Source organism: Antedon mediterranea, chromosome 2 (genome assembly GCF_964355755.1).
Source record: "Antedon mediterranea chromosome 2, ecAntMedi1.1, whole genome shotgun sequence".
Lineage (NCBI taxonomy): Eukaryota > Metazoa > Echinodermata > Crinoidea > Comatulida > Antedonidae > Antedon > Antedon mediterranea.
In genome coordinates, this window is record NC_092671.1 from 26,818,507 (window position 1) to 26,962,685 (window position 144,179).

The following is a 144,179-nucleotide window of genomic DNA, read 5'->3' on the forward strand; positions in this document are numbered from 1 at the left end:
TGTGTCTACTCTGTGTTCATTTAATTCGTTTAAAAATCTTGCCTCAATGTGCACATTGATACCGTGCTTCTTCTTTGTGTAATCGCAACACATTTTCATTCATATATAAAAACAACGAAATATACTCTCAGTTATTAAATAAAAAAAAAATTTAAATTCCCGTTCTTCTAGGCCAATTTTTTTTTCTCAAAAAAATCAGTTCACTAAATGAGAGAAAATTTTTGTATTGTTTGTTGTATATATGGAATTATTTTTCTGAAATAAGTTATCAATCATTAAACTTGTTTAAGTATCAAATTTTATTTTTAAAAAGTACAAAAATATATTATAAACATATTAGTAAAATAAGATAGGCCTAAATGTACACCATTAATTTATCCCATACAAAATTACATAGATACACTACACATATTAAATAATTACTTTGTGTTAAAATTAACTACACTTATTCATCTCTTGTTTGTGACCAAACTTACGGTGGGCGTATGATGACTGTTCACTCTCCTAATCATTCCACACAAGTAAAAAGTAAAATATTGGCTTATGTACCTACTGCACACGCCTACGGACCAAATATTATTATTTCAATTTATTTACTTTAGTTGAATTCTAAGCAATAGAGTTGAGTGTTACAAAAATATAAATAATACATAATAAAATTGAGATTCTTCAATCCAATTTCTATATCATATCAATAAAAAATATCCTGTGTAAAAATATTACAAACAAATTACATATATGCAGCAATTAAGAAATAACATTTAAAATTACTGTATTAAGCTAAATACAAGTATTTCCAGTAAAAACAATGACTTTTAATATTCTAATAAAATAGTTAATCCTGGTATTTAATAATGCTGAATAGACTTAAAATAATTATGGTAAATTTATTATATTGTAATATTAGTTTTATATTGCAATAATAGTAACCATAAATAATAACAATAATAATAACATTAACATATTTTATAGTAAAATAATAATAATAAACACAGTACACTGCAAATACCCTATTCAAGACAATGTATACATTTCCCCTATTCTAGTATAATAAGAATACAGTACCGATACAGTACGGCTACCCTAAGTACTGGTTATGTTTTTTTAACTTGGCCTAAATCTAATTTGTATTCATAATTATAAAGTTAGATGATTGTGGGTGGTAATTATTCATATAAATATTAATTTATTATGCAAAAGGGTCCAAAAGATACCTGAATGTCATAGACATTGCTCTAGGATGAAAAATGAAAAAACGGCTGACGAACCAAAATTAAAAGAAAAGGCTTCACACATTATTTGCACATAATTAATCACATGATTTGCAATCTGAGATATATGATACATTTAGTATCTTATGTCTAAACACATAGAAACAGCAACATTTTGAACTGGCTCACGGCTGAATTTTTAAAATGGGTGTCTTAAACTAAATTAATTATCATTGGTTGCTGAAAAATACAATTAGCAGTATGAGTACGCATTTTTTTATTTTCAATAGTTGTGATTTAAATGTATTAATATATATTTTTGTTATATGTGATGTTTAGATCTCATCTCCAAATGGGTCAGCCATGTCTGGTTCAGGTCTATAAGCTGTAGAAATGAGGAAAAAAAATAAGAATATTAAAACATAATGTACAAATGATTTAGTAATCTCAACTATTAAAAAAAATGAATGATGCTGATGAGCATCGAACACAAGCCTTAGCGTCATAATAATATATAGAGACCCCTAAAATGTCATAATAAGGGTTTTTACCTTAGCTTCATAGGAGAAAAAATAATGCGACCAGGACAGAGCAACAGCAATAATGTCATTAAATGAAGCAATTTACAATTCATTTAATCAATCAAACATTATAAACCGCCAATTACAAAAATGATCAGGCCCATTTTATCCTGAAATGTCCTAACTAAATCGTTTCATTTATTTCCACTCATTAAATGCTTAAAAACAAACATACGTGTACAGAGTATAATATATGAATGGAAGGAGGTCACAGTAAGTTCACTGAACTTTAAGTCGTGACCCCCGTATCAGTATAATAATAACAATGCTACAGAGTAGACTAAAATATATTTTTAAAAATGAGGGTACATAAAAAACAAGAACATAACATTTAGATTAAAGACAGTAAAAGTTAAGTATATTCACAAACTAATAAATGAGTTAAAATTAATTTTAAATAAGTGAAGTGTTTGAAAGTTCGACAACATATGTAACAAATGTAACATCTCCAAAATCAACATCACACATATCAGAATCGGAAACTCTAACATCGCTCCCTCATCGGTGGTCCGGAATCTGGGAATCATGCTGGATAGTAATCTCACTATGGAAGCACAAATAACAACTGTATCCAAAGCAGCATGCATATCGATTAGGAACCTTGGTCGTATTCGCGGTAATCTTAACAAGAAAACAGCTGAATTGATTGTACACTCATTTGTCACTTCTAAAATTGACATTGGTAATGCCTTGTTGTTTGGCATACCAAAATCTCAAATACAACGTTTGCAGCGCTTGCAAAATATGGCAGCTAGAATTGTAACTTATACAAAATCAAACGCTCACATAACTCCTGTTCTGATGGATTTGCATTGGTTGCCTGTTCAACAACGTATTAAGTACAAACTTGCGTTGTTTGTATTTAAGATCCTAAATGACAGTGCTCCTGCTTATTTATCTGACCTCGTGGATCGTTACGAATCATCCCGCAGAGGCCTACGATCATTGTCACAAAACCTTCTTCAAGAGCGTAGAGCGAAAAATCAATGGGGTCAGAGATCTTTTTACGTTGCGGCCGCAAGTGTATGGAACAGCTTACCAGCAACAGTTAAATGCTCAACTAGTCTAAACAGTTTCAAGACCAACCTAAAGACGTCGCTATTCGCTGATGTTCTCGCACGTTGTTAATGCACAAAGCGCCATGAGCGCCACATGGGTGGAGGATACCGGCGCTATATAAGTTTTCATTTATCATCAAAGGTGTGAATTTGTTTCAAAGAGAGGTTGCAAGAAAGGAAAATGTATCCACTGTAGGTCTTACAGCATTTGGTCCTGAAGAGTATATATCTAGATTTATAAACTAGAACCTTTTAATTCCAAGCATATATGATTGGTTAATCGACGGTCTATAGTTATTGCCATGCCGTCACACTATAGACCAGCTAAACTGCGTATCCCTAACCAATTCCATGTATGTGTTTGCTTCGGCCTAGCCTACAGCCACATTTCGTGGTATGGTGTATATAAAACAAATATTTAATGGACTTTCATCGGGAAACGGTAACAAATATTAGCCCTCAGTGATCTGGAGATATGCTACATTCTTTGACTTTTTCTCGGGATATAGTGTAGTCTCACCTTGAGCTATATTTTTAACCGTCCCCCTCAGCCCAGTAAATAATAATATAATAATAATAATGTATTGTTATATATATGTTGTATACAATATAAATAAACACTTACATGAGTCAGGCCTACTGGTACCAGGATGCATGAGAACCCAGTTACTGTTGCTCACGCTCCCTTTAAGTACTTCAAGTATAGCTCGATGAATAAACACATACTGGGCCTAGGAAATAACAAACACATTGTGAATTTACACAAAATATACATCATTTATGATTAATTCAGCATACGCTGGTTAAATCTTTCAAAATTTTTGTTAATTCTTATATTAATGAGATATACTTGAAGCCCAGTGTTTGGAGATTACGGGTTTCAGCTTAAAAGTAATCGTTTATTTTGTCTTTTTCAAAAGCAAAATCAATAATAATCAATAACCTTATTTAAACTACAAAATGGCCTCAAAGTTTTATTCCTAATTTTCATGAAAATATATTATTAAACAGTGAATGTATCAAAATCAAAGATGAAACTATTACCTCTGTTTGTACCATGTAGCATCGCTGAGTGCGCATTCGATAGACAACTCCAAACACATCAATTACATCATTCCTTTGATCTGTAACATGTTGTAATAAGATGTCACATGCTACAAACGTTCCAGATCGTCCAACACCAGCACTGCAACAAGCAAATAAACAATTACATATTCGTTTATCAGATGACATGATCAACAAAATGAAAAGCATAAGCAATGATCAATTATTACCTGGTAGGTTCGAATCTAAACAAAGAACAGTTATGCATATTGTTTGAAGGTTTGCATGGAAAATCAATATGTTGATTTTAAAGTTTGCGGTATACTACGTATAGTTTGCGGTATACTACGTATAGTTTGCGGTATACTACGTATAGTTTGCGGTATACTACGTATAGTTTGCGGTATACTACGTATAGTTTGCGGTATACTACGTATAGTTTGCGGTATACTACGTATAGTTTGCGGTATACTACGTATAGTTCTGAAAAGAACTGTTGAATTTCAAACAATATGAATAAGTGTTCTTATGTGGTGTACCGCAAACTTTATTTCAACAATTATGCAATAATTATTATTTAATTATAAATAAGTAGGTGACAATCTGTTCAACAGAAAACCATGAAACTGGTCTACTTTGCAAATCTATTGAGAGATGTGAAAGTTGGAACCCATGTCTATATACAATATTAAGCTCTGTCTACACTATCAAACTAGACAAAAAAAGTGTGATGTGCCCAAATATCGTGGTAATGCTCAAATATGGTAGTTTTATGACATCATTATGACCATATATGGTCATATTTTTTTGTCACATAAACTAAAGTTTGATAATGTAGACAGAGCTTGATAAATAGTACTTTTTCTGTTTGCTATAATATATGTATGCTAACTCTCCCAATACAGGACACACTTGTGCTTACCTGCAATGTACAACCATCGGTCCCTCAGATGCTGGATGCTGGCCTCTGATGTTGGCTATAAATCGTACCATTGGTTCAGGTGTTTCGGGTACACCGTGGTCCATCCATGAAGTAAATTGAAATTGTTTTACTTGTCGAAGTTCACTCATCTAAAAAAAAACAACAAAAAAAACAACTCATGATATTAAGGATACTAAAAATTAACAGGCAGAAATAATAAGCCACAGAAATAACAATCCATATGAATAAGATAAAAATTAAAAAACAATCCAAAGAAATAAAATCCACATGAATAAGAATCCACGGAAATAACAATAAGAATCTACTGTAACAATAATGAACTGAAACAACAATCCACAGAAATAACACTCAACAGAAATAACACTCAACAGAAATAATGCTCAACAGAAATAACACTCAACAGAAATAATGCTCAACAGAAATAACACTCAACAGAAATAATGCTCAACAGAAATAACACTCAACAGAAATAATGCTCAACAGAAATAACACTCAACAGGAATAATGCTCAACTGAAATAATGCTTAACAGAAATAATGCTCAACACTCCAAATAAATAACAATTCACGGAATAAACAATCTACAGAAATAAAAATACACATAAAGAACAACGCACAGAGTATGTAAACATGTTTAATGTAGCCTAACTATCGTACTGTCATGTGTTTAAATGATTACTTTATATTGTTATACCATACTCATAAGAACATAATACACTTCTCTCACTCTTCCGAAGTAGTTTTAGTGACTTGTTTAGGAGTTAAACTCTATAAATAATTGATAGCAACAATGCTTCATTTTTACATCACCCATAATGCTGGGATGTACTGTACATAGCATAGTTATTAGCACTGTAAAAGTATGTAATAGGACCAAGTGCTGTCAGGTGAATGTATGAATTGCATTTAGTAACAAAATAATTACCTGAGAATGTTCAATGTTAAAGTCGCGGACAATGTAGTCTGTCATTTCAGATTCATTCACCATGGTTACAATGATGTCACCATATTCTTCTGGATCAGTATCAAAAGGCCAGTAATGGTCACACTTAACCTGCAAGTAGATACATATATAAACAAATTTACACCTAGAATTATACTTACATCCCTTCACAGAAAATGTCTCTTAAAATTTATAATTTTCACACTAATTTATTTAAAACGTTAAAAATCTTGGAATCTATATATAAATAACAGTTTTCATAACTTAATGGTGAATTTGCGATACAATATTCCACTAAATTTGAGTTGAACACAAAAAAAAGTATGCATGTGTAAAGAAACAAAGTTCACAAAGTGTCCCTTTTTTGTACATTTTTTCTCCTGTGCAACATAGTGTTAATGTGAAAATTATGAACTAAATGTATGAGGTATTGAAATGATTTTAGAGATTACATTAAATGGATATGAACAAATAATGGCTCTAAAATGCCACTAGGTCTTAGGCCAAACACAGTTGGGCTGCCATTCACAATCTTTGCTCTTTGGAATTTGCCCCTCATATTTAATCAAATTATTATTATTACATATTTACAAGAGAAAGAAATGGTTACTTTGATTTGAAGTCTAATGACTCGTTAATAAGTAATAACATTTAGCTTACCCGACCCTTCTCAACACACTGAGTAACCATTACAATAGTTGGCACCTCTTCTTCCCATATCATACGCCAAAAGTCTTCCTTACTATCTGGTAGAGGTCCTTGTGTGACGATATATTCTTTGGTGGTTTTATAACCCTAAAATCCGGAAAAAAAATATCAAGTAATTCTTGTATATTTGTTTGCTTTTGCACAACTATAGTTGGAAAATTGACACTTTTAAAAAATGATTTTTTAAAGTTTCAACCCAATGTCCTTCTTGTCTTAGGAATCTAAATTGTTATTACCTACAAAAACGTGCCATTAGACTGGATATAAATGTGTAGTTTCTGAACAATTTAAGCCCTAATTTGTATATCTCCGATTAGTGGTTGCTGAGATATGATAAAAAAAGGTCAAAGGTCAATAATGTTAGAAATAGCACTTCCATTCATTTTTGGACAAACTTTTTCATTAAAGTGAATATAAAAACATATATTCTAAACATTTTGACACGACCATAATTAATTATCTGTGACTAGCGGTTATCAAGATATAGAGCAATTATAGAGCCATTTTAATTATGCAAATTAGGCTACTTCCTGTTTTTTTAAAAACGTCCTAACGCTGATAAATGTGTTCAGTAGGGTCTAAAGAACACATTTTATCAAAAAAACCTTTTCTTGCAATTTGTGTGAGAAAAGGGTCATTTTTTAGCTAAATCCCATGGAGTAAGTGTTCATTACTGTATTACTAAAGAAAAATATAGACTACACATAAAATGTTTAGTTTGTTATTTGAAGAAACACTAATATCCAGATAGGCAAAAGAAACAGTAACAAAATTCAACATTTCTATTTTTACGATTTATTTAAAGTTGTTCTTTAATAATAATATGATTTATTTATTACGGTTACACTTGTTCACTTTAATGGTGCTTTTTACTTACATCCAAATAGTTGGCATTAATATACTCAGATCCTGTTTGACCATTGTGAGACAATCGAACTGAAGATCGATCAACTGAAAATAAAAACAAACTGCTTTTAGAATGAGATACAGCACCATAATAAATGACATCTGCATGGGTTTCAACCAAATGTATGGCAAATTTCTATTATTTTTTTTTATTCAACTTTATTTATAGAGGGTAACCCTTCCAGCTGGACAAATTAATGCCTATTGATATTCAGAGCCCTCTTAAATTCTAATAAAATACATACAAAATATAAATTACATTATGATAAAATACATTATTTACACATATAGGCTATAAAAAATATAATATACAAATCATGTAGGCCTAGTATTAAAAATATAAAATTCTGGATTTAACCGTTTCTTTCTTTAAATTATTCTATGACATTATAGTGATATGTTTGAGATGCAAGCAGTTTGTGCTATTTTGTGACGACAATGGGAAAATAATAAATAAGGTTTGGTTCTGAATTTGTTTTCAGTAAAATTGTGATTAAACAGAAATGACACTCTAGAGGTCAGTCAGTCTATTTAGTTACAGATTGATATTCTTCTGAAAGAAGGTGTTTATGAAAACAAAATTGTTGATTTCAGATATATCTCAGTTTTCTACTTTCATTCTGTTATTAGAAACCTCAGACCATTAAAATGGATCATTCCATTATTAATGAGAGGATCTAAAAAAAAAGAGGCATATTTAACATTGAACTTACATGGCAATATATTTCTATATCTGTTCTTTGACACATTACAGTCAAGACGGCCAATATCGGTTGCTTCATTGATGCAAACATCACGTAATAACTAAAGACATATAAATGTAAATAAATATCAGTATCAGTAAAATAACTGTTATTACTAAATGGTAAACACAAAAGTCAGCCCAACTGAGACTTTCACTGGATGACTAGGTCTTCCATGTAATCGAACAAGATCTTCAAACTTATATCATATTTTAAATGCACAGAGAAAAAAGATATTTAAAATTTTCTCCAATAACCTGTACTACTTACATCATATTCATCTGAGAACCTAAACTGTGATTCTGATAACATAAGATTTACGTGGCTTTCATATTGGTTAATGTAAACAGGTCTGAAAAACAACACAATTATCATTTATTATATCAATTAATAAATTTATTAGATTAATTTAAACTTATATTTCATTTGTTTAAGGTATCCTGATTCAGATATTTTAATTATTGTAGATATTTGATAACCAGGTCCCCTGTGTCCATACTCAGTCAACAAATGATTTTAATATTAATGATCACATTTGATTTTAACTGAACAGTCCGAATAAAAAAAGCATCATAATTTATAGCGAAATATGCAAATTACCTTGAACTTCTGGTCCATGCAGGCCGGTCTGGCTTAGGTGCTCGTTGGGTATCAGGCCTGTTATACGATCTTGCCCGAGATGTAGATGGCGTGGATGCCATACGTACAGTCTCAATGGGTGTAGCAAACATATCATTGCGAGCTTCATTTTCAAGCTTATCTTCAAGAGATCTTTCACCACAACATCTGGTGACAAAATTAAATCAAATAACTAAATTACTTAAAGGGAGACATTTTTTGGTTTTTTTTAACATTTTTTTTATTGTAACTTGGATATTTTCCACCAGTTATGAATAAATAATTAGCTGTTTTTATGTTATTGAAAATTAATGTTCTAAATTACTTGCAAATAAAGAGCGGAAAACAAAGAGGAAAAAAAAATCATGAAAGCAAATTCTTATAAAAGGAAGAATCCCATTTTAAATATTTCATTAAATAAAACGAAAATCAGCTCTTAAATCATAATTGCAAGTAAGTTTTCCAACAGAATACTACATAAACTCTACAGTAAGCGAATACATTTAGTTAAAAATGTTCAATCAAATATTCATCATTGACTTTAAATACCTAACACACTTTTTATTTTGTATACTTTCCTAATATAAACATTTGTGGAGTCTTTAAGAATGGAGAGTTTATTTAAAAAAAACATTTCTGTTATCTTTGTTATATCCATTTTTTTGTTTCATGCAAAGTTTGTATGTTGCAGATTATCTAATTGTTGTGTATTCATATGTGGGTATTTGAAATAAATCAATTCAAAGACATAATTAATTAACAAATTCAGAGAGAATTTGGTCTATACTTACGCTCCAGTAAACATTGAGCACATGATGACAAGCACAAAGATCAAAAGAATACCAATAGCGATGGCACACCAAACAAACCACAACAAATCTGATCCTAAATAAACAAAAATAAACAAAAGTTGTAAAAATACTATGCTCAACACATAAAAATCATCATCCCTTGTACAATCAATTTAAGCAATGACTCCATCATCAATGACATTTTTAAAACCATTAGGAGATTATCAGCAGATATTATACAAATAATGAGTGTTTATGAGTGCGATGGTACAAATAATTTCCAGAGGTGAAGCCCAGGTTAAAATAGAATTTTATATTTCACCGAATGAAATTATTTGTACCATTGCACAAATATAAAAACATTCATTATTTGTTTTATATAACATAGATTCTTGTCATTGCTATCTGGTCTTGGAGGAGAGATCGTGGGCATCACTGCAGACGGTGCTGCTATTTGATTTCACACAGCTTTTTTTTTCGTAAAGAAGATTTTTTTTCTGTACACAAACAAAGGTACTATTACACGATCATTAAATAGTACATACTATTGCACGCCGTGTGACCCACAATTGTCCAATCAAATTTATTTATAATAACGCATTATCATTTTCATTATCTCCATTGTGACTTATTATCAGCATCATCACTCCCATATGCAAATTATGCAACACTTACTTGTAGTTGATGGTTCTGACCAATCACTATCTGTGTATGTACCATCCAGACCATATGCTCTTGCTGAAAAACTAAATAAAAATAATGTTGAAATATGTTTAAATAATTTCATCTGGCTGAACAATTGTTTTGCGTCCTGAAGTTGTCCCCTTAATAATGTAATACTGTAATTCAATTCAACTGTTTCAGCTTTGTGGAAATGTGTTGATTACTAAACTGAAATAATTATATGTTTGGAATACAGCAAGCACAACATAGAATGCCTGCCTGCTTATTCTTCGGTGAACCAGCATCGTGCACCTTCACCAGAGGAGATGCTGTTTTTAGATATATATATTTATATACATAAAGAACTATTCACAACACATTTCACTGCATAATCTTACCGATATGTGTTTCTTGCTTCCAATTCACCATTACAATATACTGGAACATTAGCTGCGTTGCAATCCTCTGCTCCAACCATGAATGTGTTCACGGCCGTGGCACGTCGCCTTCGACGACTAATACTCTGAAGTTGTACAGTCAAATTACCAGAGGTTTGGTACGGTGGCCTAGGGTCAAGATCTTGAACTTGGAAATAGGTGAGGGGTTTCGAAGCCACAGTTTCTTCAGCTAATATGAAATAATACAAAAGATTTTACTAGGTACTTTTCTTTCTTTCTTAAGATTGAATTCTCTTGAAGTTTCTTGTTGCTTTGTTGTTTATCTTTTTCTTTGGGATCCTGTATATGACAAGAAACTTTGTTTTCTTCTAATACAGGATACCCAATAATGGTCTTCAAAATGTCATTATGTATTGTTATTTTGCCATTATTGAAATTAACAAATGTTCTTGAAATGAAAATTAAGTTTGGTGTTAGTTATCAGATCCTCTATACACACCATAATACAGTATTTAAATGACGCAAATTTAAGTGGGCGAGTATTCACTCCAATTTACCGCAATTACACTTTGATAATTGTAATAAGATGGAGTAATTTTAGGTAGAGTAGGTTCAATTGAAAAGGAACGTTTTGATTATTGAATTAAAGATGTTTTTTATTTGCATACTGCAAAGCTCTCATTTACATATAATTGTATGCACACTGTACTCAGTTGGCAACACAAAAAAAAAGGCTTATAAACCTACCCCCATCTTCTGTAACAAAGATTACAATATGGCTTATTTGACCATTTTCAGTACTGAACATATCTGAACTCATCTCAATGGTTAGGCTGGTTGATGTTCTGTCCAGCTCTGTGTTCACGGTCAACACTGCTGTAGGCTTTGGTGGTGCTGTTGAAATAAAAACATCACGTAAGTCACTGAGAGTGAAAGAAAACAGCTGAAGTAAAAAAGGTGTAGAAGTGTTGATATAAAATGAGAAAAGAAGACCTACATCCTCAGTCTACTAAAACATGGATAAACTTTTTATTTCAAGCAACAGAAGGGCAAAGTGTTACAGTCTGTCAAGAACCTGTTCTCTTGACAGACTGTAAACAATAGCTAAAAGGAGCATGGATATTTGCTTTCAAATGCCTTGCCTGCCAAAAAAAAGTCAGACCTATGGAAAACAGACATAAAACATATGGTGGAATTAAACATACAGATTGTGTTTTGTGTTTGCATAAATCTCCATTCCACATTTGGAAATCATAATGTCTGTGTTCTGTAGTGGAGTGTACCACTTCTGTATTGATTATCTCATGATAATATAAATGAGAAACATTTTTATGCATCAATTATTGTCTAGATTTAAATAAATTAATTGAGTTGGGGTTTATGAGAACAAAAATGCTACTCTCAAGACTTTTGTATGTAGAGTATCGTTTGTTTTGTCTTTAAGACGGAGAGTGAATTACAATGGTTATCCATGGAAATTTGCCAAAAATATATAAATATAAATAAAAAACATGGTACATGGAAAGAACTCTTAGGGCTTACACCCACTACAGTGCAATAATACAATAGGGCCTAAAATAACACTGACAAAAGTCAGTATTACAATTACATATACCTGATTGTATCAGCACAGCAGTTACTGTTGAAACGACACTGGAATACATATGATTGTAAACTTGGACTTCAAACGTGTATGTAAGACCAGGAGTGAGTGATGAGATTGTCTCATCATAGTTGGTCAATTGAGATGTGATGGCTATTCTATTTTCATCCTATTCATATAGAAAAAAATTAACATTAAGAGTATCCTATTATTAAAAGTGATATTTAATGGTGTTAATTAACACACTCTAATGTAAGTTCGGCTTTCTGTAAACATTTTAAGAATTTTTGCCACGCGCCGTCTGTAACTGTTTTACTCTTAATTTTTTTAATTTGTAGCACCACCTTTTGTAATGGCCTAGCTTCCCGGCCTACAGTAGCATTCATTTACAATGGACAAATTGAATAAAAGTAGCTGTGTTATAAAACAAATAATGAATGTTTTGTATTTGTTGAATGGAGAGAATATTTCATGAGTTGAAAAATTGACTGCTCTATTTTCAACTCAAAGCAGTCAATTCTCATGAAATATTCTCACATCCAACTCATAAACATTCATTATTTGTATACTATCGTGAGCTACTTGACCTATTAAAATAAATAATATATAAGAAATTATGTTTAAAAAAATTAAATATTTCTTACAGTTTGTGAATTGGATGAATAACTGATAGTAATGTTCCTGAATTCACCATGAACTAAGCCTGTAAATGACCATTGTAAGGTTACATCATTTGATGTTTTTTCTGCCACAATTAGAGCAGATACACCACCAGGTACTGAAAGGAATGAAAGTAATATTTTATCAACCTAATATTTCAGATATGTGTTTCACATTATTTTGAAATACTTTAAAGATGTATTTTCCCCCAAAAACAAAAATAAATAAATAAATATCATTTTGCAGTTTAATAAAGTTCTCAATTCTGCAGGGAAAAAATGGTGATTTCACTTATTATAACCAAAAATCCATTGCCTTATTTTTTTGCTTTACATAGAGTTTGTTCATGTAATAATTCTTTTTTAAATCAAATTTTTGGTCAAAGTGAATAACTATTGTGTGATCTTAAAATGACATAAACATTTTTTTTCTAGGACAACAAAATATCTTTAATATTACTGAAAGACTAAATATGCAAAGAAAATCTATATTCCTATAAAATCAGTGACTACAAATCTGCTACCAGCAATAGATATTGCTGTAAAAAGGCAAGAGATGCAACAAATATGATTGACTACTTGAGGTTGTTTAAATTAGAGATCAGATTGGTCAATAAATTATCAAATACAGTCAACTCTCTCATACCGGATGGTAAAAACAAATTTGGACATTTTGGATATCAAGAGTCACATCTGAAGGTATTGTGAAAATCGACTGTAATTGAAATATGATATGGAATTCCCATCTTTAATGTAAATTGGCAATCAATAATTCCATTTTTAAAGCGCCATTCCAATGTTCATTGCTCATAACGCTGTCAAAAAAATATCAGATCAAGCAAGTGGAAAATGAATTTTATATTGGGCAATTCCATAGTGCAGAGGATTTTTTCCATTTTTTCAAATTAAACCAATCAAAGTATATTTGGTATCAAATTAAAGATTATTTTATAGAGAATTAGGTTATATGAAAAAAAAAAAATTAGCACCTAGATATGATATGGAAAATTTGATTCAAAAATTGATACCTAAAAATTTAATGAAAATGAAAAATGTATGACCTTTTTCAGCTTCAGTAATAAATAATCAGAGTGGTGTAAAAAGTTAAAATCCATGTTATTTCAGTTTAGTACATAACATTTTAGACACAAGACAAAAAAAAAATTAATTTCTGATTTTACATTAATTAAATTTGCCCCAATAATAATGTATCATATTTTATAATTCCGACACAAAAAAGTGGTTTTTTTTAGGATTTCTAATAAAATAATAACTTCTGTAAAAAATCAAGACTAATGCAAATCAAGCAAGAGTATAGACATTATATTATGATAATTATTGTTTTTAATTTTTTTTATTTCTTAAGTTATTGAAGTTTTAAAACTGAAATTCCGTCACAAATCATTGGTTGCGGAATTACATAATTCCACAACACTATTATTTAACATAGTATTGATGCAAAAACATTTTTTAAGCAAATTTTTCTTAGCATGAACATAGCTACCAGCAAAATTTGTACAAAGTTTATGTGGTTGTTTATTATTATGGATCTATGGCTTCTTTTGTTCGATTTTTTTCTCAGGCCTAGGAACTCTAATAATTTATTTTGTTATTTATCACACCTGCCATTAATTAAATGCGAACAATGTCCAATGTACAGAATAAGTTATTACATAACTTCCAGACTTTTCTCATAATTAAAACTTATTCATGTGACTCACTTGCACTCTCACAATAATTCCCATTGTACAGAAAGAACAACTCCCATTAGTACGGAATAAACAATTCTTTTTAAATGAAACAAATGAACCTATAAACGCACAGAAAGGAGATTTTGTTCTTATCAAATATACCATAGAAAGAAGCAAGAAAATTTTTAACTATGTTGCAATAGTTGATGACATTCCTAAAGACAAACCAGAACTTAACATTATTCATTTATATAAGTTTGATAAAGAAGGGAAGATTTTTGTTGTTAAAGACTTGGTTGGGACTTTGGGATAATTGATAGAGATCAAATTGTATCTGTACTCCCAGCACCATTGATGGACTCTAAAGAAAGGTATCACTTTATAATGATTACCGTACTGACGCGGGTATAAGCCCATACTCGGGTATAAGCCCACCCCCGACTTTTGACTAATTTTCATGAAAAATGAGGCACTCGGGTATAAGCCCACCCATTAATTCGAAGATCTACAGTGTGTAGTGTATACCAGCGTCAGTACGGTAATTAAATATTATATATTTACCATCTGGTGCTGTTGTTACCACGTGTGATACAGTTTCACTTTCAAAGCCACCCATTACTTGCACTACAATGTTGAAGATATATTCTGTGAACGGTGTTAGTCCTTCCAGTAAGTAAGTCTTCTCTTCTTGGTTGATACTCCTAAGTACGTTCCCTGATGTATCGGATATGGAGAATAAGAATGTGGCTCGATCGTATTGAGGATCTGACGGTATTCCCCATGAATAGTCAATTGATGTTGTAGTAACATCATCAACAAAAACAACTGGAGGTACAACATCTAAAAAAAAATAATGAGGAGTGATTGGAGAGGCAAGTCAAATAAAATTATGGCATAGATATAATATTAAGTTGAAAGTTTTTACAAACATACTAAAAATATATACTTATATACTTCAACATAAATAAATCACAAATTGTTATCGCAAAATTATAGAATCACAGTGTACAAAGTTTACATTCTTTTCTCAGTGCTCAAATGTATTAGTGGAAAAAGGTGTAGCCGTTTTATAGAACGTTTCCTATTCGGAAGAAACATCATGAAAGACAAAACTTTCATTGTAACTATAATATGCATTGCCCTATATCTGAAAACCTGTTTTTCTCAACGGTTATTAATTTTACCTTGCTATAAGTGTTTTATGTTAAATAATAGTCTAATTACAAGTTTATTATTTAAAAAAACATAGTAATACTGACTGTCGACTATCGTTGTACTTTCATTGGAGTGTGGCAACACATATAGGAGATAGAGAGTTAAAGAAGGACTTCCTATAGTCCGGCTAGAAAGTTCTGGAGGTACACATTTATACTACTGTACTATTTTATTTATGTTTAATAATTTGTATTCTTATCATTGTGGTATCGAGTAAAAACAATAAAATATGGTCTTTGGTTGAAATGGAAACACTTTATTTCAGGGAAGTTGACATTCTGGCTTTCAATTCAACAGTTGCATCACTTACTTGTATTTGCATTGAGGCTTCTTGTTGCACTTTCTTTCACGCCTGAATTAGTAGAAACTGAGAACACATATCCTGTGGCCGAGAGCAGGCCATCATAAACAGACGTTTGTTGACTTGTTGTTCCTACAACAGTCACACCATCGCTGACTCGTTCTAAACTGATACGATAGTCTTCAGAAATGTCCTGCGGGTCAGTTGACCATGTAAACTGCAGACTGTTAAAGTCCTGCTTTTGCAAGACAATGTCATATGGCGCTTTTGGATCTAAATAGATTACAAACAAATGCAATAAATAGAACACTGTTTATATAAAAAATTATAAGTTAATTGCAAAGTTTATCTGTGTCGTCTACTTTATGCTGTATTCAATACTTTAAATTATTTCAGGAAAAGTATATTATTCAAATACTACAATAGGGAACACCTCTCTATTCAAAAGAAATTTTCATGTGAAAAAAATGAGGTGACATATATTTTACACCTACTAAAAGGAAAGTTTGTATCATATAGGTATTCTACTGTACTTAGTTTATTTCATGACAGTTTGGAAACCAGTCTCCTCAATGAGCTAAGAAGTAGCCATTAGGTAATCTTAAACTACAACAGAAAAAAGACTAATTCACTTGAGTTATTTAAGGTATGTCCAGAGTGAAATAACAGAGAGATAATAATGATGATTTAAATGCCTTTATAGATGATGAATTAAATACTTAATAACCTACAGTATAATGAATAGCTATATTAGGAGCTTTTTTCTTTGTAATACAATACCACTATACTGTGGGAATTATAAATAGTTAGAAGACAATACAATTACTTAAAAATAAAACGCTCACCAGTTTGTACACTAACGCTTATGGAATCACTGTATATTTCACCAACAGAATTGACAGCAATTGATTGCAATGATATTGTGTAAGTTCTGCCACTGTTAAGAATGCCGATACTATAGGATGTTAACGTTGACATTAGAGCTGTGAAAACAGATATGAGAATAAAGATAAATTTACTTTTAACTGGTACATTAAGCATCCTCAATCTCCTTCTCTAAATGGAAATAAGGAATTAACTTCATAAAATTATTCTTTCAATACACTCACTGATTGGTAGATTTCCACCAGATGGGACAATATTCAGATAAACTTGATCAACAGCAGCATCCAGGGTCCATTCCAAAGAAATAGAATCTTCTGTTGGATTTACTGCAACAATAGTTGGGGCCAATGGCTCTGAAAAACAAAAGTAATGCAAATTAAAAGTATTAGAAATTGAGTCTGAAATCAAAAACAAAAACGAGTATACACCTATACATTTGGTTAAAACAACATGTAGGAAAATATCTGCCACAATGAAAAAACCATTCAGTCTGGTGTTTCAGCAACAACATTATTTATTACAGCTTGTAATGAACTTTCCTTTCCCTTCCTCTCCATGTGATATTTTTTCAATTTTAGAAATAACAGTATGTCTGTTCAGGGATTTTATAAGTAGTATATTCAATAGTTTGAATTAAGAATACAAATACAACTTCATTGACCCTAATTGATTAACCTCTGATGACTTTTAACACACCTGTAGAAAAGTCTTTGCTCACTGCAACACTCTGTTGATTGCTGCTGATGGTAACTATAGTAACTGAATAAACAGTAGCAGTGTCAAGATCTGTCAACATAACTGACCGCGTCTCATCTGATGCGATGGTATTGGTCACTGCAGCGTTTCCTCCAGACGAGAAGCTAAATTCGTATTCATCAAGAATGCCGTTCGCACTCTCCCATGTAATGGTTGCTGTGTCATTGGTAAAATCAGTGATAGTAATACTAGGAACTGGTACAGGCTCTATTACGAAAAAAATAACATGTTAATAAATAAATTATTTAAATTAGAATTTCAACATTTTATGGTAATGAAGGATATAAAAATATCTCTTTATAATCATCAGTTGTTAGACTATGAGTAAGGCTTATTATAAAGTAAAATGATGCATCCATATGTTGTTTTTCTATTTCAGTTACTTTCGGTTACTTCAGTTTCTTTGATGTCTGCATGTGCTAAATAATTTGATTAATTAATTTATATAATTGATCATTTCTTTTTCAAGTATTGTTTAAATAAAAAATAGTTATAAAAGTGAACAAGTCAGAATAAAATGTGCCAGATTTGTCAGATCGGAGACCTTATACTCACACTAAATATTTCTTGTTAGACAGACCTAACTTAAATTAACAAGTGAATGATCAAAAGAATCCTTCTGTAAATCAAATCAGTAACCACAGTTATTGAGCAATAACTAATTATTATCGTATTAGAAACATACTTGTTTGTTGAGTAACCATGGTTGTAAGACCAGCAATCTCTTGTGAATCTTTTATAGTCTTCAGGGTGATTGTGTATTCTTCTCCTGGAACTAGACCATAGATCTCCAAACTAGTACTGGTTCCCACAGGCCTTGGTGATGGAAGAGATCCATCCATTTCAACATATGGAGAATACGAGATTTCATAGTTATCAAACACGTCATCCACGGTATCCCAAGTTACACTGATGACTGTTGTTGTCCAACTGTCAATAGACAACTCTATTGGAGTAACTGTAAAATGAAAAGGGTAATAAATATCAGTTAAAACGCAACGTAATTTGCTTGATTATACTGACAGTCATTTTTTTTTATTGGTCAGATGTTGCATTTTATACTATTATAAAATGTGTAATTCGCAGGGGACTCTAACCAATGATCTCCATATCAATAACCTGGCATTCATATCTAGATTTTATATATATTTGTTAAACTTATAGAGCATCTTTCGTATATGTACTGTTAACATGGTGACCTCCTGTAAGAAGGGTAATGAATGAATTCGCTAATGGTTATCCTTGGAAATTGCCCAAATATAAAAGAAAAAAAATAATTCTATTTACAGAATAAACAGAACTAACCTGCTGATACCTCTACACTATCACTCACAGTTTGTCGGATGCCTTCACCTGCATAAGCCACAATTGTGAATGTGTACCGTGTTGCTTTAGTCAATGACTCAATGACTTGTGTCAGCTGTCCTCTCACCTCAATCGGGGTCTCTGGATTGCCACCAGATGGTGTATATGAGATGACATAGTAACTCACAAAAGTGTTAGCAGGAGCAACCCACGCAAGAGAAACCGATGATTCATCAGAAGAAACAACTTCAAAGCTGGTCGGCGGTAATGGAGCTAAATGAAGAGAAGTTATAATGTAACAAATAAATTTATCAATATATATTGCTTTCTTTTTTAAACACCATAACTACTTATATTAGAACCTCTATAAGGGATTAAAGTGTCCTTTAATAGGTTTCCCCAGACTTGTTGTGTTGGCCTTATATATTTAATAGTGTTAAAGCAAATAATTTCCTCCATTCAATATCTTCACAACAATGTTCCACTCAAATTAAAGACTTACCTGTTCTAGCACTTGTGTATCTGGATTGTGCCTCACATGCTACTTTGAAGTCATAGTCTTGACCAGGAGTGAGGTTAGTAAATGTATATGTGTCTTCCTCATTTCCCGATTTTGAAACTGTGTCTGTGAAAAGATTACTGCCATCTGCATTTGTTCGCTCAACTTGATAACTAATAGACAAGTTAAAATGTATTTACTTCAAATCGATACTGTACTATCAATTCTATCAATAATATTAATATCATCTTCGATATCTCAATACTAACAATATCATCCTCAATATTGATACTATCAATATCATCATCACTATCAATATTATAATCAATACCAATACTATCATCAATATCATCATCAATATTGATACTATCAATATTATCATTACTATCAATATTATAATCAATACCAATACTATCATCAATATCATCATCAATATTGATACTATCAATATTATCATTACTATCAATAATATCAATGTCATCATCACTATCAATATTATAATCAATACTAATACTATTATCAATATCATCATCAATATTGATACTATCAATATTATCATTACTATCAATAATATCAATATCATCATCACTATCAATATTATAATGAATACCAATACTATCATTAATATCATCATCAATATTGATACTATCAATATTATCATTACTATCAATATCAATATCATCATCACTATCAATATTATAATCAATACCAATACTATCATCAATATCATCATCAATATTGATACTATCAATATTATCATTACTATCAATAATATCAATATCATCATACTATCAATATTATAATCAATACCAATACTATCATCAATATCATCATCAATATTGATACTATCAATATTATCATTACTATCAATAATATCAATATCATCATCACTATCAATATTATAATCAATACCAATACTATCATCAATATCATCATCACTATCAATATTATAATCAATACCAATACTATCATCAATATCATCATCAATATTGATACTATCAATATTATCATTACTATCAATAATATCAATATCATCATCACTATCAATATTATAATCAATACCAATACTATCATCAATATCATCATCAATATTGATACTATCAATATTATCATTACTATCAATAATATTAATATCATCATTACTATCAATATTATAATCAATACCAATACTATCATCAATATCATCATCACTATCAATATTATAATCAATACCAATACTATCATCAATATCATCATCAATATTGATACTATCAATATTATCATTACTATCAATAATATCAATATCATCATCACTATCAATATTATAATCAATACCAATACTATCATCAATATCATCATCAATATTGATACTATCAATATTATCATTACTATCAATAATATTAATATCATCATCACTATCAATATTATAATCAATACCAATACTATCATCAATATCAATACTATCAATATAATCATGCTGAAATTTTAAAATACACCTCTTTTTTTTTTCAAAACTAATACAATAGTATTAAAGTGTACATATGGATCATTGAATTGAAAATAGAAAACAACATACTCAGACACTAATTCAGGATCAGCAGCCCAGGTGATTGTAACAGAGTCAGTCGTAAACGTCCGAGATTTTATGTCACATGGGAATGACTCCTCTAATAAAAAAAACAAACAAAATTAAACAAATTGTTATCATTACATTTGAACCATCAGTACGAACATTCAGTGTAGATATTTCAGCTGAGTAGTTAAAGCATCTTTCACACCTGTTCCAGAATGATTCGAGTTCGGCTCCGGCAAATTAAATTGAACATCAATGTTTCGTTTTTCATGCAGCAATCGATATCGATTGCCGCATAGACGTGTGGAGCGTCATGAACAGGTGTGAAAGATGATGGGGTGTGAGGGTTACCCTTGTATTCCTTTGTTCAAATTTAACTGAATATAGAATGTAAACAAATACTGCCATAATAATTGTACATTACTTTACATAATAGTATTTAACATCACTCATAATTATTTAAAAAATATATTCTTACGTGTCATTTCAGTCACGGAAACTGGCTGGCTGAAGATGTTGCCACCGGCTGTGGAAACAGATATCAGGTATTCTGAGTCAGTGTTTAGATTTAGCAGCGTGGCTTGTGTCTGCCCAAACAATGTGTAAACCTCATTGGATTCATAGCCTAGTGTTTGGTAACATATTTGGAAGATTTCAAATGTGTTATCATCCCATTTTACATTTAACGTTCGGTTTTGTACTGCTTCAGCTACAACATTTGTGACTATAGGAAGCTCTGTGAATAAAAATTTAGAATAAAATCTTATTAGAAATTGAGATTATTGTATGGACGTAACTTTTTACTGTTGATGAAACTTTACTGCATATGATTGTACATAACATACAGTAGAAACCCCTCTTTTTCAGCAGACACAGACCACCCTCCCTCCACCCTGTATATTTAATCCTAAAACAAATAATATGCTGAAAACAGAACATCGAAAGAACCAAAACAAATGTGTTACAATGCTATAATGTTTAAAAACATTTTTATTCTTGGTAAATTTGTCGATGGATTTTAAGTTAAAATCATCAGATTATTAGATTTAATATCAACCACCCTGCTAATACTAACCTGTGTTTTGCGTGTATTCATCTGACGTGAGGACATCATTTCCTTGAGTGCTCACCAAAATCGTGTATGTGCTACCAACAGCTAGTCCTTGCAGAACCATACGCCGATCATCCTTGGCTTTCAAGGTTATCTCTGGTGTAGTCCCATCAGCAGGGTTGTACTGTACTAAGTAGTTAGTGAAATCCCCTGTTGCTGGTGTCCAAGTAAACTCAATTGAATCAGCTGTTATAACAGATGTACTAATGGCTAAGCTACCTGCAGAAACTGTGTAAAAGTAAAATTGAGAAAATCAAAAGTCTATAGAAATTATGTTTTGTTCCCCTTAACCATACAGTTATTATGGTAAATGGAAAGAAACTAATGAAAAAGCATTGCCATATTGGATTCAAAAGGAGATAACCTATAATTTATTTCAAATCTGTCTTTCTTTGGATATGGTCTCTGAAACCTGAAGCAGCAACTCTCTGGGATTATGGCTTGGATAAGATAAGTTTAGCAATCACCGAATAACTCACATGAAAGGTGGAAAAGAACAACCTATCCATTACATCATGCATAATGGACATGATCCGACAGACTAGTGAATACAGTAAACCAACATGCATAATGGACATGATCCGACAGACTAGTGAATACAGTAAACCAAATTTACTAAGTAGAACCTTTTAAACTTTTGAAATTCGGGTTCCAAGATTCCAGTTTTGTGGGAGTCTGAATTAGGGAGAGTGGATTGTAGCAACTAAAGTGTATAGTAAGTCGCTGAATGGCAAACATTTGTCAACGCCACTAGGAACATCTTCATCAAACAATGCATGTTTATCTGTCTATGACTTGGGATTGATATGGACAAAAACACAGGGTTAACCCTTACTCTTCCGAAAGATGAACTGGACTATTTATAGCACACACAAACCAGAAGTCATTTGACCACTTATCAAAATTGTGATAAAAAAAAACTAGTACAGTATTATCAAATATTACCAGTGCTGAAACTGAATGATTTTGTATTGCTCCTTGACCCGTCTTCTAAGACAGCAACGACATCTATGACATAGTTTAAGAATGGCTGCATCAAACGAAGATTTAAATTTGGACAAGCACTCCTCGGTAAATTGTATTCACTGATTGGTTGATATGATTTTGCACCATCAACAATCAGGTAAAGTGAAACTTCAAGATGATCATAAATGTAAGTGGGGTTTTCCAAACGTAGAATTCCATATCCATAGTCAATTGATGTGTAAGTTGGATTTGGTGGTGTTGATAACACTTTAAAGAAAAAAAAATAATTGTATAAGATAATAAAATATTATACTAGGGAAAATGTTTGTTTATAAAAAGGAACATAGTTTATTAATTGTGATGTCTGAAGTATTAATGTGGTAACAAATACAGTCAGCTATGCTAAATAATATTTTCTTGTCAGTATCTTGTTCACCCGACATTGGTCATGAGCAGCTAATGATTAAGGTATGAACAAGGCGGTTCCACAGCCAAGAATGTAATATAGCTGAAGGAAAAAAGAAAACCTTGGCTCCCACTAGGACACAATGCAAGAACTAAGACCAACGTAAGTAAACTTGACCAGTCACAACGCGATGGATCCATCAACAAAATCTACTAATAATTACTCTCTATACTATGGAACATTAAAGTGATGAAATAAAAACATATAATTTACATGTAGATCCACTAAGAGGAGATGAAGCTACAATATTTCCATTGTACTTTGCATCCAAAGTTATTGTATAATCTGTATCTTCTTGTAGACCTGTAAGTTGAAAGCTTCGGGTTGTAGATTCGAATGTTGATTGGCCAACTTGCGGAGAATATCTAAGCGTGTAGTCGTCCACAGATGCTGGTGTATTGTCAGGACTCCATGTAAATGAAAGGCTAGTGTCTCCAGCTTTCACTAATACCAAGCCAAAGTTCATTGATTCTAAATCAAAACAGATAATAGATAAAAATAATCATGTCTTTCTTAGTAAAGCAATAATCTTCATTTAGGATACCCCATATTCAGGGACATGCCACATTTGTGGATTTTGTTGGGTCACAAAGTTGTCAACCTAATAGCGGTTCTACTTTAGTATAGCAATAAACATCTCTTATTATTTGAAATTATAATAATAATGTTGAATGATGTTCGAAAGGAACCCAGTCTTATAAGCTACAGCATTGAAATAGATATACATAAATTGTCACTGCCATGTGCTTTACCTGTTGTTTCTGTGACAGTCAATTCACCAGATTTTTCTGTGGTTGTCCCTTCTCTGGCCGTAACTAGTGTAATTGTGTACTCCTCGCTAGAAATCAATCCGGACAATTCAACATTACGAATGTCTTTTAACACGAACACAGAAGAGCTAGGCTGACCATTACCAGCCGTGTATGAAACAATGAAACCATCATAGTTATCATTTGTAGGGTCATTCCATGATACTTGAATGGATGCAGGGTTTTGCGAGACAGCAGACAGGCCTATGGGTTCCGCGATGCTACAATCAAGTTCTGTCAAAAAAAATAAACAGTTCATTCATTATAGGTTTGATAGAAATAGAGTTTTTATCAGATAACATGCATCCCTTAAAACCACTACTATGCTTGTAGGTTGTCAAGTTTATCATTATAATTTGTTAACATTAATACTTTCGTTTCTAGGTGGCAATTAGTCTTAATTGATTCATAAGCACCACCTATGTTCTCTCAAGCTAAAGTTTCTAATTGGAGACTTTGTGAAGAATTGGCCATTTTCATAGGCTGTCATGAGCCATAATCCTCAGACTTCATCACCAGAAATAATCTTCTACTTTCCCAGGTTGTGTTTAACAAAATAACCTGATAAAATCTTACTTGTTCTTATGATAAGAGTTTTCTTATCACTCAGCTTTCTGCCCTGTGTTCCTGTATATGCTGCAACACTGATAGTGTACTCTGTATCTGGGTTTAGGTTTTCCAGTGTGTAGGAAGAAGAAGATGCAGAAACTTCAATTGGAGACTGAGGTCCATCAGCAGGTCGATAACAAATCTAAAAAAAAAGGTTAAATACTTGTAAATCATCAAATAGAACGAAACAACAGATTCTGAACTTGTCTTTCATCTCTTAAATTATTATATTTTTCAGTAGAGATTCTGGTATTTAACTGCAAAGTATTTGCATTTTAAAGTGTTATTCTTAGTATTTCTCATTAATAGAAAATCAGCAGTTTATGTTCTAATACTAATTACTATAGGAAAATTTGAAGGGAAAAATCTGTGAGATTAAGACACGTAATTGATGGTCTATGCACTGCTATAAAGCATAAGAAAGTATAGTATAAAAGTAGATTTGAATACCTACCTCATAGCCATCAAAGTTACCAGAGGCTGGTGACCAGTTAATGGTAAGATCTATTTCAGCACATCCACTCTCCATTCCAAAAGTAACATCACCTGGTGAATTAGGTCCTACAATTGAAAACATAATTAATTATAGTTTGTTTCTTCTCATCCAAGAACATGATTCTGAAATCAAAATTATTGAAAATGCAGAAAGCAGACAAACTTTCCTCAAACCAGAATGTGTATGGTCCTAACAATTACTTATTCAATAAAGATTTTGGTGAGCTTGGTTTGGTAAAATTTTTATTTATTTATTTTTATTTTATGTCTTTAGGCAATGTGGCCAAGGATTACCAATAGTGAATTAATCACTGTCCTATCAGATAGGTGGTAATCCCCCTGATACAGGGGCTATTGTGTGAACCAGTTCACCGGGGTAACCCCCTACTCTTTTTCGAATAATGAACTGGGTTCTTTAAAGTACACACAGGTTATAACTGTGTACACTGGACCTACGGTTTATAGTCCTTATCCGAGAAGACTTGTTCCACCACCAGAACTAGGAGCGAGTCGGCCTCGAACCCTTGCCGATGTTGTTATTGGCTCTTTAGGTACGGTAAACGGCGCCCCTGCCTTAACCGCTCGGCCATATGACATCAAGTTCACCTTTGACTCTGGAATAAGGGGGAAACTTGGCACTCTTTACTTCCTACAATCACCAACAATTAAGCTTGTTTTATTTGCCAGCCATATTGTGTATGATATTGTTTGGTATCTCACTCACTTTCCCTAATTTGGTAAATAACAGTGCTGACTTACGTGTACGTTGGAATTCGCTGTCAAGAATCATAGATGAATCCTCATCAGAAAGGTTAATCTCATACTGTGTTCCTTCAGTTAATTGAGTAAATATATACTCAGATTCAGCGTCATAAGCAATGACTACTGCATCAACTTCAGTGTTATCTGAATTGTAAATATCCACTCTGTAGCTGCCGGATGTCTTACTGGACAATTTCTGCCAGTAAACTACAATACTGTCTGTGGTAACCGTACCAATGCTAAGTGTTCCTTCAACGGCATCCGCTGTAAATGAATAAAAGAATACTTTTACAAAATTTGATTAATTTATTCCATGAAATGTATGAAATAAGATAAAAATGGAACACAAGTATGTTTGCACTACATCAATCAAAAAACAATAGTTGGTGATGAATGTTTGTGATTGGTCAAATCCCAAACACTCCTATTGGTGGATCTACTTATTGTATTATAACTACCTGTCGTAAATGTGTTTGAAACTGGATCACTCATAGCATTACCACTAGCACTTTGAACTGTGATAGTGTACATAGTAGAAGGTCTAAGGCCAGTGATGTCTAAGGTCGGACATCCATCATTTGCTAGAACTATGATTTCATCTATCGGAGTTCCTGCTCCTGCACCCATCGCTGATTCCGATACTTGAACCTGGAAGTTGTCTAGAGTTCCCATTTCTGGTGCTGTGATTTCTACAGTTGCAGATGTTGGCGATACAATCAAAATATTGTTTATATTTGGGGATTCAGGAGCTGTATTAAACAAAAAAAAAACTTTAGGATCAAATAGACAATACATAGTATCTCAAAAGACTAGTCATTGACCTAGCCTCTTGTTGAAAGTAGGTGTGTTATAAACAAATAATGACGGTTTTATATTTGTGCAATGGTACAAATAATTTCACTCAGAGAAATTTTCTCTTTTCATATGTAATAATTTGTACCATTGCACATATAAACATTCATAAATTGTATACTATATTTAATAGCTATCTTTCAAACATGGTTTGAGGGGCAAACTTACGTAAAGTGTAGGTTGTTTTAGCAATAAGTACCCGTGTTTGATCCGCAGCAACTGTGTTTAGAATAAACTGATACGTTGTACCGACCGTAAGACCTGTGAAGTCTTTTGTTTCGGTTGTCAATAAAACAGAATTGACTCCATCAACTGCTGGCTCAATAAGCAGTTCATATTGTGCATCTGGTATGTTTGTCCATGTTACTCTTAATGAAGTAGCTGAGAGTTCAGTCACTGTCAAGACAAGCTCATCTAATAAAAAAAATAAATATAATAGTTATTTGTTTGAAAAGTAAATTTTAGAATATAATAAAATAATAATTAGAATAGTCAATTATCAGTATTGTATGTAGAATTTGCCCAGTATCACAACGCCTGTATCATATACATAAACGTAAACCTGACCTTTCATATATATATAAACAAATTGTAATATTACCAGTTGTAACAGATATAGACGTTTCTTCACTCTCCTTCAAAAAACCAGATATTTCAACATAAGTTTTAAATGTGAAAGTGTACTCTGTATTGCTGATCAAGTCTTGCAGAGAAAGTGTGTTATCGGATGATGGGAGCTGTAGGGTTACAGCAGGGCCTGATGCAGTGGTATACTCAACATCATAGCCATCAAATGATCCAGTTGGAGTTGACCAAGATAGAGCAATCTGAGACTGACTCTTGTCTGCTTCCGTTAGGTCAGTTACTGCAGATGGGTCTGAAAAAGAAAACAAGGATTATTTAAGTATTTTTAATAATTAATTTTCCAAAAAATACCCGGCAGCCAAAATACATAATCGAATGACGTGATGCTATAACTGCTACTGGTCATATCTTAAAAACAGATTCATCTATGGAGAAACACAAGAACATTACACACTAGGCAGCTTTGATTTTTAATGATTTAGAACAGGAACAAGCTATATCATGTCATAGTACATTGTGCACATGTGTGGACATTGGGATGTGCTCTCTCACTTAAATTGCGACACAGTTTTGACACATTTCAGATGATGAGCAATGTTTTTGGTGATTACAATTGGCCTTAATACCTAATTGACACACAAAACAAAGAAGAATTTGATTCAAGAAAACCGATCTAATCTCTGGGCTATTCCCAGTGTATCATTTTTACAAACACATTTTAAATGCACAATCTGTAGCATATAGAATCTTTCTTGTAACGATTCGAAACTTACTTGTAATGGTAGGTTGTTCACTTTCTTCATTTGATCCAATTGCTCCGACATAGACCCTATAGTACGTGGCAGGCAACAGATCAGTAAACTGATAGGTCAACTGGCTACTCTGCAAAGCTGTTTCTGCTGCAACAGTTCCATTTTCTAAAATCAATCTAACGGTAAATGATGTGACATCGGGTTCAAAGGATTCTGTCCATCGTATGTCGATGGTCGTGGATGTTGTACTGTCAATGGTAAGAATTGCTCCAACTGGTAATTCTGTAGTAAAGAGATAAACAACGTTATGTTTCTGTAGATAGTACTGTAATAACTTTATTACAAGCTTTATAGTGACAGGTTTCTTACACTTTCTTAAACGTTAATTTACATAACTTTTTTCTTTATCATATATCATGACTTTTAAAACATTTAGAAGGAAAAAATTGTATAAATTGTGTCTAATAAAAAAGCAAATTTCCTTCATCTTATTTATATTTCTCTCCATAATTTTTTCAAATTCTCCAAAACATTCCAAGCATGAAAAATAAAATGTCCATATCTATGTGACTCGGCATAGTTTAAAATATCTTACTGGTCAAAACTGATTCTGTAACAGCTTCTGCTAATACACGTGAGTCTCCATCCCCTACATACGTCTGGATGTTTACATCATAGTTAGTATCAGAATCCAAATCTGATATTTCAACCTGTTTGGACAAAAATAAATAACGTTCTCTTTCCTATTGATAATTTCTTCAAAATTAATAATCACAAAGTATTAATATAAAGTTGAATATAAATACTGTACCTTTGCACAGGATAAATATTTTACAATTAAAAATAAGCACTTTATTTCTTTTATTTCTTTTCTATACATTATAATTTAAAATACCCTTCAGGGATCATATTCAAATTTTAAGTAAGTAATTGCATAAACAGTGACAATGTAGTAATCTGAAATAGAATTATCTTGACATTTATGTCCTTATACAATCATTAAAAACTAGAAATTATTGAGCGAGCAGATCTATAACATAGTTTTGATGACACAGGACCTTAAAGACAAACATGAATGTCTATATTATAACGTTTCTTATTGGACAAAAGAACTCCCATGAACTATGCAGTGTACAATCATCATCTGCAATAATTGATTTCACTCTCAAAGAGTGAAAGCAGTTAACTTTGCCTAGGTTGTCTTAGATCAACGTTTTTTAGACAAACAATGAGCTTTCGGATCTGACAAGCAATGAAGCATGTTGGAAGGTTAATTGCTGAGAAGAGTACTATGTAGCAAAAAAAAACTTACTTCCAGAGTGTCAGTAGCATCAACAGTTATGGGAGAAACTGGGTTGCCTGTATTAGGGGTGTATGTTACTATAAAACCAGCATAGGCACCATCTAGAGGAGTCTCCCAACCTACAGTAATCGATGAGGTTGTTGAAGAACTTGTAATACTGGTCGGAGTCAGAGGCACTAAAATGATCAATAACAATATAATTATTAAAAATTAAAAAATAATTGCTCATAACGTTCTACCATACTTGCAGAGACATAATTTGGACATTTAATTTAATATTTTATACATTTTAAAAGACACTTTTTGATACTGAAACATATGTGTGAAATTATGATTTATCCGAAAAGAAAAAAACCCACATTTTTGCACACACAATTCTGTTCTAACATACTGTAGCTAGATGGCTATAGAGATACATAAACGATGCCCAGAGTTTATGGTGCAAGTACCGACTGTGCAGTTTAGAAGGAGGTAGAGGAAAAAGTTTTGAGCTAGTATGTTTATAAAATAATTTCCCCTGGCTTCTTGAATGGTGTGTTTTGAACTACTAAACCACAAAAAAAGCATACTTTTTTACAACCAGATATTTCATATAGTGTATAGCATGATGATGAAAAAAAACTGAGAAAGTATTTACAAACACATTTAATTTAATTAATTTTTTTTTTATTTTTGATTTGCATTGCGCATTCCTTGTGTCCTTAGGCAAGACACTTTACTTACAGTTGCCTCTCTCTACCCAGGTGTACAAATGAGTATTTGGTTAGGTCAAAAGTGTGCAAATGGGTACCTGGTAAGGTCAGAACAGGTGTACAAATGGGTACCTGGTAAGGTACCCCAACTGTGCTGATTACTATCTGCATTATGGAAGTATTTTTCCAAAATGTGTTTGATTAATAACTGGTGTAATAATGTGAAGCGCTTAATAACATTAAGCTCAATATAAAAACAATGTATAATCAATTAAATGAATTTCTCACCTGTGATTTGTTCTACAGTGAAAACCATTGACGACGGAGAAGCCAGTACTTCAAAGGAATATAAAAAGCCTGGGCGTAGATTGTCAAACTCATAATTTAACATATCTACAACAGTAACAGTTTCCGTCAATCCCGATGCCACGTTGGTTGCAGTTATTGTATACTCAGTTGCTGATATGTTGTTCCACACTATCTCAGTGGAAGATTCACTAAATGAACTGACATAGCCTGCAAAGCCATTTACCACATCTGAAAAAAAAATTGATATTGATATATTATGAGAGACCATTTACAATTTTATTTGTTATACAAATGTCTGCTATTACACGTATCCAAACACATGGGGTATCAAAGTGACTGGAATTAAAGATCCGAGACAGGTAGGGTATGCACACAAGATGGTTATTTTATGTATAATTTATATATAGATATATGAAAATTATATATACATACCTGTGTACATAAATACTTGTTCTGTACGACTTAACACTCTAAGTGAATCCGAACCTGCGTATGTGTTGACCTGAACAAAATACTGCACACCATTTCCCAGACCTTGTAAGATTACTGGGAACTGAACAGTCTTTGCAAAGGTTGTGGGAGAAGGTGTAATTCCAAGGAGGTCTGCATCAGCTGGTTGATCCAATGCAAAGTAACTCAGTTGATAGCCATCAAAATCTCCTTCAGCAGGCGGTGACCATTCAATTGCCAATGAAGAGCTTGTAGTAGCTGTGATTCGTAAATTAGTCACAACATCCGGCGCTGATGAGAAAAAGTTGAAAAGAAGTTGTAAAGTAGTATTTTTGATTTGAATGATAATTTGAATGCAAATAGTTTCTTTCGATCCAATTTTTGGTCTATGTAAATGACTATTATGTGTTAAAATAGCATATTCAACAAAAACAATTTTTAAAATGATTTCTTCAGGGGGAAAATATATCTTCAAAGCATCACGATAGTGCATACAGTTCAAAATTTAGTTTGATAAGTGTAGACAGAGCTTTAAATAGGCCTTTTTTAATTAACTAAAAGTGAAAAATGCAATTTAATTAACAAAATACACAATGCACATTGGCATGTGCCTGGCATACCCATTGATTACTACAGCTGCTAAGATTTACAAAATGGTACCCTCTGTTTAAATGTATTTTAAAAATGTTAGTGTCCCTAATAATTTGGCAATGCTTTTATAAAGTTTCCAGATATTTCATTTCAAGTTGTTGACCTCTGGATATTATAAGTAATTTTTTTAAAGATAATATTAGGAGTTTACTTGTGTAGACAAACGCTGCATCTTCCTGATTAAATTCACCACTTCCGTCAGTTTGCCATGACAGAGAGTAGAGCGTTCCTGGAGTCAGATCCGTCAATATGTTTTGTCCAGAACTTACAGTTCCTGATAAGATAAATAAGATTTATAACAGATGCAATTTTAAAATACTGTATATAACCAAATATAATCCCACCCCAAATTAAGCTAAATTTGGACATAAAACTTGGGTAAATCAACTGTTAATGCAATAAAAGTACAATCACACCCACTAGTTTTCGTCAAATTTTCGTAGCAAGGCCCACAGGGTACACATAAACAGTAAACAATATTAATTGGTTTATTAATACTATGACATATGCATCAAAATGTGAGGAAATCTGTGGTAAGAGGAGCTCCAAGAAATAAAAAAGTGTTGACTGATGTCTTCTCAACTACCAGTTTCAAAGGTTAATTTTATTCTAATGCAATAGATATAATTGTTATTCACAATTATATAATATTTAATTTTTGGCTTGTTGATATTAATTAAGAAGAACAGTTTATATTAAAACAATAAAGCATTCGTCTGCAAAATATTTTAGTAAATGAATGTTTCTCACCAGGAAAACTAAAAGGAGATGCAGGGTTGCCATCATTAGGTGTATAGACAAGTTGATAGTTGTTGGTGTTCCCTTCACTAGGCTCATACATATAGGTTAAGGATGTATTGGTGAAAGAGACTACATTGATGAGAGAAGCAACTGTAAAATAATAAATTTGTTATTGTTTAATTTTCTTTTCTCTATTGTTATTTTGTCTTATATTATATACTCTCACAAATACAATAAAAACCTTATGTAATCAAATTACAAGATTCTACAAATGTTGTTTTATATTCTGTAAATCCTGAAAATACTAAGACCTGCCAAAAACCCGATTCTGTGGAAAATAAATCTCCATTTCCTATTGATCTAATGTGGGGTTTCCTTGATTTTACTGATTCTATTTCATGTCATGTTTTTCTCTCTCTAATTAGAAGATACTCTAATCTATGAATACATTTTATTCACTTTGTCTTCAATCATGTATACATATATTTTGTGTCCTGATTACAATTTAAAGTAGAGTGCAGAAAACAATTTTCAATCTGGATTTTTTTTTTGTATCTTGCATCGTCATGGGTTGTACTGGAAAGTTCCTGATTTTAAAAATCTGTAGCCTTTTTTACAATTGTTATGACCCAGGGGTTGGCAGGTGTCAACACACTTTTGAGTAAAAAAAGTTAAAGGTTATTCTGGCCCTCAAACATAACTTGAATTACGATAATATTAAACAAATGTAAAGTTACTTGTAGTTTCTTGTATAGAGGCAGGTTCGCTGTCAATGGCTACATCATTAAATAAAACTTGTGATACTATCGTAATGTCATATATAGTTTCAGCAGTAAGAAGTGAAAATGTTTGAGTGCTAAGGCCAAAGTTCACTTGAAGTTCCATAGTCTCTGGTGATCCAGTCACTTTATAGGTTATCAAGTACCTATCTACATTGCCTTCTGGAGCTATCCACTGAAGGTCTACTGTTGTGGATGTGATTGCAATGGATTCAAAACTTGTAACAGAATTTGGCTCTGAAATAACAAAATAAATGAATAAAAATAATGAATTTAAAAATATTATAATTGTTTTTACCTGCATGAGCATTCACTTTTTGCACAATTGCAGCCTTTTTCTAGTATAAGCAATTAAATTCTTTATTCACAAAAGGCAAAAGGGAGCATTACAGAAGTAGTTTCTCTATTTACCACTTATGTAAAACAACTGCATAGCAATGATATTATTACAATTAATCAAATGAACATATCGTATACAGAAATAATAGTTTTTTTTTTATTAGTTTTTGATTGAGAATTTTTAATATCTAATGACAAGTTGTTGAGCCGGTGTAAGAATTAAAATTTAACTTAACCAGCCATGATACAGGCTTTTGAAACTGACAAGCATGAAATAAGATATTTATATATACTTACGTGTACAAGCCTCAATATTGGTTTCAATTGACGTTCCTGTGATTGTTAATGCTATATCATAACACAAACCACTATCAAGACCTGTTAACATTGCTTCTGTTGTTTCACCTAAAATTATAAAAACAAGAAAGAAGTGAGATTTCCATGACCTTTCTAGTAAAAATTCCTTGACTTTTCCATGACTTTTACATGTGTTTAAGATGTCATAGTAAACCAGAGTGAATCTTTTGGAAGAGTAAAGGTACATTTCAGTGTCTCAAGGACGGCTGAAAATAAGACGACCTCAAAGCCATTACATTCAGGCAAGGGTAGATGATCAAGATCTTGGATGCGTCTGCAGATTGATAGAAAAGCTACAGAAACTATAGTTGGTAAATGTTTTTTTTTTTTTTTTTTTAAATATGCATTGACAATGTGATTGAAATAAAAATTTTGATGTACAAAATTATGGCTATTCATGATAAAATATCCCTAATTTTGTAATTCAAATTTGTGAGCTTAGGAATTTAGGCTACTGGTTCTAGACACAGGATAGAGTAGGAGCTAGAATAGGATTCCTGCACATGTATGGAATTCAAGGCAATTAACCTACCAATATTAACAGTTACTTCTTGGGCAACAACATTATTTATGGCAGCATTAACAACATAAGAAGTAGCTGAGTTATCATCAGTTGATCCCCACACGATAGTTATAGAATTGCTTGTAAAACTCTTCACTTCCACCTCTCCTGGATTTAGCATATCTGCATGTAAATAAGAAAGAAAATAAATAAATATTTGGTTTCTTTTTTATATCATATTGATAGATAACCAAGGGTCGGCAGCTGTAGGCTGGCCGTTCCTTTTCAGGTCAACTTATCAGTTCTAGTATATTTCATAGGGTATCAATGACGTGCAAATCGAAAAGTCCCTAATAACAGCTGAGTGGACTGAAAGATATTCTTCAGGAATTGAACTTGGGTCAGTATGATAGTCAAGCGTCCAAACCACTCAGTACAACAACTCCACTATTAATATATTTTGTATACAAGAAAATAAAACAGTTTACTGTACCTGTTGTAAAGCTTTCAATCACAGAGGTACTTCTTGTTACTACATTCAAATCTGTCCCACTGATTACTATAACACTCAAGGTATACATTGTGTTTGGGGAAAGTTCACGGATTGTCAACTCTGTTTCTGTTATGGTACCGAGTTCCGTCCTGGCATTGGTATTGTCAGTGTATGAGACTTCAAAACCTGTATAGTCAGAGTTTTCTGGAAGAGACCATTCTGCCAACACGCTGGTGTGTAGTCCAATGTTTTGAATCATAATAAGTGCCACAGGAAGTGGTACTAAAATTGAAAATGAAAAAAAAAATTGATTATTACAATATTTATTGATTATTTTCGTTTATGTTATTAGAAGAATCCTGTAATTGGCAATCTGTTTACTAAAATTAAAATTTGTTTATGGAAGCATCTGGTTGACTACAATAAAGCATTTCATATTAAAAAAGTTTTATTCACATTCATGTGGTACTAACATGATGGGAATTTGTACTGGGAAGGTTTAAAACTACTAGAGTGGTCTGGTGTATGGACTGGCATGCGCTCTGTGTAGGTGTTTCTTTTAGTTATCAAAAAGTAACATGATCAGCCTAATTACCTTAAAACAGGTTTTGGAGAAATATGCTAAGACCCAGTTTAACATGAAGTCATACAATAGAATCAAACAATCGGCAGTCATTTTACACAACCTTATTGGCCCAGTTTTCATGATGAAAGATCATGAAGATCAAAATTAACATTTGTAATATTGAGACATTTGGAAACACTATTATATTCAAGACAACCCTCATAGAACAGGGTGGGTACAATATATAAATAATTAAATATTGAAAAATGAAAACAATGAATAATAAAAAAAAACTCTGTTAAATATAATTCAGTGTGAAAATAAGTAAATACAAACATAAACAAATGAATACAATACCTGTTCTGGCCTCAAAGCTGTTTGTATTCAAGACTGTAATGATCATTCTGGCTTTAATAGTGATGACATACAATCTACCTGGTGTTAAATCCTCAAAAGTAAAGGTCTCAGAACCTGCCTGTATATTCTGATATGGAACGTTAGGATCATCTGTCAAAACTTGGTAATCTGTGGCGTTTTCGTCGAATCCAAAGTGGTAGGACAGAGATGTAGTGGTCATGCTTAGGAGTTCCACAGATAATGGATCCAGTGGCACTTTTAAAAAAGAGAGAAAAATATTAAACTGCTTTTTTTGCAAATTAGAACAAAAAATTACTGCTATATGAAAAAAGAAATGATACAGCCGACACTTTTATTTGAAACAAATGAGCAGCAAATATATGTTACAAACCTCTATTCAGGCGACACTTAAATTAGACACTCTGTGTCTCCATATGGGGTTATAATGTACACAATAGAATAAAATTAATGGCGAAAAAACAATTTGTTTCTTTTCTGGATTTGGAGTAGACAGTTACACAATGTTTACATTCAATGTTTCCTCTCACAGTACTGAAAACATGGAAACTGAAAGAACTCAGCTCAAGTTGTGCAAAATCTTTCACATGGCAACAAAATAACAGTTAAAAATTATTGTTGTTAAACTACTGTATGTGGTTGCTACTGGCACTTCAACAGTAATGACCTATACCATTTAACAAATATTTATTAAGCTTGTTTCTTCATGTTTCATTAAGTCCTTGATGCAATCATATGGACACATTCAAATGTAACATATTTTAAAAGCAAATATTGCCAGCTGAATGATAATGAAAAAGATTAAATATCATAAATAATTACAATTATTCAATATTACCTAAGGTAGCTTCTGCTAAAACAGCTTCACTATACAGAGCCCCAGAATTGGAGATTAGCCTCACTTCATAAGTTCGGCCGGGTATAAGATTATTTTCTGTGTAGGTGGTTGCAGAACTTTCCAAAGATATAATCTGACTAAATTGCATATTATATCCATTTATCTCTAGACCATACCCCGAGATCACACCGACTGGTGTATTCCAAGTGATGGTGAAAGCCGTCTTGGTTGTTGTGGTAACAGCAAGTGTGGTTGCTGGAGCAGGTTCTGTAAAATGAAATGGCATTTCATGAGCCCAAGCACTGTGCATGAATGTAAACTATAGATTAATATAAAATATACCATTGTGGAAATACAATATCAGTTTAGTCAATATCAATTGTATGACATTGTTAAAATTGCCAGATTAGATTTCTCTTATAGAATCCAAAAAGTATTTTAGTAAATTTATTTAAGCTTAGTGGCTATGTTTTGATGCTATTTTAATGGTAATTACAGGCATTGCTCTATTATGTTATTTAAGAGAGCATTAACTACAAAATGCATGTAGCTAAGGCATGAAGTTTAGGCATACTCGTAAGACCTTGTAAAAAAACCATAGTGAGGTATTTCCTTGTTTTAATAAAAACACTACTCTGATCAAAGATACTAAATTTATTCTTAGATCGGAGCGGGTGAGGAGACTCAGCATAAGGATTGAAGTAACAAGCACATTTAAGTCAAAATTATATTTAGGTGATCATTTAGAATAAAATGATCACCTATTGCTATTGTATGAAATCTTTATTATTTTTTCTTTTTATTGTTTCTGTACACTATTTTGTGTAACAATTATCTCAAAGAGTTTAATGTCAATGATTACCAAAATTTCACAATATCTTTCAAATCATATAACTTAATCCTAATAAGCTTTCCAGCGTGATCACTCATCCGTGACATAATTTATAAGTTAGACCATTTGCATGTTTTAAAAAATTACTGCGTAAAAACATGTTTTTGCGTGCACGATACTTAAGAAATGTAAAAATTCGATTTTTTGTACAAATCGCATTCTATTCCCCATCCTTAGTACATTCACCAAATTTGAGTCTATTCCGTCTTTAAATAACGCTATACGAGCAGGTTAAAAATGACAAAATGCGCACATTAATTGCACAAAAGTGTGAAAAACGGTAAAAAAGAAGGCCTTTTTTAAAATGAATATAATTCTTCAGAATGGACGGTTACCCCCATTTTTTTTTTAACTGATTATTGAAGCCAATGAGTTGGAGTTATGAATGCATGTACATATTAGATGTACAAAATGATAGACATGAATAAAATTGGATTTTTTTCCTTTCATCTTAGACAATATTACATATTCAACAGAGCGCATCTCACTTTATCTGTGATCGATTTTCTTTAAATTTTTAATATGTCCTAGCTCAACCAATTATGTTACTCATGAGTTGCCAACATTTTCATTTAGATGATGTCATCATGTCTAAAAATTAAAATAACGCTGATTACGTAATTTCACCTACAACGGATATTTGAATACCTTACAGCTTGACCTTGATTTTTATAACTTATTATGAGAGCTGGTAAAATGTAGATATGAATTTATTTAAAAATTAGGCCTATCGGATGTTGTAACGTTATCATATGGGCAGTTGAAGTTAAAAAGTAGTTTTTTCATCTCTTTCGTCAAAGTTATAGAAATTTTAAAGAGCGCGAACCACGCTTCTACGCGCAAAATTTTCCTCCAATTGTTATATTTTATTGCCAAATTCATTATCTTTCGATATTGTTATCCAAAAGTTTATTTTGATGATGTCATCAGTGACAAAAAATTAGAACATGATGTGTGTCCGTAATTTCACCAATATTACACTGTATATAGATATACAGTATATACTGTACATAATGTATATGGCATATAATAGCCACAACTCAGCACTATAGGCGTATAATAGGATGGCATACATCAACATTTTCCGATTGTATGTTAACATACGTGCATGTTTAAAAAATATCAATGTCAATAAAATTGATCACCTGTAATTCAAATTCAAATTAAATTCTAGTTTCATTTAGTGTTATGGTTGCATTTCAGGCGCTATATTGAAATATTACTTTTTATTGTAAACACATTTTTAAATTTCTGTTTGTTCTTTTGTAATTAAAAACATTTAACTGTTCTAATACCTAAACTTTACAAATAACTAAATCCTCTCACCGAATCTTGTGCTGTAAGTATCAGGCATTAGGTTAACATTTGGAACGTCCAGGGAAATTGTGTATTCTTCGCCTGCACTCAGTTCAGAAAATATTGCTCGTCTTTCAGCGTAGTTCAAATTAATTCTCCCATCATTAGGCTCAATCATAATACTATAGCTCTCAAAGTCTGGATGGTCTTCAGCACCACCCCAGCTAACGTCAATGGTAAAATTCATCACAGAACGGACAAATAATATACCTGGCCCAGGAGATGCTTTAACAAAAATACAATAATTATATAAAATATACCTAACATTGTTAAACACCTAAATTAAATGTATTGTCCCTCAAAACATGATATACAAATAATGAATGTTTATGAGTGGAATGGTACAAATAATGCCATGAGGTGAATGATGAAAGGTTATATTTCGATGGGGCACTGCAATAGTGCAGACTATTGCATTGTTATGCTACGCACAATTGTTCAATCAAATGACAGGAATTTACTTAGGTGTCTATTATGCGACAATAAATTCCATATTTAGAGAGACAATGTCTTTAAGCGGTCAATTATGCAGTATACTAACACAGAACATGTAACCAATAACTTACTTGTGTTAGCAATAGTTTCCATAAGTGTACTACTTTTATCGCCACTTACAACAGCAATTGAGAAGTAGTACGTTTTGTCTGGATCCAAATTTGTAACTGTTAGACTAGTAAATTCTTTATCTACAATCGTCGTAACTGGTATCGATGTTGCCGTATGGTAGACAATCTCGTAGTAATCAAACACATTCGCGACACCGTAGAAAAGGTTAGGCGCTGTCCAATTAACGGTTACTGAGGTGTAGTTAGCAAGGTTATTCTCGGTGTCAAATGAACCAACTGGCCAAGGATCTAAGATTAAAAAGAAAGCGGTGATAATGTTGTCTTTAAGGTCATGACAAAATTCATGATATTATGATCAATTTTACTATATTGACTACTGCTACAGTGCCAATTTGGCTTATCTATTGGTGTGTAATATTTTAAAAGGTAAAAAGAAAATCACATACCAGTTCGGAAAATGTTTGACACGTTGGTTCCAGTGTCATGCACCAGAATGTTGATAGTATATAGCTGACCTGGTGTCAGGTATAAAAATTCGCCTAATTTTGGATCTGCAGACTGTACCTCAAATGAAGCATCCAACCCATTATTTGGAGCAGGATCAATCGTGACGATGTACGAGATAAATGGTTCTATTGCTGCGCCCCATGTGAATTGGAGGTAAGTGCTGGTAAAGTTCCGCACAATAATCTCTGCTACAGCCACTTCTCCTACAAAATTGTATATTATTGATTTTGTTATTCAGTGTTTTTAAATCTATTGAAATTGCACATTTAAAGATGTATTGTCCAAAACAACAAGAAAAAATTAAGATGAGGAAAAATAAAAACAATAACTGTGCTCATAAAAAAAGGAAAAATAAACAAAAAAACACATTGATTTCCAGACAATGGTCTTCCCGTTTCCGAGCCTATCTTCTAAAGTTTATCATATCATTTTATAAAAGTTTCAAAATATACATTTTCCACTTTACAGTATATAGTAGAAAACATATGAATGGTATTTAAAATGCTATACCTGTTTGAAATGTAACTTGGATAGGTGTGCTTCTTTCCTTATAACCACCATTTGAAGATATTGTAACAATTTCAAAAGTGTAATTCGTTGAAGGTAGAAAGTATTCATAGTTATGAGAGAAAATATTTGCTGAACGATCGATGAGAGCAGATGTCCGTCCGTCAACTGGCGAGTGTAGAATCTCAAAACTACTAAAGTCTCCTTCTGGTGGCAACCACACCAAGTCTATTGATGTTGATCCAATGGTGACGAGGCTAGCATTGACAGATACTTCACTAGGAACTAAATAATTTAAAGACAAAATAGTTTTCACCAATACCATGATTTGAAGTATTTCACCTCAACTGACAAATAATGTTGAAATAAAGCTTATTAGTTCAATTCAATTACCCATGTTTTCATTTTTTTGGAACTGAAATGAACTGAGCGCAACTGAAACTTCAAATAGCGTCACATGTGCGGTATGGAACCAAGACGAGTAGCGATCAGTTTGATATTACCATATAAGCATTCATGCATACTGGTTTCTATACAATTACGAATCATATCGTGAGAGCTGTGAGGTAACCAGTGGAAATGGTTACTTTCAGTTCTGTTCAGTTGCTCGAAATGTCGATACAAGTGCTTTTGTGCAACAAGTTTCTTTTAGTTGAAATTGAGTTCCTTTCACTTCCATGTCGACAGAAGCTTACCTTAAGTCATAAAATATTTAATGATTTCTAATTTCTAATTTTAAGTGTTTCAATAATTGAATGGTGGTAATTAATCTTTGTTGGATGACAGGGCTTAAAATTATAACATTAAAACAAAATTTAAATCATTTTTCAATTAAAAAAAAAAAAAAAAAACCAAATTCAAATTTTAATAAAAAATGCTGCCCAAAACTTTTAAAATGTAAAGGATAATTTTAAGGATTAAAAATGTATACAAACCGGTTCTTTGTTTTATCATGCCCATTTCAGATACACCAATAACCATAGTATCCACTTTGATTGTGTACAATCTTCCAGGAACCAAGTCTACAAAAGTTACAGTTTTGAAATAGGAATCTATGATGTGAGATCCTCCATTAGGCGGATCGATAGACACTGTGTAATTTTCAACTCCAGCTTGAGAAGCATTTCCACCCCAAATAGCCGTAATATTCTCAGTATTATAACTTACGATGACAATCTCATTCAATGCCAAATATTCTAAGTGTAAAAGAGAAAAAAAAATAAATGAACATAACATGAATTTCCTGAAATATCTGAAAACAAAGATAACACAAAAAGAATATGATTGTCAAACACTATTTGATAAGAATATGATTTTTAAACTTTAAAGAATTTTTTTTTTAGATCAAATTTAAGGTCATTCTTAAAATCGTTTTATCATAACTAACCATAGAACATACATTGAAGCCAAGGAATGACCTGGTTTAATGTATTTTATATATATATATATATATATATTTTTAAAGATCACAATTGTAGGAAATGTTTTTGTTTAAACTTCTGAAATTAAGACGCCTGATTTAACGATAAAGGTAGATAACATAGCAGCCACACTCATAAATATATCACAATTAAGTCAATTTATTTATGTTGAAAACATACCTGTGTCCCCTATAGATGTTACCGGGTCACTGGAAATACCATAGCTTTCTGTTACCAATGAAATTTCATACATCCTACTGTGAGACAGTCCTGTAATGACATAATCTGTCTCTGTACTGTTCAAATTCACTCTAACGCTAGTACCAGAATCTGCCTCGTAACTCAAGATGTACATGTTGAACACCGTTGACATATCATTAATTGGTAGTGGTGGGCCCCATTCAATATACATAGATGTATATGAATCAAGAGTGTTATTAAATTGAATATATGCTGGTCTGTTTGGCTCTGAAATCCAGAAAAGTAAAATTATAAATAAGTAAACCGCATGCCTAAAACCTGCTCATGTATAATCCTACGCACATTCATCACACCTACATGTGTTATTACACTCGCTGAACTAAATTCAGAAATAAAAAGAAAAATTCTAAATGTTTTCTACTGTGTCATTGAGTTGAATTGCGACACAGCATATCATTTGAAAGCAACCCTGGTGGGTACCTTTGCTAGTCTACTATATGAGCAGATAAATTTATGATCAAACTATTAATGTATAATATCCAGTTCTCATAAAGGCTATAAACTCCCTCTAAGGAAAAGTGTTGGATAACATCAGGAATTTGGTTCTCAAAACTGTTCAAACATTTTTGTAAATGTAGTTGTAAAAACTAGTGAGAAACTAGTTATTACATTGCAATATACAGTGAGGTAACATCCAATCAACTTACTTGTTCTTTGCAGTATGAATGATCCTACAGCAGTGATGTTACCTCTTACAGAGATGTTATACAACTGACCTGGTGTCAAACCAGTAAACTCATATTGTCTGTCTCCAGTATACTTAATAAGTTGACTATTATCACCAGAGTCTGGTACTATTTCCAACAAATAACTGCTCTCACCACTGATCTCACCCCAAGTAATGCCAATAGTTTCATTTGTATAATATCGTACCAAAACTCCACTGTTTTCTATGATTACAATGTTTAATTAAAATTTCTTAAATAGGACAATAGAATTTTAAATTGTTTGCATTAAACAAGTAGTCGATATGCATGTATTTTTTTATAAGAATGCATTCATGCAATTCCAGCAGCTCCAAATACTGTAAATGGTGAGTTTTTGTTTTTTTGTAGCATGAATGGGCCAATACAGTTTGAATTTAATTCTTGTTTCTTGTAGAAAAATTTATAATCTAAAAGTTACTTTTCATTAAAGATAAAAATATGAAAGACAAGTGAAAAAGAATTCCTTACTTGTATCTATGGATGTCATTAAACTTTCCCTGCTTATTCTTTGATACTGGCCTTCACCTGAAACAGTATGGACTTCAAATGTGTAGCTAGTTCCTGGTATAAGTCCTTCTAAATTCAGGTTTGTATCAATAACATCAACAGGAGATGGTGTTGTACCATGAGAAGGTTCATAAGTGAGTCTAAAAAAGCTCTTTACTATATTGCTATTTATATTCCAACTAATATAAATACTGGTTTCGCTTCCAACATGAAATCCTAAAGTAGATGGACCTTCTGGGTCTGTAAATTGTAAAAAAAAGTGTGAGACGATTGTAACATATCTCCAGGTAAGACTTTTAAAAAGAGTTAACATTATTACAATTGTTTATGGTCAATATTATTGTTTAAAACTAAACTCCATAGTTTCACTAATATACAAATAATGAATTGTATATATTGTATGGCGCAGAATATGTCATGGGTTGAAAGATTGACTGCTATTATTTAACGAGGCGGAACCGAGGTAAATATATAGAAGTCAATTTTTATTTAGTTGAGTTACAACATGATGTAATGAACTTTAACACAAACATAACTTACATGTTCTTGTCATAGTTTGCAAAATGTAAGAATTTCCATTTTCCAAATAAATTTCAACTTCAATTGTATAAAGTTCTCCTGGAACAAGTTCTGTCAATTCTCTCAAAGCTGATGGAGAGCTGGTGACATTCTGGAATATGGTAAGACTTCTGCTGTTGTCACTTCTTGGGAAAACAGATATATTATATCCTAATGCAAATGGAACCTCAGCCCAAAGAATTTCAATATTTCTTTCACCAACACTCCTCACAAATATTGTGTCATTAGCAATTGCATCTGAAAATTCAACAGACAACATTAATGTAATAAACATTAGTCAAAGTATTTAAAAGTGGCCAGAGAGTTTGAAACGTGTAGCCTTGTATCACCAATTTAAATTTAAACAACAAATTGAAAATACGAAAAAGAGAAAAACTTATCAACTAGAAAATACACAACAAAAACCTATCATAGACTACTTTACTGGAGAATAAAAACATTGCAATAGAAATTAATTATTCATTAATAAATGTGTATCTATATTTTAGCTGATGAAATAAATATTAAAATGTTACCTGTTGTTCCTGTTTCCATTACACCAGTGCTATATTTTAGAGTTTCATTTATTCCCATTCTTGTCTTGACAATAACAGTCACAGTTGTATCGGGATCCACATCTTCAATAACATAGTCATAAGTAGTTTTTTCAATCATGTCAATTTCTACAGGTTCACCACTATTCACTGTATAACTTAAGTAATAAGCTCCAAAAATGAGTTCAAGACCTCTTGCTACTTCTGGTTCAGTCCAACGGACAGTCAGTGATGTTAGGGTAGTATTAACAATTTCTAAAGATGAAACTGGGTTTGGACCTATAAATAAAAACAGCAACAAAAATTACAATCAAAATATAATTTTACAACAATACTCTAAAAATACATGTCTCAACAAAATAGAAAAACATAATCAACTTACTTGTTCTTTGCAGTACGAATGATCCTACAGCAGTGATGTTACCTCTTACAGAGATGTTATACAACTGACCTGGTGTCAAACCAGTAAACTCATACTGTCTGTCTCCAGTATACTCAATAAGCTGACTATTATTACCAGAGTCTGGTACTATTTCCAACAAGTAACTGCTCTCACCACTGATCTCACCCCAAGTAATGCCAATAGTTTCATTTGTACAATACTCTACTAGGATTTCACCACTTTCAACGTTATCTTTGATAAATAATAATTATAATATAACTGATTATACAAGTTTTTTCAGTTAAAATAGTGAAACACAATTATAATCTTAAAGTTGTTTTCAATGACAAAAATATAAGAAACTTAAATAAAATAACAAGCATTACCTGTATCTATAGAAGTCATTAAACTTTCCCTGCTTATTCTTTGATACTGGCCTTCACCTGAAACAGTACGGACTTCAAATGTGTAGCTAGTTCCTGGTATAAGTCCTTCTAAATTCAGGTTTGTATCAATAACATCAACAGGAGATGGTGTTGTACCATGAGAAGGTTCATAGGTGAGTCTAAAAAAACTCTTTACTATATTGCTATTTATATTCCAACTAATATAAATACTGGTTTCGCTTCCAACATGAAATCCTAAAGTAGATGGACCTTCTGGGTCTGTAAATTGTTAAAATAAAGTATGAGACGTTTGTAACATATCTCCAGGTAAGACTTTAAAAAGAATTCACATTTTACAATTGATTATGGTCAATATTATTGTTTAAAACTAAACTCCATAATTTCACTAATATACAAATAATGAATTGTATATGTTGGATGGCGGAGAATATGTCATGGGTTGAAAGATTGACTGCTATTATTTAACGAGGCGGAACCGAGGTAAATATATAGAAGTCAATTTTTATTTAGTTGAGTTACAACATGAGGTAATGAGCTTTAACACAAACATAACTTACATGTTCTTGTCATAGTTTGCAAAATGTAAGAATCTCTATTTTCCAAATAAATTTCAACTTCAATTGTATAAAGTTCTCCTGGAACAAGTTCTGTCAATTCTCTCAAAGCTGATGGAGAGCTGGTGACATTCTGGAATATGGTAACACTTCTGCTGTTGTCACTTGTTGGGAAAACAGATATATTATATCCTAATGCAAATGGAACCTCAGCCCAAAGAAATTCAATATTTCTTTCACCAACACTCCTCACAAATATTGTGTCATTAGCAATTGCATCTGAAAATACAACAGACAACATTAATGTAATAAACCTTAGTCAAAGTATTTAAAAGTGGTCGCAGAGTTTGAAACGTGTAGCCTTGTATCACCAATTTAAATTTAAACAAATTGAAAATACGAAAAAGAGAAAAACCTATCATAGACTACTTTACTGGAGAATAAAAACATTGCAATAGAAATTAATTATTCATTAATAAATGTGTATCTATATAGCCCCTTTCTCACAGAGTTGTGTGCCAGGAATATTGCGGGAATATACCATTACCATGCCGGTATGGTTTTCTGTGAGAACGGGTCGTCTTGGCATCATGCCGGCACCATGCCGGCATCGACATGACCTGCTTCAGACCTAGTAATATTCTAGGGATATTCCCCGCAATGCCAGACGGGCATTCTGTGAGAACGTATCGCCGTTATATTCCGGGGTTCCCCGTCGAGGCTTTGACACCTTGCGCAGTCAAGTGTATCACTTTGGCGCCTATTCAATTCAATTAACAATAATAATGTCGAACTGGAGGGATAATGAGATAAGAGAGCTGCTTAAAATAAGGGGACAAGAAGAAATTTGTAGCATAATCTAGGCCTATAGGCCGCTAGGCTAGGCCATGGCATTAGCTCTTTGTTTGTTGGTGCCTGACCTTTCGTCGCCTTGTAAATTGTAGGCCTACAGCCTTCTAAGGTGTTTTACAGATTGCCGATGACGGCAAATTAATTGCTATACCTGTATAATATATGCACAATATACTGTACATAGCATGTATTGCATAAATATGCTATAAAGGAAGATAATAATCTGTAACTTGACATTCGCCGCCATATCATCGCTAGACAAAAATAATAACAATAAAGGACGCCCTCAATAATTATTTTGTCAAAGACTTTTTATTGGCCGAATATGCCCGACTCCTTTCTCACAGAAAGCCGGTATATACCGGTTATATTTCCGGCACGATAGTCCGATGAGAATGGGTATATGCCGGTAACGATACCGGCACGACGCCAGCACTGTACCGGTATATTGCAGGCACATCTGTGAGAAAGGGGCTTATTTTAGCTGATGAAATCAATATTAAAATGTTACCTGTTGTTCCTGTTTCCATTACACCAGTGCTATATTTTAGAGTTTCATTTATTCCCATTCTTGTCTTGACAATAACAGTCACAGTTGTATCGGGATCCACATCTTCAATAACATAGTCATAAGTAGTTTTTTCAATCATGTCAATTTCTACAGGTTCACCACTATTCACTGTATAACTTAAGTAATAAGCTCCAAAAATGAGTTCAAGACCTCTTGCTACTTCTGGTTCAGTCCAACGGACAGTCAGTGATGTTAGGGTAGTATTAACAATTTCTAAAGATGAAACTGGGTTTGGACCTATAAATAAAAACAGCAACAAAAATTACAATCAAAATATAATTTTACAACAATACTCTAAAAATACATGTCTCAACAAAATAGAAAAACACAATCAACTTACTTGTTCTTTGCAGTACGAATGATCCTACAGCAGTGATGTTACCTCTTACAGAGATGTTATACAACTGACCTGGTGTCAAACCAGTAAACTCATATTGTCTGTCTCCAGTATACTCAATAAGCTGACTATTATTACCAGAGTCTGGTACTATTTCCAACAAGTAACTGCTCTCACCACTGATCTCACCCCAAGTAATGCCAATAGTTTCATTTGTACAATACTCTACTAGGATTTCACCACTTTCAACGTTATCTTTGATAAATAATAATTATAATATAACTGATTATACAAGTTTTTTCAGTTAAAATAGTGAAACACAATTATAATCTTAAAGTTGTTTTCAATGACAAAAATATAAGAAACTTAAATAAAATAACAAGCATTACCTGTATCTATAGAAGTCATTAAACTTTCTCTGCTTATTCTTTGATACTGGCCTTCTCCTGAAACAGTACGGACTTCAAATGTGTAGCTAGTTCCTGGTATAAGTCCTTCTAAATTCAGGTTTGTATCAATAACATCAACAGGAGATGGTGTTGTACCATGAGAAGGTTCATAAGTGAGTCTAAAAAAACTCTTTACTATATTGCTATTTATATTCCAACTAATATAAATACTGGTTTCGCTTCCAACATGAAATCCTAAAGTAGATGGACCTTCTGGGTCTGTAAATTGTTAAAATAAAGTATGAGACGTTTGTAACATATCTCCAGGTAAGACTTTTAGAAAGAATTCACATTTTACAATTGATTATGGTCAATATTATTGTTTAAAACTAAACTCCATAATTTCACTAATATACAAATAATGAATTGTATATGTTGGATGGCGGAGAATATGTCATGGGTTGAAAGATTGACTGCTATTATTTAACGAGGCAAAACCGATGTAAATATATAGAAGTCAATTTTTATTTAGTTGAGTTACAACATGAGGTAATGAGCTTTAACACAAACATAACTTACATGTTCTTGTCATAGTTTGCAAAATGTAAGAATCTCTATTTTCCAAATAAATTTCAACTTCAATTGTATAAAGTTCTCCTGGAACAAGTTCTGTCAATTCTCTCAAAGCTGATGGAGAGCTGGTGACATTCTGGAATATGGTAACACTTCTGCTGTTGTCACTTGTTGGGAAAACAGATATATTATATCCTAATGCAAATGGAACCTCAGCCCAAAGAAATTCAATATTTCTTTCACCAACACTCCTCACAAATATTGTGTCATTAGCAATTGCATCTGAAAATACAACAGACAACATTAATGTAATAAACCTTAGTCAAAGTATTTAAAAGTGGTCGCAGAGTTTGAAACGTGTAGCCTTGTATCACCAATTTAAATTTAAACAAATTGAAAATACGAAAAAGAGAAAAACCTATCATAGACTACTTTACTGGAGAATAAAAACATTGCAATAGAAATTAATTATTCATTAATAAATGTGTATCTATATTTTAGCTGATGAAATAAATATTAAAATGTTACCTGTTGTTCCTGTTTCCATTACACCAGTGCTATATTTTAGAGTTTCATTTATTCCCATTCTTGTCTTGACAATAACAGTCACAGTTGTATCGGGATCCACATCTTCAATAACATAGTCATGAGTAGTTTTTTCAATCATGTCAATTTCTACAGGTTCACCACTATTCACTGTATAACTTAAGTAATAAGCTCCAAAAATGAGTTCAAGACCTCTTGCTACTTCTGGTTCAGTCCAACGGACAGTCAGTGATGTTAGGGTAGTATTAACAATTTCTAAAGATGAAACTGGGTTTGGACCTATAAATAAAAACAGCAACAAAAATTACAATCAAAATATAATTTTACAACAATGCTCTAAAAATACATGTCTCAACAAAATAGAAAAACATAATCAACTTACTTGTTCTTTGCAGTACGAATGATCCTACAGCAGTGATGTTACCTCTTACAGAGATGTTATACAACTGACCTGGTGTCAAACCAGTAAACTCATATTGTCTGTCTCCAGTATACTCAATAAGCTGACTATTATTACCAGAGTCTGGTACTATTTCCAACAAGTAACTGCTCTCACCACTGATCTCACCCCAAGTAATGCCAATAGTTTCATTTGTACAATACTCTACTAGGATTTCACCACTTTCAACGTTATCTTTGATAAATAATAATTATAATATAACTGATTATACAGGTTTTTTCAGTTAAAATAGTGAAACACAATTATAATCTTAAAGTTGTTTTCAATGACAAAAATATAAGAAACTTAAATAAAATAACAAGCATTACCTGTATCTATAGAAGTCATTAAACTTTCTCTGCTTATTCTTTGATACTGGCCTTCTCCTGAAACAGTACGGACTTCAAATGTGTAGCTAGTTCCTGGTATAAGTCCTTCTAAATTCAGGTTTGTATCAATAACATCAACAGGAGATGGTGTTGTACCATGAGAAGGTTCATAAGTGAGTCTAAAAAAACTCTTTACTATATTGCTATTTATATTCCAACTAATATAAATACTGGTTTCGCTTCCAACATGAAATCCTAAAGTAGATGGACCTTCTGGGTCTGTAAATTGTTAAAATAAAGTATGAGACGTTTGTAACATATCTCCAGGTAAGACTTTTAAAAAGAATTCACATTTTACAATTGATTATGGTCAATATTATTGTTTAAAACTAAACTCCATAATTTCACTAATATACAAATAATGAATTGTATATGTTGGATGGCGGAGAATATGTCATGGGTTGAAAGATTGACTGCTATTATTTAACGAGGCGGAACCGAGGTAAATATATAGAAGTCAATTTTTATTTAGTTGAGTTACAACATGAGGTAATGAGCTTTAACACAAACATAACTTACATGTTCTTGTCATAGTTTGCAAAATGTAAGAATCTCTATTTTCCAAATAAATTTCAACTTCAATTGTATAAAGTTCTCCTGGAACAAGTTCTGTCAATTCTCTCAAAGCTGATGGAGAGCTGGTGACATTCTGGAATATGGTAACACTTCTGCTGTTGTCACTTGTTGGGAAAACAGATATGTTATATCCTAATGCAAATGGAACCTCAGCCCAAAGAAATTCAATATTTCTTTCACCAACACTCCTCACAAATATTGTGTCATTAGCAATTGCATCTGAAAATACAACAGACAACATTAATGTAATAAACCTTAGTCAAAGTATTTAAAAGTGGTCACAGAGTTTGAAACGTGTAGCCTTGTATCACCAATTTAAATTTAAACAAATTGAAAATACGAAAAAGAGAAAAACCTATCATAGACTACTTTACTGGAGAATAAAAAAATTGCAATAGAAATTAATTATTCATTAATAAATGTGTATCTATATTTTAGCTGATGAAATAAATATTAAAATGTTACCTGTTGTTCCTGTTTCCATTACACCAGTGCTATATTTTAGAGTTTCATTTATTCCCATTCTTGTCTTGACAATAACAGTCACAGTTGTATCGGGATCCACATCTTCAATAACATAGTCATAAGTAGTTTTTTCAATCATGTCAATTTCTACAGCTTCACCACTATTCACTGTATAACTTAAGTAATAAGCTCCAAAAATGAGTTCAAGACCTCCTGCTACTTCTGGTTCAGTCCAACGGACAGTCAGTGATGTTAGGGTAGTATTAACAATTTCTAAAGATGAAACTGGGTTTGGACCTATAAATAAAAACAGCAACAAAAATTACAATCAAAATATAATTTTACAACAATACTCTAAAAATACATGTCTCAACAAAATAGAAAAACATAATCAACTTACTTGTTCTTTGCAGTACAAATGATCCTACAGCAGTGATGTTACCTCTTACAGAGATGTTATACAACTGACCTGGTGTCAAACCAGTAAACTCATATTGTCTGTCTCCAGTATACTCAATAAGCTGACTATTATCACCAGAGTCTGGTACTATTTCCAACAAGTAACTGCTCTCACCACTGATCTCACCCCAAGTAATGCCAATAGTTTCATTTGTACAATACTCTACTAGGATTTCACCACTTTCAACGTCATCTTTGATAAATAATAATTATAATATAACTGATTATACAAGTTTTTTCAGTTAAAATAGTGACAATTTGTGTATCTTTCTAGGTGAAACACAATTATAATCTTAAAGTTTTTTTCAATGACAAAAACATAAGAAACTTAAATAAAATAACAAGCATTACCTGTATCTATAGAAGTCATTAAACTTTCCCTGCTTATTCTTTGATACTGGCCTTCTCCTGAAACAGAACGGACTTCAAATGTGTAGCTAGTTCCTGGTATAAGTCCTTCTAAATTCAGGTTTGTATCAATAACATCAACAGGAGATGGTGTTGTACCATGAGAAGGTTCATAAGTGAGTCTAAAAAAGCTCTTTACTATATTGCTATTTATATTCCAACTAATATAAATACTGGTTTCACTTCCAACATGAAATCCTAAAGTAGATGGACCTTCTGGGTCTGTAAATTGTTAAAATAAAGTGTGAAACGTTTGTAACATATCTCCAGGTAAGACTTTTAAAAAAGTTCACATTTTACAATTGATTATTGTCAATATTATTGTTTAAAACTAAACTCCATAATTTCACTAATATACAAATAATGAATTGTATATATTGGATGGCGGAGAATATGTCATAGGTTGAAAGATTGACTGCTATTATTTAACGAGGCGGAACCGAGGTAAATATATAGAAGTCAATTTTTATTTAGCTGAGTTACAACATGAGGTAATGAGCTTCAACACAAACATAACTTACATGTTCTTGTCATAGTTTGCAAAATGTTAACATTTCCATTTTCCAAAAAAATTTCAACTTCAATTGTATAAAGTTCTCCTGGAACAAGTTCTGTCAATTCTCTCAAAGCTGATGGAGAGCTGGTGACATTCTGGAATATGGTAAGACTTCTGCTGTTGTCACTTGTTGGGAAAACAGATATATTATATCCTAATGCAAATGGAACCTCAGCCCAAAGAATTTCAATATTTCTTTCACCAACACTCCTCACAAATATTGTGTCATTAGCAATTGCATCTGAAAATACAACAGACAACATTAATGTAATAAACCTTAGTCAAAGTATTTAAAAGTGGTCACAGAGTTTGAAACGTGTAGCCTTGTATCACCAATTTAAATTTAAACAAATTGAAAATACGAAAAAGAGAAAAACCTATCATAGACTACTTTACTGGAGAATAAAAAAATTGCAATAGAAATTAATTATTCATTAATAAATGTGTATCTATATTTTAGCTGATGAAATAAATATTAAAATGTTACCTGTTGTTCCTGTTTCCATTACACCAGTGCTATATTTTAGAGTTTCATTTATTCCCATTCTTGTCTTGACAATAACAGTCACAGTTGTATCGGGATCCACATCTTCAATAACATAGTCATAAGTAGTTTTTTCAATCATGTCAATTTCTACAGCTTCACCACTATTCACTGTATAACTTAAGTAATAAGCTCCAAAAATGAGTTCAAGACCTCCTGCTACTTCTGGTTCAGTCCAACGGACAGTCAGTGATGTTAGGGTAGTATTAACAATTTCTAAAGATGAAACTGGGTTTGGACCTATAAATAAAAACAGCAACAAAAATTACAATCAAAATATAATTTTACAACAATACTCTAAAAATACATGTCTCAACAAAATAGAAAAACATAATCAACTTACTTGTTCTTTGCAGTACGAATGATCCTACAGCAGTGATGTTACCTCTTACAGAGATGTTATACAACTGACCTGGTGTCAAACCAGTAAACTCATATTGTCTGTCTCCAGTATACTCAATAAGCTGACTATTATCACCAGAGTCTGGTACTATTTCCAACAAGTAACTGCTCTCACCACTGATCTCACCCCAAGTAATGCCAATAGTTTCATTTGTACAATACTCTACTAGGATTTCACCACTTTCAACGTTATCTTTGATAAATAATAATTATAATATAACTGATTATACAAGTTTTTTCAGTTAAAATAGTGAAACACAATTATAATCTTAAAGTTGTTTTCAATGACAAAAATATAAGAAACTTAAATAAAATAACAAGCATTACCTGTATCTATAGAAGTCATTAAACTTTCCCTGCTTATTCTTTGATACTGGCCTTCTCCTGAAACAGTACGGACTTCAAATGTGTAGCTAGTTCCTGGTATAAGTCCTTCTAAATTCAGGTTTGTATCAATAACATCAACAGGAGATGGTGTTGTACCATGAGAAGGTTCATAAGTGAGTCTAAAAAAACTCTTTACTATATTGCTATTTATATTCCAACTAATATAAATACTGGTTTCGCTTCCAACATGAAATCCTAAAGTAGATGGACCTTCTGGGTCTGTAAATTGTTAAAATAAAGTATGAGACGTTTGTAACATATCTCCAGGTAAGACTTTTAAAAAGAATTCACATTTTACAATTGATTATGGTCAATATTATTGTTTAAAACTAAACTCCATAATTTCACTAATATACAAATAATGAATTGTATATGTTGAATGGCGGAGAATATGTCATGGGTTGAAAGATTGACTGCTATTATTTAACGAGGCGGAACCGAGGTAAATATATAGAAGTCAATTTTTATTTAGTTGAGTTACAACATGAGGTAATGAGCTTTAACACAAACATAACTTACATGTTCTTGTCATAGTTTGCAAAATGTAAGAATCTCTATTTTCCAAATAAATTTCAACTTCAATTGTATAAAGTTCTCCTGGAACAAGTTCTGTCAATTCTCTCAAAGCTGATGGAGAGCTGGTGACATTCTGGAATATGGTAACACTTCTGCTGTTGTCACTTGTTGGGAAAACAGATATGTTATATCCTAATGCAAATGGAACCTCAGCCCAAAGAAATTCAATATTTCTTTCACCAACACTCCTCACAAATATTGTGTCATTAGCAATTGCATCTGAAAATACAACAGACAACATTAATGTAATAAACCTTAGTCAAAGTATTTAAAAGTGGTCACAGAGTTTGAAACGTGTAGCCTTGTATCACCAATTTAAATTTAAACAAATTGAAAATACGAAAAAGAGAAAAACCTATCATAGACTACTTTACTGGAGAATAAAAAAATTGCAATAGAAATTAATTATTCATTAATAAATGTGTATCTATATTTTAGCTGATGAAATAAATATTAAAATGTTACCTGTTGTTCCTGTTTCCATTACACCAGTGCTATATTTTAGAGTTTCATTTATTCCCATTCTTGTCTTGACAATAACAGTCACAGTTGTATCGGGATCCACATCTTCAATAACATAGTCATAAGTAGTTTTTTCAATCATGTCAATTTCTACAGCTTCACCACTATTCACTGTATAACTTAAGTAATAAGCTCCAAAAATGAGTTCAAGACCTCCTGCTACTTCTGGTTCAGTCCAACGGACAGTCAGTGATGTTAGGGTAGTATTAACAATTTCTAAAGATGAAACTGGGTTTGGACCTATAAATAAAAACAGCAACAAAAATTACAATCAAAATATAATTTTACAACAATACTCTAAAAATACATGTCTCAACAAAATAGAAAAACATAATCAACTTACTTGTTCTTTGCAGTACAAATGATCCTACAGCAGTGATGTTACCTCTTACAGAGATGTTATACAACTGACCTGGTGTCAAACCAGTAAACTCATATTGTCTGTCTCCAGTATACTCAATAAGCTGACTATTATCACCAGAGTCTGGTACTATTTCCAACAAGTAACTGCTCTCACCACTGATCTCACCCCAAGTAATGCCAATAGTTTCATTTGTACAATACTCTACTAGGATTTCACCACTTTCAACGTCATCTTTGATAAATAATAATTATAATATAACTGATTATACAAGTTTTTTCAGTTAAAATAGTGACAATTTGTGTATCTTTCTAGGTGAAACACAATTATAATCTTAAAGTTTTTTTCAATGACAAAAACATAAGAAACTTAAATAAAATAACAAGCATTACCTGTATCTATAGAAGTCATTAAACTTTCCCTGCTTATTCTTTGATACTGGCCTTCTCCTGAAACAGAACGGACTTCAAATGTGTAGCTAGTTCCTGGTATAAGTCCTTCTAAATTCAGGTTTGTATCAATAACATCAACAGGAGATGGTGTTGTACCATGAGAAGGTTCATAAGTGAGTCTAAAAAAGCTCTTTACTATATTGCTATTTATATTCCAACTAATATAAATACTGGTTTCACTTCCAACATGAAATCCTAAAGTAGATGGACCTTCTGGGTCTGTAAATTGTTAAAATAAAGTGTGAAACGTTTGTAACATATCTCCAGGTAAGACTTTTAAAAAAGTTCACATTTTACAATTGATTATTGTCAATATTATTGTTTAAAACTAAACTCCATAATTTCACTAATATACAAATAATGAATTGTATATATTGGATGGCGGAGAATATGTCATAGGTTGAAAGATTGACTGCTATTATTTAACGAGGCGGAACCGAGGTAAATATATAGAAGTCAATTTTTATTTAGCTGAGTTACAACATGAGGTAATGAGCTTCAACACAAACATAACTTACATGTTCTTGTCATAGTTTGCAAAATGTTAACATTTCCATTTTCCAAAAAAATTTCAACTTCAATTGTATAAAGTTCTCCTGGAACAAGTTCTGTCAATTCTCTCAAAGCTGATGGAGAGCTGGTGACATTCTGGAATATGGTAAGACTTCTGCTGTTGTCACTTGTTGGGAAAACAGATATATTATATCCTAATGCAAATGGAACCTCAGCCCAAAGAATTTCAATATTTCTTTCACCAACACTCCTCACAAATATTGTGTCATTAGCAATTGCATCTGAAAATACAACAGACAACATTAATGTAATAAACCTTAGTCAAAGTATTTAAAAGTGGTCACAGAGTTTGAAACGTGTAGCCTTGTATCACCAATTTAAATTTAAACAAATTGAAAATACGAAAAAGAGAAAAACCTATCATAGACTACTTTACTGGAGAATAAAAAAATTGCAATAGAAATTAATTATTCATTAATAAATGTGTATCTATATTTTAGCTGATGAAATAAATATTAAAATGTTACCTGTTGTTCCTGTTTCCATTACACCAGTGCTATATTTTAGAGTTTCATTTATTCCCATTCTTGTCTTGACAATAACAGTCACAGTTGTATCGGGATCCACATCTTCAATAACATAGTCATAAGTAGTTTTTTCAATCATGTCAATTTCTACAGCTTCACCACTATTCACTGTATAACTTAAGTAATAAGCTCCAAAAATGAGTTCAAGACCTCCTGCTACTTCTGGTTCAGTCCAACGGACAGTCAGTGATGTTAGGGTAGTATTAACAATTTCTAAAGATGAAACTGGGTTTGGACCTATAAATAAAAACAGCAACAAAAATTACAATCAAAATATAATTTTACAACAATACTCTAAAAATACATGTCTCAACAAAATAGAAAAACATAATTAACTTACTTGTTCTTTGCAGTACGAATGATCCTACAGCAGAGATGTTACCTCTTACAGAGATGTTATACAACTGACCTGGTGTCAAACCAGTAAACTCATATTGTCTGTCTCCAGTATACTCAATAAGCTGACTATTATCACCAGAGTCTGGTACTATTTTCAACAAGTAACTGCTCTCACCACTGATCTCACCCCAAGTAATGCCAATAGTTTCATTTGTACAATACTCTACTAGGATTTCACCACTTTCAACGTCATCTTTGATAAATAATAATTATAATATAACTGATTATACAAGTTTTTTCAGTTAAAATAGTGACAATTTGTGTATCTTTCTAGGTGAAACACAATTATAATCGTAAAGTTTTTTTCAATGACAAAAACATAAGAAACTTAAATAAAATAACAAGCATTACCTGTATCTATAGAAGTCATTAAACTTTCCCTGCTTATTCTTTGATACTGGCCTTCTCCTGAAACAGTACGGACTTCAAATGTGTAGCTAGTTCCTGGTATAAGTCCTTCTAAATTCAGGTTTGTATCAATAACATCAACGGGAGATGGTGTTGTACCATGAGAAGGTTCATAAGTGAGTCTAAAAAAGCTCTTTACTATATTGCTATTTATATTCCAACTAATATAAATACTGGTTTCGCTTCCAACATGAAATCCTAAAGTAGATGGACCTTCTGGGTCTGTAAATTGATAAAATAAAGTGTGAAACGTTTGTAACATATCTCCAGGTAAGACTTTTAAAAAAGTTCACATTTTACAATTGATTATTGTCAATATTATTGTTTAAAACTAAACTCCATAATTTCACTAATATACAAATAATGAATTGTATATATTGGATGGCGGAGAATATGTCATAGGTTGAAAGATTGACTGCTATTATTTAACGAGGCGGAACTGAGGTAAATATATAGAAGTCAATTTTTATTTAGCTGAGTTACAACATGAGGTAATGAGCTTTAACACAAACATAACTTACATGTTCTTGTCATAGTTTGCAAAATGTAAGAATTTCCATTTTCCAAATAAATTTCAACTTCAATTGTATAAAGTTCTCCTGGAACAAGTTCTGTCAATTCTTTCAAAGCTGATGGAGAGCTGGTGACATTCTGGAATATGGTAAGACTTCTGCTGTTGTCACTTGTTGGGAAAACAGATATATTATATCCTAATGCAAATGGAACCTCAGCCCAAAGAATTTCAATATTTCTTTCACCAACACTCCTCACAAATATTGTGTCATTAGCAATTGCATCTGAAAATACAACAGACAACATTAATGTAATAAACCTTAGTCAAAGTATTTAAAAGTGGTCACAGAGTTTGAAACGTGTAGCCTTGTATCACCAATTTAAATTTAAACAAATTGAAAATACGAAAAAGAGAAAAACCTATCATAGACTACTTTACTGGAGAATAAAAAAATTGCAATAGAAATTAATTATTCATTAATAAATGTGTATCTATATTTTAGCTGATGAAATAAATATTAAAATGTTACCTGTTGTTCCTGTTTCCATTACACCAGTGCTATATTTTAGAGTTTCGTTTATTCCCATTCTTGTCTTGACAATAACAGTCACAGTTGTATCGGGATCCACATCTTCAATAACATATTCAGAAGTAGTTTTTTCAATCATGTCAATTTCTACAGGTTCACCACTATTCACTGTATAACTTAAGTAATAAGCTCCAAAAATGAGTTCAAGACCTCCTGCTACTTCTGGTTCAGTCCAACGGAGAGTCAGTGATGTTAGGGTAGTATTAACAATTTCTAAAGATGAAACTGGGTTTGGACCTATAAATAAAAACAGCAACAAAATTTAATATCAAAATATAATTTTACAACAATACTCTAAAAATACATGTCTCAACAAAATAGAAAAACACAATCAACTTACTTGTTCTTTGCAGTACGAATGATCCTACAGCAGTGATGTTACCTCTTACAGAGATGTTATACAACTGACCTGGTGTCAAACCAGTAAACTCATATTGTCTGTCTCCAGTATACTCAATAAGCTGACTATTATCACCAGAGTCTGGTACTATTTCCAACAAGTAACTGCTCTCACCACTGATCTCACCCCAAGTAATGCCAATAGTTTCATTTGTACAATACTCTACTAGGATTTCACCACTTTCAACGTCATCTTTGATAAATAATAATTATAATATAACTGATTATACAAGTTTTTTCAGTTAAAATAGTGACAATTTGTGTATCTTTCTAGGTGAAACACAATTATAATCTTAAAGTTTTTTTCAATGACAAAAACATAAGAAACTTAAATAAAATAACAAGCATTACCTGTATCTATAGAAGTCATTAAACTTTCCCTGCTTATTCTTTGATACTGGCCTTCTCCTGAAACAGTACGGACTTCAAATGTGTAGCTAGTTCCTGGTATAAGTCCTTCTAAATTCAGGTTTGTATCAATAACATCAACGGGAGATGGTGTTGTACCATGAGAAGGTTCATAAGTGAGTCTAAAAAAGCTCTTTACTATATTGCTATTTATATTCCAACTAATATAAATACTGGTTTCGCTTCCAACATGAAATCCTAAAGTAGATGGACCTTCTGGGTCTGTAAATTGTTAAAATAAAGTGTGAAACGTTTGTAACATATCTCCAGGTAAGACTTTTAAAAAGAATTCACATTTTACAATTAATTATGGTCAATATTATTGTTTAAAACTAAACTCCATAATTTCACTAATATACAAATGATGAATTGTATATGTTGGATGGCGGAGAATATGTCATGGGTTGAAAGATTGACTGCTATTATTTAACGAGGCGGAACCGAGGTAAATATATAGAAGTCAATTTTTATTTAGTTGAGTTACAACATGAGGCAATGAGCTTTAACACAAACATAACTTACATGTTCTTGTCATAGTTTGCAAAATGTAAGAATCTCCATTTTCCAAATAAATTTCAACTTCAATTGTATGAAGTTCTCCTGGAACAAGTTCTGTCAATTCTCTCAAAGCTGATGGAGAGCTGGTAACATTCTGGAATATGGTAACACTTCTGCTGTTGTCACTTGTTGGGAAAACAGATATATTATATCCTAATGCAAATGGAACCTCAGCCCAAAGAATTTCAATACTTCTTTCACCAACACTCCTCACAAATATTGTGTCATTAGCAATTGCATCTGAAAATACAACGGACAACATTAATGTAATAAACATTATTCGAAGTATTTAAAAGTGGTCACAGAGTTTGAAACGTGTAGCCTTGTATCACCGATTCAAATTAAATTGAAAATACACAAGAAAAATCTATCATAGAATACTTTACAGGAGAACAAAAAAATTTCCATAAAAAATAATTATTCATTAATAAATGTGTATCTATATTTTAGCTGATGAAATAAATATTAAAATGTTACCTGTTGTTCCTGTTTCCATTACACCAGTGCTATATTTTAGAGTTTCATTCATTCCCATTCTTGTCTTGACAATAACAGTCACAGTTGAATCGGGATCCAAATCTTCAATAACATAGTAATAGTTACTTTTTTCAATAAAGTCAATTTCTACAGGTTCACCACTATTCACTGTATAACTTAAGTAATAAGCTCCAAAAATGAGTTCAAGACCTCCTGCTACTTCTGGTTCAGTCCAACGAACAGTCAGTGATATTAGGGTAGTATTAACAATTTCCAGAGATGAGACTGGGTTTGGACCTACAAATAAAAACATCAAATAAAATTATAATCAAAATAAAATTTTACAATCAAAATATAATTTTACAAAAAAATCAAAGTCTAAAAATTTAGAAAAACACAATCAACTTACTTGTTCTTTGCAGTACGAATGATCCTACAGCAGTGATGTTACCTCTTACAGAGATGTTATACAACTGACCTGGTGTCAAACCAGTAAACTCATATTGTCTGTCTCCAGTATACTCAATAAGCTGACTATTATTACCAGAGTCTGGTACTATTTCCAACAAGTAACTGCTCTCACCACTGATCTCACCCCATGTAATGCCAATAGTTTCATTTGTACAATACTCTACTAGGATTTCACCACTTTCAACGTTATCTTTGATAAATAATAATTATAATATAACTGATTAATACAATTTTTTTCAGTTACAATAGTGACAATTTGTGTATATTTCTAAGTGAAACACAATTATAATATTAAAATGTTTTTTCAATTACAAAAATATAAATAACGCAAATAAAAAGCATTACCTGTATCTATGGAAGTCATTAAACTTTCCCTGCTTATTATTTGATACTGGCCTTCACCTGAAACAGTACGGACTTCAAATGTGTAGCTAGTTCCTGGTATAAGTCCTTCTAAATTCAGGTTTGTATCAATAACATCAACAGGAGATGGTGTTGTACCATGAGAAGGTTCATAAGTGAGTCTAAAAAAGCTCTTTACTATATTGCTATTTATATTCCAACTAATATAAATACTGGTTTCACTTCCAAAGTGAAATCCTAAAGTAGATGGACCTTCTGGGTCTGTAAATTGACAAAAAAAGTGTGGAGATGATTGTAACATATCTCCAGGTAAGACTTTTAAAAAAGTTCACATTTTACAATTGATTATGGACAATATTATTGTTTAAAACTAAACTCTATAATTTCACTAATATACAAATAATGAATTGTATATGTTGGATGGCGGAGAATATGTCATTGGTTGAAAGATTGACTGCTATTATTTAACAAGGCAGAACTGAGGTATTTATATAGAAGTCAATTTTATTTAGCTGAGTTACAACATGAGGTAATGAGCTTCAACACAAACATAACTTACATGTTCTTGTCATAGTTTGCAAAATGTAAGAATTTCCATTTTCCAAATAAATTTCAACTTCAATTGTATAAAGTTCTCCTGGAACAAGTTCTGTCAATTCTCTCAAAGCGGATGGAGAGCTGCTGACATTCTGGAATATGGTAACACTTCTGGTGTTGTCACTTGTTGGGAAAACAGATATATTATATCCTAATGCAAATGAAACCTCAGCCCAAAGAATTTCAATACTTCTTTCACCAACACTCCTCACAAATATTGTGTCATTAGCAATTGCATCTGAAAAAACAGCAGACAACAATAATGTAATAAACATTAACCAAAATATTTAAAAGTGACCACAGAGTTTGAAACTTCTAGCCTATGATCACCAGCTCAAACTGTTGCATATCTAATATTTAAAAAAATGTCCTACTTATTCTAATTCATTATTTACTAATGGAATCAGGGGCAGAGCTCAAAGGGCTTTACCAGAACCACACCCGTAGATGGCCAGAAATGATACTTTCGCACATCAAGTTAATGGCACCTCTAATTGGCCGTAAATGACACTTCTAATTGTTTTTTAGCCCGCTAGGCATCACCAAAACGAACCTTCTTTTGATAAAAAACACACATGGCTGTTCTGGAACCTATTTTTTGGGTAGCAAAACAAATATTTGTCACGAAAATTGTTTTGATGCTGACAATTTTTTACAACATGGACAAAATATGGGTTCTTCTTACAATTACTCAACTACATTTTCTGCCAAAATTTTTTATTCAATATCACCTTGCAATTCCCATCTTAGAATACTTCAATTTTTTATGCTGGCCCCAAATTATGGCAATTTATTTCCAACAAGTAGTAACCGCACAGTCTTTTTCTGCCTTACGTGGTTATATACTTTGAATGGGCAAGTATAAGGAAAGCGCACTCTCATAAAAGTACTTTGACAAATTATTTAAAAAAAATTGTATCAAGAATAAAATTCGGAGCTACTTTATTTATTTACGGCCAATGATTTTGGTATACACTATCCCTTCACTTTGAAATACATGTAGACCAAAAAATGAAAGCAATACTGGATATGGAACTTTAGACTTTACTTTTCACTGACATGTTGTGAAAATAAAATACGCTAAAAAATAAATTTTGCTGTGTGAATTAGATGATGCACAAAAGAAAACGAAAGAATAAAATGCCAAACTATATTATTTTATTTGATACAATTGTTAAGTTGTATTCATGTTCAAAAATATATAAAACCATTTGGAATCATTTTGTTTGTGTGTGTTCATTTTTATTCATTTGCATTTTATGTTTATTTCAATGGTTTTGATATTTTGCAATTTTTTTGTGTGGGAGATTTGTTAGCTAGTATTTGCTACCTCTGTAATTACATTGTGGTCTGGCAGTAACCCGTTCTCCTGCTCCGTCTTGTCTACCTTAATAATAATTTGCATGAGATGATTAAGTATAAAAGCGCAATAGTGGATATTGGATATGAAAGTGACAATGTGCATGAGAGGTGCACGTTGAAGTATGTCAATCAGTCGGCAGATTAAAACATTTTAATGAATGAAGTTATAGAATAATAAAACTACAGCTGCTTACGGACACAAAAAGTGCACAACTCGAAATTAAATTATGCGCTTGGACAAAACCTTTTCAATTTTGGGTGTATTTTTCGTTGATATCTGATATTTTGTGGAAACATGACAACCATTTGGATTCGTGTTATTTGTGTGTTTGTGTTTTTTTTTTTCATTTACATTTAAAAAAAATTTGAACAGGTTTTTATATTTTGCATTTATTGTGTGAGGTTTGGTATCTTTTTTACTACTTTTGTAATTACATTGTGGTCTAGTTTTTATTTTTTGGTTTAAGCGGTGATACTTATTATTTAAACATATCGCGGATTCGAACTCGAACCTACTAAGCATTGATATCAATGGTCACTGCGTTTACTCACTGAGCCAAACCCTCAATAAACATCAATGTGTCAAATGTGAACATGTACCATTCATCAGCTTTGGTGGAGATACATAAAATTATGCAAAAAATTGAGTAGCTTTAATATATAGATTTAAATTTAGATAAAATATATCTGAATAGCTTTAAGCATACGTTTAAACTGTCTCTTTTACATGATGATTTATTCATTGCTTTTATTATTATTGTTAATATTTATTATTTTCAAAGGATGCTTATTAGCTTTAAGATCTGTTAGACAAGTTCTATTTCCTCTGAAATATGGTGTAAGAAGCATTTTTGGGTAGAAGCTGGGATCCACTTGATTTAGGATATTTCGACCTCACTGATTACGAATATGGCGGATCCCAAGCAAAATTCGGCCATCTAAGCCCTTAATTTGCACAATTAAAATGGCGGCCATTTTTTATAATTACCCTATATCTCGAGAACCACTAGTCACAGATAATTAATTTTGGTCTCAAAATGTTTTAAATATATGTTTTTATATTCACTTTAATGACACATTTTCTCAAAAAATGGATACAAGTCTTATTTCTAAAATTTTGACCTTTGACCTTTATTTATCGTATCTCAGTAACCAATAATCGGAGAGACACGAAATAGGGCTCAAATTGTTCAGAAACTATACATTCATATTTATTATAATGAAATGTTTTTTAAAAAAATGGCCGATTCTACAACTATTGACCTTTGAACTATTAGTCAAATATAATAATAATATAACTTTGAAAATTGTGGTCTTATGAATTTTTTTTTCTTTTTAAATTGTTTAAAACATGTGTGTTTCTATCCAGTCTAATGGCACATTTTGTACAAGAATGGCCGATAGTATGGTTATTGACCTTTAAACTACAGCATAGGCCTACTGTATACTAAATATAATATAATTGCATAACTATGAAATTATTTATACACAATAATAATTAGTAAAATTCACTGCCATCAAATATGATGTGTTATGATTTATATAGATTTTAAAAAAAATTTGAACACGCAAGTTACATTTGTTGAAATTTGAAATTTGAAATTACCTGCCATCAATATGATGGAGTATGATTATAGATTTTTTTAAATGTGAACATGTCAACTACATTTGGAAATTACCTGCTATCAATATGATGGATTATGATTATAGATTTAAAAAAGAATTTGAACATGTAAGCTACATTTGAAAATTACCTGCCATCAATATGATGGATTATGATTATAGATTTAAAAAAGAATTTGAACACGTCAGCTACATTTGGAAATTTTGACATTACCTGCCATCAATATGATGGATTATGATTGTATAGTACCTGCCATCAATATGATGGATTATGATAATAGATTTAAAAAAGAATTTGAACACGTCAGCTACATTTGAAAATTTGGAAATTACCTGCCATCAATATGATGGATTATGATTGTATAGGTTTGAAAGAAAATGTGAACACGTATAGCTACATTTGGAATGAACATGTTAAGGGCATTAGTTTTGGTCATTCATGCAAAGGTTTCCGTCATCTTTGTTAGCGTTGTTACAGCAGCATAAAGCTGTACATGGTAGTTTTGACTTCTTGCACCTACATCTATATGGTTATGCATCGTGTCTTGCATCCACAATAAATCATCTCTAACGAAGCAGTAGGAATAGCTTCATTTTTCAGAAGCACTGGTTGAAGTTTACCATTAGATAGCTCCCAACCAAAATCTGTTGGTGATGGCAAATGCTGGATTGGCGATACAGCTTTTTTCAATACGAGTGCTTGGAAGTGTGCTCTTTTTATATGCTGGTGCACCATAACCAATAGATGTAGGTGCAAGAAGTCAAAACTACCATGTAGAGCTTTATGCCGCTGTAACAACGCTAAAGATGACGGAAACCTTTGCATGAATGATCTTAAACTGATGCCCTTAACATGTTCATTCCAAATGTAGCTTACGTGTTCACATTTTCTTTTAAATCTATACAATCATAATCCATCATATTGATGGCAGGTAATTTTCAAATGTAGCTTACGTGTTCAAATTCTTTTTTAAATCTATAATCATAATCCATCATATTGATGGCAGGTAATTTCCAAATTTCCAAATGTAGCTGATGTGTTCAAATTCTTTTTTAAATCTATTATCATAATCCATCATATTGATGGCAGGTAATTTTCAAATGTAGACTTGTTCAAATTCTTTTTGAAATCTATGTTCATAATCCATCATATTGATGGCAGGTAATTTCCAAATGTAGCTGACATGTTCACATTTTTTAAAATCTATAATCATACTCCATCATATTGATGGCAGGTAATTTCAAATTTCAAATTTCAACAAATGTAACTTGCGTGTTCAAATTTTTTTTAAATCTATATAAATCATAACACATCATATTTGATGGCAGTGAATTTTATAATTTTACTAATTATTATTGTGTATAAATAATGTCATAGTTATGCAATTATATTATATTTAGTATACAGTAGGCCTATGCTGTAGTTTAAAGGTCAATAACCATACTATCGGCCATTCTTGTACAAAATGTGCCATTAGACTGGATAGAAACACACATGTTTTAAACAATTTAAAAAGAAAAAAAAATTCATAAGACCACAATTTTCAAAGTTATATTATTATTATATTATTATATTTGACTAATAGTTCAAAGGTCAATAGTTGTAGAATCGGCCATTTTTTGTCAAAACATTTCATTATAATAAATATGAATGTATAGTTTCTGAACAATTTGAGCCCTATTTCGTGTCTCTCCGTTAATGAGATACGATAAATAAAGGTCAAAGGTCAAAATGTCAGAAATAAGACTTGCATCCATTTTTTGAGAAAATGTGTTATTAAAGTGAATATAAAAACATATATTTAAAACATTTTGAGACCAAAATTAATTATCTGTGACTAGTGGTTCTTGAGATATAGGGTAATTATAAAAAATGGCCGCCATTTTTAATTATGCAAATTAAGGGCTTAGATGGCCGAATTTCGCTTGGGATCCGCCATATTCGTAATCAGCGAGGTCGAAATATCCTAAATCAAGTGGATCCCAGCTTCTACCCAAAAATGCCTCTTGATTCGTTTTCTAGGCCGTTTTTGGAGAAATGGAACCTGTCTATGTGCTTTGCACAGATCTTAAAATATGCATTCTCCATGTACTAGGTTGTAGTGGTACTGTAGTAGTAGTAGTATATGTGGAAAAATTAATTTATATTGAATTGGTGGGCATCAAAGTCTGTTTTCCAGTAGCGAGTTTTATTTGAGCGAATTGAAAAATCCTAAGATTGGTTGAGCATTTATTTTTTATTATTAATTTATTCAGTGAATAAAAATATGCATGCGTATATACTGACACTTTTTTGATTTTTGGACGAATAAAGTCCATTGGCCTAAAACAGGATTATCTGTGCTTGATTGTCTGTGGCTGGTTCTGATCGTCCAGGTTACACTCTTGTTTGCCGATTGTCCTGAACTGAGTCAATCAATTGAGGGCCTGATCGTTCTGACTGACAACCAAACCAATTACACACGCAAACATACATTGAAAAGGTCCTCATGTTTACTTCTCTAGGCCTGATATTTTCATCGTCATATAGCTGCGTAATCCATTTGATTTAGGTTCGTGACATTTTCCATGATTTAGATTAGGGTCGTGGTCAAAAAAGGTTGCGGAACACTGATCTATAGGAATTTTGTGTAAATAAGGCCACGGTCACGTTGAACAAACAGATAATAAAAAACACAATTTCGTTTACGTGCACATTTTTCTGGTTAATTTTTTTTTTCTGTAAAAAGGGGGAACGCACACACCGGTAATGCAAGTTAAAAAAGCAATATGCATCAAAAACAATTACTAATCCTAAATGTGTATCTAGATTTCAGTGTTGTTACCTGTTGTTCCTGTTTCCATTACACCAGTGCTATATTTTAGAGTTTCATTTATTCCCATTCTTGTCTTGACAATAACAGTCACAGTTGTATCGGGATCCAAATCTTCAATAACATAGTCATAAGTAGTTTTTTCAATCATGTCAATTTCTACAGGTTCACCACTATTCACTGTATAACTTAAGTAATAAGCTCCAAAAATGAGTTCAAGACCTCTTGCTACTTCTGGTTCAGTCCAACGGACAGTCAGTGATGTTAGGGTAGTATTAACAATTTCTAAAGATGAAACTGGGTTTGGACCTGTAGTTAAAAACGGTAAATAAAATAACAATCGGAATACAATTTTAGGCAAAAAATATTATAAATATACAAGGTAAAAAAACAAAAGAAAACATCATATGAACTTACTTGTTCTTTGCAGTACGAATGATCCTACAGCAGTGATGTTACCTCTTACAGAGATGTTATACAGCTGACCTGGTGTCAAACCAGCAAACTCATATTGTCTGTCTTCAGTATACTCAATAAGTTGACTATTATTACCAGATTCTGGTACTATTTCCAACAAGTAACTGCTCTCACCACTGATCTCACCCCAAGTAATGCCAATAGTTTCATTTGTACAATACGATACAAATATTTCACTGCTTTCAACATTAGCTATGATAAAATAATAATGAGAACGTAACCGCTGATGTTAATAGCATGCACATACAGTAGAATTAGTAATAGATTCCATCTCAGAATGCCCAGAGGGTAGTAGTTAAAAAAAGATAATAAAAATTATGTCAAGAATAGAAAAGTTTCAAAAACTCAGCATTCGTTTTTTCTGCACGGAACAAAAATATAATCTTAGCTTTTTTTTCAACTATAAAAATATAAATAGAAATGCCTTACTTGTATCTATAGAAGTCATTAAACTTTCCCTGCTTATTCTTTGATACTGGCCTTCTCCTGAAACAGTACGGACTTCAAATGTGTAGCTAGTTCCTGGTATAAGTCCTTCTAAATTTAGGTTTGGATCAATAACATCAACAGGAGATGGTGTTGTACCATGAGAAGGTTCATAAGTGAGTCTAAAAAAACTCTTTACTATATTGCTATTTATATTCCAACTAATATAAATACTGGTTTCACTTCCAAAGTGAAATCCTAAGGTAGATGGACGTTCAGGGTCTGTAAATTGAAAAATAATAAATAAATAAATAAATAAGTCATTATTTGTTATGTGCATGTTATATTGTATACATTTATTTAGTACCAAGATTACAGTACAGATATCATTAATTATAACACACCTAAGTAGATTCTTATTATTTGATTGAACGATTGTGGTTCACATAATATTAAAATTAACTGCACTATAATTTGTTAGTGGAAATCCAATAACGGCGACAATTTTTTGCTTGACTTTGGCATAAACAATAACGTTCAAAATGGCAGGCGGAACTAACATTTTTGGACAAAATAGAACATAAAATAAATTTACAAGATGTTGAATTGTTGGGGAAAAAAAACAGAATTAGCCTAGATCAGTTTCAGTTGCCTAGCGATGTTTTGTATCACGTGCATAGCGATGTTTTGTATTGCGTGCCTTGCGATGTTTTGTATTGCGTGCCTTGCGATGTTTTGTATCGTGTGCGTAGCGATGTTTTGTATCGCTTGCCTAGCTAACCTAGGGATATGTTGTTCATGTGTTGACATAATTCACAGTAGGTGTTTTATAAAACAAATAATGAATGTTTTATATTCATGCAATTGCACCCATTGCACTCATAAACATTAATTATTTGTATACTATTGAAATACTCACATGTTCTTACTGATACAGGAGACCATAGTTCATTTGTTTCTGTGTTATTGTAGATCGATATGGAATAAAGTTGACCAGGCGTAAGGTCAGTTATACTTCCTGAATTTACAGCCAAGTCAATGTTTACATTCCCTTCATCCGGTACAATTGTAAAGCTTACAATGAGGTTGGGCGATGAAGTATTATCCCAGACAAAGTCTATCCTTCTCTCATCAACAAATGTAATGTTCACCGTTTCTGAATATATGTATCATATTGAAAATTACATACTATTTTATACAAAAATCTTTATATTTCCACATCATTTGATTAAAGAATTAAAGATGCTCAGTTGTATAAGCCAGTAGTAGACAAATACCTTTTTTATATCACCTACCAAAACTATTGTACACAGAGTTTACACTGGGGCCCACACCACACAAAGCACTGATGATGTTACCGCTTTGTGTGTGTAATCTGGAGTTTTGCTAGGTGATGGGAAAGGGGTATTAAATGTAAGACCCCATTTACACTTACGATTTGGGCCGGCCCTGGGTTAGCAATTACCAAGTGTGAAATTTAGGCCGGCCCTAGGCCAGATGCAGACCTGGACCATCTCGCAATGAGGTCCAGGAGGGGCTTTTATATTTGGGCCATCTTATGCAATGAACCATTACCATTGGTTTGAGAAAATGAAGTAAATGAATCATCAGGGTCGTCATTTGGAAGGCAAGTGTAAACACGCTGGATGTGTTTAAATGTTTAAACAATAATACTCACTCATACAAGAAATTATAGTACAAGATGGAAAAATCCCTGATGGAATAGACAGAGTAAAATCAGGCATGGCACTCTCCCCCTTCTCAACATAAAAACACAGTTGTACCATGTCGGGGCATACATACGATCTAAGGTCTGCTCTAACAGTCAGGCCACTTAGTATAAGTGGTGCACTATCATTTAGCCATGTATACATGGTAGGATTAAATACTTTTGAAGTTGGTGTAAAGTAGTTTCCATTCTATAAATAGATAAAAAATAGGTATTTAATTATTATTTATTATTAATTATTAACAAATGTATAAACAATTAACACAAATCTTGATTGTGCCCAGAAGTGCCACTCCAACAAAGCCAAAACATACAATATCAAATTTATGTTGTTCTTATAAGTTTAAAATAATTTGTTTAAATATCTTTAAAATGTATCCTTTCACATAAAATTAAGGATTAGTGTTAATAAAAGCTCTGCAATTTCTTTCTTGCTTTTTTACTTTATATCACTTTTATTAATAGCTTTTATTATTATCCAGCCACTGACACATTATTTTAAAGTAATATGCCTTTGAATTTATAGTTAGTATGTACTATTATATAATAATTTAATAATTCAATATTATTGAAGAGACTAGAGGATACTGTTATTATCACAAAGAGAAATCAATCAACATTTTAACTAAATAAAAATGTTTTCAAAGCATGCTCACAGTGTCTTTAAGATCTGCTGTAATGTTCCAGAGATTATCGCCAGATATGCTGGCACCGTACAAACTTGATGTTAGGCTGATAGAAAACTCAATTGTATTATCACTTTGTTCAAGAACTGGGTTTCCACTGGTTATCGCAACAATTGACCCACTCACTATTTCAACACCTATAATAAGGCAAGATATTTGTAAACTCTTAAGGCCTGGTTTACACTAGCAGATTGTAATCCAGATCGGAGCTGTCCATTAGCTTAACCGATTGCAGCCTGCGTTCTTTTAATTTTTATCATCTGACATCATCAGGAATGAAAATAATTCCACAGGCAGACAATTATGAAAAGGTATGCAAATGAGGATTATTAAACAATTAGAATATCATACGGCATGTTAAAAAGAAAATTAAAAAAAACAAACAAATTGTGGCAGACACACAAGCAAAATTAGTCATGTATAAATAATTATAACTCCTTACAGTAGTTGCTTTAAAACAGTGCAAGCAACGTCAGATCTGGGTGGTTAGCACAATCATAAGGCGGATCAGGCTAGGTTATGCTAATCATTGCCTTGTGTGTGTGTGTGAAGATAGCCAACTAATCCGTCAGGGTATTGGGAGACTATCAATGCTCATAATGTTATAGAAGTTTCAGCATATTATACAAATTAATTAAAAAGGAGGCATACCTCTGCACACTGAAACGATTGAACATAAAGGTTCCAAAGATTCACTATTCTGATTTACTACATCGAATGACGGATCACTGGAAACATGTCGCTCAAAATCCACACACATGTAATAAACAACGTTAGGATCTAACGAACACTGCAAATTAGCCAAATCCAACGTGGCCATTACATTTGTAAATTCTAACACCGTATTTTGTGTTGTGATGCCAGCATTCCTTTGTTCCGTAGTCAGTTCGACCGACGTCTCCCCGTATCGCGGTGCTGATCCTGTGTTGCTTTTGCTGATATACGCGTTGATCTGCCATAAATCAGTTCCATTTAGAAGAGCAGTTGTGGAATCAGTTTTAATGTTTAGGCTGAACATAATGTCAGATAAAGAGCGTTCAACAATTTCAATATCACTTTCCAAAAATGTGTCAGGCGCGCTTACATCAAAAACAACACCTATGAAACATTTAAAAATAGTAATAAAGTATTAAAACAAGTACCGTATCTAAATGAATTTACACCCTGGGTGTTTATTGGTCGGGAGAGTTTTCAAGACATTTATTTGAGGGAGGCGTTTCTTCGAGGGAGGCATTATTTTTTTTGGGGTGTATATGGTAGGTCTAATGGTAACATGTAAAAATACATGTCAAATAACATACAACATTTTCAAGTTACTGTCCAGAAATTTTATTTACAAATACAGTGTATACCACAGACCTTGCCTATTGATGGTCAGGAAAATTGGAAAAATTATATTTATATTTATGTAAATGAAAATATTACAAAAAAATAATAGAAAAAAAAAACGGTTTAACGTGATTTGACATGCCTGAGTCATCTTGACATTAATCTAAAAAGAACAAGCCTATTTTGCTCAGTTCCTGAGCACTTAATTACTTTTTACTCTGATAGCAGTATTCTATTCTACATGAGCAAAACTTGTTGAATTTTTGTTCATGGACCTATAAATTATAGGTCCATGCTATGAGCACTAAATAATTCCTCTATTCTATGAGTAACTGTATTTGTATTATGCTATCATATTATCCTATCTTGGTACAACCTGATACCCCATTCATGCATGACACAATAGAGTCACACTTGACAAAACATACCTAAAGCTTTAGAAATATGCATGCCTGTTGACAAATGACAATACATGATGATACACAATAGTACACATACCACTGAACTAACGTTAAAAATATAGAGCTATGACTATATAAATAAAATAGCAACATGCGCTGTCTGTTATACTGTCAAATTAAACTCCTTTTTTTATTTTCAAAATGGTAAAATAGTTAGTAATGTGACAAGCCACCAGATATCCACACACAGAATGGAAACCCATGATGTCATATCACAAAACAAACATTTATTGCATGGGTATTTTGTTGTATGTTGTTGTTCAGGAAACAATTTTTAAATCTTTTTTAATTCATAAAAATCCACATAGCTATTGATTTGTGTTGAGTTTGTTTAAAACGTCATTGAAATGTTAAGGGTGTTGAGCACTTTTGGTGTTCTTTTTGTAAGAGTCCCCACACGCTTTCCTGTCGATATCATGCTCATCTGTTTTTTCTGCTTGTTTATTTTATTGTTTTATGCTTTGTATTAATTGTATTGAGACAAATAAATGAATTGTCATTATTAAAAGCTTCATACACTTCTAAACTTTTCCACAGACCACTGACCCAAAAAATATCTATCATTTAATTTTGCATAAACACTTCAAAATTGTTTTTCATATGAATACAATATCACAATTTTAACCAGGCTGGTAAAAGTCATAATATATTTACTTACTTCTTATGAAATTGTCTTGAAATGATGAGCTTTGTAGGCCATTACTACGAGCTTCAACATTCACTTCATAAAGTCCATCTGTTGCCAATGAACCGACAACTACAGACAGACCATCTTCCGGCTGATATAGCGAAACCTCCATACCAGTGCTAATCGTTAGAAAATATTCATTGATGTAACCGTTTGGTGGTACAATGGTAATGTTCACACTTCCTTCTCCGTCATTATAATAGGTAAGAGATGGCTCTGCTGGTACTAGATATTCATAAAGAAGAAAAAAAAAATTAATAATATCAAGAAGTAAGGAAGCAGCCGGAACGATGTTGGTATAGTACCTGCTGCTTCCTTGGGCTAAAATCTAACCCTCATGGCCATAGTCACAACCAAGTATTAACAACAACAAGTCAACATCTGACTTGAAATAAATATTTAATTCTAAAATTTAAATTTCTGCCAATAACAAAACAAAAATAAGGGTAAGGAACTTAATTAATTACGATCTTCTATACAATTAAAACTAAAAAAAATTGGCCAGTTCTGCAGACATTAGGAAAAAAAAGACATAGGCAAAACGGTTTAAAGAGGAAGAGCCTAGTCAATCTGTTATGTCAGTCGGGCACTTATTTGAAACAAGTATTATATCATCAATCAAAACAGAAAAGTAAAGGCCAATTTACACAGACGAATGGTAACGGTAAGCAGTAAACAAAAATATAGAATCTATGTTATTTCTTATGACCATTTCTTTACACAAACAGACCTGCTCAGGATAGAGATTTTAACCTGAGACAAGCTATGTGTTTTTTTTCCGCTTACTCGCCTGTGTAAATTGGCATTAAAGGTATCCAGTATTGGGAGAGTTGATCCTATTGTACTGTTAAATAGTAAAGTACAGTAGAACTCATTTGGGACACTCTTAAGGATATTTAATTTGGTCCTTAATGTGTGGCTCTACATTTTACGAAATCCCTTTCTTAGGGGGACGTTCCTATTTAGGGGACGTTCCTATTTAGGGGGAAATTGCCTTTTGCAATTTGATGCATTTTTCTTTGTTGTTTTATTGTCTTAATTATTCAAAGCAAAACAAATTTCTATTTCAAAGTGGACCAATAAAATTTCTTGAATCTACACTGAGGTCCTCCAGGTGTCTCCTTAATAGGGGTTCTACTGTAATAATTGTAATAATATACTACTCACAAGTTGCATATTGTACTGGATCTGTTGAAAGTCCAACATCACTTGAGATGTACATAAGATATAGTGTTCCTGGCTCTAGATCTGGTATTACTCCAAAATTCTGATTAGGATCCTCTATTTGTCCAAAACATGGACATGCACTGACATTACTTTTTGGCTGGAATGTAATATTTAGCGGCATGCCTACCCATGGCCAGTGGAGTGATATGCTGGTTTCATTATATTCCGAGTTATTTCTCCGCAATTCCGAGTTACCTAACAAATGAAATCATATTATATACTATTGTTTTTCATACTTTATACGCATCTAAAAGCGAGCAACTCACCAATTACAGGATAGATTTTATAATTTATGATGCTTATAAACTAAGGGAGTGAAGTTAAAAGAGTCTTACTCTTGCGATTGGAAGGCAAGCACGTTATCCACTAAGCTACAGCTTGATGGTATAACAAATTATAAATTCTTGTTTGATTAACAAATAAGTTGTTTTAAATTTTTTTAATGTATGTATTCAATACAAAAACATTTCTTGAAAATTATGTTGCTCATTTTGCTAGTTAGATTTTGCAGAACTAGCAAATATTCAGTAGTGGATAAAAAGTATATTTCTAGCCCTGTTTTTACATAATATCAGATATCCCAATGAAAAAATTAATTATTTTACTTTTTCTTTCAGTTACCCAAAAAGAACTTAATGAAAATAGCATTTTGCAATTTAAATCCGATTACCCATTCTGTTTTGGTTCTTTGAAGATTTTTCGTTGAAAAATTGTGTTTTTTGCTGTTAAAATTGGAAGCATTTTTTAAAAGTTATAACTTTTACAATAAAACAAAATCATAGCCATATCACTTTTTAGAATTTCAAGAATTTTTCAAAAACAAAACGCGCATTCACTGGGATAGCTAATAATATTCTCATGATAGTAACTGATTCAAAAACACCCAAAAATAAGAGCACCATCCTAATTTGACATACCATTTGTAGTGATAAAATCCTCAAGAATCTCATCAAATGCACCAGTAGCATTGATCCCTGCCGCTGTCACTCTGTAAGTGGTGAAAGACTCCACATCATCAAATCTGGTTTTCTCTTTCAATGGTATCCTTATTGGATTGCCATTGAGGAGAATACCTGTGACATTGTTCCTGATCTCAACAACAGTGTCCACTGCAGTACTAGCATCTGGTGGGTAGTAGGTTATGTCTATGTATGTACTGTCGCTGTCCAGTAGCAGTGTATTTGGTGGAAGAACAGTAGTCTGTTGGAATAAAGAATAACATACAGTAGTTTTCATGTATGATTGTAGGTTTTCTGTTTTTAAAGGAACAGTGTTTTCCCCAACTTTATTAACAAAAGCAATTTGCAGCAAAAATCTGAATTACATCTAGAATACCGTACTTAGGTTTACAAGAAAGTTAAAATTAAAGCAATCATAGTGTTTTGGTGGGAAAATTTTGGAGAGAAATTCTACTGGCCTACTCTGAAGGTCTAAATGTGCATACAGTAATGTGGTAAAAAAATGTTAGATATAGTGTAGAAGATCATACAAGAAGAGAAAGATGAGAGCCTAGAGATGGAAAGATTGTGAAACAAATAGAGTGCAGTTACAAAAATAAAGTCTTGTTGTTAAATATTTATATGGTAGGCCAATGTGGCCTCAACTGAAATGTCTCCAATGAAATACACCACTGTGTCCTCGTAACAAGATTGTGACATAGATAGAAGGAATAAAATAAAGCAGAAATCTTCAGGACCCAACAAAGTGTTCCCTTAATAAAGAAGTCCCCTTAATAGGAGTTAGCCTAGCATTAAGAAAAATATAGCCCCTCGTTCATTTCACAGAAAAGTGTCTACAGGGGTGTCTCCTGAATAGAGGTCAGCCTCAGTGTCTAAACATTATGACAGTACAGTAGTTCCCTTCATTCATTTCACAGGAAAGTGTCTGCTTAATAGAGTTGTTCCCTAAATAAAATAGGGGTGTCCGAAAATAGTACAGTACTTTACATTATGGCCATAAAATATAAAGTTTTATCTTTAATCAAAATTAATCCTTGTGTAGTTGTAAAAGTACTTTACCACAAATATAGCTTAAGTGCCTGTACTGTAGGCGAAAAATACAACGCCTTTTAAATGAGCATCAAAGTAAAACTAATCTTTTTTGTTCATTATTGAACCTATTATAAAGTTGAAAGTACAAGACCAATGGTTCTACTTTGATATAATACAAGGTAAAAATTGTCGTCAAAAGGGACATTATTATTCAAATGATTTCAGTATGGTACAGTGCATAAAATTTCACGTACTGTACAATTTTAAATAATAAAAAAACCAAATTACTTTAATAAAGCATTTCTATTTTTAAACATAGTATATTTTCTTTTTAATTACTGTCAAGAAGGTATGGCATTTTAATGTGTGTACAATATGTTTCTTCATTTGGGATTCTAGCTTATTCTCTCCACCCACGTGCATAAATGGGTACCCGGTTAGATCAAGACACAATTTTATGCTGATTACTAGCTGCATTACAGGAGTATATTCATACGTGTTTGATCCAAATAAATAACCAGCGTAATAATGTGAAGCATTCTAAAAGTTAACCTAGAGAAAATGTTTTCAATGAGACATTTACTGCCCTTTAATTACAGTAATTAAAAAATGAGTGACAAAAAGAACTTAAATCGCATAAATCATTCTGTGTAAACAACTGCAGAATGACAATATCTTTGAAGTTCAAGTGAAGATTATTAGTGAAAAGATTAATAAACTGAAATCTTTTGAAACCTCAGCACAGTCTTGATCTGATTTTTGGATTAGACAGAACCTACTGTATAGAACCTTCAAATCAAAATCCTTTTTTTTGTGACTGATATTACTACCTTTGGTGATGGCTTCGTTGTCAACGGACCATAACAAGTTCAATGTATATATAAAAAAAAATACCGATTTAATTTTCTAGGTTAATGATAATTAAAACAAGGTTTTCATAGAAATTAAGTTTTATCTACAGTACTTATATGATTCACAGGAAAATGCAGAACATCTTAGCAGAATTGTCTTTTTTATTTTTAGGCCTGTTTCTTTTACAATGAGTTACATTAATCTACTATATCTCCACAATGTTTTATTTATACCATTAAACAAGAATTCAAGTAAAAATCATCACTGAAAAACTATGGAGTTTAGTGTTAACTGTACCTGTAGTGTTAAATAAATAATGGCATAACATGAGAGCCCTGGCATCTAAAACAATCACATGCCTCATTAAGTCATCACAAACATAAACAATAATCATTTACTGTATTTGAGTCACAGAAACCTGTTTTGTAAAACTTCATTATGTTAATCTTTCATAAGGATCGACCTATAATAAGTAATAATATTCTTGATAAAAGCGCTTACCCTGGTCATTTTTGGACACATGGAAACATACTCCCACATGTAAGTTGTTACTGGGTACCCATTTGGATGGATGGAGAGAGGCAATGTCAAACTATAAATATTTAAGTATCTTGCCTTTAAAGGAAATAAGCAATGTCAAACACACTGCGCTACACGCCCTTATTATATGTTGATGTTATGGCCAATTTTGTGACTTAGCATTTTGTGACTTAGCATTTTGTTTACATATTTTTTTTAAATTTTTATTTGTGATTTTCCTGTTATTTTAATTGAGTTACTTAAATACAATAACTGTTTTTTTTAATGTTTGTTTCCTGTCCTGTGTAAATACTGTTTTTTATGGATGCACCACCCATATCAGTGCCACTGATGTTAAAGTGTTTTATAAAAATAAATTATTATTTTATTTGCAATATGCTTAAATTAGTTTCATGAATGAGTTTCTGTAAATTGGCATTGCTTTTCAGTTGCAATGTACACACAAGGCAGTATAGATTTTCCAATAATCAAATAAATTAGTATTTGTAAAGTCTACTCTATTCAGTATCTGCATAAAGTACCGGTAATTGTTATTATTTACACGGGTAATGTAAACAGCCTCGATGCAAAATATGAATAATAATATTAGCGCAACCAAAATGTTAAACGTCCAGCCACCATTATTTATTATTCGCACTTTATACTGTACTGCCTGCCAGAGTTGAGTAGGTATGACACTCGAAGCCGCTCTCCTGTCGTAGGCCTACTGTATATGGTGACTGGACATTTAACATTTTTGGTGTCTATATCGCGCTAAAATTGAGGTTTTATTGTTGAAAATCTATTAGAACTCTATATATATTACGTTAAATTAACACTTTAATTTAACGCTTGGTAGGTCTTGGTTTTTAGTACACAACTAAACAAACTACCTGGTTACACTAATACTAGGTCCTATTTAGTAGTAATAGTAGGCCTAATGGTTAGTACAGTAGTAATATACACAGTAGTAGGCCTGAATAAACCAATAAGGAAGCCGAGACTGAGATTAGGCTCAATTGTATTAACTTACCTTCACGAAAGATATTATACTGGCTAAGATTATAAAAATCAAAACACCCTGGGCTTTCCGGCGACTGCACCCCTTGCCCATGTTTTAGTTTCAGATTCTGATCTTCGATCTGTCAAAAATTCCAACCAGTTATTTATGTAACTTGACAATAATTTCAAAGGCCTCTAGCCAGCCAGCAGTCCCAGCTTCTTTTTTACGTACGCTGACTAAGAATTCATGTTAGAAGAAAGTTAATTGTCAATCTACCAGTGGATTTCGCCCACCGTTTGAGTTAAATATAATACAAAGAACACACAAACCTATTACTGAATTGGGCATTGTGTAAGGCTTTCTTTTATGCATGACTTAAACCATTGTTGTTGTGCCTCACCTTCCGTAAGATATGTTTGTATAACGCGGTTCATTCATTCATTTTCTTCTCGATCCCTTTTTATCAAAACACGATAGCGCCACCAACATTGGTAATAAGAATACGAAACAGCATTCAAAAAATATCACAAGAGTCAAATTCAATGAAAATATTAACAGTGTATGTTGGCTGTAACGTCTTTGAGAGTATAAATCGTTGACAAATAAGAGGAAATAGAACAATGTGTCCATAATTGTATATTTTATAATTATATTAACCTCTGATTCAGTTGTTGAAATTAATTGTCGACTTTCCGAAGGAGAAAAAAAACTTCTTTCCCTAAGACTTAAATTCTGCCCAAAACCGTGGCAGGTCGGCCGGCGCATAACTATCTTTGGATATGGAGTTTTTCTCCAGAAGATTACGATTACGTAAAGATTTTGCTGATTCAAACAGCACACCACGCAAAACGAAGGCAACGCTAACAAATTTAAACCAAAAAGTTCCTGGAATCCACCTAAAGATCCTAAGATTGGACTTCATTTGGCACAGGTCAATCCAGTTCCAGGCAGATTTTATTTCCTACCTAAAATTAACAAAGCAGGCAATCCTGGTAGACCCATTATTTCGGGCAATGGCACTGCTACAGAGAAAATTTCTGAATATGTGGATGATAATTACTTAGACCATATGTGACTGATCTCCCTTCATACATTCAGGACTCCACGGACTTTATCCGCAAAATTAACCAAATTCAAAATTTACCTAATAATTCTGTTCTGGCTATACATACATTAGATGTTTCATCATTGTATACTAATATCCCTCACGAAGAAGGAGCCGGTGCATGTATTTTTAATTACAAACAAATTCCAGGCAAAACGCCTACTAAAGCTCATTTACGAGAACTGGTCATGTTGATTTTAACCAACAACAATTTTATTTTTGGGAAATGACCATTACCTTCAAATTCATGGCACAGCGATGGGCACAACAATGGCGCCATCTTTTGCAAATTTATTTATGGGGGACAATTTGAGGCCAATTTTCCCTCCAACCTTATAAACCACTTGTTTAGTTTAGATACAGTGACGACATCTTCATGATCTGGACCCATGGTGAAGACAATTTTGAATCTTTTCTTCTCAATATTACTTCAGCCCACCCAACTATCAAATTTACAGCTACCAAATCCACTAGTAGCGTTGATTTTTTGGACACTATAGTGACCATAGAAAATGGTACACTCAAAACTGACCTATTCCGTAAACCCACGGATATAAATATGTACCTGCTCCCTAGCAGTTGTCATCCACGACACTGTACTAAAAACATACCGTACAGTCAAGCATTACGTATCAGAAGTATCTGTTCTTCAGATTTAGATTTTCAGAATCGTACCGAAGAACTAACCGGACATCTCCGGAATAGAAATTACAAGAAGGAATGCATCGAAACTGCTATAAAGAAAGCAAAAGATGTTCCTCGATGTCAAAAACTGACGTACAAACCACTTCAGCCAAAAAATTCGACCAGAGTGCCATTGGTCACAACCTATCACCCTAGGTTGCCTCCATTACGGGCTATTATTGAGAAACATATGCCCATTCTACAGTCCACAGAACGTCTCAGGACTGTTTTTCCGGAACCACCCATTATTGCATTTTGTAGACCTCCCAAGCTTCGTGATATATTAGTCAGATCCAAATTTAAGAGTGAAATTAACTCTCATGACAGCCAAAATTTGGGCAGTCACCTTTGCAGCAAATCTTGTTTATTGGGTGATTCTACTGGAAAATTTAAGAGTAACCAAACTGGCCGCATTTTTCGGATAAGACAATCAATTAATTGTCTAACCAAAAACGTCATTTATCTCATATACTGTAATATTTGTGGCAAACAGTACGTCGGAGAAACAAAACCACTCTCCGTATGAGAATGACAGCTTGATCAACCTGTAGCCGAACATTTTAATTCAGCTGGTCACTCGATTGCAAATTTCAGAGTTATTACAATAGACCACGATGTCAAATGGAGCGACAAAACTCGCAAAGACAAAGAAAGCCACTGGGAATTACAACTTAAAACCACAAAACCTTTTGGACTTAACATTAGAAACATACTCCCAGATCGGTAAAATTATTCAATTGACTACCAAAATGTAATGATGTATTGTCCCTTGAAACACAAAAAATGAAAAAAAAAAAAATTCTAAATATAAATTGGCCATATCAAAGTAATATTAAAGTTATTCACTTTAAGTCGAAAATTCGAGGCAAAAACAACAAGCTTACGTAATTAACAGGTAAATTAATTTGATTACATTTCGTCTGGAAAATCGTCACGAGCGAAAGTAAAAGATTTCAAACCACGAGTATGCATTGTGCATGATGCTAATTAGGATTGTTTACAACTCGTCGCGGTTGAGAAGGTGTTTTCACACAGATCGCGAGGAAGTTTTATGATTATGCATACAGAGTAGTCAAACAAGCGGCGTTGCATTATGAGATATGTTTTGATCGAAAACTTTGACTGGAAGTCAAAGTTATTTTTTGAACAAAAAAACGTCCGTATTTCGGTTACATTATTTTTTTTTAAACTCATTTTTTGTGAAAGTTACTAACTATTATGATATTTCAAAATGACCCACTTTTTTTCGAATTATAGTCAAAGGGACAATACATCTTTAAGTTTCAATATTAACCACCATTTAAGCTGTTTTTAGTTTAATTCCAAAATTGTTTACATCTCTACCAAGCTACCTTCTTTGTTTTCTACTCTTATTCAGACTCTACCCTGCCTCCTTTTGTTTTTTTTTTCTTTTATTCCTGTCCACGCAGGCAGCACTTGCCAGCTCTTATACTATGACGTTATCCAAATTTCTTCATTTACACTGATGAAGGGCTAGTGTTGCCCGAAAGCTCTGCTAAATTTTCTGGCTGTTTAACTTTTCGCTTTTTTTTTGTATCTCCATTGAGATCCAGCCACTGATACCCACAGCATTGTAATTTTTTCAGTTATGTGCCTTTGGAATTATTATTATATTATATATATTATTATATTATATATATTATTATATTATTAAAATAAATTGTCGTCTGTGAGATTTTGACTGGTGCACATGATAATATTATCATGATGTCAATGACACTTACCTCCAGTCCTCATTTTTCTTTCTCGGAAAAACGTATTATGTATACCGTACGGTTACTCAACCAAACAAATCCAACTAAGGCGCAGGATTGGTCTGGGTGGGTATTTCGCACCTTCTTCGATTTGTGTTGTGTTTTTTTTTCAAACACACTCATAGGTTAAGCCTACCATCTGTGTTTAAGTTTATAGGCCTACTCAGACATTACTTTAAAACATGCTTGTCCAATAAACAAAACAACGTTGACATGAGGTACTAACGAGCAGACAGATGATCAAATTATTATTTGAATGCGGGCCTATGGCAGTTTTGGTTCTTCCTTATTTTAATGGCATCACTACAATACCGGATTCATCGATGCTTTCTCCTGACCCTTCGACGAGAAGTACTGTAGCACTATTCTGTCCAATCATGGACTTATAAATTAGAGGTTCATGGTCCAACTGTTCACACTTATTAAGCCTATTGAGTGAAGTATGAGATGAACCGAGGCACACTTCTTCGTTGGTTTATTGATGCATTAAATACTATAAAGATATGTTTATTAATTAAATAAGCCATAAGCAAAAAGAGACTGATACAAATCAAGATTTTCAGTTAATGTGCATATTTTTATTTTAGCCACATACCAAAAAATCTAACTATATTATTACACTTGTAAGTGCCTACTAAAAATCCACGACCCAATGCAATCCTTACAATAATCTGGGATTTTTTCTACACGTACACTACGATATGTAAATTACTGGGTACTGATTATATATACATAATAAATACATTATATGAACAGGAATAAAGATAATGTAGGTCTCATGTGACCTCATACATGTTTAAAAGTGTTAGGCCTAAAACCTATAGAATTCAAAACACAAGAGATGTGGATTATTATAATTATACTATGCATCAGTCTCGTGTCTAATAAAGTTTATATTATAAACTTTATTTAGACAAGAGACTGATGCACAGTAGGCCTACAACTCGTTTAATCAACAGTGATTGTTTTTAAGTTCGTGATATTAGAAGAAAAAAAGAAAGAATTTGAAAAGAAAATTACAGCAGAATCCCTTCCATCTGACCGACACCCCTATTTAGAGGACACCATACCGGTGCTCCCCGCGTAAACGGGAACCCCTTATCAAGTGTCTCTTTTATAGGAATTATACTTAATAACTGATTTTTTTTCCTTCATTTTTATCTTTAAATAATAATAAACACATTTTACATATAGTATCTAGCCATTTTAAGAGCTGGATGTACACCATCATGATCATGGAAGAGGGCATGCCTTCTCATAAAAACCATACGCTAAAATATTTTTTCCCACCTAATTTTGAAAGCTAACGGGAGCGAATACAGAATTCTTAAACAGGGAAGGGGGAATTTTTATTTATTTATTTTATTCATTTTCAGCAACATTTAAAACAACGCATAGACTTGGAGTGTGCCGAGGATCGAAGTGGCAAAATAGGTTAGAGGACCACACCAACACTCACAGAATTAAACAAAAACAAAAACAAATTGAATCAATCAATGTGAATAATAGGCATAATAGATTTAGTCCATGGCTCATTAGCATATTTTTTTTAATGTAGGCCCATCGAACTTCCACTTACAAATTAGGAAGAAACCTGGAAGTTCATCCACAAACCAACAAATCTGGTTCTCCTCTATCAGTTTTGGATTTTTAGATGTTTGAAAGTTAAAATATCCAAATACATACAATTGATAATCAACGTATTTAAATTAAAACTTTGTTTAATAAATATAACATTTGTGTGACAAAAATAATAGTAAAGTAATTTCGGCTTGATTCAATTGTCAACAAATTGAGTTTAAATAAATATCTTATCTATCTTTCTTTAAATTCTTTTATTAACATTACATTGGCGAGAGATACCAAACAAGGGAGCAATATATTGAATAAGAGGAAGAACAAGGTATTTATAATGATTAAGTAAAACAGCTTTAGTGGCATTTAGCATTTATTAGCATTAAGGGAAAATAATTAAGTGCTGACCATCAGGAGATCATATCAATGTCCCGCTGTAGAGGTAAACCATATTTTCCATCCTCCTGATACATTTAGTAAGATATTAAATAACAGGGGTACAAGCACAGACCCATGAGAAACGTCTTATCAATGTTTTTATATACAATAAGATCATGAATGTATATGATTTCCAGAGTTGGAATATACAAATTAGCTGAAAACATGTATAAATATCGTCAATTGGAGGATCATAATGTATGATGAAAAGAAAATAACGAATAACAATGATCTGTTACAATTCAGTGGAAAATTGGGTCAGGGAGCCTTCCCCTAGCTTCTACTTTATCTGGCTAGCATTCCATTCTTTACCATCGAGCCCTCTCCTATTATTAACGTTATAGGCCTACTTCCCCATTTCATTTCGTGGCATAGTAAGGTACAGTAGGGCCTACAGCAATTAATTTTTGATGTTCCGTTTTTCATGTCTTTCTTTGATGGCATAGTTTAGCTTTTTTATTCAACCAGGGAAGAGTAACTCTTCCCTGATATAACTGTCTATGTAGTCTTAATTATTGTTTAATTTTCAACCAATCAGCAGCATGTCTCATTGCACAAAACATACAAACATTTCACTGTTTTGTAATTCTGAAAACAATTTAAGCAACACAATCGAAACAGCAGTGGTTACCACATCATGTCAACCTTCAAACAATATCGTCTAATAATTTATTCAATTCTTCAATTCGTGGGTGATTTTCTTCATAAACAGTCCGAAGAACTGACAAAGATTTGCTGATATAATCCTGTGCTTTTTTTGTATCTGTAAGCTCTCTGAACACATTGCCTAAATGTTTTAATGTTTCACTGGTACCTACAGCTTGAGATCCCTTATTGCTTAAATCTTCAAATATTTCTAAGGCTTTTTCGTGTTTCAATTTAGCCATCTGTAGGTCTCCACGTTCACTATGTATCAGACCTATCCCATTTAATGTATTTCCTACCTCCGAACTAATTTTTCCGAATGATTTTTGAAAAATCTCGAGACATCTCTCCCCGTTTGATAATGCATCTTTTAAATTATGCATTTCTCTTTGTGTATTGGACAGATCGTGCAAAACTTCACCAACGTAATAGTGTGATGTGCCATAATATTGTTCTCGAATTTTAAGGGATCGCTCTAACGTTTCCATAGATTGTTGCAGATCTCCCTTTGCACGGTATGTAAAACCTAGAAAATATAATGTTTCGCCAACATTTGGATGTATATCACCGTGGATTTCTTCGTGGATGTTTAAAGCTTCTAAGAGTGCATGAACACTGTCATTATACTGTCCAAGAGAATAGTAATTTGTCGCTAAAGTATTTAAAACTCTTGCTACTCGTTGGTCGTGAGCACCATACGCTTCTTTGGTAATATCCAATGCTTCATGATATAACACCTTAGCTTTGTTTAATTCACCCTGCCTATTATACACCACAGCAAGATTTAAAAGGAAGGCTCCTAGGCGTGGATGTTTATTCGAGTAAATTTGTTTTGCAAGTTCTACGGCTTGTTCGTGGTATTGCTGAGCTATGTCAAGTTGCTTTCTGTACCTGTGGAGAACTCCCAGTAAATGCAAAGAGACAGCAATCATTGGTGAAAAGCCACACTTCTCTGAAATATCGAGAGCAAGTTCATGTAAATTCTGAGCTTTCGACATTTTCTGACCTACACCTCTGTAAACTGTTCCCATCATGTTCAGTAAAAGAGTAGTATTTGCTATTGAAGTTTGTTGTACATTTATGAGAGAGCCCGTAGCAAAATCCTCAACTAGTTCCACAATTTTCTCAAGGTCTCTAGGTTGTTGGTTTCCAGTGTAATATATATAAAGAACAGAAAAAAATGCTCCAAGCTCTGGCTTCCCTTCTGAGAAACTTTCCTTTGTCATATTTACCAAGAACGTGACTTCCGGCATAACGACTGTAGATTTATGCTTATTTGGCCAATAGAGGTAGGGTTCTGCCATTGAGTTAAGAAATTTCCAACAAAATTCCTTGGTTATTATTTTGGAATATTCAAGATTTAACGGACGTAAGTGCGACACCAAAGACATTAAAACATCCACAAGTTTGAAGTTTAGCGTCGTATACTCTGTCATTTGGTTTAACGAAGCTTCCGGCTTGTCATCTAATACTTTTGATATCACTTTAAGAATTCTTTGTAAAGAATTTTCAACAAAGCGATTTCCTTGAGTAGAATTGTCATGGAGCCATTTCGATGTACAAACTTTACGAGATGCTTCTCTGGTAACTTGGTGCGAAAGAATAAAAATATGCTCTGATCGATTCTGCAGTTCATAAATCGATGATCTATAAATTAACTCCTTAACACTGTATGTTGTATAGTCTTGAAGAACAGAGTTCATTGCAACATATTGCAAAAAAAGTTGCACGGATATTGTCTGCGAGTCACAGTATCCTACGAAGAAAGCAAGATCTTTGTATAAATCCCCATCGCTTCCGTTAACTAGCTGGTTTATTGTTTTAATTGACGTTGTCAGCATTGATAAGTCATAGGGTAAGCCTTCATCTTTGGCCTCCTTCCATAGAAAGTCAATATCAGACCTGTACGCTTCTAAATCCAGTTTAAATTTTTGTAGGTAATGGAAATAAGACTCGTATCTGTGGAGAGTTCTTTCTGTTTTAATATAAATTGCTGCGTTTGCTAATGAAAAAGGCAAGCCACCCAATTCTTTTGCTAGATAACTTGCGTTTTTGTTATCATTATATATTTTAGTGATAGTGTTTAACAATTTAACAGAATCAGTAGGATGCATACCGTCAAATAAATTCATGTAGTGAGTATTTGGTAACTCGTAGATGGGTCGGTGTTGAGTAGTTACAACAACTCTTAGCTCACCATACTCGTCATTACCGGGATGTAGTAGGCGCATTCCATAGCTTCGACGTTTATAAAGAAATTTGTACATTTCTTTTTGTACATCGTCAAATATAATCACTGGTCTACTCGATCTTCTTTTAAAAGCCTTTTTAAGCTGACAAAATGTCGTTAATACCTCTTCTTCTCCAATGTCGTTGCTGTAAGTTATTTCATCAGCACCCTTTCCTTCTAATCTGCCAATGATGTATTCTATTGAATGCTGAAGTTCAGTCATAGATTCCGCATTTAATCTGATTACATCAACAGGAGGGAGAAATGAAGAATTAAAAAACAAAGGGAAATGAGTGTGAAACCAATCAGACCATGTCCCGTTATTGTTAGTGTATACATGCTGACCAAACTGTCTGGCAAGCTCTGATTTCCCAGAACCAGGTCCACCACTAATTACCACATGGATTTCTGTGTGTCTATACATTGATGATAAATGATCGAACTTCTTGACAATATGCTTCACATCCCAGGATCGCTCGTATGAGTCATGTGACAACTTATCTTTCAATACGAGTAAATTCCTGGAATATCCAATGTCACTGAAATTCGGTTTCATTAAATATAAACCTGCCAAAGTTGTGATAAATAGGCCTATCGGCAACATATTATAATCATATTCAACGCTAAACAACCAGATCCTCCACAGATATTTCAGAAATGTCTTGCCTCCGACTAATTCGCCAATAAGGCTTTTAACAAATTTATATTTTGTATCTGTGCTCTCAGTTTTCTTCCCTGACATTATATTTGACTTGCCACTGCTCTGGGATGTTTTGTTTTTCGTTGTTTGAGATCTGCCATGTTGTTGTCGACCAGTGGTTCCACTTTGTGATCGTGTAAAAAACATTTCAGAGTAGTTGATAGAGCTTATGGCAATGAAGCTTCTGGTGGATTTTCTTTAGTCGACTGCGAAATGTTTTTTAGTAGGCCGCTAAGCATTACTCTGAAGATCCCTGGGTTTGGGTATTCCTGCGGAGGACTAACTTCCGCTACTGCTAGTTCGTGTTGTTCAGTTCCTACCGACTTGCTTTCTTTGTCTCCCAATTCGATAGCGTTGTATGCAATTCAATAATGCATGACGTATTTATTACAATACATTTTCTTGTTAAATTCAATATTGATGAAAGGACATATTATTCCGACTGAGTTAGGTAACACGATTTCAAACAAACTCTATTCAACCGATTTTAAACCGTTTAGGCCTAAATTACTAGGATATACAGGTATACAGGTACCTATAGTACACTGTACAGTAAACGGCAAGTACTGTATTTCGTATTTATTGCCCCGCTTTGAATCATGATCTACATTTTTAGAGCATTTTGATACAATTTTTATTGCATTTATCAACAAATAGGGATACTATGTTCAATATGGTTCAATAGAACATAAACCCAGTCATATGAATTGTGTGACCAGGGAGTTGTTAATTAGACATTCCACCAGGGTGCTGGTCAACCCGTACCCAAACCAACCCGCAACTTGGCTAACCCTTACCCCCAAATAATTGGTGAACTCGTACCCACTTTGGCTAACCCGTACCCAAACCAACCCGTACCCATACCAACTCGCACCCAATTATTTGGCCAAGTATTTGGCTTACTCGTACCCATTATTTGGCTTACTCGTACCCATTTGTTGGCTTTTTCACACGGATCACTCATTATTTTATTGCAAATTTGTATTCACATATTTATCATTCGTATCACAGTAGGCCTATATTATTATTATTACTTTATGAATCATCTATTTATTTTCATAGGGCATCACAGTATATTACGGTACTTTATGAATTATCTTTTTTTTTTTATAGGGCCTGAATGTTGAACTGTAACGAAAACAAACTTACACAAATTTTTCAAAAATTCAGATATTTTTAATTGTTAAATTAATACCAAAAACAAATAAATATATATAAATAGAAAAGCAAAAGTACTGTATAGCCTAATTACTTTAAACACTAGGCCTATATACTGACAGAGGCATACATAATAATTAACAATTAAACATATTTTTCAGCTGTCTAATATAGGCTGTTAGGCCTATGTTAAAAAAAAATAAGAAAAATACAAAAACATTTTTATTACCAAATATATGTATAGCCTATATACATTATTTGAATTATGTAAATACAATTTAATGCCAAAAACACATTTTTTAAAAATACAAAAACACATTTTTAAGTTCAGATAATCTTGAAATTACTACCGGTACCAAATATATTATATATGGCTAGGCCCTATATAATTAAATTATTATATATTAAACTAGAGGGTACTCCGAGAGTACAAACCTCCGCCTACTGTAGAATTCCCCTACATAAAATGTCCCCGAAATATATATATATATATACATTGGACAGAAATTCCTATCCCTAGTAGACAAACATTTTCCAAAAGATAACAAACTAAGAAAAATCTTCAACCGAAACACTATCAAGATTAGCTACAGTTGTATGAACAATATGAAACAGATAATAGACAGTCACAACAAGAGAATACTCAACCAGCCCGAAACAACATCCGTGGAAAACACGCAAGAAAACAAAACATGCAACTGCCGACAGAAAAACACATGCCCGCTAAGCGGAAATTGCTTACAATCATCTGTAATATACCAAGCCACAGTTACACGCAAAGACAAATCCACCTCGGAAACTTATATCGGACTAACTAATCGGTTTTGACTGAATAAAATAAAAAATAAAAATAAAAAATAAAATAAAAATTTTGTTTTGTGTAAATACGCTAACTGCACACTACAAAGTTGTGAATGAGAGTTTAGTATAATGGTTATGTATCCAGCCTCTCGCAGTTGAGTTGGTTCAAGTCCCGTTGACTTTTTTTCATTTTTTTGTGGACCTTGATCTTTGACCTTGACCTTTCAAAATGTAAACAACATTATATGATGAGTCATTTATCATTGTGGCTAAGTTTGGTGAGAATCGGATAAAAACGTTGGTCTATAGGCAATAAAATAGTTTTTTGTGACCTTGACCTATGACCTTTTTCCCTCACAATCGAACTCGTCCAAGCTGTTGGGGCATAGATCATTGTGGCCAAATTTGGTGAGAACCGGATGAAAACTGTGGCATCAAGGCTGTTCACAGACATATACACACACAAACATGCAGGGGTGAAAACATAACCTCCTTGGCGGAGGTAATTATGGATACACAAAGTAATTTAATACTAAAAACAAAGTTTAACAAGGCCATACAGATGGCTGCAGTCGCGTGCTCAAGTTAGTGTTTACCGACCGACCGACTAACCAACCGACCGACCGACCGACCGAAATTGCTGAACATATTTAAAAATGTTGAAAATGTTTAAAAATATTTATATTTTTTTAATTTACACGTGCGTAGCCTCGTGCTTGTGCTCGTCTAACGTAATTTCGTGTTGAAAAGTGAATCAAATAATATGATGATATTATTAAAGAAAGGTTGTAAAACAGAAATTGGGCAAAAATAGTCCATATTAACATTTAACGCGCAGTGTGCGTGCAAAATCTGCGCACTCATGGCATTTTTGTAAAGCTTAAAATTGCCTAAAACGTAGGCCTACTCTTATTTCATCGAAAATAAATTGACATTTTTGAAAATTTTAAGCGCGCGCACGCATGCGTTACATGCGCTACGCACGTAATTGTATTGCCATATGATGATTTATGCCCTGAAATTTATGAGTACCTGTTACGGGCTTCGCATGAGTCCAAGCGATTTTTCTTATGTGGTCAGATAGGAGAAACGTCCGAGCGGTTTATATAAAGTTATCAGACAAAGATGAACATCAAAAATGCAGTAAAGTTAAAGTAAAAGCATATTTCTTTAATGAACAGGCCCTCTTGCTGACCTGTGTCTGTTAACCTTCATACCAAAACTAAAACTAAACTTAAAACATATCATCTTAACTACTGTATTTAAAAAACCCACCCTGACTTTTGATTGGCCAACTATATTCCAAGTAGTTTGATAAGTTAGCCTTTTAAAAAAATTGAGACAAAATTACTGTTAACTTTGTCTGGGGCTTTTTTCTAGGCCACATGGTACCATATGATATGTGTAACTGTAAGAGGAGTAACTAAAGGTTACTGGATAATAACCTCTATAGTATGAGTTATTATCACAGTACCAAATTGTTTCAACGTACCTGTTTTCGTCGTTAAGTTTCCCTTCTGAAATTAATGTCATCTGCATTGAAACCGTGACTGCCATCGCTTCTACATAGAGCAGAGATACCAGTTTGTACAGACCAAGGCGACATGCTTCGGAAAGAGGTTAAAATAGATTTAAAACAATAATAAACAGAGAGATGAAGGTCGCATGAAGGGGAAAATGTCAATCAAGAATCATGAATTCGCCGCGTGTGATGCTTATAGTGGAATAATTACCGTACTCCACTTCAAAATGATAAATTCTAAAACATATTTATGAAGTGCATTAAGAAACATAAGATTATTCAAGTATTTCATACCTATACTTTCTCTTGATGCCACGATGCCAGCCTTCGGTGTCGTTGTTTGGTCGTGTTGCCATTCCATACACACTCCATTTGGTTGGGTTCCAGAAGTCATGGAAAATCCATTGGTGTTCTACATACTGAATAAGCCGTTGTAGTTGAGGTGTTTTTTGCTTTCCGAGATAGTCTGAGAAGATAGAACGGAATATACCATCCGGTATAAATATCTTGAATGAGAGTGAAACTTAACTCGCCTGCGTCGCAAACCTCACAACAATGTTGAAACATGAAATAACGTTCAAAGTATTCAAACGTTATGACTTGTATATTAACATGACGTTTATTTAATGTATCCTTACCTCAAAACACAAGTCATGGGGATGTTTCGGTCGTAATTTCTCCCGTTTTCTGTTTGCAGTTCTCACAAGCGTGTGCACGTTAGGACGCGATCCTTCTGGATTATTTATGTCGCAGTGGTAAGTCATGACGTCTTCCACAATTTGTAATGCTGAGTCTTTTAGGCGTTGGACTGTCACTTGCTTGACCTATACAAACAAAAGATACATTAGTGGGGTTTTTTTTAATCCAAGACCAAAAGAAGACGTCAGTTGACCATTGTGCCTTACCTTGGTTTTAATGTCTATGGCCGTGCCGTTTCCTGGTCGGGCTCCATGCGAATGAGGCAATTTACCAATGTTGAATATTATTATTTCCTTTTTGGACCACGGTTGCCGGGCATCTAACAGCACAACTGCGAACACTGCACCACCAGTATGTCACATTTTTGCGCTTTCTCTGAATTTAAGATAAACACAAAATTATGTATAATAGGCCTAAATAATGTAAGCCTATTTTAAAACACTTGGGTTATTTACAAAAAAAATGAAACTATATTGCGTAAGTATTTAAATAACTTGCTGATTATTTTGTACAAATTCAATGGTTATAATAAAAAAAAATGAGGACGATAATGACGATGATTAATGATAATAGGTTACAAAATTTACCATAATTGTATGCATATCTGCGATTGTCTGTGAGCATGTCCTTGCCACGTTGTGTTCCACCACATACAACAAAATACACAATTGGCGCATCATCTACTGTTAGGCCTATATCGTCCTCCATTACTTCTCTATCTTCTATTGAGCTGAAATGCGAAACATTTGGTTGAGATCAATATAGATACGTAGGTTTGTTGTGTTATCAATTGAGCAGATGAAGAATATTGAAAATATTTTAGGATTTAATTGGTAATTTACATGGATCAAATCATGGAAAGTCTTAGATCTAATTACATTCTTTTTCCTCAGCGTTTATAGTGTAGAAATTTTATGTATGGTTTAGTTGAATCTGGAAAGAATAAGATTGAAATCTCACTCTCTTTTTGAGTTAATGTGGATTGAAAAAATAGGGCCAACAAACCCAGGACAAAGTCAGCCTGTTACGGCGGTTAAGGAAGTTATGTACTTACTCTTCAAGATGATTATCAGGAATAGGTACCGGTACATGGCATCCCGGTCTTGATTCAGGTTCTCGTCATTATTGTCCAAGACATCGGCTGGCCTGATTTCTTGCAATTCATCCTGTAATTACAGTAAAAAACGAAACCAAAAAAAATACGTGGAATTTAAATTAATGTTATTAAAAAAAATATTGAGCGCTTTCGAGAATTTTAATTGGCGGTTATTGAAAAATGATGAAATGTATTCAAGTTTGAATTTGAATAAAAGCAATCATTAGGCCTAATACAAATTATTGGTAATTGAGTAGGTATGGAAAAGGCCAACGATTTTGCAACATACCGGCACCACATTGTCCATTTCTTCAGATGGAGCTGGTACTTAAGAAGAGGCATTTGGAATTCTGGGGATTAGTGTTACGCTGTTGCCATTTGGTTCAGCCGATGTGACTGGTAAGTCTGAAAGAACTGCAGCTTTTAGTCGTCTTGGAACACTGTGGACACATCCAGTCAAATATCACATTTCTTCGCAAACAGGAGTTATAAAACGCACGGGTAATACCTTTACAAAATAAACGGTAACAAAATAAACAATTAATTCCATATTTAAATGTTTATAATTTGTGTCATAATGATAATGCATTTTCAATTTTCATTATCTAAGAAATAGATAATCTTTTGAAACCCTGGAACATTTTAAGAATCATATCAAAATACCAATGACAGATTCTAAAAGTGTATAAAAAACTTAGCTTGGCCAGTAATTTCTAGCCGTTTAAATATTTAAATGCATATTACTGTATTAAGAGTGCTTGTCGACCAAAACAGGTGGGTGTGGGACAGCATTTTTTGGCATGAACAAAGCATAGAAGTAAAGTACATTACTTTATTTATCTTTGACTGATTGATTTACTTTATTAACTAGAGTCACACAGATACAGACAGATACATATGAAAGAATTAAACAAATCAGTACAGCAGGCTTAGAGTTAGATATCCCAAGAAGAGACTAAAAATCAAAAAGCAAAAAAAAACCACAAAAAATACTAAGATTTAAAATGTTTAAAATTTGTATAAAAATGGTTTTTAGACAAATTAAAAATACAATGATTTTAGTGTATGCTTAAGAGTAGTTATGTTGGACGATTTTTTGATACAAAGAGGAATATTGTTCCAGGCTTTAATAGCGTTAAAATAAAACATTTTGCTATTTGCTAGCTTAATAAATGAAAAACAAAAATTTCCTTATATAATAATAGGGCACCCATTGATGTGATCTGCATCTGGTCATTACTTGTTATATGTAGGCCTATATTAGGCATATAGTGTTTTGTTCAATCGCATTTAGACAACAGTTTATTAATGGACATGCGACCAACATATTAATAATATACAGCCATAACATTCCAAAGCCTGTTGTTCCCTTGTAACTTAAACATGAGTATTTTGGAGGCTGAACGGGTCTCCGTTCACTTCGGTGGCGAGTATTCAGCGGTAAAAAGCGAATATTTTAGCAATTTGTCGAATTAAATAATGTTGTCTTATCTCATAAAAAATGCATGAAAGTGGTAGAGTTTAAAACACTGAATCATCTTATATAGGTGCCATCTTCTGTCGTTTTTAATTCACTGGAATATGTAAAAAACGAACACACCTTATGTCACTGCCGCAGCCATAGAAGTTCTGACCAATCAACGTTTCAGAAAACAATGGCAAATATATTCCAGTATATACACTAAGTCACTGCATCCAGAGGTTCTGACCAATAAACATGAATAGTTTAGAAAACAATAGAACTAGTCGCTGTTAACATACACTGATCGTGATTGCTTATTTTTTTTTTTTTAAACGGGTAATACAGTATATATATATAATATATAATATTATATTTAATAACATAAACATAAAAATGCATTTAAGAAAAAATGTTATTGTTTTTTTATTCTAATAGCATTATCGGTTTAAATTTTAATACATTTTCATTCCGATATAATTTTACTGATTAGGGGATCGAATTAACTGCAAAAAAAATAAACATGATGACATTGAATTGTTATCTTACAAACCAAGTCTGCGATTGAATCCGAACTACTGATATTCTTTATTCACCTTTATTTGTTATTATGTTTGTGATATAATAATGTACTTATTGAAATTTATTCCTCTTTATTTGTTATTAGCTTTGTGATATAATAATGTACTTATTGGCATTATTACCCATGTAATCACTGTTCAATTTGGAATGACAATCCGCTTAAATGCAACAGTCTAATCGGGAACATTTCTTGTAGATGGTGCAGATCACATTATTTAAAGTTTCCTTCTAATGTGAAATATTATTTCTTTCAGATTTTAAGTAATTGATACATTGTTATTTGATCGTTTTACTATCGTTAACTTTTTGATTTTCAGTGTATGAGACTACATTAAATAAATATAATTCGAATGCAGCCTTGTTGATTTTTTAGACTGACGACAACAGAATAAACTTTTATTTTTAGATATTATTCTTTAGAACAAAGCCATCATTCGATGATTGACGTCTGTATATATAGTAATTTGGCTATTGTATTCCCATATAAAGACTAAAGTTGAGGTGGGGTGTTGAAGACAATACGAGGTGGGGTGTTGAAAATGAAAACAAAAATCTTATTTATATTATACAGAAATATTAGCAAAAAATTATGTATTATCTGTTCTTGTTTTCTGTTTATAAATAGCCTATAAACTCTTAAAATACCTTGGTATGGTCTCAATAAAATACGAATGTGCGGCGTATGTATAGAAAGCAGAAACATCATTCTTAACGCATGAGGCAAATACGATTAGTCCGTTATACATTTTTATTTCAAACCAATATACAGATCTTTCTATTGTCAAACACTTGTAAAAGGTCTAAATACATTTAATGACCAGAATGATATAGACCTGTTGAATAATATACAGCTATTGATTGATTAACCAAATAAGAAGACAACCCCCGAAATGCAAGTTAGGATTTCAGTTAGTAGCCTACAAATCAAAACGTCGAAAATAATACAAACATGTTATATTTTTAACACTACCAATTCGTTAGTTTATTTTACGGGTGATTGGTATAGGTAATCAAAACAGTTAATTTTTCTTAGTTTTGCATTTTTTATGCATGTAAATATAATTTGAAACACCGTCCTAATGATTCTAAAACTTAAAATCTGTTTAAAAAAAGGGATAATAACACATTCATATTATTTGTCACAATTACGAAGGACGTTGTTATTATATTAACAAGACCTACTACATATACTTTATTTTGTTGAAGAGTTTGATTGAGACAAAGTGTTCAACTTCTAAACTAAGACAAATTATTAAATTAGACTATTTTATAATTAGTCGTAATAGGTTAATAATATTATTTTCACTTTTGAAAGATATGTAATAATGCTATATTGAAACAATACTACTTTATTATTATTAAATAATAGATTAATAACTTATTCATAATAAAAAAAAAGTAGAATGCAGAAATCAATACAGTAGGCATGGGCCTACTTATTATATTAATTCTAAGTTAAGTCTCATCACACAGGATTAAGCAGCCACTGACATCTTCCATATAAAACAGCGCCCTCAATTATTAACTTGGCAAGTAAACTAGTATACCCAAATATAAAGCTGTGCTCGGCGTACGAGTCTGTACATACTTTTTAGGTTAGTTTATCGACGCAGTTTTGTTAGTGTTAATGCATGCGGATGGCCACTGAGTTAACGAACTTTATCCTCCAGTTGAGAGTGTGCTTTCCTCCACGTAAAATGGTATTACAGTCGTGTTTCAGGTATATGTTGTTAAGATCAAGATTATTTTTAATCTTTCATTTCTAGTAGTAGTACGATAAGTTATTATACCTGAAGAGGAAATACTGTACCATGCATTTTAGATTTTCTCCATGGTTGTTTAAGATAGAATAGATATTATATTAATACCCGTATGAGTGACATACATTGTCGACAGGCATTATTAGTACTTTACTTTATTGGGAGACATTTTCCTTTCCGTTACAGCAATAGAACAGCATAGTCGCTTTTCTATTAATTGTTTAGATTTAGAAAGCCTAGATTAGGCCTATTTTCTTACATTTTCGCCATGTATGGTTTTTTTTTTAGACATGTTATAGATTGCACATATATTTTGCCTTACGTGGTATCATCCCACTTTTATTTCCATAAATATTCTTTACATATTTAGGCCTATATTTTCTCTAAACTTTTTCATTTTAATAATCTTTACATTTTACATTTTTCTGTTATAGTAACAATATTTATTTATCATCTGTTTTCAAACATATCTACTAGATTGCTCATATTTAATACATGCATATAATGTAAAAATTTCTATAAAATCATAGATAAGTGCCATTAAAGTAATTGTACGGTACGGTACTATTCTACTTATGAATAGGAGTTTCTTATTATAGCGTCGTCTCTTTAGCTTTTCACGTCATACATGTCCCATATGCTCCTCTTCCCCATCCCCAGCCACCTCGGGTCGCGATTTCATTTTTTTCGTACCGTAAGTTGGGGACCTCTAATGTGAAAGATAGCTGAACTACCGCTAAATATAACTAAGCCTAACCCTCTAAATAATCTCTCTATCACTATATAATAAAAAGAAGTTGCTTTTGAGATTCGAACCCTATATCGAAATGTAAAGTCCATAGTCTAATCCACTCGACTACACAAAAGCCCCGACGGAAAGCGTTTGCATTAGCGAATTGTAGTTAGCTCAATTCTTACGTCACACCCTATGGATATGACTAATGAATATTCATGTTTATTTAGTGACGTTTCATGATGTACGAAAATAAATATCGCCCACGGATCACTAACATATGGGACCAAGTCCAACAAAATACATTTAAATGTCAAACGTAATCACAGCATAGTCCCGTAATTTTTTTTCACGCTGCTGCTCTAGCCCGCTACGTCCCATTAGGACTACTCAATCAGAAGCTAAAGCAAGCAGCAGTTATAGTTCTAAAGACGACAGTTTTGCGAAAATTGAAACTCCACTATAATTTATGGATTTCCAGCTGCTAGACCCAAAAACGTCTGGGAAAAGAGTCTATTAGGACATGTCATGCTAAAATTACAAATCCCAAAGCATTTCTGGTATTTATGAGTCCCATTTGACTGTAATACTGACTTTTGACTGTAATTCACTGTCAGATATTTATTGAATTATTATCGTAACAGTCCATTAAAGTTTGTGTTTGTAATAGAATACTTCACACTTGAAATATCTAGGGTGATGAAGTGACCCCAGACTTGACCTTAGCAATAAAATTAACTAAAATGACAGAAATTGAGTATTCACTTCTGTAAAAAAAAAAAATATTTATTCACATATAAAAAGAGAAAAGAAACCCAAAAACCATTGTCTGACAGACAATTTAAGTATTTGTTGCTTTAAATTACATTTTTTCAGGTAAAATAACTATTAGGCCTATGTGACAATAAAATGACACATTCAAAAACATTTGAAATAAAAAATATTTTTCAATAAGCGAGCAGCGTTTTTTGTAAGAAATATTTCTTGTTTAACTGTACTTCACTTTCACATCTCCGATTTCTCTTGCAATGGACCCCATTGGAAATAAATTGACATGTCGATTTTATGGGTCGTCCTTGCATCCATTCACTTTGGTTTTATTAAATTTTAATATTCCAATTGTTTGTATTTTTTCTTTGTTATGTATTTTAAATTTATTGTTGAATGGATGCTAAATGAATAAATAAAATAAATACAAGGAATAGTTTATTGAGACCGTCTTGGTCAATTGAAATAAGTATAGCCTACATTATGATTATAAAAACCGTTTAGGAACCGATTGTGTTTTGTTGTCAGTTTCAGTAACGGTAAATAGTTTACATGTGCATTTGTATTTTGTTAGTACCATATTGGCACATGTGTCATGTTTTAGTAATTGTCGGCGCAACGGTAAAACAAAACAACTACTAAATGTATACAGTAAACTATGCAATTTATTCCAAGTGAATCAAGTGAGGATTCTCAATAAATAGATAGAATATACAATATACAATATTTGATAAGACAGAGCAATAAACGGTGTAGCTAAGATGCTGGTTGAGAAAAGAGTGTGTTAATAATGTGGTCAGTGCACGGTAATATTGGGCTTGGCCCATCTCATCTGACCAATAAGGATTAAGAGAATTAATGTGGTTTTCTGTTAGAGTCATTAACATTCTTAAAATCCATTAGCTAGAAAAGTGAAGGTAACAGGAAGGTAACCTGTCAATGTGAGGTTAAATAAAGAGATATATAGAGGATGTATAAATAATCAAATTAAAAGTAAATGTTGAATTGTTTAAAAGCTATGTGGTAGGTCTGCTACAGGAGCCCCCTTCCAGTGAAAGAATTAATGATAGAACGAGACAAAACGTTGAGGGAAATGAACATGTCTACCAGAACGAGTAGTACGGGGAGGGGTTGCCAAAATGGGTGACGGGTTGGTTGGTTTGACTAGGGGTGATGCTTGTAGCTTGGGAGTGAGGGTTTGCTCTTGGCTTTTAAATATATCAGTATCCAAATGAGCTACCTTTAAGCGATCAATACTGACTGTGTCCTGTCGACCATTTAGATCGAGAACAAAGTGTTTGTCTGTTCGACTTAATACCTTAAATGGACCATCATATGGACGTTGTAAGGGTTTTCGAACAGAGTCCCTTCGCACAAAAACATGGGTACAATTAAATATTTCTTGATTGATATAGGATTTACGGTTAGAGTTGGTGCGGGTAGGTGTGGGACGTAGTTTACTCATATTATCACGCAATCTATCAATATAATTAGAATAATCACAATGTTCAGAGTTTGAATTAAAGAATTGTCCAGGTAATCTTAAAGTAGTGCCATAAACAAGTTCAGCTGCACTATGACCTAGATCAGCCTTAAGGGCTGTACGAATGCCTAAAAGTACTATAGGTAAATGTTCTGTCCATTTAGTGTGATCATTATGTGCTTTGAGAGAACCCTTCAAATGTCGATGAAAACGTTCTACAAGTCCGTTCGCAATAGGATGGTAGGCAGTTGTATGAATGTGCTTAGTTCCTAGTAAGTTGGCGAGTGAATGAAATAATGCAGATTCAAATTGTCTTCCTCGATCTGTTGTAATGGTTGAAGGTATTCCGAATGAAGCGATCCATCGATTGACAAATGCGTGTGCGACAGTATCGGCTGTGATATCCGGAATAGGTACGGCTTCGGGCCATCGAGTAAAACGATCGATAAAAGTGAGTAAATAAGAAAAACCATTTGACGGAGGGAGAGGTCCAACAATATCTATATGTACATGGTCAAAACGGGCGTCAGGTGTAGAAAAAGTAGAGAGTGGCGAAACGGTGTGCCGGTGTACTTTGGAACGTTGACATTGAATGCATGTTTGAGACCATCGTCGTACATCACGATTGATTGCTGGCCATACGAAATGGTCAGTAATTAAACGTTGTGTTGCTCGTATACCAGGATGTGATAGCGAATGTAGAGTGTCAAATATTATGCGTCTGAATTCTTGTGGGATATATGGACGTGGATTGCCTTTGGAAATATCACAAAGAATTGTAGAGTCAGAAGTTGGAATTGGAAAGTTTTGAAATTGTAGTGAAAACGGTGATTCAAGTAGCTTGTGCAATTCATCGTCATTCTTTTGTGCAGCAGCAATAAGACTAAAATCAACAATGTTAGTTGTGTTGTGACTGAAAGTATTAAGTTCGATTCGCGACAATGCATCAGCTGCTGCATTAGCTTTTCCACTCACATGGCGTATGTCCGTTGTGAATTGAGATATGAAATCGAGATGACGGATTTCGCGTGGCGAGTGACGATTTGGTTTGGCGAGTAAAGCATACACAAGTGGCTTATGGTCAGTAAAAATATGAAATGAGCGTCCTTCAAGTGAATGACGAAATTGTTTAACTGAAAGGTATGCCGCCAAAAGTTCACGACCAAATGTGCTGTATCGCGTCTGCGCTGGTTTCAACTTCTGTGAAAAAAATGAAATAGGTTGCCAATTGTTGTCAATGCATTGTTGTAGTATACCCCCTATGGCCACATCCGAAGCGTCAACCATGATACTTAAAGGTGCATCTGGCTGCGGATGGGTGAGAAATGTAGCACTTGCGAGGGCGACTTTAATATTATTAAATCCCAATAAAGCTGCGTCGGTCCATACCAGATCCTGTTTCTTACCTGCCCCAACAAGTAGAGCTGTGACAGGTTGTAAAATCTGGGCACACTGCGGTATAAATCGCCTATAAAAGTTAATAAGTCCAAGGAATTCACGTAGTTTGCGTAAAGAAGTTGGTTGTGGAAAGTTTTGTATCGCTTCGACCTTTATTTGAAGTGGTCGGACACCTTGCGAATCAACATGATGTCCAAGAAACTCGAGTGACGAAACTCCAAATTGGCATTTCGCTGGGTTGAGAACAACGCCATACTCATTAAGACGTGTGAATAGTTGATGAAGATGAGTTTCGTGTTCCTCGGCGTTGGAACTTGCAACAAGCAGGTCGTCGATATAAGCGTAGCAAAAATCCAATCCACGCGTTACCTGATCAATAAAACGTTGAAAAGTTTGAGCGGCATTGCGGAGGCCAAATGGCATTCTAACAAATTCAAAAAGTCCAAATGGTGTAGTAATTGCTGTTTTATGAACATCAGCAGGTTCAACTGGTATCTGATGGTAAGCTCGGACGAGATCAATCTTAGAAAATATAGTGGATCCGTGCAGAGATGCTGTAAAATCGTGCATGTACGGGATAGGATACCGATCTGCAACAGTAGCATTGTTCAATGCTCGATAATCCCCACAGGGACGCCAATCCCCAGGAGTTTTCTTAGGCACCATATGTAAAGGTGATGCCCAGTTACTTTTAGAGGGGCGTATAATTCCAAGCTGCATCATGTGTTCAAATTCATGTCTGGCTGTTTTGCAGCGGTCATGTGCGAGCCGTCGAGGATGTGACGAAATTGGTGGACCATGGGTCTGAATATGATGTGTCACATCGTGTTTTAGCGACGCTTCCTGATAACAAGGGCGTGTAATGTTTGGGAATTTTGTAAGAATGTAGTCCCACTTGGACTTAGCCTCAAGGGTGGTAAATATAAGACCGAGAGGCGAAGTTTTGGAGGCGACACCTTGAATACTCAGGTTGGTGGTAGTGTCAATGAGTCGTCGATTATTCATATCGACTAACAGTCCAAAATGTCTTAAAAAATCAGCCCCTATGATGGGGTGTGTGACGTCTGCGACAACAAATAACCATTGAGATGTTCGTCTCAAACCTAAGTCTAAGGTTACAGAGCGATGTCCATAAGTGTTGATAGATGTATTATTTGCGGCAGTCAAAGTAGACTCTTGTCGCCTATGTAGACGCTCATGGCGAGTAGGTGGAACAACGCTAACTTCTGCCCCAGTGTCTATGAGGAAACGTTGTTTGGATAATTGATTAACAATAAAGAAAAGGCGACTTACGATTTGACGGCCAGCAACATTCGTCGCATTTAGTTGTCGGCGTTGGAGTTTTCCGAACACGGCGGATTGCATTTTCGAGCATTTACTCCAAATTTTTCATGGTACCAACAGAGTTGAGGAGTGTTGTTTGAATGTTGAGCTGAGCGATTGGTACTGTTAGGTTGAGCAGGAGATGAATGCCTACCACTCGATCGATTTCGATGTCGACTTGTGCTGCGACTTTGATATCTGTTGTGCCGTCGGTCAGATTGCAAGGAATTAACTTGCGTTGACAGTTGTTGAATCTGTTTTTGCAGGTTTTCAAGGGTCGCAGACAAGGAGGGTGTATTGTCCGTGTGTACTGCCGATACACTTGTTGGCGCAGTTGCAGTTACAGATACTTCAATAATTTTGTCAGCCAATGATGTCAAGCTTCCCAGGTCCAACTCATCCTTGGTTGAAGCTAGGATAAGCTGTACATTAGTTGGGAGGCGACTTAAGAATAGTTGTTTCATAATTGAAGATTCAAGTGGCCTGTCGCCTAAGAGTTGTAACATCCGTCGGTATAATTGCGACGGTTTCCTATCCCCCAACTCCTCGGCCGTCAGGAGTTGGCGGAGGCGCTGTTGGTCGGAGTCAGTTGTCCGACGTATTAAGGTATCTTTCAAGTTCACATACCTGTTATCAGTAGGCGGGTTGAGAAGTAGATCCCGAACTTCCTGTGCAATTTCAGGTTGCAATGATCCGACTAAGTAAGCGTATTTTGTAGCATCTACTGTAATCCCACGCGTTGTGAACTGTGCTTCCACTTGGGTGAACCACAATATCGGATCATTGGGCCAGTATGGAGGCAGTTTCAACGCTACCGAAGAAATTGGCCTGTTGACGGTTGCTGCGTCAGGAGCGGGCACCACAGGTTGTTCCTGGTGCTGGGGTTGTGCTGGAGGTTGCGGTAGCTGTCGTTGTTGCTGTTGTCCTTCCATTGTAAGTTAAATTCGGTATAAGAAAGTCGAGGGTCACCACTTTAGTAATTGTCGGCGCAACGGTAAAACAAAACAACTACTAAATGTATACAGTAAACTATGCAATTTATTCCAAGTGAATCAAGTGAGGATTCTCAATAAATAGATAAAATATACAATATACAATATTTGATAAGACAGAGCAATAAACGGTGTAGCTAAGATGCTGGTTGAGAAAAGAGTGTGTTAATAATGTGGTCAGTGCATGGTAATATTGGGCTTGGCCCATCTCATCTGACCAATAAGGATTAAGAGAATTAATGTGGTTTTCTGTTAGAGTCATTAACATTCTTAAAATCCATTAGCTAGAAAAGTGAAGGTAACAGGAAGGTAACCTGTCAATGTGAGGTTAAATAAAGAGATATATAGAGGATGTATAAATAATCAAATTAAAAGTAAATGTTGAATTGTTTAAAAGCTATGTGGTAGGTCTGCTACAATGTCATCAATCATTGAAATAGTGACAGTACAGGGTGCATCCAGGATTTGATTATAGCGGTAGGCCTATATTGTATAAAATTAGTTTGTCAAAAAGTACCCTGAATTGGAATGTTTATTATTTATTTCAAACCAACCAAAAAAATAGGTAACTAGAGGGTACTCCGAGAGTACAAACCTCCGCCTACTGTAAAATTCCCCTACATAAAATTCCCCCTGAATATTTTTTTTAAACATTTTTTTTTATTAGTTCTAAGTGTAAATATGTTAACTGCACACTTCAAAGTCGTGGATGACAGTGTGGTGTAATGGTTATGTATCCAGCCTCTCACAGTTGAGATCGCTGGTTCAAATCCCACTGAGGTTTTTTTTTTTATTATTTTTTTATTTCTTTTTTTTTTTTTTTTGTGGACCTTGATCTTTAACCCTGACCCTTCAAAATTTAACCACAATTATATGATGTGTCATTGATCATTGTGGCTAAGTTTGGTGAGAATCGGATAAAAACTGTGGTCTCTAGGCAGTAAAATAGTTTTTTGTTAGTCGTGACCTTGACCTATGACCTTTTCCTCTCAAATTCAAACTCGTCCGAGCTTTTGGGGCATAGATCATTGTTGCCAAATGTGGTGAGAATCAGATAAAAACTGTGGCCTCCAAGCTGTTTACAGACACACACACACGCACACACACAAACACACACAAACATACAGGGGTGAAAACATAACCTCCTTGGCTTGGCGGAGGTAACTATTTACACCTACACATTTGTTATGTAGTGTTTTATATAGAAATGTGAATTTCGGTCAATAGGCTTTTGACAACAAGTAGAAAATAACGACAGCAGCTACATTCATTCGTACTTTATTTACAACACAACTGGCTCATAGGTCTACCAGGAGATGAACCCTTAACAAATCTTTATATGTAGGCCTATTACGGTACCTTTGTATTTATTAATCACGCATAACGAATTATAACTATCGCCATCGCAGAAAAATGAAAAAAAAAAATATTATTATTATTAATATATTTATAATTTGAGAATAAAAATCACTAATTTCAACGGCTACTTATGATCATTTTTTTTGTGTGTATATTTTTAGGCAGGCAGTCAAATGTAACAAAATAGCATTAGCATTAGCATTTGGAACAAGAAATATTCTTACTGATTTTATATATACATTTGCTGCTTTCACGGTTTATAAACAAAAGATACTGGCTGATGTTACAAATAAAAGTTATTTTAACTTATGGAAATCTTTTAAACAAGGAATTCTATTCAGAATGGAATGTGATATAGTGTATAAAAGAGAGGAAAGCATAAAAAAATGGGAAAAAGTAAAATATATTATTTTAGCAATGTAAAATTGTATAATTGTTAAACAATAACAGGCTAAAAACACGAGAAAATATTATTACGACACAATACTTAGTATTCTAGTATGGTTTCTACCTTACTAGTTTTATTTACTGGTGCTATATGAGTTACAGTATATTTTATTTTGTGATGTTGTAATGGCAATTGTGAACCTATTTTATGCTCCCGGAAATTTTTTTTTTCTAGACGCCCGGAGATAGCATCTGAGGCGTTTTGGCCAGTCGATTCTAGGAGGCCTAGTCATTTATCTGAATATAGTGGGTTTTATAGACCATATTTAATATACAGAACTGTTTTTTTTTGCGCTTAAGCCTGTTTTCTCGTCGCGCAGCCGTGCCCGTGTGAAAATTGAAAAAGTTACGGGTTTTGATGCTTCAACCCAGCCGGCCTAGGACATGTTTTCGCTGATATCTTAATCTAGGCTTTACACTAAAGACAAACATTAAATTAGTGTTTTTATATTAAAATTTAGTTTTACTTACACTTGTTATTTTGAAATATCAGACTTTAAAAGAGTACAAAAACATCGTCGCGTTGTAAAAAATCATGAATTGTCAGCACGTACGTATTTTTTCACAAACAATGATGACGTAATTTATGAACTATTTGATTGGCCAGTCAATTTTTACCGATCGCAACGTTGAAGTTGAATTCGGTTCAAGTTTTAAAAAAATGTGAATATTTCAACGATTTTTAATGTTGATTTGTACCCCCTTTTCCTGTAAAATCGTTGATAAAATCGTTTGTAAATGGGTGCATAATATATATATATATATATATATATATATATATATATATATATATATATATGTATATTACAAAAGGGGGGGGGGACGGGCCGCCCCCACCTAAATCCGCCCCTGACAATCCAGTGAATTCCAGTTGCCCCTAAATCTTCAACCCAATCCTCTCCTTCAAACTTCTCTTCTTCTTGTAAAACTTAAATAAAAAGAATCTATACTGAACTGATGTTTCCGTTTATTCAGGGAGTTGTAAAATAACAACTCCCTGGTTTATTTGAGAAATGTGATTTTACTATTTGAACAACTGTTATCAAGGTTTCGTATCTCACACATAATCTGTACAGTGAAATACGAGTATGTTAAACAAACGTAGAAATAAACCCAAGGGCAAAACATTTGATTGACGACAATCCATGTCTGTCTGCTTTTAGAACCAAGATCTAAAATTAATGTACATGCCTCTGGTGTTTTCCAGCGTGGTTCGTTCCAAAAAGGTTATATACAAATTGTTATCCTATTTTGTACTGCAGCCTAAGCACCATATGAGTAAGACCACAATACCGACGAGGTGTTTTGTTTGTGTGACAGACTGACAAACGTCCATTGAAACATTGGTTCCCACTAGGACGCAACGCAAAGACGTAGACGCAACGCAAGCGTCGAGTTGACCAATGGCAAGCGACAGTTCGTATAATCTATCGCTTGTGAATGGTCAAATCCCTTACGTTGCGTTACGTCGTTGTGTTGCGTCCTAGTGGAACCAAGCTTAACAGACAATGGACGTTTGTCAACAGTAAAACTACTAGTGGGAACCACACATTATTACCTTGGTTCCCACTATGATGCAACGTAAGGACGTAAGCCGCAACGCAAGCGAATGACCAATCAAACGCGAGGATTATTACAACTGTTGCTTGTGATTGGTAAATTCACGCAATGCATGGACGTAAGAATTTGATCAATAACGATGCGATAGTCATCCGGACTGTCGCTTGCCTTTACGTTTGTTTCTACTGATGCCAAGAACCTAGGCCTACTTCCATGTTATAATTTACCTAATTTCTACATTTTCAGTAAAACGAAAGATTATTTACTGTCACGAACTCCTCTTACGTACGTTTCTTCCGAGCGGTTGAAAATACTAGGAACTCCCTTGTGACATAAAAGTATACACACAAAATCCACAAAGTTGTAAAATAACTCAAAAACAAAGCTTTAATTTCAATCAACTTCAACTTTCAACAATCCAGTAAGCACTTTAAACAACAGCTTCACAATAACTTTTACAATCAAATATCCAACAACCTTAGAGTAGGTTACATCCCTTTATATACAAGATGTTCCTATCCTTCTAGATCGTTCTTTATACTTCTTATTCTATGGGGTTACAGTTTCTATTAATAGCACTTCTGGAATGTTCCTTATTGTTCTTATTAATTATACATGGTTTCTTAAATCAAAACATCTCTTATTCTGGAATGTTCATCCATGTAGATACTTAGATACTGTATTAGGAATGGTAATTTATTACACTAGAGGGTGAGCTCGCTTCGCTCGCTCCCCCTCTAGGAAGTGTAGACGATGGTTCTCGGAATGATAATGTTCTCCTTATACATTTTCTGTCGGTTACCATTATTGAAAATGCTTGACATTCGTAAAACTAAACTACTTTGTTTCACAGTGTTTTAGATGATTAATAACATTTTAAAGTATAGTTTTTATTGTTTGGTAGGGCCCTTTGGGGAGGCGGAGGTCATTTGAGGGAGGTGCTTATTCGAGGGATATATGTTCAATTTTTTAGTTCTAATAATATGGTAACATTTATAATCAAATGAAATCCTCTCATAGATATGAAAAGTGGTAAAAAAGAATAACAAATGCTTGGTAAATTGCAGATAACAGTGCGGTGAATTCTACTACAAATAGTATAATTGTGTTATTATAAATATGTGAATGGACGTTTATTATTAGATAGTTGGGTTGTGTGGGGGGGGGGGGGGTTATTATTCAAAGTGATGTTTTATTGGCGTTTATTCAAATGAATACCATCCTAATAATTATTAATACATTATTTAATTTAATCATCTTTTGAAACTAACTGCCGTGACAGAGTGGGCCCAAGAAAGAAGACATTACGGCTTGCAACATGGGCAGACATCTCGGTCCTAACGGGACACAGGAAGATAGCCTACAGTTATTCCTGCAAGCTTACTCAATAAAACTCAGCTATCGGGATTTCACTCGAAAAATGTCTTATCAAATCTCCCTATGTAATTTTATAATACTATTCCCCACAATATATTCTGATTCTTTATGGCGTATATTTAATTTGATCTTTATTAATTTGCAGTATAATTCCTATTATTTAACTACTGCACCTTCACACACGTGTGGTATGTTTTAAAATAAACAAAAAACTGAAATGGCTATGATTAATGGCCATTTTTTTTTCGTCTTCCAAAGGGACACTGTATTGATTGATGGAAAGTGCCTGTTTCCAGTCACCTTTAGGGTCAAATCTATTATTTTAACTGCTCCCTTGTGTATAAAAGAGAGAAAATATTTGAAACTAAGGTGAACTTATCTTAAACCCGGAAATTACTTTGACCGGGAAGAATTGAAATTGAGAGGAAAATCCAATGTTGAAATCATAAATGTTGTTAAAAAACTCTTTATAATATCTTCCTAAGATATAAATATGGAACAATAGCGTCGGCGTGCACACTAATGTTATCAAATCTACGTTTCGCGGTACATCTCGGATAGATAAGGTAGGTATCCAAGGCGGAGATTTGTAGAGAAGTTTTTGCATTGTGCTCGCCTATGTCAGAATTAACCATAATTTATATATAGATTACTCAATATGCCTACTCACAGCCAATTTATATACCGTTGCTACTCCATGAGAGTAACTGGTGATTTTGAACACGTTAATTATCTTAACAGGTATATACGCTGGAAACAAACAGGCTTACTACTATGCCTGGCCATTTCTTCAGCAGTAATTACAATTTACATGACAGGGACGATACACAATGCATATACTGAACAATCGAAAAGTATTCGCTTGTAAGTATATACAAAAATTGTACAGAATAATATTAGATTATACAATAATATAATTTTATACATAACAACAATGAACAAGGTTTTCTCATAAACCACAGACTTGACATTGTACGTTAAGATAATAATTACCGTACATCATATCGTTTTCGTTGTTGGTGCTGTTGTTGTGATGATATACTTTTCTTGTCACTTGATTCTCGGTACTGTATTTCTACATTTTGGTAATATAACACCATTATAATATGTGTTTCATATGTATCTGCTAGGTATCATATCATAACCTAACCCTTTACTTAACCTTACATGATACAGGTAGGCCTACCACATGTGATACAAATTAGATGCTGGGCAAGTATTATTTGGAAACAACACTAAGCATCGGATATTATTGTACTGGTATAAACCTACTCAAATAAAGCCAAATGTTTAAAGTGAGGAAAATAGTAGATGGATTAAATAAATAGCGTATGGATTCGTTACATAATTGTACATTGTTGTTATTATTCTTACAGTAACTCAGTTGCTAATCAGACTGATAACATGTCAACCAATCGTTCGAGCAACGTTAATCCGATGATATATGACATCAAACAGAAGTAAAAGCGTGGTTGCCATTAGCGACGCAACGCAAACAAGGCGAAATGCCCTTCCAATAAAAGTGTTTGCTCCTGCCTGCGTTAAATCAAACCTAATATGCGTCAATTTTTTAGGCCTAATTGACTTGCGCTGTACTCCAGCTTTGCGTTTTTGCGTGTTTCCCGTACCGCAGATGTTTGCAGCACTGTTGCGTCGTCAGTTACTACTTGAAATTACGCGCTCAATATGGCATTTTGCGTCGATATGTTGTTACGTTGCGTCCTAGTGGGAACCAAGTGACTAACTAACAATTATTATGAACAAATCAAAAAATTTGTCCAACCAGGGAAGAGTAAATTTCAATCTTCCTTGGTCCAACCAATCACCAATCCAATCGGCTAACTACCAATTACCAAATCACCCAATCGAACTATCAATAACTGATCAATCGAGCAACAATTCGATTAAAGTATAATTATAGCCAATCAAATCAATTCAAAATACCAATCAACACATCGATCAATTTATATAATTATTATAATTATAGATTGTTTTCGTTGGAACGTTTCTTTCCTTACAATCTCATTGTTTTGGTTGAGAAACCAACGGCTTCAAAATGAAAATCGAAAAAGAAACTCAACCATACATCAGCCAATGCTGTAAGTTACAAGTTACTGCAAAGATCTACGTGGACTATTATTAAAAGGGACACCTGTGCAGTAATAGGAAATTCTGGAGTACTTCTCAATAGTTTGTGTGGACGGGAGATTGACTCCCATGAATTTGTTTTGAGATCAAACATGGCACCAATTAATGGTTTTGCGAAAGATGTTGGATACAAAATTGACTTTGTTTCCTTAAATTGGGAACTTGCTGTTATAGCTCTGTCTTGTTTAAAGAACGTATCTACTACATGTCATGAAGAAATGTTAACAAGATAAAGCTTCAACTACTGTATTTGGTAAGTAAACTTAATAACAAAAGAATACCGGTATAGCGTGAGGTTATATCTCAACTAAATAAACCGAGTATATTATATCCGAAGATAGCGTACCCGTTTAAAGATATTGGAAAAGCAATTCAAAGGTAAGAACATCTATATATACACGGTGGTAGTCAATTTATTATTAATCACCAATTCTTTTATTTTTTGTGTTTCTGTAATCATAACTTTATCATGGTTCGTACATTAAGTTAAGAACGCCGTCTTCTGCAAACTATAATAATAACACTGAAAATTGCAAAGTGCGGGTGAGTGTTGCGAGCATATCTATAGAATAACACGCCGACAAACTGAATGTCTATTATTAATAGAACGCTTCTCAGTGAATAGGTCTTCCATAGACTATGCAGTGTCAACAGTCACCTGTAATTGGTTTTAAACGCAGAGAGAGCGTCGTATAACGTTCTTAGGCCAACGTTTTGTAGACAAACCATGACCTTTCGGATCTGAGAAGCAATGAAGCGCGACGGAGATTACCATCATAATACTTAATAGTGAGATTTTTTCATATATGACCTAACGTCAGATTGATATCTGAAATTTGTAATCAAAGTGTTCTAAATTTCTCATTTTAATTAACAGTTTTTGGAACTTAAGATCTCCATCGTCTGGTCTGTTTCTTTACACCGTTGCAGCATCGTTATGCAAGACAGTTACTCTCTATGGATTGTATCCATTTTATGAATTACCACTGCCAACTATTTACTACATCAATTAAATTATATATTTATGGAACTTGATAACGGTATATAGTTTCCAGTATAATATAGGCTTACCTAGAAGCTAAGATCAATACAGTGGATCGTCTAATGATTATTGATTAGAGAGATACGCTTTTATTTCAATGGCATACAGTATTTATTTGTCCTATGGAAATCAAAGGCATATATCAAAACTGACAACATTTTAATGTTTGTCAAAATTACTCATATTGTAAGATTGTAAATCTATTTGCAGTGGACATGAATACCACAATTTCTATACGAAATACTAAAGTACAAGATATGTGAGTAAAAAAAACCATTTTTGGTCAGATGCATCATTTGATTTGCGTTGTTTGTTAATGTATTGACATTATAATCAATTAATCATTGTTTGAAAGATGGGTCTTTATTAATAAATTACAGTACAGTAGTTAAATCTTCACTATTCCCTTGTTAAATACAAATTTTCACGAGTCTTTATTATTAAATACCTTATCCCCAATTCTCTACTTGTCTTTTCTATGTTAATTTATTTTATGATCGTCAACAGTACCTGTAGTTGTCCAGGGGCAAAATTGTTATGAATAAAGCGCATAGAACGGACTTCGGCTGATCCAAAACTTATTATTATTTCGAACCTATCGAGTAGGATACGCGTAAGATACGAAATCATATCTGCGTACGTTTGAACATGCCCGACGTTAGTAAGTGCTTGTGTGATGATCGATTAATTTAAGACCGACCTCCACTCTCAGAAAAATAATAACGACTTGAATACTACTGACGCCGCTTTACCTTCTATTCAAGTTTCAAATGAAGTTACCTTTAAAAATTTAATATAATCTGATAATTTCTAGTATTATATATATACACACCCCACCACTATAAATCAATAAATGTACCATCAACATAATATTATTTGACCTAAATAATCCAGATCCAATCATTCGAGATGCCGTTGACTTCTCATCTTGCAGGGGGTACACAATCGCAGTGGACAGTCACTGAAACTTGACAATGAGAAATAATAGACGTTAGACCTATGATATACATGATGATATGATAATACACAATGATATACAGGCGTTAAAAGCAAGGCGAATTTATTTGTGCGAGTCAAAAAATCTTTCAACAATTTTACCAGCCTTTTTTCTCCTCTACAAGAGCGTGTGATTTTTTAAAAAGTTTAAGTAATTACTAAATACCCGTTTGCTCATAAAAGCATTTTTGTCTAATTACTCACCTAGTTGAATTGTCATCATTAGCCTATTATTCATATTTTAATCATCCATCATCATGATTATTGTCACTATCGTGGTTATTTGAATTGTCCTGGTTATGTCATCGTTATCGAGTTTGCGGTACACCGCGCGTGTATTAGTTCTGTAAAGAACTGTGAGTTTCTCGACGTTTCGATCAATATGCTTTGATCGTCCCCAGGAGTGGAATTTCTTCTTTCAATGCCTAGCATTCTCACTCCTGAGGAAAATCAAAGCATATTGATCGAAACGTCGAAAAACTCACAGTTCTTTGCAGAACTAATACACGTGGTTAACCGCAAACTCTACATCAACATTTGATTTCGCCATACAAACTTTCAAACAATATTATCATCGTTATCGTCATTGCCATCGTCATGCTTTGTCGTTTGTTTTTATTGATTGTTCACACATCAACGTTATGTCGATTCAAAATCAACATAATAATTTAATTAAAAGGGGAATGAGTGACCAAAGTAGCCTAAGTTAAAAACTTCAAGACTTGGTCACCTAGTCGTTAATCAGAAAGTCCCACTAGGACACAACGTAACGACGGTGTGAACCGCTGAAGTCTAGGCCAACTAAGGTTGACGCACAATCAAGCAGGGCTGATTTCCGATTATTTGAAGGGCATTTTCTTGCGTTGCGTCGTTTATAGCGGGAATCCTGCTTATAGGATCGTCGTAATCATTGCCAATACCATCGTTATTTCCATTACCATTTACCTTTTTGGCATACTTCGCCTGCGAATCCATCGGGACAGTTACATTTTTCGATTCCTCCATCTTCTTCATCTAAGTAGCACTCGCCATCGTTTTCACAGTCAAGATTACAACTTGAGCTTGCACCTGTATTGAAGGAAATTAAAGTCATCAAATAAAAACATGATTTGGTGTTGGTTTGCCTTTAAAACGGCACCTGTCCTCGGGTCTAGGCCCGTTCTCACGTGGCCTTTTGCCACCTGGCCTCAAGATTCGGTCCGTTGTGTCACCCGGCCTTATATCACCACTTAGACCTTTTGCCACCACCGGCCATTTACAACCCGGCCTGTTGCCACCATGCTTGTTGCCACTCGGCCTGTTGCTACCCTACCCGACCTGTTTCCACATGGCATAAGGATCCTGCATAAAGAACTTCTGTTTTTGCAGGACCCATTTACTAGGTCTACTTACGACATAATCCATCATCGCATATTCCATTCTCAGTAGGCCTATTTGCTAAACACTCCGAACATGGTTCACCAAGTTGATATGGCTGCTGTACACTATTAATTGGGCTGGAAACAGAAGGAGAATATTTAGAACATTAAGCTTTTTTGTGCGCAAAATATTCTTGTCATCACTCAAGCGTTTTTAATGTTAACATAAAAACAAAACATACGTTATACGCAATTTCAACGATTTGCGCCATTTGAAATTGCGCAATTTCTTGCGCAATTTCAAATGTTGGTGGCCAACAGTTTTGGTGGACAAAATTGGTCGGTACCGGATCATATTTTTCGTGATAGTTATTTAAGTTAATTAAGAGAAAGTTGTTTACCCTTGTACTGGTGCGAAGTAACAGTTAAAGAATCCAATATTTCTTTCCAAATATGTACATGATTTTATACCACAGCCGATGCTATTTGCTGAAGCCCATACTTGCTATGATATAAAAACAAATATTTTAAATATTTAAAGTTTGCAATTGCAATAATCAAGTTTGTATCTTTTAGATCCCCACGGCCGAGCCTCCAGACGATCTTGGGGCTGAGATAAGGAAATGTTGTAAAATAATTACGCTGTTTGATCCCCCTAGCTTTTAATGTGAAATATAGGCCTAAAACAAAATATATAAAAGTCTCTAGGACCTCAGTCGCACTATAGTTGAAACTGAGGCATAACACAATTGAAAAGTAGCTGCTAATATTTACCTTATGGTATAAATAACAATGTCGTCCTGGATCACACGTACTGGAATTATAGTCATAATAATTCCCGTTAGAATTCCAAGATTCTATTGATTCTGTTATAAAATTATCAGGCAGATTATTATCTGCTAACTCATTTGTATCGAGATTTTGTTCAATTGGGTCCGGGTAATCGTTGTCTACGGTTCCGTGACTAAAGCTACATCTATCGGCCCATTGCTGTGCCAAGTCTGCCAATTCGTCGTTCCATTCCTAAGATAAGACATTTTGAAAATATGCTGTAACCTAATGTAAGGATATCATCGCATCTTGTATGGATTGTAATAATTTCTTGTAAATTGTTGTTGAAAAGAAGTTGCTATTCAATAATAGATGTCTTTTTAGCTTATAACATAATATGTTATTATTTTTCAGTTTCCAGTTATACAGTTTTAGATTTGTAGGTACAATTCTATTTAGTAATTTGTAATTTAATTGGGCAAATTTCTTATTTTTTTTCGTTTTTCACTTTTCTTTTCCAGACATCACACCACTTGATATCTTCGTTAAATACGTTATTCCATTTAAGCATGCTTTTCGGGGGAATAAAAACATTATTAACAAAGTTAGAAAACATCTTTTGTTGTCATCTTTGTTATATTGTTAATATTGTATTCCAGATTCACATTCATATATTGGTTCATATTTGGCATATTATGTTTAACTATACTTAACCACTCTTTTTGGAATAGCTCTAGTTAAAGAAACATATTCAGCTATCCAGTTTTTCTTAATACGTAGTTGTTTAATTATTTCTATAGGTTTCATTAGACGATTGAAAATAATTATATCTCCAATTTGATTAAAACCTGCATCTATATTAGGTCTTAAAGAATAGTGGTTTGTTTCTATATTTAATATAATTATTACCCCATAAGTTTTGCTTTATCACTTCTTCATACTTGTTAATTGTACCTTCATTATTCATATTATTAAATTCAACACGTTAGAACATTATAATAAAAAGATGGTATACGGTTTTATTTAAACCCATGTTATTTTTAAAATTGATATTTGACATACTTAAAATTAGTTGTTCGTTTCCAAATTTGTTAAAATTGTATAGTGGTAAGATTTTCCATCTTACGTGTTTTCTACACAGTAATTTTCTTGCCCATATCATTTTCGGAGCGTTTATGTGTAATGCGAAATCAGGCATACCTATGCCCCCTTTAATCATTTTACCGATTAAAGTTTTTCTTTTTATTTTTTCTGTTTTCCATTCATAAAAAGTTACATATCAATTTATTTATTTTAAAAATAACATATTCCGGTACATCAATTATACATGCATTGTATGTTAGTTTAGACAAAGCTAAACTTTTTTAAATGGTAACTTTGCCAAAAAGGGTAAGGTTTCTTCCTTTCCATCTATTGAGTAGCATTTCTAAGTTTGCCATCTTATTATCCCAGTTTAATTCACTGCATTTTTACTCGGGGTACCCGAGTCTAGTACTTACTCATTTTCTCCTTCTCTTCCTCCATCTGGACACTATTGAGTAAAAAGTGCGATTTTTAAAGTACTACTCCTCCCTTATTCGTTATAGTATTGAGCTGGGATTTGGCATGAACATACTACAGGGACATGTCCTCAAAGCTATAGAGCCGGATTTTAAATTTTTTGTTAATTAATTTGTTTAATTAAGAAGCCACAATGTGTGACACACACCACAGCGTTATGTAGTTATATGGTTATATGCGGCTTCTTGGCGTAGTGGTTATCACGTTTGCTTAACACGCAGAAGGTACCTGGTTCGAGCCCGGACGAAACCTTTTTTTTTTTAATTTATGGTGAAAAGTACTGTATACGCAATATGACAATTATACAGAGTACAGTATATCTTATTTTTATTATTTTTTAAAATACTTATTTTGTGTAATCGGTAATTATCACTTTTACACATGTTTATTTTGCTTTGTGCTTATTACCATTTATTTGTAATTTAAATGGATTAAAAAACTTTCTGTAACCCACATTTTTAATGTAAGAGGTTTCGTAGTGTAGTGGTTGTCAAGTCTGCTTAACACGCAGAAGGTCCCGGTTCGAGCCCTGGCGAAACCTATTTTCTTTACTTTCTAACTGTATACCTCTGTATACAGCTTCTTTCGCTGTACCCCGAGTATTGCACATTCGTGCTTGTTTCTCATCATATCCCACATAAATACCAAAAATCTTAATTGGTTCATTAACCAAATTTAGCCTGCATGGTTTTTCGATTTTGTTTATATTTTTGCCAATCCATATAGCGTTGGTTTTTAGTCGCGTGGAAGCGACTCTATAGTTCACTATGTCGGTCGGTCGGTCTGTCTGTCGGTCGGTCTGTCTGTCGGTCTGTCTGTCTGTCTGTCGGTCCGGTATCACTATGCGTTTTATCGCTTTATGACCTTATCTTGATATCAGTTTACTCTAGCTAAGTCAATTTTTCACAGAATATTCCTTATGGCCAGGAATCGATGTGGTTATGTTTTCACGGTGCGCACACGATTTAACGAAATCACGTTTGTAATCATTATCTTAACAACCATGAATCACAATTAAATAAAATTTGGTACTCATAAATTTCAGGGCATAAATCATCATATGGCAATACAATTACGTGCGTAGCGCATGTAACGCATGCGTACGCGCGCTTAAAATTTTAAAAATTTATTTTCGATGAAATAAGAGTACGTTTCAGGCAATTTTAAGCGTTTACAAAATTGCCATGAGTGCGCATATTTTTGCGCGCACTGCGCGTTAAATGTTATTGCGCACTCTTTTTGCCCGATTTCTGTTTTCTTGACTTACTTTTCAACTCGAAATTACGTTATACGAGCACGTCAAAAGTGACAGGCTTCGCACGTGTAAATTAAAAAATATAAATGTTTTTAAACATTTCAACATTTTTAAACATGTTCAGTAATTTCGGTCAGTATAGTTCACTATGTCGGTCGGTCCGTCTGTCTGTCTGTCTGTCGGTCTGTCGGTCCGGTATCACTATGCATTGTAGCACGCGACTTTATGGCTGTTGGCCTTGTTCTTTATTCAAATTCATACCAGACACTTTACCAAACTTATTAACAATATTTAAACCAATCTCTATACTTTTTTCATTTCCCACAAAGAGTAGGCCTACAGTGTCACAAGGTGAGTTTGATACCGGGGTTTGATATGTTTCTAATACATTTTTAGAAAAAGTTTGTTTAAGTACGACGGATAAGTGTTCTCCCAGACAATATACATTTGTGGAGTTAAGGAAGAATAAGGAAGCAGTAGATAATAAGAAGGATGTTTTGAGGAATAAAGGCTGAAAGTCTAAAAATTAATACCAGAACTTTTAGATATTTTGTTTTCGATTTCATTAATATGGGCTATTTTGCATAATTTACATAAGGCTCAGAAGAAATGGACGAATAACTTAAAAGATAAACTATTAAAACTATCAAAAGACTTGATAAGATAATTTAATTATTTTATTGATTCCTTTTTCTTTCTTACCTTATCATAATGGACACAAATCCTGTATATCAACGTAAAATCTGTTTATAGGCATCATATATACCTTTTTTAAGATGACAATAGTTCAAATACATGTAGCATGTCAATATAATCTGTATGTATTGGTATTTGTTTAACAAATATATTTTTCTATATTTGCAATATTTTATATCGTATACATGTCAATTTAATCTATAGGTATGTGTATTTGTTCAATATATATACTTCTATATATTTTTATATATTTGCAATATGTTATACCGTAAATACAAATTGTAAGTAGTAGTTGTACTAAGATGACATCGGGTATGAAGCGTCTCACATACACACAGAGCCAAAATTGCATCTTGGACTTGCACAGTGTATGGACTCTAACCTTACGGTTTTCATTAAATATACCATTTCATGCTATTATTCTAAATAACTAACTTTCAACCTATTGCATTCCTCTTTTTTTCATTCCATCCATCTTATCTTGGTGAAAAGGGAGGATACTACATTTTCCTCCCCTGAGTTTATAGCCTCTCTACTCGAACACAAATAAGAACACAAATAAGATAGTTTAACAAGAACATTTTATTCATGTATTTTACCGCCATTTTTGATTTCTACATTTTAATTAACATCGTATCTAAAAATTTAAATGAGAAAATATATGGTTAATACTGAATTCTGGAATCTTATTATGTAAATATACCGGTATTTTAACTACTCTAAACACTTACTTTTAATTGTCACAAATGTACTTATATGTATATAATATATTCATCAATGAGAATTTAAATAAGAACTCACACAAGACACAAAAATATGGGCTATTTTGTTCTATTTTATTTCTATGTTATTTGTATATAAGTTCTAAACTGGAGTTGATTGGGACAAACTAGTGGTTTGGTTGAATTCCGAAAGATCATAACATTGCACTTCTTAAAATCTATGGAGAGCTTGTTAGCAGAAAAGTAAAGAATGCTGGGTATGCTATCGATAGTAACTTTAAGGAGTGAATCTAAATTGTTGTCAGTATAGAGGAGGTTTGTGTAATACGGGTGGGTTTGCGGAAGGAAGGAAGAAATTACCAAATAGTAAATTGACAAGGTGTCTTGATTTTATTTGACTGATGTTTTAAAAGTTCAATGTTAAAATCCCTTAAAAAATAAATAAATAAATCACTGGACAAATTGAGATCCCACATCCTTTGAGCTTCCGGCGTGCAGATTATAACTTTCTTCCTACTTCTGTAGGATGTAAATTTTAATATGAAGGCTCTGGGTCTGCGTTTGTTTCCATTCCTGGGTCCGGTTCTAGAGGACGTGTCAATATCTAGATGGGCAATGTCAACTCCCACCCAGTTTACTGCTTTTGGGTCAAGTACGATTTGGTCTGTATTTGACCTTCCAGGTGGTCGAGCCTATCCATTGTTTTCGCCATGATCTTGTTTAAAGCCTATTAATTACATCGGCGAAATTATGGCTTTCGAAGGCTTCGGATAATTGTTTACTTATGAGATCGGATATTATTTGACCTTCCAATGCCAATAAATCTAGCTGGATCCGGACTATTTATCACGTCAGACAATGCATTGGAATGCCTTGTTTTAGTGGAGGGGGGCTTTCTTTGTGTTGGTGAGGCCAGCTCAAATAGGCACAGTGTTGAGGCTAAAAAACCTGTGGTAAAGTACCTTTAAATGCTCCGAAACTCGTAATGTATCAGTTTAATATGCTACTTAGCGATAGGAGTCAAATTATAACATCGGGAGCCTCAAACTTGAAGCGGAACTCGCTAAAAAAACACGTCCGCTGTACTTGTAGCCTACTACTTTCTACTTTAAAAGGTTAAATATGGATTTTTGCCAGGCATTAAGATCTAATTTGCCATTAATAACGTAGCTATGATGCTTGAACTAATAACACATTTCGCCTCACATACATTTACGAGTAGGCCTATAGGCCTACTTCCTATTACTTAACATTTTAATTTGTTAACAATTCGCTTTCTGTTAGCGGTCTATAACATTTGTATCTACTCGGCCTAACAAGAAATGTAGACAGAGGTGGTAAATATCACTCCACTATAAGGCGCAGGATTGGTTAAAGCATAAAAGGCATAAACAAGTAAAATATAGAATTTGTATCTTTAGCTAATTTTGCACAATAAAGCATATAATAAGCTCTTATATAACCTCTTTCTCCTTTTTTGCATAGCTTATGTTTTGCTTAAGCTTTAAAGCAGCTATTATGCTCTTTTTTTAGCACTGCTAATGCTGTTTTTTTCACTGCTTAAGCTATATTTTGCTTTGCTAATGCTAATTTTGCTTTTTTTTTAAATAGAAATTGCTATTGCTATTTTTAGCATTGCTATAGCTCTTTTTTGCAATGCTAATATATTGAAATGCTCTTAACTTTAAAAAAAAAGCAGAATATAGCATTTATATTTGTAGCTGATTAATGTGTTTAAGCTCTTACAGCTTATAATATGTGCTGATCACTTAGGCCTACTGCTAAATGCATTATGAAACTGTAATGTTTAGCTTAAGCTGTTGAAACTGCTATTATTATGACATGTTGTAAAGTGTTCCTTAAGCTACTAAAACTGCTAATATTTAAATATTATGACATGCTGTAAAGTTTAGCTTCAGCCGCTGTGAAACTGCTAATATATTCTAACATGTTGTAAAGTGTTCCTTAAACTACTAAAATTGCTAATATATTACGACATGCTGTAATCTTTTGCTTAAGCTGCTAAAACTGCTAATATATTACAGCATGCTTTAATATGTTGCTTAAGCTGCTAAAACTGCTAATATATTACAACATAAAGCTCCTACAGCTTATGATGTGCTGATACTGCTAAATGCATTCTGACATGCTGTGAAGTTTCTGCTAATAATATATCATGACATGCTAAGGGTGTAGTGTTGCTTAAGCTGCTAAAACTGCTAATATATTCTAAAATGCTATAAAGTGTTGATTAAGCTGCTAAAAATTAAAGATACAGGTCAGTAATACCATAATATTTACCAATCCCTCATATATGTAATGCATTGGAATTTAAATGAATTTATGGTGAAATCATTATATTTTAAAAAACAATTAATATATTTAATAAAATAAATATGGATTTTGCCAGGCATTAGGCCTAGATCTAATTTGCCATTAATAACTTAGCTATGATGCTTGGGCTAGTAAAACATTTCGCCTCACATACATACGAGTAGAGATATAGACAGAGGTGGTATTTATATCATTCGTACCAAAAGTCAAGTATTAATATTTATACTTACTAAGTGTTGCATATCCGAGGCTGATCCCGGAACGACATTCCTTCTGTATTGGTTGGTAAGATCAACGATATTTTGAATATCCTCAGAGGTGATGTCATCTTCCGCGTTTCTCCGTCGTCTTCCGTTCGTTTGACTTCTTACACCAGATTCATCTGACGTTAGTGCTTGTGACTTTTCTAACGCCACTACATGGGCAATCAGGGAAAGTCCAATTGTCTTAATAATCAATGTGTATAGCATGATGGTATATGACTAATTGGGTTGAAAGTTATAGTCAAATGAAAAATGTTGCTTTCCATTTAGGCTTCTAGTCCATTTCTGATTGCATTTCAATCACGTGTTCTATCATGCAGTAACATTAATTGTCCACTATTATACGAGGGCAGTTCGTTAATTGAAATTGTAATCCGTGTTTCCTTGAAACTCGGTGTTTAATAATTGTAACTCCCACCCAGTTTACTGCTTGTAGGTCGACCAGGTGGTCGAGCCTATCCACTGTTTTCGCCATGATCTTGCAAGTGAATATGGTGGGTGTTTTTTTAATTAACCTCTGTGATCTGAAGTTATTCATCCATAAGTTGGACATTCTGATTAGCCACTACAATTTAAATAACTAATTAAAATCATTAAATATATTACACTCGTCATTAGCTACATATCTAGCTATAGTTATTATTAATTCAAAGACAATAATTTCTCCAACATTTAAATTTATTTAAACTGATATGGCCGCCGAAAGAAAAAATGAAATACATTATTCAAGGATGGCCTTGCATGACTCGAGAGAGCCTAGTTCCGGTTGATGTACCATACCATGAGGAAATTACAGTATACAGTATAGTTATTATTAATTAGCTTAATTAATTAGTATTGTTAATTAGCTTACTTCAGGTGGTACCCCAGACTTCTCATCTCAATAGTTGGTTTGTAGACGATCTGTTGTGGAAAAACGCTTTTTGAAATCATCTTGCTCTTTTAGAGCTCATTCAATGGCTAATACCGGTACACTATTAGTATTAATACTATTAACTTCTTTGCTCAGAATTTTACCGTAGTCCACAATAATAAATACTGCACAGCCTGTTATTATTTTCATATTCATGCCAAGGAAAAGTATAGAAAAATGAGACCAGAAATGGCCTTATTGACTTTGACCTTTTATTGGTCACAGAAAGACACAATTGTACAAAGTCTTAAAGCTCAGGTACAGACATGAATTTTAAACATAATATTTTATTTATTTAGTTCACTATGTCGGTCGGTCTGTCTGTCAGTCCGGTATCACTATGCGTTTTAGCACGTGACTTATGGCTGTTGGCCTTGTTTATTTTTATTTTATTTAATCGAAACCAACAGCGATAATTATTAATTACCACCACTAACAGGTTTGATACAAACAAAGCCAGGACTGTTTAAAGCACCTTGATTGGTCTTAACATTGATCAAGGGCTTCTATGGTCCAGTGTCGAAAAGCTCAGAGGACATGTGATGAACATGAAAATCGAAGCTATTCATTCTTTGTGCATTGGAAAGGGTAGCGCAATTTTTTTATTCCAAAAAAAATGTTGGATTATCGCAAACACATTCGGCTTTACATGTACTTATTCCTTTGTGATATTAATTTTGTTGAGTTATCTGTAAGATCATGTTTGTCTAAATCATCTTTACTATCTTAATCAATGGTATCCTCTTGTTTGCCCTTCAAGTCCAGATCGGCATTGAACATGCGCATGTCATAGACATTCATTCTCTGAGACTGATCATCAAATTCAGGACCAAGGGTCCAAAGCTTTTCAAGTTCATAGATTTCTCTTGTCTCTTCAAGCATGAAATGAAGAACAATGTTTCCTAAAAAAAAAATACAAATCTCATTAGGGCCTTTATTAAAGACATATTCTTTTCTTTCATTTATATTGTTTATTTTTCTCCAAAACATGGGGAAAAAACGATGGTGGAAAAATAAAACTTTAAGTAAGCCATTTGCAATTTTTAATAAAGTTACGGTATATATTTCACAGATTTTCTAATCTGTCAATGCATCTGTCAACTCTTCATATATGGCACTGTACAAAATATATTTATAGCACCCTCCATTATTTGGCATATTTGGCTTTCATAAATTCTCGCACAAATTAAATTTTTTAACTTGGGAAGCTATGTATTTATTATGGTAATTACCAAAATCAATGCACATCCAATCATCTGTGTTTTTGCCTTCAATTGTTAGAAAGGGATGGTTTTCTGATTTCATCTCTTTATACTAAAAGAAAAAGAAAAAAACATATTACAACTAGACTTAATTCGTCACTATGACGAATTATAGGTTATATGCATTGATTTAAATAAAGATAATTGATTTTTAAAAGATATATTGATTGATTGATTTTCTCAGAATCTTTAATTATTTATAATATATGATAGGACCTTGCTAACCGGTATCACAATCCGATCAAAGATCCATATGCGTATAATGTCATAAACCACATTTGTTGTTACATAATAATAAAGACATAAGTTAATTTTTATCTAGATTTCATTATAAATCATGTGTATAATCTATACACTAAGAAATAAATTTGAACAAACAATACGGATAATAAAAAAAAATCTTATTTCGTTTCCCAAGGTGAGACTCGATCTCGGTACCTTGAATGCCATAGACACGAGCACAGACCATCGAGCCATACACAACTGGCTAAAAGTTGTAGAAAAATTCCTCCGTGTATTTACTATGCAGTAACCACTTTGGTGCAAATAGATTATTACATACCGAAATGAATTATAATTTTTTACTATGATGACATCTTTAAAATGTAAACAAATGATGCACTGTCAAACTACATACTTTTAACTTTAATATATGAACTTTTGAATGAAGAAAGTTAATGTTAAGTTTGTTATTTTGGCCTAAGAAAATGTCATAATTTGTTTGATTGTCGAAATTAATTTTTATAAATTTAATATGCAATTAATAATGACTTAATCAACTTTTGTTCTTCTAATTTCATAATAAATCATACATTTGATACATACACTTCAAGAAAATGAAATAAAAAATAGGTGTTCCCCTGCATTCTGACGATATATATTAATTTAAAAATTTAGCATATTTTCACCATTTTGTTAACTTATACGTGCGTAGCCAGTCACTTTTGACGTGCTCGTATAACGCAATTTCGAGTTGAAACCTGAATCAAATATGATGATATTATTAAAGAAAGATTGTAAACCAGAAATCGGGCAAAAAGAGTGCGCATTAACGTTTAACGCGCAGTGCGCGTGCAAAAATCTGCGCACTCATGGCAATTTTTTAAACGCTTAAAATTGCCTGAAACGTACTCTAATTTCATCGAAAATAAATTTTGACAATTTTGAACATTTTAAGCGCGCGTACGCAAGCGTTATATGCGCTACGCACGTAATTGTATTGCCATATGACGAAATATGACCTGAAATTTATGAGTACCAAATTTTGTTTAATTGTGATTCATGCTTGTGAAGATATGATTACATACGTGATTTCGTAAAATCGCACGTAGACCGCGTAATTTTTGATTGCGTATCGTGAAAATATAACCACATCGATTCCTGGCCATAAGGAATATACTCTGAAAAATTGACTTAGATAGATGAAACTGATGCCAAGATAATTCACGGACAAAATAGTGCTAAGGAAAGAATAAATAAATAAATAAATAAAGATTTTGACAGAATCAAGAGGTTATATGCATATCATGCATATAACCTAATTATTATTAACTACGCTCCATTTGCACCTTTGTTTTTAATATTATTTATTTAGCATGAATGCCAGGCTTGAGAGTGTGTTTTCCCAACTGTACACACTACAGTATCAGGCTCCAGACACAATAAATACTACATCTCCAGTAATTTAATTTGTAAAGCTGACACACAAATTACAGTTACAAACAAGTTTTTAACTGTATGTAAAACTCTTTTTAAAAAAGAAATACTGTAGTATAAAAATAAATAAAGCAATAATATGAATTGTATCGAAGAAAAACGTTGGTATAAGCCCCACGAACTGTAGGGGGCAAACAAGCTCTCCTTTCCTTTCTATCGGTTTATTACAATGCAAAGGATCGGACATTTGGTCAAGTTCAGCACTTTCGAGGCCAGGCGGTTAAGGGTATGTTCAGACTCACGGGGTTACGGTGGAGAAATCCGTGGCGTTAAAAACCAAGGTGTTCAGACACAACGATAGACACAACGATTAACATTCCAATGCCTTGCGTTTAAAACACGCTGATCAGGTCAAAGCAGAGATAACTATATGTATACATTCATGACAATGCATGAAAGTTTACATCATTTACATTGTTTTTTTTTAAATTTTATTTATATAATGTTTACCTTCAAATATACCGATTTGTTCTTACTACTTGTAGAATTGCATTTTAATTCAAAATAATTTAAAACGTAATTGATTAATTGATTTAATTTATGAATATATCATATTATCATATTACAAATACATTTGAATAGCTATTTCGCTGTCGTATCATAGGGTATGGGTATGTAGTTGCTGTCTGCTAATCGTGGTCGTGTATTTTCATTGGTTAAGGTTAAAATCACTGATACATCACTGGATTAGCGTTATGAAATCTACCCTCTTCCGCTAGAGTTATTAACGCCACTGGCGCGGAATAACAGCTTCCTAACGCTAATCCGCGGCATGGTTTAGACACAAAAATATGTATGCCGCTAACATAACTCCACTGTAACTCCGTGAGTCTGAACATACCCTAAGACAGTGGAAGGAATGTAATCCATAGCCTTATGACAAGGGTAACTCCATAGTTCTGGTGGTAGAACAAGTCTTCTCAAATAAGGACTATAAACTGTAGGTCCAATGTACGCATCTAGCTCTTGTGCACCTACTACATCTTTCGAGATGATATAGGCTCACTGTTGTGGATAGACAAAATAGCGCCGTAATTGGCAGAACAGACATGACGTGGGGAGAAGCATGTTGAAAAGTGTAACTCCAAAGCGCATTGGGACGACATATTGTTTGTGTAATGCACTAAATAAATATAATATTAACATTAAATTAATTTGACATTAATTACGTCCTTTGCTATGCCCTTCCTCCAATTAAAAAATCGCTGTTGCTAATAATATGGTACGGTATCCTAACTTTCGTTTGCTAAAAGTATGGTAAAATTGCATTACGTCATGATCAGCCAAAGGTGTGCTAGTACGTGCGTGATGTCATCGTATAAGGACTTATACAATTTTCATATTGCGTCTGTAGAGAATGCCTATCGGCAGCGCCAGGCTGCATGGATGTGTGTGCGCTGATTCTGTGACTCAGCCCCGGGGCTAGACCTAGCAATTTTGAATCCAGAAGTTTAATAACGACAACGTCGATGCTGTAGTAATAAATCAAGTTCATGTGGTTGGTTTAAAACATGCACTCAATCTCAAATATTATTTCATTATAAAACATACAGTAGTAGTATTATAATCCAATATGTTGATAGCCAAATTAGAAGTAAAGAAATTATAATTCAATGTTGGAAATTGTGTTGCCTCTAGTTCATTCGTCCATATCGTTACTATATATATATGAGGGTTTATTTTTATTCCAAATGGCCTATATTTTTTATTAAACTTTGTTTACAGATAGTGACTATAAACAACAAGCAAATGAGGACAATAAAGGGGCCCTCAAATACTATGATTTAGACAGTAGCCCCAGGGCACTTTTGTACAATTAATGTGTGCATTTTGTCATTTTTAACGTGATCGTTTAGCACTATTTTAAGTCGAAATGAACTAAAATTTTGTGAATGTACCAAGGAAGATGAGTAGAATGCAATTTGTACAAAAAATTGTATTCTTTATGCTTTTTATTTGACTTGCTCCAAGTCTTTTTTAAAGTCATTCCACACGTCGTCGTTTTGATTTTTGTCTGAAAATACAGACTTGTAAAACACGTATAGAAATCGATTTGCAGACCGCAAACATCCGATAAGAATGACGTAGGTTATCATACCATATTTAATGTTAAGCACGATAATTTAGTTTCTTCTATTGCTCAAACTGCTTGCGGCGTCCCTCAAGGAACTAAATTGGGACCCATTCTTTTCCTCATCCTGATTAATGATGCTTGTTTAGAAAGCTGCAGACGGTGGAAATACGTAGATGACTTAACTTTAAGTGAGATGAATAGAATTGGTGATAATTCAAATATGCAGTCTTTACTAGATGACTTTAACGAATGGAGTAACTATAATAACATGTTACCTAAGCCATCCAAGTGCAATTCTATGCAAATTAGTTTTCTTCGTCGTGATGTTCCTCCTCCCAATTTCTCCATCAATGGTGTTGATCTTGAGGTGGTTGGTCATATGAAACTCCTGGGTGTTACTATTAGTAATGACTTAAGATGGAATCTTCATGTTAATGATATCGTACGTAGGGCTTCGAGAAAATCGTTCACATTATGCATTCTAAAAAAGGCCAATGCACCAATGAATGACCATATTAATGTTTACTTAGCTTATATTAGACCTTTGTTAGAATATGCTTGTCCTGTGTGGCATGGTTACCTAACTGGGGAGAAGTCTCGTGCTATTGAGAGAATCCAGAAACGAGTTCTTCGAATAATACTAGGGACTGATCACATGTATGAAGAGGCGTGCGAGATCGCCGGCCTCCCATTGCTTGCGACGACGAGGGTGGGTCTGGTGTTGTCTTTTGGTGAGAAACTTCTTGCCTCTGACATATTTTGGAATATGCTCCCTCATTGTCGCGAACTTGATGTCGGCCTTCGGTCTCGCCCCCCTCCTTCGTATTCCGATTGGCAGAACTGAGCGATTTAAGAAATCACCTGTTCCCACTATAGCTAGACTGTTAAACGAAGTTTATGTTTTGTAATGTTATTTTGATGATCTGCTTTTTAAAATATTTTACCTGTTTTTATTATGATTGTATATTTATATTTATTTATACAGTAATGTACGACTACGGTTTCAGCCATCGGCTGTTTGTGTCATTGACTTTTTTTGAATAAAGATATACCGAAATATTTGGCTATATGGGGCGGGCAGTATGTAAATATAGATTTTGAACCATGTTAAAGAATGAAAATATCGAGTACGGATGAGTGATCACGCTGAAAAGCTTATTAGTACTAAGTTAAAGTATTTTAAAAACATTTTGAAATTATTGTGATCATTGCCATTCAACTTTTTAAGATATTTGATACACAAAAAGTGTACAGAAAGAAGAATAATATTTTAATTTAGTACAATAACAATAGGTGATCATTTTGTTCTAAATGATCACCTAATGAAGCATAAAGAAAATGTTAAGCGGTTGATCACTGTTTTCGCGATATGAAAAAAATCCAAAGTCCTTATACAAGACGTCACACACGTACCAGCAACCCATTGGCTGATTATGATGTAATGCAATTTTACCGTACCTGCTTTAGGATACGGTACCGTATCTTTAGCCACGGCGTTTAAAAATGCCGGATCTGCCACTGTGAAAGAGGGGGATAGAATGAGAAAAAGAGATTTTAAATACCCTTTTATTAAAATGTTCTGCCATGGCCTTTAAATGCCTTGTTGATCGTCCAGTCGACAACACCATGTAATCTGCATACCTAATTTTTTTTGGTAGTTGGATTACACAAACATCCCTAGCATTCTCTTCTTCTAACATCTCTACCATCTCTCCAATGTTAAATACATAATCTACAGTTAGTGCACAATAAAAAAAAAGAGTCATTTCATTAAAATGAATGTATTTTCTAGGGATGTGGTAACCGTATGCCTAGACAACATTTAAAAGAAACACATTTCTAGCAATGATTATTAATTGATAATCTGTCATCTTCGGAGTAGGAAAAATAGTTTCTCCAATGATAAATATATTTATCTAAATTCCACTACATTTAAATTGTGTTTATACGGATAATGGTACCACAGGGACCGGAAAATGTTCATACTGTATGATTAGCAATAATTGATAACTGAAACATAGTTTTGTCCTGCATGTTCTTAAAAGATTAGCCTATAATTATCATTGTGTATCAAAACACATGGCATCGATGAAGATGTCTTCTGTATTGTGTAAAAGGCCTATTATCATACTGTAGTGTAACTATATACAGTACAATGATATTATTTTCAGGGGGACAATATTTACCTTTATCCAGAATCAAGTCTGAAAGTTCCGAGACTTGATGTTGGTCAGAGCAGAACCTCTCGTTCTTCTCGCCAGGATTTTTCATTCTGTCACTTCTATTCAACATAGGTTCAAAGCCTAAGTTCTCCTTTATTATTGTTTTTTCCTCTTCTGTAATAAGTTCAGGTTGTTCAAAATCTGTCCACAATTCTTGCATCAAAGATTTTGCTTCTGGGTCATTTTGAAACCTTTCTAACAAATTTGAATTTTTGTCAGTTGAGTAAAATAAAAATCTCTCATTATTATTATTGAATAATAACGGATTATTAATACTAATAAAGGAATTCTTATGTAATTGTCCACATAATCGGCTACCTAAAATTTTAGGTCTAGGTTTGATTTCAGTGATATTTTTCTTGACCGAGAATGAGATCAATCTAGGCCTAGGCCTAGGCCTGATTCGGCCAATCAAACCTGTAGCTGACTCAACGGATAAAAGTGCTTTTCTTTCCCACACATTTGATAACAAATTCAAATAGGAACCGACAACCGGGCCTACACTTCTACAACAAAGTCCACAAGCTACCAAGCTATGCATAACTGAACTGAAGTTTGTTTATAATATTTGTAATACAATTTCAAGTTTGTATTACCAACATTAAAAAACGTTCACATTTGAAGTATTTAAAACAATAAAAATGATGTTTAAAAATTGAGCGAACTCGACCACACATGCTTTTTTAGTGGGGAGACGAAAACATAAAATAAAATGCATGATTCCAATAAAGCATGACTACGCTCGAGTTCGTTCAAGCGGTAAAAAACTCGAGGAACCCAATTCGTACCACTCCTCCGAGCGCGGTAAAGTAAACTTGTGCTGTGCGGGGTTTTTTTTCGGGGATTAGCAGCTGCTAGGGCCTAGGCCTGGGTATTTTGATTTTTATCAAACTGACTTTGCCTACATACACGGGATTGTCTACTTACTTGAAGAAGATAATTGTAATGCAATTCTAACTTGGCCTAATCCCTCTCTAGGCCCAGGCTAGCTACTACTAGCTAGCCTGGGCCTACTACTAGCTATATTAGGCTAGGCTAGGCTACTTTTAGGGCGCCCTTTAGCTAGGCTACGCCTTTTTCGAGTCTGCCCCGCAGGCCTAGCCTATTAGTAATTACTAGTAGTAGAGGCAATGCCGCCAAGCTGATGACATGATTCTAGTCGTCGTCGATGGGGGTGGGGTGTGCACTCTCCTAGGGATCTAGTAGGCATAGTAGCCGTAGGCCTTGCTATTAGGGTCAGTTATTTTAATTCAAATTGCTCAAAGTCAAAAATTCGTGAAGATTTACTATTTAGCATACTACTATACAATAAATTTCATGCACAATTTTCAATTTTATAAATTGTGCATAATAGCCTACACATGCATGCTGGAGGCGATTTTATTTTCCATACGGCAGTTCCTCCATCAGTTCGTTTCGGACATAAGCCACTTGAGTTAACTTTGCCTCTATATATTCTGTAATAGACCTATCGTTTAGGCCAGAATATGTATTAACATTTTGCAAAGTTATCAAAGATTTTACTTGCACAAATGTTTTCATCTGTAATTTCAAAAATACTATTTACGATTGATTTGTAAAGCTCTGTTGTATAAATTTTACGTGACCAACCCATCGCAAGTCTATTTAATGCGCGTTCAAAAATCATGTCGTCTATAACTGTTCTATTCCGCGTTCAATTGGGCTGCTGGCTTCTTGAATAGTTTAGGCCTTGGCCTAACCTCTCTTTAAAAGTAGGTGTCTAATAAAACAAATATTCAATGTTTAGAATCATTTCTTTCATTTAAATAGGAAATGTAATATTTTCACCCTATGAAATTATTTCGCCCATTGCACTCATAAACAATAATTTGTATATTAAATTTTAAAATAAATAAAAATCCAGAAAAAAAGTTGCTTTTAACATTACAGACATCCAGATGACATTTTATATCAAGCCACCATCTGGAACAACACATCTGGAAAATCTTGAGACATGCGTCCTCAAGAGAATGAGGTTCCTGCTTCATGTGGATGATTGTGATTCAGAAGAAAATGATTATCACAATAGTAGTAGTAACAAATTGACTCAGTGTAAAGACGATGGACATGGGGATGATGCTAGTATCAGTGTTTTGTTAGGAAGTGCAAGTCTTCGGTCATTTCAAGAATTGTTAAGAAAAGAAGAGAATGTATCTTACTCAGATTGTTTAATAGAAGGCTCACGAAAAGACAGGATTTCGCATTTCACTCTTCGGTAAAATTTGCACAGATTTTGATAACAATTGAGTTAACTAGTATTATATAACACCTAAATAAATTCCTGTCATTTGATTGGACGATTGTGGGTCACATGGCGTGCAATAGTACGCACTATTAAACGATCGTTTAATAGTACTTTTTGAAACATTTTTGTGTACGAAAAAAAAAACGTCTCGCGGATGAAAAAAAATCTAGTACACAAATTATCCTATGATATGGCTATGTACTGTGAAATACAACAGCGCCACCTGTCGTCTGGTCTCAGTTTCATTTGTAAACACCACCGCGAGATATGCAACAGCAGCAGATATTTGTGTACGATTTGGACATTATGTACTAATTTCATTCAAAAAGGCATTTAAATTAGCTTTAGATCGTTTTTAGGATTTTGATTAATTAATGGGGACATCCCTACAAGACGTGGAATTGTTGGAAAAACCATAATTAGCTTAGATAAGTTCCAATTGTCTGTCGAAGTTTTGCCTTTCAGCCAAGCTAGTACTAGGCTACTATACTAGGTCTAGCCTAGGCCATGCTAGTATTAGGCTAGGCCTAGCCTAGGCGTTTTAGCCTTGCTAGGCCTAGGATTGTTTGGTCGTTTGTTGACATAATTAACACAAAAGTAGGTGTGTTTACGAAATCCATATAAATATAACATTATTAAAAACCAAATGTTACTGTTTTTAATCAAATGTGTGTGAATGAAATGTAGTAAGCTTTGGCTAGGGCTACCTTTTATTTGATTCAAATAACTAGAATTTATTTAGATGTTATATAAAACAAATAATGAATGTTTTGTATTCGTATAATGGCACTTGGTGAATGATGAAAGGTTATATCAACTCGGCTTTGCCTCGTTGATATAACCTTTCATCATTCACCTCGTGCCATTATTTGTACCATTACACTCATAAACATTCATTATTTGTATAATATTAAAGCCATTCAGTAATGTGTCTGTGTTTTGGAACATAGACACAAAAAAGCATTTATTTATATTGGATTGATAATCTAATTTTAATTTCTTTTTTTAGCTTGGCATGCTCTATGGATCAAGAATTACAGCAATTTTTCATGACTGCTGAAAAAAAGTTATTCCATTTCCGGTTTTCCTCGATGAATGCTGAAGAATTGGCCTCCTTCTTAAGATCAACACAAAAGTTCCTATCACGTCTTCTACGACGTTCACATGAAGTAGTTTCCGAAGGAAAGTTTTCATTCCTTCTGCAAAGTTTACATGATATTTTACTAAAAATCTATAATGTTGGGGATAGTTGGGAGGATGTGACACAGAAATATGTTGAGGGTAATACAGAAAAGACTGTGCAAGTTCCATTTCAATGCGCACTGGATCTGATTGCGCAACGTAATGTGGAGCTTCATGCAGGCATTGCATCGATTCCAATCGCAAAACTTGACACCATTATGACAGGACTATTTGAAAAGGTTCTGTGGCATGGGATGTTACACTCGCAGAGGGCATTGGACAGAGTTCTTGTTGATGAAAGAATGGAAGATCTGTTTAACAAAGCTTGTGAAATGTTCTCTTCAGTGAGGACAAATTATTCGTACATCTTCAGAAGGAGAAATACTCTTCGAATGAACCTCAGAGATGTTGATAAAAATGTGGAGATTTTTCCCCTTTGTATGAGCCACCTGCATTATACTTTAAGGAGAAAACACAGGTTAAGACATTTCTCAAGAGTAAGTTACTGTACACCTGTTATGTTGAATAGACTAAAAACAAAATTTAAGTAATGGAGGCTACGGTTGCGGAAATCTGTGAATTTATAAAATAGTGGCAATTACAGGGGAACAAGGTTTTAGTACAATTCCTGTCCAAATGTTCAAATCTTTGATGTTCAACAGGGTGTTGTACTACGACCACACCCCAAGCTGATAGTGGCACCTTTCCTATTCCAAAACCATAGGTCACTTTTTATGTTAGATACTATTTCATCTGTTATTTTATCTGTTATAGTAATTTGATAATGGTTTTAATTACTTATTATTAATTGTACCTTTCTTCAACCTCATTAATATTATTATATGGAACATAATAAGCATTAAAGAACCATTCTGCTTTTCTTTCTTTAAGATCCAGTACACACTGTTTTTAAAAGATGCAGGTGTGTCTGTAAATGATGCAATTCGGTTCTGGAAAGCGGAGTACTGCCGACCTGATCACGGTAAAGATGGGGAACGGCGGCGTAGTTCACATTCATGGAGTAAAGACGCAAAACGGTATACATACAGCATCAGGCACTTGTATGGACTTGAGGGATCTCGTATTAACTATCGTTCTCATACATGTACATCAATTCAGGTACATATATTTCCATTTTGTGTTATTTATACTACAGTACTTTAACTCCTGATTTAGTGTTTATCATCTATCTTTCTATTTAGTTATCATATATTTGATAAAAATTGTATTATTTATTTTCATTTTATATCTTATTCAATTTTATGATGCTATTAGGCCTATTAATTTAATTTTTGGTTACAAACAGAAAATGTCCCTAGGTCACGGCGAAGAAGGTGGATGTCCATATAAACATTTTGACAAGTGGTCACTAGCTACAGCCTTAACATGTGACCAGTTACAACCTAAAGCTGCAGCAGACATTCTTCTTTCAGCTAAGAATCATTGTTATTCAGATGCTTGCTTAAAACATCGTGTTGCAAAACTTGCCAAATTTGTTACAGATGAAGCTTTTCCATGTTGCAACTTAGAATCTGAATCTTGGACCAAACTTGATAGTTCCTCAGTGTCAGCAGGTGATAATTGCTTAGGAAAAGAACAAACAACTTCTGCTAAATTTCAAGAAGATTTGCAGATAAAAAGAGAGGTTCTAAAACAATATACTCTCTTTCCAACAAAGCGCCCTCTTTTTTCAAACAAGGTTAAATATGAAAAAAATGAAACAAAGAAAGGAGCACCAGCGATCTCACTACAAGAACAAACAAGTTCTGCTGAAAACAAATTTCAAGAAGATTTGCAGATAAGGGAGGTTCTTGAACAACATCCTCACTTGTCAACAAAACGCCCTCTTTTTTCAAAAAAAGTTAAATATGAAAGAGATAGTGAATTAAAGAAAGGATTAACAGAAATCTCTCTACAAGAACAAACGAGTCATGTTGAAGATATGCAGATAAAAAGAGAAGTTCCTGAGGAAGAATCAACTAAGAATCCTCTCTTTTTAAGGAAAGTGAAAATTATTGAAAGAGATAGTAAGTTAGAGAAAGGAGAACCAACAATCTCACTGCAAGACCAAACCTTTTCTGTTCAAAATGAAATTCAAGATGGTTTTAAGATTAAAAGAGAAGTTTTTGAAGAACACTCTTCTTTATCTACAAAACTTCCTCTCTTTTCGAAAATGAGTTCAATGAAAGAAAAATGCAATAAAATTAAGAATGATGTTTCCTTTGGTGAAACTGATGTGCTAACACCTATAGCAAAAGAAAAATTACTATATAAAAAAGACAATGACTTAAAAGATGTATTTGTGCAATTTTATAAGCCTGTAGCCAAACCTATTGATTACCATACAAGTTACCAGAATTTGTTGAATGGACTTCGGGAAAAGAATGAAAAATTAAATCAATAATATCTTCATGATCTACATTATGATCTAATACCCATTTTAATGACATTTTGATAATGTACTTAATTCTACATTCTAAGTAAAAGTATTATGTAAATGTTATGATCAATTTTAACTGTAAAATAGATATACTATTAATTAATTAGTGTGTTGATTTGAATTTTAAATTAATTACAGTTTTGAAATGTCAAATCAGAATATAAAGTATTGTAAGTAATTTCATATTTTAAATTTTAAAAAGCTTTTCCTTTAATAAAATGTATAAATAATGCGATTACTCTTGATGCACTGAAAATCCTGAGATTGTATTTTAAAATCTAACCAAAATGAATTCATATATTTTAATATTACTTTAAATATTGTATTTACTTAGTCAATTTAAATACTAATACATTGTGTTTACATGATAACATCTTTCTGATGACTTGTTGCAACATAAATGTGAGAAATATTACCTTTACCAATTTACCAAAGAGAACAGAACAGAAATATAATACAGTATTTCTTATTTGCCTACGAATCGAATGCACAAATGTAAAAATCACAATTCAATAAAATATATATTTTCGTTTCGTAGTATTTATTCAACCAAAAAATAGTACTTATTTTATTTAACATAAATATTTTAAACTTTTTAACATAACAGTTTCCCCTTTTTTTGGTTAGGATCTGGTTTAGAATATCATCAGTGTAAATACTGAACATTCACCAGAGAGAGAGAGTAGAAATAGCTCCGGCAAAACTACAAACAAAGCCTTTTTTCCAAACTCTCGCAACTTCAGAATATCGTCCGATGACAGATAATATTCCAATAAACAACATTAAAATGCCTAGAACTTCTTTTTAAAATAAGTTGTCACATGCGGCATACGTTATTATGGGTTCGCAGACCGTAATTCTTCCAACAAGGCAACAAAGACCACCAAAATCCGAATACCTGTGAAAGATTCATATGGACTAAAAATGTTCACAATATTAATATTTACACACTTAACTACATCATTTTAATTGATTGGTAACGTAGGCCTATCACGTTGACAGCAATGAAACGGAACAAGTGTGAATGTAGTTTTAGAATCGTACAATGTTATACTTTATTAGGCTAATAGTATTTTTTAAATCTAACCAAGATATACAATAATACTTTTGCTAGAGTATATATATATATCATATCATTACACGTGTACCAAAAACAATCCGGCAGGTCACAAGTTTTTGAGATACGTAGAGCTCTCTCTGTGTTGGAAAAAATAAAACAAAGTAGGCCTACTGCTGACGTTGTTTCTTATAAATAATGTCAATAGGACTTAAGCTCGTCTAAGGATACCAATTCTTCGAAAGTTCTATCTCTGTAAACTTGTAAATTATTCGATCTTATTTTCCTATAGAATAATAAGTAAGATTTTTAAAAAGCGAGGGCACAGTTAAAAGGAATCGAATTGGCTAGATGAGTGGCAGTAGTGTTAACACTACCGAGTGCTAGGCTTTTTCTAGTCCGCGTCCATATCGTGACATGTTTCAGCAATAAAAGACTACTTACAAAATTGAAAGTGATAAGCAATGAAGATGCATCCGATTCTATGGTAGTTACAACGTTGTTATCTAAATTCTTGTTTAAAAAATGACACAGATACTGGGGTTCTTATTCAAAACATATTAACATTATCAAGATAGTATACTAGTTTGGCATTATTTCTCCTCTCAGACTTGATTAATAATAATGTTACCATAATAGATTGTCTAACGGTAATCAATAATAGAAACTATAGCCTAACTTACAATGTTTTCAGTGCTGTCAAACCATTAAGTGGTTTTGAAATATGTTTCATTCATAGAAATTAAGAAATGAATGTACATTAATGATTTTAATATTAATTGTGATTAATGTATAACAAATAGCAAATAAAATGTTATTATAAATATTTTCAAGGATGTCAATCCACTAAATACACCGAATGATAAAGTACTTATTTGGCAAGCTTTCAGAAGTCTACTTGTTATTTATTGATACTGTATTATGAATTTGTTGGAATAACAGTCAATAACGGAAAATACTTGCAGTGTTAAAAAACTTGTCTGAAAAGCGGTAAATGAATGTTTCGACAGAAAATACTTACAATGTGTTCAATGCTGTCAAACCAGCAAATACATTGGCTGGCAATGTACGTATTTGGTTATCACTCAAATCCCTTCAAAGTAAAAGCGATTTAATAATATTATGTGGTTTTAAATCACTTTTTGGAGACGATATAGTCCGTTACGGATTGGTAGCGAGATTTTTTTTAAAGCGGTAATGAATGTTTAACAGAAAATACTTAGTGTTTGCAATTCTGTCAAACCAGCAAATACATTAGCTGGCAAAGTACTTATCACTTAAATCCCTTCAAAGTAAAAGTGATGTAGTAATATTATGTGGTTTTAAAATAATTTTTATTCATGGAAATAATAAAACAATATAGTCAATTAAAGATTTAGTATTATGAGATTGTCTAAATAAACGGGAAATGTTGATCACTCTCAAATTAAAACCGATGTTCAGTAAGAGGCTTTAAAAGACTATCCTTGTCTTTTAAAATTTAATAAATATAGTAAAAGGTACATTTATTCTTATGATATCGTATAAAAAACGTCAAATCGAATATTTATTACAATTCTTGAAATGATGTCCTACAAACACATTGGCTGGCAGTATACTTATTTGGTTAGATTTCAGAACCCTTCAATGAAAAAAAATGGCTTTTAACTTGCTTTTTCCTATGTCGACTAATTTAAGATGACACATTTACGTACAATAATAATGTGGTTTGACATATAAGGAGAAACAGTTTCATCGTAATTCGAACAGAAAATGTATTTAAAAACGATAATCACTCTGTTCTTGTGGATTCTTAATAATAGTCATAGACATAGGTTATATAGAACACAATATTATAAACAAGATGTCAATTCCATAAGAAAATTCCTAAAACTATACCTACAAGCGTTGTATTGGACAATTAACGCTGTACTCGGCCAATTCTTGCAAGTTTTAACTTGGGATAGTTGACCAATTTGAGATATTGTGTTATTGATTACGAACACTCATAAATCGTACCGGTGTTTCGTAATGGTGGACATTTTATTTAAAACATACCGTAATTTTTCTGACCTAATAATGATAGCCGTAGACGGCTATTTAATAATTTCACAGGAAATTGTTAACAACATTAGGCCTATACCTACAAGCGTTGTATTTGACACTGCTCGTTGTACTCGTCCAATTTGCAGAATAGACCGCTTAATATATCTTTGGTTAGACGTACGATTACCGGAAGCATTATGCCTACACGTGACTGTACCATCGTCACAATCACAACCGTCTGGGCAATTTGTAAAAACAATAATATAATAGATATCAACTCAAACAATAAATTGTACAGAAGGTTAATTTTAATGAAAAAAATTACACAACAATTTCACGGTATTGGTGGAATATTGTTGTTATAATAGTTTTATTCATGTCTATGAGGCAATAGGGAAAGAAGAAGAAGGAAAATAGAAAGAGAGAAACAATTGAAAGAGAGCTTAATAATAATCCCTAAAAGAGAAATCTTGAGTCGGGTAAACCTGACAGAGAAAAAATTAATAAAAAATACGACGTTATTTTGTGCAGCAATAATTTATTTCCTCCAAAATACACAGAATGACAAAATATATAAAAATGAGGTAAAGGAGGAGGGCAGACAACTGAGAAACAAGTTCCTATTACTCAAAAGGTTTTAACTGTTATTTGATGACATAAGTTATAAGTTTTCACTTCAATTTTTACCTAGTGTAGTTGCTGAAAGAAATGTATAGATTGCTAATTTAAATAGATTTAACGTATTGTAACGAAATGTATTGTAACTCAATATTATAACAGATTAAGACAGAAGAAAAATATTATATTTTAATACAAAAGTTAATGACAAAAAAAGATCGACGTTTCGGTACCATCAAACCATTATTATATTAAAACCAAATAATAATCTTACATGCACTAATCACCCAAGTTGGCGACAGACCCAAAAAAGTTTGACATGACATGCTCTGGGGGCTAAATTAGTAATTAGCTCCTCCTACTAAAGTAAATACACATTTTGCTTTAATTGAAATATTGTGCTCCAGAATAATTACATGCATACATAGACATTAATTTAAATCATAACTGAAGTATTGTTGTTGCAGCAGTAAGCAAACACGGTGCAGTCAAGATCAGTACGATTAATATTTTCAAGATGATAGTAATCCTCGCGTTACGCAGTTCTACTCTCGTTGAAAGACACGTTTCGTCTGTTTGTAAAGTTCACTTAATGACGACGAGGAAGAGAAATGTATTCACCTGGTTGTCCTTATTATTATATTATATTATAAATAATTTACCATTTCGTTTTAGCATTGATTATAGTGTGTTAATAATGTAGATAATTTACGTCGTCGTGCATTATTGTTTTACTGTAAGTGTTATCAAAGATGTTCAAAACACTAAAAATAATAGTCTTTGTTATAAAGGGGAACTTTCGATTCGGGATGATAAACAATTAGAAAACGTTCATCGTGATGCCCTTTTCAACAAGGCCATATACACGGCTGCAGTCGCGTGCTCAAGTATAGTGTTTACCGACTAACCGACCGTTGCACGCGACTAATACAAAATGACATGTACCTTGGGAATGTGTTGTGAATAGAAACTGGATGATCTGAATATATTTATGTCAGGTTTGAACAATGTGACTTCTCCGATATACGGAAAAACAAAATGAAAATATTATGGGATGAGAAGGAAATAACAATGTTCAAATTAACATAACTGATGTTGAGAAAAACCTTTAAAAAGGTCAAGTCCAAGAAAGCTACAGGGCCAGAGTTAATCTCGGGGAAAGTTCTAAAGACTTGTTATTTTCAATTGAAATATATTTTCCATTGCCTATTCCAGTGGTCGGTTGATGTATGCCGTGTTTTGAAACTTGCCATTATTACACCGATTCCAAATAAATTATAACTGTACTATTTGTAACGATTAATAGCAATCAATTTGCTTATAGAGCAAACAGGGAGTAGTTGACGCTGTTATGACGCTCACGTAGAAGAAAATTTTCTTGAAATAAATATGTTATTCCTCTGTCGTTTAATTAATTGTATTGTATTATTTGGTTTTCTCATATCAATGTTAACAGCAAAAGTGAAATTCAAAACAATTGTAAATAGGCCAGCAAAGTTATCGGTGTCGGAAGTGAAATCTCCAAATGATATGTTTGTAGCGGGTGTTCACTCTCCTTAGCAAGCGTTTTGCGCAATGCTAGCACCGCGAGCTACAAATAATATATTTACTCGGACCTGGTCTCTCGAACTTCCGAATGAATAAAAAAAAACGACACTAAGGAATCGTGGGGATCCGGTTCACGGTTAACCACTCAGCCGGTATGAGCTACGTCACACAGCAGGAAAGCAATACACTAAACACAACAACTAAAATTTTATAACTTTAATTTATTCCGTATTAAATAATAATTAAAAGAATACAGTACAATTATGCAAAAAAAGATAATATTTAATTAAAACCTACACCTAGTCTAACCTAACACTACTCACGTGAGGTAATTTGGGGATGTGAACAAAATGTTCAATCAAAGTAAATGTAGTCCAACGGCGAAACGGCGAAACAAAAGAAAATCAAATACGACAACAGGAACAGTCCAATCCAAAATGAGTTGATAAAAAGTTGAAAGTAGTCTTCTTCTTAATTGTTCAATAAGACAGGATCAAATTCTTAAATAATAGCTGGTTTTCGGTTTTATGGCCAAATAATTTAAAACAAAAAAACAAAGTCTGCAACACACTGTTTCGTTCGGATAAATTCCTAAACGATACTTCTTTGTGTTCAGTTCTGAGTGTTCCTCAGCTCTCTGTATGACTTGTCGATTCTTAAATCTTTTTCTCTGTTTTTCTCTCCTTTTCCTGTCTTTCTATTTTATAAGGGGGCTACTCCACCCATATAATTCGATTGATTGGTCTTGATTGGTGTCACTTCACCTTCACCTCAGTTAAAGCTAGGGCAAACTGGACCACTGGACAGCAACACTTGTTTACAGCAACTCCATTAGAAATCCCATTAGGCCAGTTATAAATTCCACAATTAGTGTAATTAGTGAACAGTTGATAGATTATCATATTCTTTCCAGATGTTAGGAATTGGGGGTCCTAACTACAAACTAAGAATTAATTAAGAAAACTTAACATTGAAGTTATTAAAAAATAAAAGGTAAAAGAATTATAAAAGTAAATTTAAACAAATCAAAAATGCACACTATTACATGTTTAAAATGTTTAACTTAAACAAAATTAATCAATTATACAAGACTCAACCATTGCAAATGCAGTCACACACAGATAGACAGACACATAGACTGACACTGAAAGCAATTTCCACAAACCGTTTCAGATGTTCAACACTATACATGGCATGCAATTTATTTAATCAAAACTTAAAAAGATAGTAACTTGTATTCATTTATTTTAATATTTATCACTTTGTATTATTTAATGATCTACTATGGTACAAAACATAAATTGTAAAATATTAACAATAAAGTAGACTTGTATCTTGTATCTAAACTTAAAAGTCTTTAAACAATGGTGCTTTAAACACACTATTTCATCACATCATTGGTAGAGCTGAAATGATATAATATAAATATGTCTAAGTTTTATTATTCAGGATTAAATCATCTGATATAGACCTTACAATTCAACTAGGGGACACTATCCGATCTAGATAAAATTTGAGTTTTATGCCAAAACGAAATATAAAATTAATGCTCATAAATTCTATGTCGTTTTTTCACTGAGGAATATCTATTGTATATGAATAAATGTGATTTTTTTCCTATTAGCTTTAAGTCATGGACTAACATCTTTCTGGAACAGTTTCTACACAGCGGCAGCGTAATCCGTGTGGATAAGCAAACTGATTTTTCCGTACCATCTCGTTTAGATCAAATTGATATGAAGTCTTAATTTTAACGGAACATTCCATTTGAGGATGAATAATATAAAACAGATACTTGGGCAGATTGATCTCCCGTCTTGAATCGAAAGCTCCCTTCTCGGGAACTTATTTTAAGGATCCGGTATTAAATTATGACACTTGCATTGTTAAGTTGATTTATAAGCCAACCTATGACATATCACAAAAATACCGCAATTTTAGGCCTACGTGTTTGATTCATACATAATGTATTACCTTTAGCATTGCTTTTAGTACTTTTTAAAAATGTATGAACAATTACATCAACAGACCAGCGAGTTATATCTTACCTGAACAGACATTATACATTACTAATAATAAGATGACGAGTTTGTTAAACCTAGGAAGATTGAAATTTTACTCTTCCCTGGTTTAACTGAGTGACTACAGAATCGGGTGCCTATACTGTCTGCTGAATATTCTTCTTGAAAAGGCTTGAGTGCTCCATCGCAAGTGAGATCAAATGACATTATGATTAAACAATAACAATAACATTTTTGTATCGTAACGATTATATTTTTATTATTAATCAGGACGTCATTTGATTTAGTTTTTCGTCATTCGGTATCGTTCTTAATAATAGTGCATCAGCAGTGTGTCAGAACAAACAAGTTTATACATTTCACAGAAAGTTTGTAGATACAAGAAGAATTTATTTGGTAAGTCGTGACAAATAAAATCGCTCGTCATAGTTATATAATGAGTAGTAAAGTTATATAATACAGAAAATATTTATAAAAAAACACCATATACAAATACAGGTGAAGATTTAACACATCAGAGATCAACAATGATGATGTAATAGTAAAGTTAGGTTGTCGTACACCATGTGTTTCTAAAAGGAAATAAATTATGGTTGAGAATGTCTCGATGTTTAGCTATATGCTACAAACCGCATTCTGAAATGCTAGGCAAGTAAAGATGGAACTCTGGGGCAAAAACCTCTTAGGCCTACTCAA

The 144,179-nt window shown here is 33.1% G+C and overlaps 7 protein-coding genes and 2 long non-coding RNA genes across 13 annotated transcripts in view; 2 read left to right on the top strand and 7 right to left on the bottom strand.

The window, feature by feature from the left end:
- Nucleotides 1-321: 321 nt before the first annotated feature.
- LOC140040812 (uncharacterized) lies at nucleotides 322-46,365 on the bottom strand. Its single transcript, XM_072087030.1, has 62 exons — nucleotides 46,056-46,365; nucleotides 45,478-45,756; nucleotides 45,092-45,343; nucleotides 44,692-44,988; nucleotides 44,138-44,413; nucleotides 43,559-43,837; nucleotides 43,031-43,273; nucleotides 42,303-42,590; nucleotides 41,637-41,897; nucleotides 40,705-40,986; nucleotides 40,134-40,397; nucleotides 39,688-39,975; nucleotides 39,092-39,346; nucleotides 36,874-37,140; nucleotides 36,018-36,272; nucleotides 35,096-35,377; nucleotides 34,633-34,785; nucleotides 34,041-34,148; nucleotides 33,363-33,641; nucleotides 32,635-32,775; nucleotides 32,036-32,158; nucleotides 31,216-31,524; nucleotides 30,763-31,011; nucleotides 29,792-29,958; nucleotides 29,075-29,189; nucleotides 28,501-28,761; nucleotides 27,744-28,019; nucleotides 27,311-27,556; nucleotides 26,749-27,039; nucleotides 26,288-26,554; nucleotides 25,488-25,594; nucleotides 25,001-25,175; nucleotides 24,368-24,658; nucleotides 23,829-24,086; nucleotides 23,129-23,416; nucleotides 22,148-22,411; nucleotides 21,551-21,808; nucleotides 21,076-21,166; nucleotides 19,524-19,693; nucleotides 19,022-19,294; nucleotides 18,402-18,674; nucleotides 17,657-17,923; nucleotides 17,185-17,313; nucleotides 16,921-17,058; nucleotides 16,085-16,348; nucleotides 15,121-15,399; nucleotides 12,854-12,987; nucleotides 12,222-12,378; nucleotides 11,354-11,500; nucleotides 10,607-10,835; nucleotides 10,221-10,291; nucleotides 9,546-9,639; nucleotides 8,737-8,922; nucleotides 8,407-8,488; nucleotides 8,107-8,197; nucleotides 7,365-7,438; nucleotides 6,440-6,574; nucleotides 5,762-5,890; nucleotides 4,817-4,965; nucleotides 3,895-4,036; nucleotides 3,476-3,581; nucleotides 322-1,596 (listed from the first exon to the last, which is right to left on the bottom strand). Exons 1-62 carry the CDS (start codon nucleotides 46,351-46,353, stop codon nucleotides 1,547-1,549), a joined length of 12,852 nt encoding a protein of 4,283 aa, XP_071943131.1. The 5' UTR covers nucleotides 46,354-46,365; the 3' UTR covers nucleotides 322-1,546.
- Nucleotides 46,366-46,892: 527 nt separating this feature from the next.
- Nucleotides 46,893-79,609, bottom strand: LOC140040813 (uncharacterized). Its single transcript, XM_072087031.1, has 43 exons — nucleotides 79,356-79,609; nucleotides 75,878-76,160; nucleotides 74,901-75,155; nucleotides 73,704-73,958; nucleotides 71,907-72,353; nucleotides 71,226-71,392; nucleotides 70,519-70,759; nucleotides 69,760-69,996; nucleotides 68,844-69,122; nucleotides 68,355-68,606; nucleotides 67,950-68,246; nucleotides 62,102-62,377; nucleotides 61,525-61,803; nucleotides 61,118-61,369; nucleotides 60,709-61,005; nucleotides 60,196-60,471; nucleotides 59,617-59,895; nucleotides 59,207-59,458; nucleotides 58,807-59,103; nucleotides 58,285-58,560; nucleotides 57,707-57,985; nucleotides 57,297-57,548; nucleotides 56,897-57,193; nucleotides 56,375-56,650; nucleotides 55,797-56,075; nucleotides 55,387-55,638; nucleotides 54,987-55,283; nucleotides 54,465-54,740; nucleotides 53,886-54,164; nucleotides 53,500-53,751; nucleotides 53,100-53,396; nucleotides 52,578-52,853; nucleotides 52,000-52,278; nucleotides 51,590-51,841; nucleotides 51,190-51,486; nucleotides 50,668-50,943; nucleotides 50,089-50,367; nucleotides 49,703-49,954; nucleotides 49,303-49,599; nucleotides 48,781-49,056; nucleotides 48,202-48,480; nucleotides 47,816-48,067; nucleotides 46,893-47,712 (listed from the first exon to the last, which is right to left on the bottom strand). The coding sequence occupies exons 1-43, from the start codon at nucleotides 79,434-79,436 to the stop codon at nucleotides 47,270-47,272; spliced, it is 11,772 nt and encodes a 3,923-aa protein (XP_071943132.1). The 5' UTR covers nucleotides 79,437-79,609; the 3' UTR covers nucleotides 46,893-47,269.
- A 17,883-nt stretch (nucleotides 79,610-97,492) lies between these two features.
- Nucleotides 97,493-110,776, top strand: LOC140039811 (uncharacterized). Its single transcript, XR_011842597.1, has 3 exons — nucleotides 97,493-97,514; nucleotides 109,736-109,858; nucleotides 110,371-110,776. It is a non-coding gene; the product is annotated as an uncharacterized lncRNA (long non-coding RNA).
- LOC140039810 (uncharacterized) lies at nucleotides 103,249-104,660 on the bottom strand. The gene has a single exon (XM_072085408.1). It carries the CDS (start codon nucleotides 104,189-104,191, stop codon nucleotides 103,259-103,261), a length of 933 nt encoding a protein of 310 aa, XP_071941509.1. The 5' UTR covers nucleotides 104,192-104,660; the 3' UTR covers nucleotides 103,249-103,258.
- A 2,290-nt stretch (nucleotides 110,777-113,066) lies between the features above and the next one.
- Nucleotides 113,067-114,645, bottom strand: LOC140039812 (uncharacterized). Its single transcript, XR_011842598.1, has 3 exons — nucleotides 114,573-114,645; nucleotides 114,126-114,248; nucleotides 113,067-113,151 (listed from the first exon to the last, which is right to left on the bottom strand). It is a non-coding gene; the product is annotated as an uncharacterized lncRNA (long non-coding RNA).
- Nucleotides 114,646-114,935: 290 nt separating this feature from the next.
- LOC140039386 (peptidase inhibitor 16-like) lies at nucleotides 114,936-122,346 on the bottom strand. The gene is made up of 3 exons (XM_072084987.1): nucleotides 122,107-122,346; nucleotides 115,313-115,561; nucleotides 114,936-115,043 (listed from the first exon to the last, which is right to left on the bottom strand). Exons 1-3 carry the CDS (start codon nucleotides 122,344-122,346, stop codon nucleotides 114,936-114,938), a joined length of 597 nt encoding a protein of 198 aa, XP_071941088.1.
- Nucleotides 122,347-122,807: 461 nt separating this feature from the next.
- LOC140040816 (mitochondrial assembly of ribosomal large subunit protein 1-like) lies at nucleotides 122,808-131,315 on the bottom strand. Of its 3 annotated transcripts, none has more exons than XM_072087038.1 (5): nucleotides 131,254-131,315; nucleotides 130,291-130,517; nucleotides 129,667-129,836; nucleotides 124,285-124,366; nucleotides 122,808-123,954 (listed from the first exon to the last, which is right to left on the bottom strand). In XM_072087038.1, exons 2-5 carry the CDS (start codon nucleotides 130,484-130,486, stop codon nucleotides 123,779-123,781), a joined length of 624 nt encoding a protein of 207 aa, XP_071943139.1. In that variant the 5' UTR covers nucleotides 130,487-130,517; nucleotides 131,254-131,315; the 3' UTR covers nucleotides 122,808-123,778. The 3 variants fall into 3 exon arrangements, with proteins under 3 accessions (XP_071943139.1, XP_071943138.1, XP_071943136.1); XM_072087037.1 differs by lacking the exon at nucleotides 131,254-131,315 and adding an exon at nucleotides 130,927-131,002; XM_072087035.1 differs by lacking the exon at nucleotides 131,254-131,315 and having other exon boundaries at nucleotides 130,291-131,045.
- On the top strand, nucleotides 131,018-138,608 carry LOC140040815 (uncharacterized). Of its 3 annotated transcripts, none has more exons than XM_072087032.1 (5): nucleotides 131,018-131,130; nucleotides 132,238-132,562; nucleotides 133,602-134,271; nucleotides 134,666-134,893; nucleotides 135,081-138,608. In XM_072087032.1, the coding sequence occupies exons 1-5, from the start codon at nucleotides 131,043-131,045 to the stop codon at nucleotides 136,176-136,178; spliced, it is 2,409 nt and encodes an 802-aa protein (XP_071943133.1). In that variant the 5' UTR covers nucleotides 131,018-131,042; the 3' UTR covers nucleotides 136,179-138,608. The 3 variants fall into 3 exon arrangements, with proteins under 3 accessions (XP_071943133.1, XP_071943134.1, XP_071943135.1); XM_072087033.1 differs by lacking the exon at nucleotides 131,018-131,130 and adding an exon at nucleotides 131,135-131,268; XM_072087034.1 differs by lacking the exon at nucleotides 131,018-131,130 and adding an exon at nucleotides 131,400-132,059.
- Nucleotides 138,609-143,872: 5,264 nt separating this feature from the next.
- LOC140039813 (G-protein coupled receptor GRL101-like) overlaps nucleotides 143,873-144,179 on the bottom strand; it is a 5,193-nt gene continuing 4,886 nt past the window's right edge. Inside the window, exon 10 of the mRNA XM_072085409.1 lies at nucleotides 143,873-144,179. This exon is cut by the window's right edge and continues 1,037 nt beyond it. The gene's annotated coding sequence lies outside the window, so the exon portion shown is untranslated.

What these genes read in the sequence shown, in the direction of transcription:
- LOC140040812 (XM_072087030.1), bottom strand. Translation starts at nt 46,353, where the DNA reads ATGTTGTCTGTTGTATTTTCAGATGCAATTGCTAATGACACAATATTT. An exon ending in GGAAACTATTGCTAACACAA is followed by an intron (nt 39,347 to 39,687) that starts GTAAGTTATTGG and finishes TTTTTGTTAAAG; the next exon opens with CATCTCCTGGGCCAGGTATA. An exon ending in GCTACATGGTACAAACAGAG is followed by an intron (nt 3,582 to 3,894) that starts GTAATAGTTTCA and finishes GTTATTTCCTAG; the next exon opens with GCCCAGTATGTGTTTATTCA.
- LOC140040813 (XM_072087031.1), bottom strand. Translation starts at nt 79,436, where the DNA reads ATGGGCAAGGGGTGCAGTCGCCGGAAAGCCCAGGGTGTTTTGATTTTT. An exon ending in ATTCGTACTGCAAAGAACAA is followed by an intron (nt 68,247 to 68,354) that starts GTAAGTTCATAT and finishes TTTTAACTACAG; the next exon opens with GTCCAAACCCAGTTTCATCT. An exon ending in AATGACTTCCATAGATACAG is followed by an intron (nt 61,370 to 61,524) that starts GTAATGCTTTTT and finishes TATTTATCAAAG; the next exon opens with ATAACGTTGAAAGTGGTGAA.
- LOC140039810 (XM_072085408.1), bottom strand. Translation starts at nt 104,191, where the DNA reads ATGGAAGGACAACAGCAACAACGACAGCTACCGCAACCTCCAGCACAA.
- LOC140039386 (XM_072084987.1), bottom strand. Translation starts at nt 122,346, where the DNA reads ATGCTATACACATTGATTATTAAGACAATTGGACTTTCCCTGATTGCC. An exon ending in CCTCGGATATGCAACACTTA is followed by an intron (nt 115,562 to 122,106) that starts GTAAGTATAAAT and finishes GTCTTATCTTAG; the next exon opens with GAATGGAACGACGAATTGGC. An exon ending in ATTGTTATTTATACCATAAG is followed by an intron (nt 115,044 to 115,312) that starts GTAAATATTAGC and finishes TTTATATCATAG; the next exon opens with CAAGTATGGGCTTCAGCAAA.
- LOC140040816 (XM_072087035.1), bottom strand. Translation starts at nt 130,867, where the DNA reads ATGCATAGCTTGGTAGCTTGTGGACTTTGTTGTAGAAGTGTAGGCCCG. An exon ending in AGACTTGATTCTGGATAAAG is followed by an intron (nt 129,837 to 130,290) that starts GTAAATATTGTC and finishes CACTAACTGTAG; the next exon opens with ATTATGTATTTAACATTGGA. An exon ending in CAGAACATTTTAATAAAAGG is followed by an intron (nt 124,367 to 129,666) that starts GTATTTAAAATC and finishes TTTTTCTTTTAG; the next exon opens with TATAAAGAGATGAAATCAGA.
- LOC140040815 (XM_072087032.1), top strand. Translation starts at nt 131,043, where the DNA reads ATGATTCCAATAAAGCATGACTACGCTCGAGTTCGTTCAAGCGGTAAA. An exon ending in GTACCACTCCTCCGAGCGCG is followed by an intron (nt 131,131 to 132,237) that starts GTAAAGTAAACT and finishes TTAACATTACAG; the next exon opens with ACATCCAGATGACATTTTAT. An exon ending in ATTTCGCATTTCACTCTTCG is followed by an intron (nt 132,563 to 133,601) that starts GTAAAATTTGCA and finishes TTCTTTTTTTAG; the next exon opens with CTTGGCATGCTCTATGGATC.